The following is a 144,179-nucleotide window of genomic DNA, read 5'->3' as shown; positions in this document are numbered from 1 at the left end:
GATACCACCACCACCACTACTACTACTACTACTGTTATTACTACTGATACCACCACCACCACTACTACTACTACTACTGTTATTACTACTGATACTACTACTACTACTACTACTACTACTACTACTACTGTTATTACTACTGATACCGCCACCACCACGACTACTACTATTACTGTTATTACTACTGATACCACCACTACTACTACTACTACTACTACTGTTATTACTACTACTACCACTACTACTACTACTACTGTTATTACTACTGATACCACTACTACTACTACTACTGCTATTACTACTGATACCACTACTGCTACTACTACTACTACTACTACTGTTATTACTACTGATACCACTACTACTACTACTACTACTGCTACTGCTACTATAAAAACTGCTGCTTCAACTACTTAAACCACCACCGCTTTTTCTACTTCTACTAGAGTAATATATTATTGTACCATTACTGCTGTTACTGCAATCCTAGAACTACTACTGCTGCTGCTACTACGAATAAAACTATTTCTACTATTACAGCTGGATGGTAAACACATTTGCATCTGTATAACACTTTTAGCCTCTTGACTTTTTAAAGTGCCTTACTATCTATTCATCCATTTACACACACACACACACACAGGTTCACACACTGGTGACGGAGGCTGCCATGCAAGGCCTCAGGCTGTTCTTCCAACAAGTGAAAAGACTGGCCATCGGGATGAGATAATCCCACTTCAATCCTGTTTCAAATGCAGTTTCACTTGTTTCAGGATTTTTTTTTTTTTTTCATGTGAACAAGTATAACTATGTTGAAACCAGGCAGAATAAGGCAGCTCAGCCCACTATGAGCAAGAAAATGGCACTTGATTTAAATAAATATTTGGGAAACAAGCTGATTGGCATTGGAAACACATGGGATTATCTCATCCTACTGGCATATTTTTTCACTTGTTTTACTAAGCAGAAGATTTTAACACTAAATATGGGACTAGATGACTTGATTTTGCATGTTTAATCAAATATGTACTCTATGTTTAAAGTCCAAGTCTCTGCTAATCTTTTCCTGAAGCAAACGGTCATATTTTAGGACTGCAATATAATTTTCCGTCTCTTTTATCCAGCCGTTTGCTTCAATTCATTCCATTACGACATGAAAATGAACTTGGAGACGCTTCAAACTTTATCCTCACTAGTATCTCATCTCCTTAATAAAGTCCCCCACATTAGTTTTCCTAAAAGCGGCAGCAGTGTTATGTTGTGTGAATTGGGGCAGAGTTGAACAGTCCATCCGCCAGGGAAAATAGTCCCGGGGAAACGTTTGCTTCACACAGTAAATTCTCAGGGCGTTTTCACACCTGTCTCGTTTGGTCCGGACTTTCGGACTTTTCAGTTTGATCCGAACCTAAATTACAGGTGTGAAAGGTGCCGCGGACCACAGTCAGCACCAAAGGACCAAAATTTGGTCCGATCAAAAGAGGTGGTCTCGGTCCGGACCAAACGAACCATGGTTCGGACCTTCTGCAGTGTGAAAACAACTTTTTGTATGATTCGGACCTTCGTATCAATGACAGGATGTTTTTTTTCTTCTTCTGCTCTCGATTTAATTACGGTACAGGAAGTTACGCCAGCTAACCAGCTGGTTACCATGGTTATGCGTCTCCGACGGCATGCTAACTTTAGCTGCTAACGTTAAACGTTGCTTTGACACGCAAGGCGCAACGTTAGTCGACTCGTGCCCGTTATTATGCTGAATGAAAAGTGTCGCACGGTAAAATGTATAGCACTATAAAGACAAGTTAATACATCACTACTGACAGCTCATCTTTTTAAAAAATATTCCCACACTCACCTTCTCTCTGGAATACACATTGCCATAACTCGCAGGACTGTATGCCGTTTTCTCCTCCTCTCAATAAAGTTTTCGCATGATGAGGAGGCTCATCTTGCGAACAGCAATTACTCTGATGTATTGCTCATTAACTTGATGCTGCTGGTAGCAATATACCGACAAAAATATTAGAACGGGAAAAAGATGTCTCGCTCCAGTGCCGGCTTTACCAGTGTCGCCGACGACTCTACCTATGACGCCGATAAAATCCTGCGGGTATCCCTCCGGTAAACAACCGCTGTCGGCGCCCCTCCGGCCGCTAGCGGCGCCCCTCCAACAGATGGCACCCTAGGCAACGGCCTATACCGCCTATGCCCAAAGCCGGCTCTGGCTCGCTCGATTCATTAGGTGCGTTCCGATCGCCCTGTAGTTCCCTGCGCAGTGGACTACACAGGGTGTGCCGCCATGTTCAGTGTGATTCCAAACCACAGGGAGCAGTTCGAAGGGTCCTGTGAACTGTGCAGGGAACAAGTGAACAACGGTTCCTCACTTCGCCCAGTTCGCCAACGGATATTACCCATCAGTCATTGCGCGCCGGCGAGTCGAACCAACGGTTAACTGAACCACCTCGCTTTGAACGACATATGCTGCCTGTTGTCATGGCGACGAGGCAGCTCGAGACACGGCGGTTTTTTCTCTCACCACCGTCATTATTAAGGATTTTAAAATAATCTGTCAGTGATCAACATATAATATGACACACAATTTGTAAATTATGTGATACGAATCTCTTCAGGAATGACACCGTACATCTTGCAAATGAAATCACATTTATTTATAAGTTTTTGCTTGTTAAGCTAAGTTGATTACACTGACAACAACGGGGTGCATGAGACATGACGGTTATTTAGGAATGACAACCGTACATCTTGCAAATGACAGCGTTAATGTGAATGAATGAAATAACATTTCACAAGACATTTCACCGGGGCGTGTTTTGGAAACTCGGCCGGAAACAGCTGTGACGTTGCAGGGTGTTCCGATTGGAGTAAATTCGTGAAGTGAAGTTCCCTTCGCCGACGTTACCTGTGCAGGGAGTAGGGAGCTCTGTCGCAGTACACTGTGGATCGGAACTCAGCTATTTTGTGTAAACAGGAAGTAATACTGATGTCAGATGCCGGCTGGCCAGCCCAACAACTCAGCGGCTGTGTCCGAAATCACTCCCTCTCTCCCCGCTCCCTACTCACTATATAGGGAATTCAATGTAGTTGACTATATAGTGAACTCAATAGCGGACCGTTTCGGACACTACTTCGCTCGTTGTTCGGCGCCGTTCCGCAATGCATGATGGGATATATTGCCTGGTTAGTGACCATCGGATGTCCACTACATTTCGCGGTGGATTGTGGGATACATCTAGTGGACTATATAGTGAACATAAATAATTACTAAACATTCGGACACCCCTACAAAATGGCGTAATCACTATATAGTGCACTATATAGTGATTAGGGAGTGATTTCGGACACAGCCAGCGTAACCAAAGCAAAATGAGCCGCGGAAGTGCATTGGGAGTTGATGCGCCCTCTAATGAGAAGAATAAATTTCCCATGCATGTTTGTCTTGTAAAGTCCGTTACTCTATTTGCAGTGTGAAACCAAACCAACCGGACCAAATGTGTTACAATGTAACAGAATTACGGAGTTTGGTTCGGACCTTGGTTCGGACTTTCAGGTGTGAAAACGCCCTCAGTTGTGGTTTACGAATGGTGACGACGTTGTTAGCCGCAGAAGCAGAGCATTATAAGGTGGGGGTTTCATCTTTAAAAAATTCAGATTTGAGAATCGAGGGATTTTGATTATATATTATGAAGTCTTTAAAGCCCCTGCATGATTTGCAAAATAGTTTGTGGCCATGTAAAATGCAGGTAAATGGGCCAAACTGGGATTTTGCAGTGTTCTCACTTGTTAAGACTTTCTAGCTCTTTATCATCCTGAATGTAATCATCCTTATTCCGGACGAAGCACCCAAACCTAACACTGCAGAGGGCGAAGAGGGATTTGTTCGATGCGTAATCCCCACGGGCTCCTACACTTAACACACAGCCCCACAAGGCTAAATCTACATAAAGAGCACAAATTAGCCAGCTACCCCGTCACCATGCAGTGTTTGGAGGAGAAGAGCGGTGAGGCTCAGTGTGGAGGGAGCGTAGGAGGGAGCTCTGGTACTCACCAAAACAAATTTCTTGACTATCAACATTTCCCCAGCGCTCGATGCTGTTAGCCCCCCGCGGATCAGAGGGCTGAGCAACTCCACTCTCAGTTAACTCTCTCGCAAACACACACATTAGCCGGCTCTCTTAGCTGGCGTTCCGATTTCTCACATTATGAGAATTCCCTGCAGACACTCATGTATAAACAACCAGCGAGAGGGAATGTATGCATGGCTTGTAATTGGCGGATTATAAATTCCTACACACTGTGGCTCTGTTGACTTTGCCATCTCTGATTCCCCAGTGCATTCATATCAAAGGCCTGCATTTGTAGCCTTTTGGTGAAAAACCAGAGTTTAATGTTAGTCCTGCAGCCCCAGTCTGGTGAAATATGCACACATTATAATTGGGGCCTTTACGCAGTGATAAATTATGCATACACATAATGGTTGGGGTTTTTTGGCCCCCGCTGATATGGAAACTGCAACAAGCAAAGGTTTGTGACGCATTCAGTGGGGAATTGGGAGAAAATAATATCCTTCAAGTCTTGTGAGCACTGGTCTATGTTTGGGGAAAATGTGCTCAATAAAATTATACGAGGTTTCCTCTGACATTTTGCACCAGAGACACGTGTCCATATCCTGATGATCATTAGATGAAAAACAGAAAATGTGACAGTTTTCTCTCTTGTCATTATTTACTCAAGTCACTGGGTCGGGTATCAAAATGACAATGCACATGTGACCAGTTGAAATTTCTGTCATTTTCTTCACTTTGTTAGTAAAATAATTTGGTTTCAGATGCTAATCCTGCCTTGCAGCATTTAATTTGTATTAGTTAAGATGAGAATAAGGGTTTTAGGACGACTTAGATGTTAAAACTGTCTTGCATCCGGCCAAAAACAACAGCTATACACACAAATCACAAAGAAACACACAGCATAAGCAGAGCCACACAGTTAAAACCATGAAAGGACTTTTAATTACATTCAAGATTTGAGACCAAGCCTTATACACACAAACATGCACACAGAAACACACACACACACACACACACACACACACACACACATGCACATACGTTTCAAATATAGCTTTACTGCCACAGGCGGGGCGGGGAAAGTACCACCAGCCAAAGGCTGTTAAATATTGGCTGTGACAAGTTTTTGTACTTTACCAGCCTCACTGGCAGGGAACCAACAATCATTTGGAGGTCCTATTCAATTGTAAAAAAAAAAAAAAAAAAAAAAAAATTATATTTGGCTGGCAAAATGGTGAAAGCGAATTTTGGACTCAGTGAGTTTCTGTGGCAGATGGAATAAGAGCTTGTTTCCTGCCCCATGCAATCACAGGGCTGTGTTAACATTTTAAAGTCCAAATTCTAGCATTTCTTGGAGAAATTGCCCTATATGATGAAATGAGTGCACTTAAAAAACACTTTAAGCTGAATTATACTTGTATAACATCATTCACCACTCATTTTTAAAATGTCAGGACATGTTACATCCAAAGCAGCTTGTTTTCAGCTGCACTGAGCCTAAAAAGACATATCAGACCATAAGACAAATATTGTAAGGCTTGTTGGTAAAAATGCTTTCTGCTGCGTTCAATCTCCTGCTGTCCTTCCTATGATATGGATAGAACTGATCATAAATCATCATAACTTTTCATATTTTACTGGCATTTCCCTGTTTGAAGGTGATTGTACCTGCGTAACAATAATGTATTCACTTGCCTCACATTCCTGAATCATGCCAGAGGAAATGTGACATGACAAAAACTCAGTTCTAAAAATACTCTGCATTACAATTTTTTTTTTTTTTTTATACCTGCTGCAAATTTGATTCTGATTAGCAGAAGGATTAATTTCACAAAACCCTGTGGCTATGTGCTGTTTTAAATTAACACACCATGTGGAGATTTTTTTTTTTTTTAGGAACTGAAATATGTTTTTGTGCACAAAGGCACCAATTTGCCACCGACATCAGATTTCATGAAAACCAGCAAAATAATTACTTTAGATTTATTAACTTTCCTCTCCTCCTGCCTCTGAGTTTGCGCCTCCCGCCTCTGTTTGTCTCTGTTAGAGCAAAGACGTATGTTCAACAATTAAATAACAAAGATCTCCATCTTAACAAGTCATTTAGTCTCATATTCAGTGAGAAAATCAGCCAGTGGGATGAGATAACACCACTGGTTTCAACATAAATATACTTTTATACTGTTTTTTTCATGTTTTAAGAAAAGAAAAACACTTAATTTGTTAAGATGGAGATTTTTTTTTTTTTTTTTTTGCAGTGTGGTTTTGGCTCCTTTATACTGAGCTAACATTATAATGAAACAACAGATAGCTATGTATCCCATCAGTCTCCTCTTCAGCTACAAAGAGCGGTGCTGTGCCGGCCACAGTGTGTTACCATCCACACTCCCCCGGCTCTCTGCGTCTCTCAGTGAATGTGGAGAATGTCGTTAAAGACGAGCCGGCCGCTGATTCACTTTTACAGTCAAACCAGTTACTCATGAGGTCACGGGAAGCGCTCACGTGTGACTGGTCAGTGATAAATCCAGCTCGTTCGCAGGTCGGCCTGGTTCAAAGACTCCTCTCAGGCCAAATAATCCTCTGAGTCACAGGGAAACAACGGGAAATTTGCTTCATACAAGCCGGGGGCCTCACTGATTAAAAAAATGTGTTGATTCACCACAAAAACTCGTGTTTAGTCTAGTTCAGACTAATTGCAGGATGATAAAATACAGAAGCAAAGGGATGATGATATGAGACAATGAAACAGAGGAGGAAGAACGTGCAGGTGAAAATAAAATACAAGGAACTTATGAACACATCTTACCTGGAAACAATAAACCAAACACAAGGGGGAAGGAGGAAATCAGTGTGAATGACAAGCAAAATGCCATGTCATCACCTGCATGTATGTTTTCATTCCAAAACAAAGTCAAACACCTGCTGTTTCTCATTCAGCTCTTTCAAGTCTGCAAAGAAAGGATTTATTGCAGTAAAAAAAAGAAGAAGTTTTGTTGACTCGGAGGCCCAGTTTAGTGTGGTCATTAAAATGTAAGTTTCCATATTGCATCTAAACATTATAATAAATGCTGCATAATTAGAGTTTAAACTGGTCAGTGTGGAGTTTAAACTGGTCAGTATGGAGTTTAAACTGGTCAGTATGGAGTGCGTTAAAACATCTGAAAGGAACCAAACCTCACTATGACTGTTTTCAGTTGTAACAGATACATTTTACTGTTTTGACTCGAGTAAAAAATTGAATTCAGGACTTGTGGTGTTGCTACTTTCTGAGATCTGAGTACTTTCTCCAGCACTGGTGTAGGTTTGGATTAAGGATTTGCACTCACATCATCTGGATTGACTTTATACAGTAAATGACATTGACATTATTTTATCATACTTCAGAGGGGTCTTTGTTTGAAGGCTTGAAATGAAAAAAGAGAAAGATTAATTCTACATATGTTGCTCTTACAAAACCTGTAAGAGAGACATTTGTGTTGAGGCGCACCTTTGTATTTGTTTTTTAACCTACACCAGTGGTTCTCAACCTAGGGTCCTAGGACCTCTAGGGGTCCTTGAGGGTGTTACCCAGAAAAATGGGGAATATTTGAGTTTCACTATCATTTCATTGATGAAAGAACAATTATACAATTCATTGGTTTCACACTCTTCACTGTTAATCTGCCAATCTACAGTGCAGACAGTTGTGGAATAACTAAATCTCATCAGATGGGGATCCCTCTGATTAATCAAATATGGATCTGTGGCCTGATGTGTGTCAAATTTGGAGATCTTTCACACTACACCAACGTCATACACAAGTAATTAAATAAGGCTTTACATGATTTAGAGAGAAAGAGTACCTTCAGGTTGTGTTTTTAATTCAAATTTGTATTCATCATCCTTATTAGTGTAACTTTTATGTGCTGTTATTTTGAGGTTTTAATCCATACAGCCTCAGTGCTCTGTTTTTCTGTTGTAGTGCCTCTGTCTTACTGTCTCTTCTAGGATTTATTTGCTTCTTTTTTTATCTTTTGAATGAATCTGCAGATAAACTTGTCAGGTCAGGTCGAAAAACCCAGCTGGGTGGAGAAAGTCGCAGCGGTGCTGTTTTTCAGAGTGACCCAGCAGCCCTGCCATTTGCAGCACGACTGAAAATTGCTGTTATTATGATGCTGCACGGTCATGTGTAATGATGCACAATTACCGCTCTGGCAAGTGAGACAATAGCCGTGCTTAGCAACAGAGTATATTTAGGATATTTAGAAGTGACGCTGATTTTCTCACTGTTGATAAACTGTCTTTTTTTTTTTCACCGCTGAAGCGACATAGTACCATTTAACGAGTTTAACTTTTCCAGTAAATGCTGATCTCGTTGGAAAGTCATAGCAGAACTTCTTGCATGAACTCACTTTTCCACTTTTTTTTTTTTTAAGCAATGAGCAGGTGTGTTTTTAATAGAAAGTTAGATTAGGGTGTATTTCTTTGTTAACTTTTATTTATTCAGGGCGGGTTTGCTGAGCACGCAATGCTGTTGTTCAGCGGGGCCGCGCGCCACAAAGGCACTTACACACATGCACACCTGGGAGCAGGCCAGTGCATCCACAGCACTTTTCCTTGGTCAAAGGAAGAGTTCAGAGTCAAGTGCCTTGCTCAAAGCAGGTTTGTAGCCACACCACCTTAATTGAGCCCAAATCAAGCCAGTTGAGGTCGAGTCAAGATCAAGACCAGAGCGCAATGAGCACAAATCAAGACCACAAACAAGAAAAAAAGAGTACGTGTCTTTCCAAATGCAAATATAATCAAGCAGGAGCTCTGTAGTGTAGCCTCCTGGTTAATGCACAGGATTTTAAATCTTCAGTGCAGCTGGTTGTAGTGTTTCGAGAAGCAGGAAAAAGTCAAGTGCACATCCAGTATGGCCCGACGCCGAGACAAGTTAAACAGAAAACCAAATCCAAGAAGTCAGAAAAAAAGTTTCAAAACCAGATTCAAACACAACAAATCTGGCTCAAACGCATCATCCATCAAACAGCAGCTGCTGATGGAGAGGGAGAGGAGAGCTTAGGCTAGAAAACAATAATTGAGACCAAAAATATGCTGACATCATCATAACAACACAGCATATTTTACGGTATCATTTACTGGTATTTTTCCACATTGGCTCATGTGGACCATGCAGACTCAACTACACTGAGTCTATAGGACACCATTGTTGTTGTGGTGGCCTGGGATGCAACACAAATCGCAAAATGAGGCTTTAACTCTGATGAACTTACATAAGCAAGACAAGGCCGTTGCTTATATAAGTCATGGAGCTGATTACGCTCTAATAATCAACAATAATAATATATATACACCCATGCATCTTATTTCAACAGTGTCAAAGCTTTGTTCAGACTTTTATTTTTTTTTATTTTAAATGTTCAGTGAGTAATTTTCCTCTGAAACCGCCATTCTGACACTTCCTAAGTTTACAAAACAATCCGAAACATCATCTCAGGTGAGTTATAAAAAAGATGAATACAAGTTTTTATATATATTAATGTTATTTTTTCGGTCTTAACATTGCTGATCCTTTCACAGCATTTACAAGAGGTGAATTTGTGGACTAAGAAAAGCATTTTATGTCTGTGAGTGTGTGTGTGTGTATGTTTATACACACACACACACACACAGATTTCTCTGTCCTAAAACATCATGGCAGGTCACGAACTGCAAATTTACTCATTCGCGTGCGGAGGAGAAACTGATGTCACAAGCTGAGGATGCATAATTCATTTTTTTCCTCTTTTGACCATTAAGCCAGTGGCGTCGAGCGTGCGGCCGACCTGCGGCAGGCCGGCAGACAGACGGAGCGCTAATGCCTGTTGTTGCTCAACTGCACGGCACGTAATGTTGGGTTTTGAGTTACACTTTGTCCCTGCGGAGTGAGCTCACGGCACCTGCGAGGGGACAGCATCAACAAACCGCCGTGCAGGAAGTGCTTTATTATTAGCTTGCTGTCTTTGTTGCTGTGTTTGCTCGCTGACATCATGGCAGGTTATCGAGTGACTAATGGAGGTTTGTTTGCCATCAAGGTGTTCCAGGCAGGTTAGTAATAAAAAAAAAAAAAAAAAAAAAAAAAAAAGGGTTTGGCTCTGGGAAACTCTCAGCATTGCTCTCTCTTCACAAGTTGGATCAGGGGGAAAAAAAAATCAAATGTTAGAATAGTCGTTGAATTTAGCCCTCTGGGTGACTCTAGTCTAATTTTTAGCAGGACAGCTCCCCATTAATCTTTACATTCAGCTGCTCCCAAATACCCATCAAACTATCGGATTGAACAGGAAATGAACACACTCTGACTTTGTACGTTACGCTTGAATAATTCAAGTTTTCATTTGGGAAGACCTCTCGCAATCAATCAGTAACAAGGGGAGGGGACATTCCTGGAACCTTCAATTGATTTTACTGCTGTGTGTGCAATGAACAGGTAGTATATGTGCACTAAAAAGGAGGTTAACTGAGGGCAGAAACCCATAAAGAATGAATTGCCTTGATAAAAAAAAAAAAAAAAGTCTTCCTATTCGTATCACAAGCGAGATCACATGATATAATTGTGTAACCCATTGTGTATTCTGGTGAGCGAGCGTACAAACTAAGAGAGTGTCCGCTTCCCTCCACTCGTACCTCATTAGGATGCAAGTGGGGCTCAGGTCCCCAATGGATGAGAATGCCTTTGTTTGTGTCTGAGTTTAAGTAGGACCCATTTGTCCTGCTGTCGCAACACGGACACAGGAGTGTAATGGCTGGAGGTTGACCTACTTGCCTCGTCTCGGCCCGCTTGTCTCTGCCTGTGAGCGGCTGAGATTGAAAGAGAAAAGCAAGAAGGGGAGAGAGAAAGGGGAGGAACCGGGGGTATGCACCCCTGCTGAGTGATGGGACAGCTGAGGGCAAATGTGTAGCGGCAGAACCAGCCCACATATTCTCACCGCCGTTCTCCATCAGCGGCGGTGCAGAAATAGCACGACACCATCAAGAATGTGCAGCAAGTGAGGCTAAAAGAAGTGCTGCCGCTGCAATTCTGCTCACATGACAGGCAATGGGGAAATTTAAGGTCGTCATGCAAGAGGCCATCGAGTAAAAAATGACCTTACCATCATCTGCTCCCATGTCAAAAGTCAGTTATTTATATTTCCACTCTGAATTATTATTATTATTATTATTTTTTACGATTTACCCAGATTGAGGCTAAATGTTCGACATCATTTCCATCTCTGTGCGCCGGTGGTTTGATTTTTATGGGTAGCATTTGGTGTTAGCTTAGCATAAAAGCTTGAAGTCTATGGGAGTCATTAGCCTAGCTCTGTCAAAGTGATAAAAATAAAACTTACAGCAACTCCAAAGCTAGTGTGATGAAATAATCCCACTTGTTTACAAGCAGTTTCACATGTTCCAGGATTTTTTTTATGGGGGGGTACAAGTATAAATTTGTTGAAACACGGCAGAATCAGTCATATCAGCCCTCGATGATAAGGAAAATGACACTCGATTGAAGAAAATGCTGGATTCAGAGCACGATTGTCTCATGCAACTGGCAGATTTTTTCCTCTTGTTTCAAGAAAAAAAACAAGAATTATCAATGAAAAGGAGTGTAAAGGACCTGTTAAGATGAATAAGCTCTGCACTGTTAGCATCACTAAGAATCCTGCCTTTGATTCTGTTCGTTCGGTCTTTACTTAACAACTTTGTTCGGTTTTTATTTTTGTTTTCCACCCGATTCCTCTGTTCTGTTCTGTGCTCTTGGTAATGACCCAAGTTCCCCCCCGGGGATCCATAAAGTTCACCTTATCTTATCTGGCGTTATCATGCCAGCGCTCAGGCTGCGTTCAGGGCATTTTGGCAAAATATGTGTCATCTTACGAATGCAGATGACAGAAGGAGCTTTACTCGGAACTTAAAATAGCATTATCAGCCCCGGCAGTCGCAGAAAACGCCAACATGCTACGTGACAAAGGGAATCAAAAATGAGTAGACGTTTTGTCAGCATTCCCAGATCGGGGTTTATAGCATTGGAGCAGACTTGGAACATACAGGAAGTCCTCAAAATGTCAACTTCTGTGTCATGCCAGAACACACTGCGTGAAATTCAGCAGGCAGGATCACGGGGTTAGAGTCGAGGAGGGAAGGGGCGAGGGGGGGTACACCGAAATGCAGACGCTGACAATGGCTGATGAGGGATTGTGCGCTATTAGTTTTTCCTTCCCAGAATTCCTCCTGCCCACGTGTTTGTTGTTCAGAGAGTGTGCAGGGCCTGCAGCAGAGAGTTCCTGCAGGACGAGGATGCACCTGTTCTGGTCGAACAGGTCCTCAGCACAAATCACTGCACCAAACACGTCACGGCTTGTCCCGGCGGAGGGGCCTATTGTCCCGAAACCTGCTGAACTCAAATAACACTCCTCATCTGGCAAGAAGTCCGTTCATCAACACCTCTGTTTTGCTGTACAGCGTGGATCATTTTCACATCAATCAACCATAACCACAGTAATTCTGGCTCATTAGTATAGCTCTGTTTATCTGTACACTAACTTATGACTGCAACAAATATCTTTTTTTTGCAGTAGTATTTCCTCCTGTTCCTGGGTAATCACCATCCTGTATCTGTGTTGGACACTTTTCCTTTCATTCAAGCCTTTCCACCCACTCGCCAGGCCATTGTGCTGCCGAGAGCAGGAGGCCACGCTCAGCGCTGGGCTGTCGACAAGCATGACAGACACAGAAAACCACAGCTGGAAGAAAGCAAAACTTCCCCTGAATTCCCCCCGACCCAAGTGCCATGAGCGCGTTCGAGCACAAACAAGTTCCCGGGGATCTGGATTCAGGCCAATCTGTGCATTTCTGGTTCACGTTCAAAAATAACAACCGCGCATTCGGAAGTTCACGGTGGTCATCGGGGTAATTTTGGGGGGCCGTAGCACTGAAATGTCCCGACTGCGCCTGATGGGAAGGGGTGATGGACGAGGGCACCATCCATGTCCTCTACGGTTTCAGAGGCAGGTGAGGGTGGAGACGGGTTACTTTTGAAGTCTGTGTTTTCAGTCGGTCCTGCGTCTCTGGGCTCAGGGGCCCCGCTGCAGCATATCAAACGCTGCCCAAAGACAAAGCTACTTTGTGTTTTTCTCATGGCCACAAAGATAGATTGCTAATGAGGCTCCAGTCTCTGAGGCTCAGATCTGGCTTTGGGACTCTGGTCTAAGGTTTCAGCTAACATTGCAAAAAAAAAAAAAAAAAATCTTTATCAGTCTGCTCTCATTTCTGCCACAAAGTAGAGCTCAAAGAGATTTTTAAATCTCTTTTTGGGTGGTGTAAGGTTTCTCATGGATCATAGATAACCCTTAAAGAGATAGACTGCATCAGGGTTTGTCAAATTTGATCTTCCTGTTATTCACTTGCCGTTCTTGTGCACATTATTCCAAAAATAACTGTTTTAATCCTATGATGTCTCACACAGAGATACGTGTTATCTTTTAAGAAATGACTGAAAACCCATTTTTCCAAACTTGCATTTAACGGCTAATTAATCTCCGCAGTCATGCTGGAGCATAAATGTTAATTTTCTTTGTTGGGAGTCAAATTTGGTTTCTGAATATTGATGAGTTTGCTTTAATTAGTTATGGTGTTAGCCTTTCTTTTATATAGCTGACTGTGGATATTTGCTGCATCAATTTTATAGTGCTTGGCAACTTTTTTTCTGAAAAAATATAGGTCTTACAATGACATGAAGGTATTAAATATATTATACGGTTCATCTGAAACAAGATTAACACTTTGTAAAGATATAGGTGTGTGATGGAATTGTGTAACAGATTAAATGGGGGAACACAAAATACTACAAAACCTGCTCATCCACAAAAGGAAAATGAAATCGTGGTTCCCACAGAAGTAAAGCCGAATGATTCGATTCTAAAGGGAAATATGTCTGCAAATGTACACAAGGCCATAAAACAGGTTTGCACAGTTACATAATGTCCCTTGACTCAGGCTTTCCTGAACAAAAGACTGACTAAACAAACATTATGAACAAATCTCACTGTTGGATGGCCAAAAATAAAGATACACCCAGCACTTCACCGGGCTGCCTAAGCTGGGAACATGGCTTGTCTAAAATGTGCAGGGAGTGCAGACTAAGAATAAGTGCTTTGAAAATGTCTTAATCCATCTGAACTCCAAAAATACACAGGTTAATTTTTACTAGTCTTTAAAAAGATTACAAATGTGAACAATTTTACGCCTTTAAATTACATGCAAAAAGGAAAACCCATGTGTTTAGTAAGACCCACTGAACCCCTGCCAGCTGGCATGCTGTATCCGAACAGGTAGTCAGTCATGGAGGGCTGGCATAACATGAATTTTGCTTTATGGAGATCAATTAAGCATCACATTACAACATTATTTGACAAAGACAGTAGTAGGAATGGACATTTGTCCATTTGGACGATTTGAACAAGAACAATTTCAACAGAGGGTGCTGTGCTGTGAAAACAGATTGGGGCTTTTAAGTTTAAATCAATGGAGGTGGATTAATTAATGGATTAATAAATGGAGGTGGTGACAGATGCATGTGCGTGCAACTAATTACATGTCAATGATAGCAGATTACACTGATTTAACTTGTCCGTCAGTCTTCTCTGAGGAGGATCAGACAACTTTAAAATAAAGACCCAGACAGCTAATCCACATATTCAGTGGTCCCAGTTTCATGGAGAAGGAGTAGTTTGAAAGCACAATCTGACAACTGAAATTACTGCATTGTAGTCGAATTGTCTGGGAGAAAAAATGAAGTGATATGAAGTGGCTCAGAACGTATGCGGAGACATCCTGCTGACAAAATGCACTCTGCTTTTTGTTTCACTCCCATATGTTGATGTAACTCGGTCTTCAAGGACATCACAGGCTGAAGCTGACTTGTGTTCAGGCGAGGGAACGATTCGAGAAATCCGACGTGCGAGGGGAGAGTTGGGAGTGAGAGGAGCAGCAACAAAAGAGCACTGTGGGAGAGAAAGTGATAAGAGGCTTAACGTTGGCTCAGTGGCAGTGCACGCTATGTACAGTGAATTGCTGCCATATGAGACATGACAGAAAGGGGAGAGAGGGGAGGCGCTGGGGGGGAGTTTTTACTTTACCCTCTTTTACCCAGAAGAAAATGCCACGCAAAGATCCCAGACCAATTTCTGGCATCAAAATATTCTTCACCTTTTTCAAGGGAAGGGGTATTTTTATTGAGGAAATCAGGGAGTGGGTTTTGACTCGATTCAGAAAAGCAAACACTATATAGGAATCATAAAAATCCGACTCCGTAATGCAGTAGCATGTGGCTTTAATTGAATTTTAAAAGAAGTATTTGCGGCTTAATGCCTCTTTTTAGAGCCAGTGTTAAGCACCGTTTCAGAACTGGTGAACCAGCAGTGAAAAATGTCTGATATTACCTACAGGAGCTCTACAGAGAGCTGTGTTTTCCTGCCTGGATCCCTGCTGCGTCTCCACAGACACAAGTTTTCCAGATAGCTGCACCAGATAATTATGCACTCCAGAGAGAGGCGGCGATGAACAAGAGCACGCATTGTTTGATCATTTCAAAGAATATGATGAGAAAAAAAAATGAAAATGATTGTGTAAATACTTTTATGCGCATGTACTTATATAGGGTTTATGGAAAGATATAGTTCAGTTTTCTATTTGCTGTTTACATTCATTCATAGTCAGTGGATCCCTGTGAGATAAGATAATCCCATTTGTTTCTACTGCTATTCAATTTGTGTCTAGAGTTTTCTTGAATTCAAAACTCATTTTCTTGATGTTCATAGGCTAATCTGTCTTATTCTGCCTATTAGTTCCCAGGAAAATCCCAGACAAGTGAAACTGCATTGGAAACAAGTGGGATTACCTCATGCCACTGAGAGATTTTGTCACTTAAGACTCAACATGAGACCAGCCGACTTGTGATTTAATGCAGTGTGCACACTGATTTTTGCTAAATATCGTCTTTGGACTGGGTTTGGCACAAAATTTGTGCAGAAGAAACTTTTATAAATCAGGCCCTAGCACAGTTACTGAGGGCACCATATGGGCTGGGGGAGCCTGACTTTAATTTATTTTGATTTATGGCTCTGGGGGCCAGGGGGGACGTTGCCCAGCCCCCACCAAAGTTTCACACAGTGTAGGAGTGGGGAGTCTGCTTCTCGTAGGAAACCTGCTCTGATTGTTCCCATGCACTCCCAGACTCTGACAGAGCAGCAGGGGAGACACTTGATAAGATTTCTGACGGAGACAAATGTTGGTTTTTAGGTTGTTGTTTTTTTAAAAGATAATGGCCAAATCTAGCTCACAGGTTCTGACACCCTGCAACCAGCATGCGTGCCCCCACCTTTCAGAGATGAGCTCAGACCGAGACGGGTTTCCCCAGGCATCCCTGGCCATAAAAGAGAGAGAGAGAGAGAGAGAGACGGCGAGACAGATAAGGAGCATGCCTGCTCGCAGACAACCGTGAAACCCAGACTCCCTTAAAACCCAATCAATTCTCTCTTATCTCCACCTTCGATGTGGCTGCGGGGCGGATGGTCAGCATGCACCGCCTCTCAAAATCTCAACGATCTGTGTAGCCAGGCGGAGCGGCTGGGCCTGAACGCTACAGGCTCCTACAGGGGAAGGGCCGACTCAGATTACCATGGAAATCGGGGCAGATTGAGAACCCCTGGCTGGCGAGTTGGGAGTGTTAATCATGGAGGAACATCAATACAGCCCCTGCCTCGTCTATGCTAAAAAGGGCCGGGTTCATTATTCAGCCGCACCATTCTTTGTGCTTAATGAACTCCCAGTGCAGAGACTCCTCATGTTGTGGCTGTTTAAATACCACAGTCGGCGTTATTGCCAGCGTATTGGGGCAGTCCTGCTGTGTCCCCAAGAGGGAGGACGGCAGCGATGTGCTTCATTACAAGCAAGGAAAAAACAAAAAAAGCAAGTCAGTAGTGGAGACGTCATCGCCTTGCAGTTAGGAATGGAATGAGGCAGGCCGACCCCCGGTTGTTTTCAATTTTTACTGCACACCAGGGATAGAGATTAGATTATGCTCCAGCGTGATTCCAGTAACAACAGTTTGATTTTGATTTAGTATGAAGTGGGTCACTGAGAGCAGCTATATTTGGTGTCCCGAAAGGCGCATGAAGAGGGGACAGACAATCTTTGGTACTAATCACCTCATCGGCTGCACATGCTTATGCCCCAAAGCGACGGAGTGACTCAACAGGCTATAAGACGCTTGTAAAAATTTGTGATTTGAGCCCCCGTTATGACCTTGGCTGCATGTCATCCCTGCTCCCTCCCTCCTTTCCTGTCTCTTCCCACTGTACGCTATCTAACAGAGCAGAAGTGCAATAAATCTGTCTTTAAAAGAAGACATACTCTTGGCCTACGTGTGAACCCCCGAAAAAGGCCCGTCTCCCGGTTCGCAACTTCATTTCACGGCTGACACCGCTAACAGCCATTTCGGCGAATCAGGGAGACAGTGTCTGATTTGAATGTCGGTGTCACGCAGAGGGCAAAGCGTCTAGACAAAACAACTGTTCTGTGTCTTCAAAAAAAGGCTTCTGCCAAGTAAATAATGTCGCAGCAGATGCATCACGTAAATTATGGTGCAAAAGCATTTTTCGGCAGATTGAATAGGGACCGCCTCAATGATATATTAAAGTAAGCTTTTTTTTTTTTTTTTTTTAAATCTTGCTCTGCAGTTGATTTAAAAATGTAATTTTATCCAGGCACAACATCTCTGCTTTCAAAATATGTTTGCTGCTCCCTTTAATCATGATGCAGTTCCCATGACATGTATATCTGTGGTTGTTCCTGTACTTCACAAAAGGTTTAGGGGGGCAAAAGAAGTCTTTCCTGCACTTTGTTTTGCCTTCATTGCCGCTAATTATGTTATCATATCTTCACTGTGGTGGCTCACCAAACCACATAACACATACTGCTTGCAAAATACTGAATCTTGAAACCTTAATCTTTAATGTAATTCAGGGCCTCTGGTCTCTGTCGAATGCTGAAACTCTATCCGACTCTTTCAGCTCACTGCTCTCCATGACTTTTCCTATCAGTCAGTGGGACAACATAAAGCTTTGGGGACCACAGCCTAACCCTAGCCTAATCCCTCATGCCCAAACAAGACCAAAGACAGATTTCACAGGCTTGTGCCTCACAATACCCAGACTGCAGAGGACACGGCTCTTTGTGAACCTGATTTGTGAGAGTCTGTTTGTGTGTCTGGGCATGGGTGCACCGCGGACGCCCGTGGGTGTAGCCGCGTCGCTGCGGGGGCTCAAGGTCAAAACGGTACGGAGAATGAAAAAGTCATTTGCCCATCATTTCGCGCACGCACCCACACACCGAGATTTCCCCATTCATACCGCAGCTGCCAACATTCAGGGTCTCTCAGACAGAGGCAGAGGTGAAAGAGCAATCATCACCTCGACAATGAGGCTTTCACTCGGGCTGAGCGAAGGAACGCCATCGCATGAGCGCTGTCAGCCCTCCATGGCCAAACACACATTGTGGATAAAACCACATCATGCTGCAGATGTGTACAGTATCCAACAGCGATGTAGTTTGGTTTTGCTTCAGATGATTCATTTTATGTCATGTCCAAAGTCAACGGTTCATCAGATTTTGGGTGTAGGCTGCACTCTGACTAAAGTTCCCCCAGCTGGAAACTCTACTTTGTACATTTAGATCAGAGCTTTTAAAAGTGGGAGGTGGGCCTCTTCAGCGGGACGCCACAGTTTGAAGAGAGGCTGAGAAACTGGGGGTGAGAAAGATTTTCACAAAAAGCTTTAACATTCTGAAGTCATTTTTTAATGGGTTAAAAAGAGAGTTTAGAGAGAGTTCTGGTGAATTTTCCTACTTTCACCATTCACCCAGTGTGTTTATGTATTTGCAGGCAGTTTGAAGTTACATGGAACGGCAATATCAGGCTATCTTAGGTCAATTGTCAAAGGTCTATGGGACCGAACTGCAGCTACATGATCCCATAGATGTCTAGGGTGAGTGGGGGTGGGGTGGCGCAGTCTTCAAAACTCCTAATTTCGATCAAAACATACCCATAAATTCAAGACAAGTAGATTATGGTGTATATAATGGGAGGATGTGGTATGGTGTATGTGTAAATATGCATGGACATACAGTTTGAATTGTTCCCTCCACCCTCTCTGTCCAATTGTTTTTCATTTTCCCAGGGAGGAAAATGAAAGCAGCGACACAAATGGGGTGGGGGGGTAAAAAGCAAATGTTTGGAGTAATAAAACAACACGATAATGATTAAATCGTGTTTGACTGGGGCTCTTAACAAATGTACGAGTGTAACAAAACAGGACCTCCATCTGCTCAGCCTCTGCTCCCTTTGCCACAGCTCCCTCTCTCTCTGTGTCTCCATTGATTCCAGGGGATTAGTGGAGCCGGCTTCCCTGCACCAAGGAAAAACAGGAGTACACTTCTCCAGCTCCTCAAACAGCCCCCCTCTCCCCGTCGCCTCCCCGGCTCTCTCTCTCTCCCCTTGCAGGTGGCCTCGTTCACTACTCTGAGTGAGGCTGCAGAGCTGCGGGAGGAATTCACATGTAAATAGGCCACTTGCTCTCAATAGACCGGGGGAAGAAAAATGAATCCCGTCATGATAACCTTGCATAATAAGCAGGCTACGAGTGTGCGTATAGTGCAATGTCCCCCTTTAAACATACAGCGGGAGGAATCTCAAAACTCAGCAGAACAGGAGAAAGCTCGGGAGCCGGGGTTTATGCAAAAGTGCAACCGTGCAGTTTGACATGGCTGCACAGATATTTCAGAGCGGTCAGGAGTGGTATATATTTTTTTTTCTTCTGGCTCCTCTCTCCACCAACAGTATTGAACCATGCTAAATGTGCCTACCCTTATCTGTAGTGCCAAAACAAGACAGATTTCACGAGCTTGTGCCTCACAATACCCAGACTGGAGAGAGTAGGGGGGGCTCTTTGAGGACCTGACTTGCCATGTGTGCCTGTGTGTGTGTGTGTGTGTGTGTGTGTGAGTGTCTGGGCATGTGTGTGCTAGGGAGGCTGAGTGGGTGTGCAACTGGGGTTCAAGGTCAAAATGTTCGAGAGAATAAAAAAGTCATTTACACACAAACATCCATATGCACGCACACACAAACAATTCACAATTCACCTCACACTCATTAGCCTGTGACCCAGTTTCCCTGTGGGATCATTCCGGTTTCATCTTATCATATTTTATTACGTATACTTGAGTTGTGTACACATCTTCCCACCAAACACACACGGTAGTACATTCTGTTCAGTATTCAGCTGAACACAGCCAAACCTAGAAAATAACTGCCAAACTTAATCATGCCTGAGGCAACTTTCCAACAAGAGCAATTTCTCAGGAAAGAGTGTAAAGGCGATAATGGGTGTGCGTCCTTGTATGGATGAGCTCTCCTGAACAAGACATGCTCACGACGGCACTGTAGCACACTCTCTCCTCATGCATGTTTGTGGCAAGCACCCCAGCTAAGGTTAATAGGTTAATGGATTCCCCTGGACAAGAGATTCATTCACCCTGATCCACCTTTCTCTGAGGAGAGGACATACAAGAGCAGGCTGGGATGAGGCAGGGTCCTCTCCTCATCCAGCAAACGCACATACGAACAGAACAGGCACAGCATGTGGTCAAGGTTACCAACGTCCACAAATGTTTTTTTTTTTTTTTTTTTTTTTTTTTTACATTTTGAACAGTTGAGTCAGCAAAATAAAAGCTTGGGAAAGGAAAACAGCTCTGTGATTTGCAGAGCCGCGGACAAAGAGGGTGCATTAGCAGTTCAAAGGGAAAAGACTGAGGTACACACTACGGGAAAAACAGTACAGGTCATATGGATTGGCTTATGCACGCACACACACACACACGTGCGCATGTGCACACACACACATACACACACTCACACACCACCAAGGGTGAAATTAACTAATTACATTTACTAATGTTATTGTAACTGAGTAGGTTTTCTGAGTATTTTTAAAGTCAGTACTTTTACTTTGACTTTAGTTCGTTTATTTGCTGAATTATTACTTAACTACATTTTAAACCACACTGAATACAGATTATAAATTTCATCTGCTCTCCATAAACAGAAACTGGATCGTTATAAATCAGCAAGCTGTCAGTAAGTAAAGATGAGAAGAGAAATCTTTGTTATTGTCAGATTTCTAATACAAGAGCCTAATTTTACTCTCATCTTTTTAGAATTGTAAGTAACTCAGTAACTTTTACTAGGAGTACAAAGTAAATAAACTCAATTTTTACTTTGAATTAAGTAGATTTTTACAGTAGTACTTCTTCTACAGTACTAATATAAGCATAATAACAGTACTTCCACTTGAGTGGCAATTTCTAGTGTTGTTTTCACCACTACACACACACACACACACACACACACAGTCAATCTGACTTGCAGAGAGCAGGAAGTGGAATCAGGAAAAAGTGTGAATATGCCATTGCCCTTTGAATTTCCTTCCTTAGCAAACAAGTTGGGAAGAGGCACCTGGGCAACTCAAAATGACCCTAAACATAATTTATCAAAACTCAACAAAGATTCAAATGAATCAGCTGGTGTTCCTTTCATTTCTAACCACATTCAGCTGTGGCCTGAAGTCATACAGATGTGTGCGAGATCTGTTACACATTAAGGACAGGAGGCTTTGCAGTATCCATTAAAGGAGCATGAGATGCAGAACCAAAAAAAAAAAAAAAAAAAAGAGTTCAAGCTCATGATTATCGCCTTAAACTGGGACGAGTGATATTTTTATGACCAAAACGTCTAGCGATGCAAGGCGTGAGCCGTGCAAGCATCCAGTCAGTATCCCACAGCTATTTTAGCAAGCCAGCTGCTACCCCGGCCTGTTGGGGGTACAGTTATCAATTGTCTCAAAGGAATGGTGGAGCAAATGGCATTAATACCCTTAGTGACATATCCGCCCACCTCAGTCCTAAAATATGCCCCTGGCTCAATAATCTCCTGCCCCAGCCTGTTGTACTGGGTCTTTCCTCCAGACTGCCCTGACAACATTTCACGGCTCGGGGGAAGGCCTGCCTGCGCTGCCATGCACTACTGCCTTCCTCACTCTATGAAAGATACTAGGCAACAGGATTTTACACTTTTTTTTCCACAAGGAGTGCTTTGGATTTTCTTTTTGCCAAAGTTTCTGGGCCTCTGGGTGTCAACGGGTTTGCACTGACTCGCGGGCAAACAAGCGCTTTGATGCACTGCATGTTGCACAATGACACATGCAGCTGGTAGCGGTTTTACCGGTCCCCAATGCAGACTTTGTTCACAATGATACATGCAAATACTGGAGCATTCTCTATGTTTGGTAAAGAACATAAGCCAGCGTGGTGTCGTCATCGCATCGTGTTGGGTCATATGCACAAAAACAGCTGCCTATCTTTTCAACTGAACATCAGATGAGAGGATATTTTCCGCCCCAAAAAGTTGGCGTATTCCTCTGAGTCAACACTATCAGTTTTGTAAACACTCTAATGAAGGTCAGGAACAGGTTTTTTAAATCATTACTCAAGGAAGAATGCAAGACTGAGCATGCATGGTGTTTTCAAATCAGTTATTGGGGACAAGTGAATGTTTTATTTTGTTAATTTCCCCTAGTTTACAATCAGCCAAAAATGGGAAGGGTTACAGTGTGTTTCCCTGCCTTTTCAACTCAAGCTCTTTAAAAACACAACAGAAATAATGATATCCACCCATAATCATCATCATCATTGCGTCTAAATAGGTTTTATTTAGGAAAAGATTATGCATAATCTGTCTAATGACAGTGTGGCCCAGGCAGACCACCTACAGTAGCTTCTGATTCATTTAGCCCAAGCATTACTGTGAAGTCCGACACAATACGCTCTATTTATAAACTGTAAACTCCATAAGAAATGGTACTCTAAAGTGCTTTTGACAATTAGATACTGGAGATAGCATAAGACAGCAAGCAAGTTCATGATAATGCATGACAATACTTTTCTTTCACAAAGAAAGTACAGTGTAAAAACGAACAAGTAAACATAGTAAAACTTAATAAAAACAGAGGGGAAAAAATAAGTGTTTTGATAAAACATTTCACCAAAGTTCAAAGCTCATTTGGTGAAGGGACACCATGGCTGTTGTCGTCCTCTTACTGAAACACTTGGTCAGATACACATTTCACTGACCCTCTGGTGTAAGACTGTTCATTCATTTACCAGCTGACCCCCTTTAACTACTGACTTCGTCTTTCTCCCTCCATTATTTTTTGGTAATACATTGTGGAACAGCCACTGGCCATTCATGAAGCATAACATCATCCTTAAAAACAACTTCTAACACCCATCCAGACCCCGAACCCTCAGTATGTTTTGAACCATAAGCTCCTTATATCCAAACATTTCTGAATCTTTCTCTTCTTCATGCAATATTCCTTTATATATCACTTCCTGATGAACAGCATCAACAGAAGACCAAGACCGTGAATCCTAAAGCTCAATTTTTGGACTGATAAAACTCAGCGTGTTGAATCTGAGCCTGTGGTGGAATGTCTGTATCCACCCAGGAGAACAGCCTCCATCCTCCTCCAAGTTTCCTTCACATATATAAAAACAGGCAAGTCTGTTTCACGACTCATTTATCTCTTTTTCCTCTGCTGCCGGAGCGCCTTTCTCCTTTTCAGGATCATGTCGTGGAGTCTTTCCAGACCCTCCCTGAGTCCGTCTCCGATGATGGCGCAGGTCGGCTGCAGATGCCAGGGCGTCGCCGGGCCCAGTTCTTTCAGCGCCAGAGACTTCTCGATCTCAGCCAGTCCCAGAGAGTGCCTCAAGTCCTGCTTGTTGGCCACCACCAGCAGGGGCACACCTTGGTTCTCAGAGGTCTTGGCGATCTTGTGGAGCTCCGTCTTGGCCTCCTCCATGCGCTCGGCATCCACCGAGTCCACCACAAAGATGATACCGTCTGTGCAGCGCGTGTACGATTTCCACAGCGGGCGCAGCTTCTCTTGGCCGCCGACGTCCCAGAAGTGGAAGGTCACTGTCCTGTGGCCGCCCAGCGACACTTTAACCTTTTCCGCATTGAAGCCTTTGGTGGGCACTGTGTTGACAAACTCGTTGAATTGCAGCCTGTACAAGACGGTGGTTTTCCCCGCAGAGTCCAGGCCGAGGATGGCAATGTGAAAAGATTGGAAGAACGGGATGCTGGAGAGGAAGCTATGTTGCTCTGATAACCCATTCCCCATCTTTTCACATTGGTGATTTGAGAGATTCGATCCAATTGTCCTCACAAATAATCCTCAGATGTGCTTATATCCCAAAACGGCTGCAGCAATTACCTGAAAACATAATGCACATGTAGTTGAGGCACAGGCTTACTGTAGCAGGAGCACTCAGCTGATAATTAAAACACTAAGAGAACGATATTGGCTCAGGCGGGGCAACACGTATGGCCTAGATACATCCAAATTACAAGGTTAAGCAAACAGCAACGGTACAGTCTTGACATTACAACGATCAGAGCCAAAACATTTTTCAAAAACCTAATAAGATATAATAATTTTAATATTCATGTAGGAGTCTTAATGTGCCTATGGTGCAACACTGACTTTCTAGAAACCTTTTTGTAGCCTATTCATGCCAAACTGCATCAGTGCAAAATTCCTATGGGGATTTGTTTTTTCTTCACAGTTAAGCATCTTGATAAAATTGATTACAGGATAATTAGAGTCCAATATAAACTGGAATTTTCTCCTTTGCTTAGACTGACATTGTTCTAAATTTAGGCAGGAGCCTTAAATTAACCCAGCAGTCAGCTGACAGGTGCACAGAAATGCAGGAATCTACCAGTAATCGCCAGTTCAGTGGCTTACCTACCAGTCTGAGCCATTTGTGGAGGATTCACTGGACTCGCTCCTAATCACTGTCCTCTCCTGTGTCTACCATGTGTCAGCTCAGAACACGGTGTCTATTTCCAGCTCTTTGGTCACGACGACAGAAAACCTCCGCCCAAAACGCCCGAAACACTCCCAGGCTGCGCTCCTGCTCGCTGTCCCGGTGCGGATCTGCTCCTCTGGACCTCAGCCCACTTCTTTCCATATAGGATCCTACAGGCGCGCGCTATTGGCTCGCGTACTCCTTCGTGGCGCAGCTGATTGGCTCGCGCGGCTGTCAATCGCGCGTCTACCCGGGAACCCAGATCACCTGTTGCTCTCTGGTGTCACCATTTTAGTTTCCCATCACTGTTTCGCCGCGGCCGTGCTCTCACCAGCGACTATTCAAATCCGCATAAAAGTCCCATTTCTCTCTGTTTCTCTGCACACCTGCACATTCAACTGTTGGACGCCGCGCGCGAAAACAAAGGCACCTCTCACATCATGTTACACAGAAACAGTGAGCGTTACATAACGTTACATTTCAAAGTGGACACATTTAAACCAGCAAATACATGTAGACACGTCCAATTTGTTGGCTACGTGTTGATGAAATTCATTATAAATACGCTTAGGAAATAGCCAACTTATTTGTACGTTATCAACAGTGGAGGAAAGCGTATTTCCATAGGCTAAAATGAAATATTTCGACTCATGTTACAGTTTTAAATCACATTTTAGTCCAGCTCTGCTATCTTTTGACATATATGAATGTCCGCGGTGTATTAGTAAATGTATTAATGTGATATAAGCCGCGCAAATAAGCTACACTGAGGACAAACACGCTTTTACAGGAGAAACAGAGCAACTTCGACTTATGCAGTAATAATGGCGAGTGTGTTCATTCAAGTTAAAATGAAACTTACCGTTGATTCAACACGGCTGGTCAGCGTCCCTTCTCTCCCAGTGTGTGTGTGTGTTTGTATGAGGGAGGGAGACGCTGTGTGTGTGTTAGTTGTGTGTAAGAGTGTGTGTGTGTGTGTGTCAGCTGAAACAGCGCCGCCCCGTGCATCCGTGTGTTTGTGTTTAAATTTGAAATGATTGGTCAGAGGGAAGGAAGAGCCCACGCTTCACCCGAGCAGCAGAATAACAAACAGCCACCGGCCCCCTTCCACTTCACTGTTTATTAACGCCTTTAGGTCACTGCATTGTGGGTTAAGTCCATCATAATATCTAGGCCACATCTCTTGAAATAGTTAATATCAATTCTTCATGTGTGTATGCATTTTTTAAATTTTCGAATAATTAAAAAGATGACTTCTGTGTTGATTTTATAAGGTCATATTTGTGTGGACTACTATTTTTTTTTTTATGTATTTGTTCATTCATCTTATGTATGTAGCTGATGATAGTGGTTACATACACATATTCCTTATATTCCATTTAAAGCACAAGGAAATAGACCTACAAGGAAGTGTTTTTTTTTTTTTTTCTTCCACTACGTGACAGTCTTGGGATGGATTATGGGGCCTAGATTGAAAACCCAAACACACAATGCCCTTTGGTCGTGCTGTTTATTGCAGGATTATTGGTTTAATATTTTTTCACGTTATCTCCTTTTATATTTAGTCTGCAAGTTAGGCATAGCTGTCGCAGATGAATCATTAAGCGTGTTTGTGCAGCTATTTCAGATATGCTCGGAGCATTTGCCGGCTTCACGTGCTGGACGGTCCCGGGGCGCCAAACGAGCAGCTGTCAGCGGAGCAGCGGGGCCCGTCAGCACGCCATGACCTTCCCACTCCGTCAGAGTCACCCCACTGTTTGCCATCATGAGCCCAAAGCTGCACTCAGAAAGGTTTTTATGTGAAAATACACCCGTCTCATCAGGATAAGGTGGGCATCAGTCAGAAAATGAGCAGAAATTTCTGGCAACTTCACAAAATTCACCAATTTTGTCCATTTTTCGATGGATCAGGATCAGTCCATCATTAATGTGGTGGGCGTGGTGGATGTACAGTCTCACAGCAGTGCTACAATAGTTTGTGTAAAGAAAGAAACAGACTTTACACTGCAAATTCAATCAAAAAAGAAAGAAAGAAAGAAAAAAGATGGACCCACAAAGCCCACAGTCACTGCAACACTGCAGGCTTTCTCTGCCCCTTGTTTTTGTATCTATGATGATGATGAACACAGCCTTGTCTTGTTAATTGCCATCTTTTTATGTGTTTTTTTTTCCTGCAAAACAAACCTAGAAATGCCTCTAGTTGGCTGAAGGGAACAGTGACAAATTTGCCCGTCCAAAAAAAGCCATCAGACATGTTCCAGATAATGGACACCTCTTGTTGAAAATCAGTGAAATGAACAAACCAGACAGGCACAACCAGTCAGCGACACACACGCACGCGCACACACACACACACACACACACACACACACACACACACACACACACACACACACACACACAATGATGACTTAAAACTTAAGAGCAAAACACAAACTTGACTCCTAAACAGCAGCGAGCAGACTGCAGTCACCAGCAGCGGTTTAACCTGTTGCCATTTTTTAAACGATTCCTGGTGAATGAAGTTTGTCAGACTTTCAAACTAACGTCACTCACTCAACTCTTCCAGCGGCCACCTCCCCCTTCTCCACAGAAATTCAAGAAAAACAAAAAGCTGTCTGCATCTCTGCTTCATTCACTGTCACTTTTCTTCATGGCTCATTCTTGCATCACAAAAATAATTTGGCATACTGTTTGTTTTGTTTATATCTGTCGTCTTACTGCAAGTTGGTGTGAATTCTGGTGACATGTTATACCTACAAAACAGAAAAATGCACAAAAAATCTACACATTTATATTAAAATACTACTACTACTATTACTACTACTACTAACAATAATAATAATAATAATAATAATAATAATAATAACAATAATAATAATGATAAGTAGAAGATAGGTGTCATCTATTTTTCCAGGAGCGAGTGACCTTCTCCTCCACTCTGTCCATGAACGCACTGTACGCTCCTCTTCTTCGCCGGTGTCTCTGTGAGGAAAAACACTCAGTGTCAGCCACATGTACAAGTTGGTGAATATATGAATATCACTGCGGGACATGTTTACTGTAGGTACATTTATACAGATGTCAGTGGTTTAATTATACAACAGGTAGTTTTGATATAAATTGGACAAAGGTGTGCTCCTTGTGTGCTAATAATTCCCATCAAGCAGGTAGCAGTGTGGTTTAATGGTCATCATCATGTGCAGTCTTAAGCATTTCTGTTTCCATGCGATGTCCTCAGCAGGGGTGGGCCAAAATATCCATATATCGCGATATTTCCTCTGTATCAATAATGAGTTTTCAACTTAACTTGCACAGATGCGCATTTGCTCCCTGTCTTTGGGTATTTTAACTGGAACTGCTCAGATGTGTTCATGTTGCAGTCGCTCTGCATATTAAAACACTGAAAAACATGACTGATTCCTGCTCATATCAAATTATTTTGCCTTTTCTGGCTATTTTTTCCTCTTCAGTCCCAGATATCGAATCACTTGTTTTGTGATACCCTTGTTATCATGGGTGAAATATTGTGATAGTGTTGTATCGATAGTTACCCAGTGATTTCACATGTGCTTGTAAATCTTATAGATAATAACATCACTGAGGATATGTTATTGTTATTAAAGCTAATTTAATGCTGCCAGAGATGCTTATCGTTATCACAGTCTTTGGGTTTTACATTAGAGCCATTATAGATCTAACAGCAGGCGAGAAAGTGAGTTTCCATATGTGGTGCTGCGCGTACTGTGAGCCTGCACTCACAGTCCACTCACAGTATAGGAAGCTGATTTTGGAGGCCAGGGCAGCTGAGGGAATATGAGCCGAGCATCCCATCTTGGCTCTGGAGGTTTGTAGGTGTCCATCTTCATGGTGGTGTCCCTTGGCCTGAAGTCTAACTCGGATCTAGTGGTCCGAACTGGAATGGAAGACAGCGTTGGTAAACATACGCAAATTAAGTCAATAACCAAATATTAGACAGACATTTTGCTTATGGACCAAACAGCAGTGGCACAATTTAGAGGAGCAAATGTCTGCCTCATAATGTCAGATGTTAAAAACAACATACCATAGATTATTAAAGAAACGTACACAGTTTGTATTTAGCCTGACTCATGACCTTTATTGAAAAGTTTAAGTCGAATATGTGCACTTACTGATGTCCAGGTTCTTTAATTTCAAGCCCACGTTACCAGGATCTCTCTCAGATACAGTCACTATGTTAGGAAGGCCCTCATCCAGCTGAATTAAATGATAAACAGTCCAAGATGCATGTCAGTGTGTGACATTGGTTTCAATCATTTGTGTTTGGCGCCACCTTGTGTACAAGTCATACATTACAAAAACTCCACACAGACATGGGCAATTAATTCAACTTCAAATGAGAAAATGCTAAATCAGTTGTGTTGATTTGTAGGCAGTTTCTAATTGTCAATTTATCATTTTATATACATCATTCACATGGAAAACGTATTGAAAAAGCACAGTTTTGTGTTCCCAGTCACTCACCGGTCTGAAGTTGTGTGGTTTGGGGTTCCTGTAAGGCCCACAGTGAAACTTGCCCGTTTTAACAAACAGCAGCTGTGACTGTAGAGCGTCAGGCGGTTTGCAGGATGTGATGAACTGCGGAGGGTCTGTCTGCCTGTGAGTCTCAGGGAAAACCTTTGGGAGAGCTCTGTCTTTTTTCCTCTCTTTCTGTGGGGGTCGAGGCACAGCTACACCTGGACATGTGTTTTTGTGTTTTCTTTGAGGAACTGTGAGGGACCGGTACAGTTTAGGAGAGAAATCCGGCGGCTTGATGCTCCACACATTGACCCGCTCCTCAGACTCAGGCCTTGTAAAACATTTGCTTCTCGCAAGAGCCAGGCCCTGACTCGCAGAGAAGAGGGTTTTGCTGTGAAAGCAGACTGATGACAGCGGGCACACCTGACCGCCAGGAGTCATTTTGATCAAAACAGTCTTTGATTTTGGATGTTTGAGAGCAGAGATTAAGGCCTCAGACTCTGACGGCCAAATGAAATGTGTGCTTACCTTGAATTTCAAGGAGCTCTGTCACGGCCTGGCCTGTCACTTCCAGAGAGCCGCATGTGAAATCCTCAGCAAGCTCAGGGTTCAACCTGTGCTGTTTGATCTCCTGTCAGAGGCTCAGCGGCAGCGCGGCGAGAAAGCAGCAGCAGCACAAGAGCTCAGTACAATGAAAATCGTTGCTTGGTAACCAGCGTCTCAAGACTTTACTTAAAGAATAAGCGAGTGGGCTGAGCTCAGCAGGACACCCAACAAAAGCAGAAAACAGCAACTTAGCAACAGGCAAACAATGTGCCCTCTGGATCACATATCAGACTTTGTAAAGTGGTTCCTGTCAATCTATTTATCAATCAGTTTGATTAATCATGACAAGTAAATCCACGGTCTGACACTGCACTGTAGGTAATATTCCCATTGCCTACAGTGTAAAAATAATTTTTTTATATATATTTTTTTATTGAATAAAAAAGCAACAGAGCAATGTATGTAGGGCTACAACTAATTATTATTGTTATTGTTATTGTTAATTTGATTATTTATTTTGATTAATCACTTGATCATTTAGCCTTTAAGTTTTTTTTTTTTGTTTTTTTGTTTTTTTTAATCTAATGACAAACACTCACTGGAGCTTAGCAGAGCCCAAAGTGATGTCTTCCAATTGCTTCCTTTGTCTAACTAGCAGCCCCCCCAAAATCAAATATTAGGGATTTACAATTGGTAAATGACTAAAATGATTAATTTGAATTGCGTAATTTTATTTTAATCATTTAATTGATTCATCAAAAATTTGTTTGGAAGAGAGAGGGAGGGGGAGAGAAAGAAAGAGAGAGAGAGAGAGAGAGATGTCAGTTTATAGCCACTAGATGGCAGCACATATTGAACTCCAGCTGTTGTGGACAAGGTAGAAATTTGGGTCAGCCGTTACGCTGAGGTGGGTGAGAAACTTCAGCTTTTTAAAATGATCCTTTTTAACACAAGTCTGCAGTTCATCTTCCTGGGGAGAAGGTGCTCGCAAGATTTAAGGTCACAAAAGGGTTTGTAGGTGAGTGTGTGTGTGTGTGTGTGTGTGTGTGTGTGTGTGTGTGTGAACAGGCTGGCATGAAGACTAGGAGGAAAATGAGGGGCATGAGCAGATGAATTTGACAGTCCCAGTATAACTTTGTGTACCTCAGCGTCATGATGGCAGCTTATGGAGGGGCTGTTGCGAGGCGGGCCGGGACTTGGCATGCAGAGATGATGCCTCTTCCAGATTCACCGCTGCAGCCTCTCCAGATCAGACAGCTGTTTAATGTCTCCTCGCAACATAAGACACTTTTACAGACTAAACCTCCCAGGCCACTCAGACAAACGGTCTGGAAAGCAGATACAGGAGATTTTCTAGAATGGAAGAGGGCCTCAGTGTTTCCATCATGCCGCACGCTCTCTTGATTAGCAACATCATATAATGGGTAAAAATTGACACAGCGTGCAGTTGGAGTGGATGATTTTTCTGACTCCATGCTAAGCGTCTGATTTATTCCACCACTGTTAAACAACGGTAATGACCTAAATGATTGTTTCATAATCATTATTTGTTGCAGTTAAAGAGAAAAAAAAAAATCCTTTTGAATCTGCTTTTCGTATAGGTTACCCAGCCAACGGTGAAGTCAGAGGTTGAAGGTGTGATTTAAAAGGGTCAGACGCTAGGTGGAGGGGATCCCCTTATAAAAACACTCATCTGCATGTGGGAGAGTTTATCCAGACAGTTGTCGTTGCAGCCATTTTGTTTGTACCCACCAGGACAGCTGACACAGGGGGGGCGATGGCAGCAGGAAACCTGAGCCGAGGCCAAGCGGCTCCTGTGAAGCCGCTGACCTCTCAGCCCCTGTAAAGCCAGGAGCCTCCGCCGGGGTCGACCCTTGGCCTCAGCTGCGTGTTTGAAAGCGACTCACCATTGTATCCAGTGACATTTACAGCTACCGTGCAATCAGTACTTTGGCTGAACAAATTATGGGCGCCTTTTGTCGAACTTCGCAACCTGAGATGCTACTGTTGACCCTGCCTTTCAGTGTCCTCAAAGACGTCTCCGTGTCAGTCCATGACTCCATGCAGACTGACGACAGGATGGAGCCTAATTGTGCTATTGTTTGAGCACAAAGAGATAAATTATGTCAGGTGGCTGAAGGAAGTACAAACAAGCAGGAAGCTGCTGATGTTTACGGTGACCAAACATCCCAATTTGTACAGGACAGTCCTGCATTTAACCCTCTTTGCACTGTCTTGTTGCACCTAAGTCCTTTGGACCAGAACTGGAGCTTTGTGGCACTTGACTGCATTGTTCTCTCCTGAATTATCTTTGCTTATTGGTGTATAAAAATATCCTATGTTGGTCTTTTTGAGAAAAAAAGCCAACTGTGAAATGTAATTGTAATTCTAATTGTAATTGTAATCCTTTGTCCATCATCCTGCAGCTGTAAAGAATGTTACTGTAATGCTCTCACAACATTGTTGGAACAAACAAAATGTGAGTAGATTAGTTTATATTTTGCTTAAATATACCATTTGTCAGAATGTCAGGGAATAAAAAAATGATCCTTGTAGTATTCTGGTGGATGGGCGTCCACTGGATAAATCAAGCCAGTATAGACAATGTAGGCCTATGCAATCCAGCAGTCACTCTGTATGAGCTTTATAGGGTACATGTTACGAGTCAAGAGCCTCTAGTGATCTGGAGTAATACAGTAGCATGGCATAATCAGCAATTAGGACACAACAAACTTGTGCTTTTAATGAATTAGCCTGTCTCGGCCTAAATGCACATATTTAGATGCATGTAAATATATGAGTATTATTTATTTTTTTATGTTTTGCATATGTCCCACAAAATCAGCTGTCTTGTATTTAGATCATACTGATAAGCGCTGGTCTCATTGGTTGGATCTCTTTCTTGTTCTCCCTCAAAGTTTCATTCCTCTGCCCTCTCTCTCTCTCTGTCTGAGGGGCCACAGGCCATATCTGACTGTGGGTCATTTACATGCCATCTGTTTTTACCATTGTTTGAGCTTCACGATGGAGGAAAGAGAGGGTTTTTGGTTTCTGCCATCACTGCCCGTCCCATCAAACCAAAACGCTCCTCTTCTCCTTCTGTATTTACTTTCATCTTGGCCCAGATGGAGAATGCTCTCTGCAGTAAATCAGGGCAAACAGATGTAAAAAAGTAGTTAAAGGGAATGATTACTAAACAGAAAGGAAGTTATGTTAAAGGAAAAATCCACCCCTGAATACTTAAATATCAATTTGCTCAGTGCCTTTTTTCAAGTTTCCCCTCAACTTTCCTTGTCTATTATCTATTCAAGTCATGAAAAAGTGATGGGAGAGAGATCAGTGCTGCAGCGGGTTGTTCACATTTTAAAAGAGCCATCAAAGACGTTTTCACATGCTACTGATGACAGATCGGAAAAGATGGAAATGGAGGGGTTAATGCTGGTGCGGCTGGCGGCAGGAATAGCTTGTGTCATGACCCGGCTGCTCTGAGGTCGCATCGACCCTGTAGCCTAACCAAACACAGGCCATTTATGTGTTTATCCATTTGTTACTGGGGTTATTTTCTATTATAGCGTCCTGTAATTCAGTGTGGGTCAAACTGAGTTGTCAGCAAGGACGGTCTCATCTTCAGTCACATTCAGCAGCAGTCCCGGTCTCTGATGTGTCGTCAAATGAGACATCATGACCTCATTAGACAGGGCCTGAACTGAGGAATCGTTACATGGCTGTTGTCCATATATAGCTCCCTGCAGGGGCCAAAGAAAGTATTAGGCGTGTCCGTCATCCCAGTGTGTTTGTGCATTACCTAAATAAGCACTTTCACCCTTTGTTGAGTGAGCAGCCGCAGGTGGGTTGTAAATCAGGGTGCCGAATATGGCAGGAGAGGGCAGAATGCACACTTGGAAAGTCCTGCGTTGGGTCTGAATAGTGATGATTTGCAAAAAGAGAGAATAACTGGTAAGGTGTGCTCATGTCTTGGCCTGTATATCGCTTTACACCATAATTTCCCTTTGATCACAATGATAATGATGTATATGTTGTGTGTATTCATATCAATACCTTCATAGTAGCAAATAAAAAGGGCAAAATGAATCGGTGTATCATGTGTGACTGACTTTTTTTTTGATGTAACCCATTTATTTTTCCGTGTTTCCACCAGTCATCTGCGTTCTCTCTATGCAATTCTGAAGACTTTAAGTTGTGCAATCAGTTGTCCTGTCGGCAGTGGAGAGCCAGGTAATTACATACAGTTTGCATTCCCTGCTTCATTTAGCTGATATCACATTTCCCAGGGGAGGAATAGGAAGTGCTGTCATTTTCTCCTCGTTCCATGCGTGCACAACTGAGAGAAATAATGAGGGAAAATTGCACAAAATCAGGTTGTGTATGGAGATTAAACTATTAAACAACGCAATTATCTCCATTTGTTTACCACTTTTGTGCTCCCTTTATTTAACTTGAAAGGTTCTTAAATTAATGTATGAACTATATGTATTCACTTGACATATTAGGGATGCATGTTTTCGGTCCAGGAGGCCAATTGTGTTTTAATTGCTGGTTGTGTAAGAGAGCGCACGGGGGAACGGCAGAGAAAGTGGGTTAGGGTTTTTTACCTGATGGCTATTCCAGGCCCTCACCAGGCTTATAGTCCAGGAGATTTATGATGGAGGGGTTACTCCTTTCTCCGTCTGCGAGTCAAACACACCAGAGTCTGAACAAGACAGTCAGGCACCTTCATGTTGTACTGGGATAAGACCAGGCGCTCCGGTCCAAAAGGAGCAGGTCATGACCTGCAAAGCTCTCAGCTTTTCACAGATTCATCTTAGATATTAGATCTATTCAAGCTTACAAATCAACACAATGCCTGAAAGATCTGCAAACACTTGTGAACTGGAAATTTTGCTGTTATACGGTGCCAAAAGTGTGGTAAAATCATCCTTCTTGTTGCTTAAATCAACCACCGGTACCTAAAATCAGTTTAAAATCAATCACTGTTTCATAATAATGCAGCTCAAGTTATATTTTCTGATGCCTGAATGGGAGAAGAGCAGCGCCTGATCTTTGACTGCTTCGTTTTTTATCAAAATTGCTTTGTAGCCTTGCTTTCCACATCCCCTGAATGAATTCCACTAAGTATTGTCTACGTTAATGCAAAAGCAATCAGTGTTAAGCCATCATTTTTGTCAATTTCATTCCCAGCCACGAGGAGATCACTTTCAGCTCCTCAGAACAATCAGCTGTGGATATTGAAGCGAAAGTCTCCAGCTCTCCTGCCAGTGAAACTCTATCTCGGTGGCACGGCTGCTCGGTGCAGTTAAAGCGTGAGAATGGAAAGGAAAAGTTTGGAGAGGGACGTGAATGTGATATCTGGCTTATCCAAAAATCCCACTCTTTGGCTGAGGCCATTTCCCTGAAAAATGCAGCGCGTGGGCCATCTGTTTTAGTGGTTTGGACTGGTGACTAATGAAATATAACATGATTGGCCAGTCATGGACCTGCATCATGATTACGCTCACTCATGTTATTTTCACTATAGAAACAGAGAAAAACAAATTTTGGAGGGTGTTGACAGTGTTACGGGTTTCAGCTGATTCACTTTATTGCTTTTCATTGCCTTTTGATTACCTAATTTAATTATAAAGCTAATGAACTGAATAATCTATGGATGAATACACTTTTTAATATGCTTGAGTATACAAAGCTATACAGGCAGCACAAGCCTATAGAGTGACATGATGACACAGTTAGAGGCTTTAACCTGATTAGAGGTTATTTTATATTAATGACTGCATAATAATGATTTATTAATGCACCATCATTTCCAGGTATGGATAGAAAGCCTACTGGGTGTTAATCTGTTTTAACATTTAATTACTCATTCACACAAGGCAACTCATAATTACATTTTTGACTAACAAAAAGTTTATTTTCATGAGTCCACATGTAATCATAACTGGCCAAAATGAGAAATCAAGATATCTACAGAATATTTTTAATGAAAAAAGAGGCAGTGTTGAAGTTTCCCTAGCGGTGATAACTGGTTTAGAGGTAAAACCTGATAAATATATGATATGCTATGCGGTTTAAACATTATGTCACAAGTTGACTTAGTTGTATTGATTTAAAGAAAAAAAAAAAAAAAAAAAAAAAAAAAAATCGCTCAAGCAAACCAGTCATAATCATAATTGCATGTCTGGTGAGAATGATTAATTAGGACACCCCCAGATTTTTTTTTTCTTCTTACTAATCAGAGCTGGATTTGGACTCTGCCTGGTGTCTGGTTCACAGTGAGCCGCAGAGGAGTGCAGCTGCTGGGTGGACCGGGTCATGATAAGGTGTACCGCTGGATGCCCCTCCTAACGCTCCTAACGCAGTGAGATGCTGCAGCCTGCAGGACTGGGAGCTCAGCCGCTGCGCTCCGGCGTCTCGGATTAGCCGACAACTTCACCAAACTCCTCCGACAAAGAAAAAAAAAAAAAACTCACTCTGACAAGCCTGCGTTTCCCTCGGATTTTCATAGACTTGGCTTCGTTTGGAAAACGTAAAAAAACAAATAAACGGCTGCGCTGCTTACCTCCAGGACGGGAAGGAGAGTTTGGTAAAAGTGTGTCGTGTTTGATGGCAGAGTTGCGCACTGGCTCCTGCAGGACGATGAGACTTGTACTTGTTTGGAAACTTCTTCCGTGCATTGTGTTCTTCTTACTTCCTAATCCAGCTAATCCACAAACAGGTAAGATCATCATTATGTAAAAAAATAACACACTGTAAGGCTCTTGATCCATAAACCACAGGATTTGTTTCCTCTCTGTTTTGATAAGTTTACTGGAAAAGATCTTAACATGTTAGACTTCTCTGATATGATCACGATCACCTTGGTTTTCCTCAGTGAGATGAAATGCAGTCACCTGAGAAAATATGGATAAAAATACAATTATTTAGTGTTTGAAACAGCTCAAAAATTAAGTATATTTAGTGTGTGAAGCAGGTCCTTGCCTGCAGATTCCTCAGGTTATTTTTTGTCCGTCTGTCCATCTGCTTCATAGAAGTTGACACCTTCCCATCCATCATGCCGCTGTCATCCAAGGGCACATGCCACCGTGTCTCATGCTACAATCTATTGTGCTGTCAGGGGAGGCAGAGGCAAAATATGTCTGCCTTTTCAACCACACAGGCCTTTGACTCTTGGGGCCAAGGTGGGAAAAGAAAGACGTCGGTCGGTGAGGGCCGCCCACTCTGACAGGCAGACGGGGCGAGGAGTGTGACGGCTCCTGTCCAGGCCGGTCAGGAGGAGTGAAGTGACCAGGTGCTGCTGCTGCCGGGGAGCTGGGAGTGAAGGCGCTCTGGGCGGCTCTGAAAGCTCCTGTCGTCTCCTGCCGTGGATCGTCTGCCTGTCACCACTGTGTCATACTTAGTCAGGCTATCACCTTTCACTTGGCCTCTCAGGTCTGGGCCAAAGCTCATTCTGTGCCCCGAAACACAGCGGCTCAGGCTGGTGCTGCTCCGTCGCTGACATTTTCTTTCGTCTCTGAGCGGCTGCTTTTCTGATTTTGCTCATGTTTCTGACGTCTGTTACCACACACCACAAACTCCAAGCCTTTCTTCTTCATTTTCTCCGACTAGTCTAGTCAGAGTGGCCCAGGTTTACTTCTCGATCTTGAATGTGACATTTGTGCCGCTCCATCATGTCCCATCCACACTGGCCATGAGGTTTGCCACCTTTTTGGAGAGTGCAAGTGTCATCGTTGTCATCTCCATCGCTGCTGCCATCTGCCATGTACTTCTTCTTTTTTCGCCTGCTGGCTTCAATGGCCATATTTATCCCCTACAACCACAGACACGACTTGCAGTAACATGTGGACATGATTTCTTTGGTAGGCAAAACTTTGGGAGATATGTTTATCTCCTGATTCAGTACTATACTACATGATGCTTGGCTGCGGATTCGATATGTATTCCAATTCTTGAGTACTGCGATTCTCCTGTAGTTTGTGGATGTAAAGTTTCATGAGGGTCTTACTGTAGTGAAATGGCTGCTATGGGGTCAAACATCATCACACATGAATCAAATGTGGTTCATTGAATCCACAAGAGTCTCAGCTTTCCAGTCAAAGCCAATTTTAGGCAACTCCAAGACTGTTTAGGCCTCAGTCTGCACAAATACACCATTTCACACCAACAGGCCTAAAGAACACATTTGGACTGCAGGGTTTGTGGCCCAAACTGCATGGGATTAGCAGAAGGTGGGCATGTCTGCAAAGGGGAGACCCATCGGTAGCCATACAACCCATTTTCATTCAGATATCTGGAGGTCAGAGGTCGAGGGACTCCACTGAAAATGCCAGCTTTCCCTCACCAAAATGTAGCCAAACTTTGGAGCGATATTTAGCCGCCTTGCCAACAACCAGGCATGACGTACTTGGCACCAACGTACTCTTTAGGTCGTCTAGTTTCATACGATACCAGCATCTTTACAATATCTTCATCTTCACATTGCAATACTAATATGAACTGATTTTTTCCCCAAACACTATTAGATGTGCCTTATTACTGTTGGTTGATTCTGTGGTTTATGTTTTCAAAGCGGCATCATCCTGGGCAAATGTCACAGCCTCTGAGATTGTGACATTTTGGTGCTATTTGCAAAAAAAAGGTCATTTTGTGTGTTAGATTATACTCAGCTTTCCTCTTGATTTAAAGATGTTAGCCATGAAATTCTTATTTTTCTGATTCTGGCAGCATTTTTGGTGCAAAGCGTTCATTGCTGTGGTGTTTCTGTGCAGCTCTTCCTCGAGATTATCTGTCAATCAAACAGTGTGTGGGCGGGGCCACACGTTTGTCCTTTGATTGTCTGTTGATGGTGTTTGTGTTTCTGTAGGTGGCGCTGTTTTCTTTGTCCGTCCAGCCATGTTTGCCCTTATGCAAATCTGATATATAGCCATATATGAACATATATTTTAAATAATGGGACATATAAGGTAACATATTTGGATATATATTTCAGGATATGTGTGCAAATATGTAGTGTGAATATTTGGTCTATGACATAAGGTAACATATATGTGCATATACTGGATTGCATTATATATTTACCACATATATTAAGAAATTTAAGTGTGAATATGTGGCAGATGTATTTGTTTTGCACATATATAATGCAATTATGTATACATACATGCATTGTATATTTGGATCCTTAATATGATTAACAGTATATGACAATCATATATTAACAGTTATGCAATAGAAAAATATTTGCCATATATGTGTATATATGGAAAAAATATATGGAACATATTTGAAAGTGGCCATTTTTGCTATATTTTAAAATATATTTGTCATATATGCCTATATACTTATCATATATGTATGAGACATACATGGGCATATATATTTAATATGTAGTTTACATATATGGCCGTATATCAGATTTGCATAGGGGTGGCTATCGCTGCTCACGTTCACTACCCAGTTCTTCTTCTTCTGTATATTCCAAACCAGCTGCTCCTGGTTCCTCCTGGTGATATAAAATGCATCACTTCCTGTGCAGCAGAGGATTTTTCCACAGAAAGAGCTCCCTGACACCGGACGTTCAGCACAGCACACGTAAAAGCTCTCCTGACCTGCTTACAGGTTGAATCTCTGCTGTGAAGGCAGCAGAGGAGCTAATCAGACGTATGTTTGATTGAAAATGTGGAAGAATAGCTTAAAATGACAGTTCATATCTGACCGCTGATCCTCCCAGAGACATTTTTATTGCTCAAATGATCTAAATACCACAAAGTTTCATCTGAAAATCTTGATGCTGTCTTACTGTTTCCTGTGGCCATAACTAAACACTGTTGCCCCTAAGTTTGATTTTTCATCTTCATGTGATCCTCTCAGCATCTTTGGTAAATATTTTACTCACAAATACATGATGGCCTTGTTTCTAAATGTGTTCATCTCCAAAATATCAACTCTCTTATGCCTCTAATAGTTTCAGATTGCTCAAAAGAGGTAATCCACCTGTCCACCTGTAGGCCTTTCCGTTGTGTTCATCATTTTATTTGTAGCAAAACTGTACAACATGCTGGTTATTCACTGTAAACCGCACTTATCCAGGATAATAAAAAATCATATTATCCTTAGAAAGGTGCAAAATTTTCCACAGCAGAGTTTTCCTTCACTCAGAGGTTTAAAGAGGATGTCTTTGATTGAGATTTTTTTTTTAATTACCCCCAGGACTTACTTGCTTTGGCATGCTCCAAATAAATAGTTGCCCCCCCTGTTTCAAATTCACTTTCGACGTGAAACCGGCGAGTCAGTGTGTCTTTGAAGTCGCTCAAACTTGCTTATCGTAAGCAAAAAAAAAAAGCTTGATGTCTCCAACAGCGCTTTTCCACAAGCCGCTGAATAACAAGCACTTTGCATCAGCTTCCTCTTTTACGATACCTCTCATGTGAGACCATAATCTGAAAACGGACCATATGGACATGAGCAGTCACGTCCTGCCAGGAACAGCGTCATTAATAGTAACAATAATAATAATAATAATAATGCTGTTAGGTTTGGCTGCGGCTCAGTTTGTGATCATGATCAGAGAGCTTGTATTCTGACACAGGTCCCCTCTCACCGCCATGTGAAGTGCTGACGTGCTGACAATTTATTTATCAGCAGAAAAGGAGGTTTTTTCTGCAAACTGGGAAAAATGTTGACAGCCTACATCAAGGCCTCATGGTGAAAACTGTAAGAATGGGTGCACCATAATACTGTATGTGTAAGGTTGTTTTTGAACACTGTGTCAACGGCTGGGATTAAAAATTTCCACCTACGATACAGATTTGCTGAGGGTCAATTGAAGTGACGGCTTTTTAGATTCCCCCGACTGAGATGTGGAATAAGCACATTGGGTCTACATGGCTCTCATCGTCAAACCCTGGATAATGATGAGAAAACGAATAAAGTGTCTTTTGTAGTTGTCATCCTCCCGTCCAGCGCCTTAAAATGAAGTGTGGTTGGGCACGTTGTTGGTGCACTCCTGTCTTGAGAGTGTTTGTGCGTGGTATGTCACAGTATCAAGATCTTAATGTGTGCTTACATAGGGGGCGCCAATGTGCATCCACTCTGCTGGTTCCACACACAGGAACGCCCGCTTCACCTCAGGGAGAGTCGATGGAGTCCTGCTGTTGGCAGAGATGATCTGCTTGTGCTATAGTGGCTCAAAAAAAAAAAAAAAAAAAAACAGATAATAAGACACTGTTTGAGTGGGGTTGACGACATGCAACATAAACTTTAAGAGGCCGCAGATCTGAAGGCAGCAAAAGTCACTTATTAACAAAAAAACAAACAGCTCTGAGCTCATTAAAGAACTGAATCTGATAAGAGGCCAAAATAAGATAAGAAATCCTTAGTGTTTGCGTTAACCTATTTTTAAAATGCGGCTGGGGGTCTTAAGCACAAATAGGTAAAAGATGATTTCAGCTAAGATGTTAAGCATAAAAAAAGTATATTCTGTTGACTATGAAGTACTTTCCTTTGAATGCATGAACTTTCTGGAACTTCAGCGGTGTAAAAGCGTTTGCAAATGTAATTGTATCCATTTCTGAGGGAAATAGCTGCACCACATTCAGATGCAGGCATGTTTGCTATTGCACAGGTTTCCCCTTATACATGCCAGTGGAAAGCACTCCATATATTGATGATTGTTACTGACAGTCTCGGTGTAGATCCAGAGCTCACGCTGTGTTTCTGGCTGTTGTTTTTGCAGCGCTCCCTCCAGAGTGTGCACCGGGGGGCCACTCTCTCCTGCAGAACCCCTACCGCAGCACCGCCTTCAGCTCCAGCTGGCTGCAGCAGTCGGCCCTGCAGGACTTCATCTGCGACCACTCCCTCACGCCGGGCTGGTACCAGTTTCAGATCTTCGACAAGCCGGCCAGCATGCCCACCCAGTGCGTGGAGGTAAACGACTTTTTGTGAACAGACAAGAGAAGTGTGTGAATACAGCTGAGAATTTACCGGTCTTGATGTGCTGTGTTTACATGTGTCTTAAATGAACGCTTGGGAATATTTTGTGGCAGCTAAACTGTGCTGGTGTTGTCTGTGATGCAGGAAGTGACGCTTATTCCTCCACTGTTGTTTATGTCATGATATAAACTTCTTGCTGTTCAATTTAGAGTTCATCTCTCCAACTTTCTCCCTGCTTCAAACTCCCCAGTAGCTGTATTATGAATAGATGATTGTCCTTAGATAATTAAGGTGCTATCACACTCATCTTATGCAGGGTGAGTCGCCCTGGGGTGACACATTCATTCATTCATTCATTCATTCATTTTCCAAACGAGCCATTAATGCTTCTCCTCACATTTGTTTTAATTGCTCACCTGCAGGTTTGCACTCAGAGGGTGATTTCACACTTATGTGATCGAGGAGACATGCATTTTTGAATAATTTCCCAAATATGGTTTCTATATTACTGAGAACAGTGTAATAACAGTAGCCACACCTTGGATATCATAGCGGTAAAATGCGTGTCTTTCAATGTCTTTGAATATGTTTTTGCGTTTATTTATAAGTTTCACCGTCAGACCAAATTACTCTTCATTTTTTAGCTGTTTAATGTAGCGAGCTAATGGCATTATGCAGATTAATGCCAGTTTATTTGTTGTCATGTTAATGTCAGATGGGAGCTGATGTGTTGGGGACTAAAACATCAGTTTTAGTCTTGGAAAAACCCAAGTCAAACCCTATATCAGGTAGCCTCACCTGTGTGTGTCTGTGTGTATGTGTTTTGTCTCAGCAAAGCATAAGCTGCTGTGCATATGTGTGTGTATGTGTGTGCTCGAGTGTGAGTGCAGTGTGTGAGTGCATTTATGAAGGAGAGTGCAAGGAGAGCTGGAATGTGTCTCATTTCCTCCGGGTGGCCCGCTGTGTCGGGCCCGCAGGATCCATCTGAAGTGTCGGCCTCCCTCTGCCTTCCCAGGGCATCGCCGCTCTCCCCGGGTGATGAGTGTCCACAGGAGTGGCTGGAGGAAGGAGGAAAGCATCGCTGTGAACATGTGTTACATAATAAGACACTGTCTCTGTGATGATGGCAAATAAATGGCTTGATTTGTCAGGCCAATTTTTTTTCCCTCTCAGGAATATCAAGTGCAATATGCCATTAGAAAAGTATCACCCTGAGTTGGAGGACCTTCCTGATACCAGTGTCTAGACAAAGCAAATTTATCAGCTTTATAAATAGGTCATTTGGTAGCAAAATGGATATTTACTTGTAGGGTTGGACGGTATATATGTGATATGAATAGAACAGAATAGAATGCCTTTATTGTAACTGTACAAGCAGTACAATGAAATTTAAAAGTGCTCCTTCGACAAATCAGACACAATATATCATAAAAAATAAAACCAGTAAATATTAGTAGAATAATGGATAATGATCAAGTTATTGCATGTAATTTCATTATGTATTTATGCAAGTTCTGGTGGCTCAGGGGAAGAAACTGTTTTTAAGTCTATTAGTTCTGCTTCTCAAGCTAGGAGAGCAAACAGTTCATGACCTGGGTGTGTGCGGTTCTTAGTGATGCTTCTTGGCCTTGTTGAGACACCGTGAGCTGGCGATGTCCTCCACAGAAGGCAGGGGGGCAGCCGATCATTTTCTCTGCCGTCTTCATGACCCTCTGGAGGGCCTTCCGGTCTGCAGCCGAGCAGCCGGCAAACCAAACTGTGATGCAGTATGTTGCACACTCTCCATGGTGGATCGGTAGAAGGTCACCAGCAGAGTCCCCTTTAGCTTGTTTTTATAGAGCAGTCTCACAAAGTGCCGTCTCTGCCAGGACTTTTGAACCTCCGCTGTGGTGTTGGCAGACCAGGAGGAGTCCTGAGACATGCTGGTCCCCAAGAACTTAAATGTAGAGACCCTCTCCTCTTGTTCCCTTTCTATAAAAAGTGGGGCAGGATCTGTTCTGTCTCTCCTGAAGTCCAATAACATCTCTTTTGTTTTACTGGTGTCCAGTGCTAGGTGATGGATCTCATACTGTGGTGAAATAGCAAAGGTGCTGTCTTCTCCCTGTTTTAAAGGCTGTGTTAAAGTAAAGGGATGCTGTTTTCTTAACTTATTTGTTTGGTTTGGTCTCATATTCACATCACTAATGATCATTAGTCTAATGATCATCATGGAGCTGTGAGTGCTTTTGAAGACATGTCGTCATGATCTTATAGTCCCCGACACCTGCGCTTTCTCTTTCTGACCATCCAGGTGAACCACTGTGGCACCCAGGCCCCGGTGTGGCTGTCCCTGGGCGAGGGCGAGTCCCTGCCGGGGCCGCTGGAGCTCAGGCAGCTGACGGCCTGCGCCGCCTGGCAGTTCTTCTCGAGCGCCAGCAGGGACTGCTGCCTGTTTCGCATCCCCGTCAGCGTTCGCAACTGTGGAGACTTCTACGTCTACCTGCTGCAGCCCACTCAGGGGTGCATGGGCTACTGCGCACAGGGTAGGGCAGCACAACAAAAACAAACAAAGAACAAAAAAATTTAAGATTAGAAATGATCTCTTACTGTGTGCCTGAATGATTTAAACAAATGCAGCTCAACTTTGACCTAATTTTGCCATGACCAACGAATTTCCAGCATCATCCCTGAATATGAAGTTGATGGTTGACAGTTTTTTGTGGTTTTTTTGTGTTTTTGTTTTTTTTGTTTTGTTTTTTGGTCTTTTATCAGTGTGTTTCTGACTGTGATAGCGTTCCCTTCTTCACCTGTCCTCATGTCCCATTATCTGTAGGTGCAGTGCTACATTGTGAATGATGGTTATGTTATGTTATGTGTATAAGAGGGTGTTTACACAAAATCTCATGTGCATCAGTTTAAACTGTGACCTACAGTCTGTGGCCCAAGCCATTTTTGTCATAACTGTTGATGCAGTTACATAATTTTCCAGGTGGAATCGTGATCATGCCTAATCTTTGGATCCTGGTTCTGTTAATGACTTAATCTTTGATCCAGCTAAAGCACTTTGCACGACACCACCTGTTGAATCCATGTAGGAATCGCTCCTGTTAGGACTAAATACCACCGGCTCTCCTCTCCTCTGTGTCATGTATAATCTATGAAGTTCATTAAACGTTTCCATGTATAATTGACTGCTGTTGCTTATTGCTGTCCCGTCCTGTCTGTCTAACAGAGATGTCGGACTCTTTGCCCACGGCGTCGCTGGCCTGCGGTCCTGATGAGGTGAACGTCGATGGAACGTGTAAAAGTGAGGATGCCGCCGGCGTGTTTATGGCCTCCCCGCTGTCTCCTCGTGTTAGGGCACACACCAAAACAATCGGGGGGTCAGGGAGTTGCCATGCGGTGAGGAATGCACCGCCGGCCCCCTCACCGCTCCTCTTAATGAGCTGAGCATGTGTCCCGGTGTCCGCTGAGCCCCGTCTCCATGGCGACGGCCCTCGGCCGGATCGTGAATTATCCCACGGCAGGTTTAAGGAGGCTGGCAGAGGTGGAGGGAGGGAGGGCAGTTTAATTAGGGATAGATGAAAGATCACTGAATGTATTCATTAACTTGTTTTAAATAATGGAAACCGGGCAGCTGTGGTCCGAGAGCTTTACTTTTCTATTTTTGCTTTTCATTTACACGGAGGACTTTGCCGAGTGTTTTCTTGCTGGATGCTTTCATATAAGGGAATTCAAGTTTTCACGCTCAAGCAGCGTTTCCCAAGTTTGAATCATTTACTGCATTTGTCGGATGCAGCTGTGTTTAAACAGTAGCAGCAGAAGCACTTTTGATCATACAGCGAGAAACTCATCCCCCATTAAAATCATCATTAAAAAAAGGATGGAAATTAACACTCACCACCAACCAATGGTAAATTATGAGATTACTATGGCACTTTTAGTCATAGTAAAAACCAGCTGATTTTAAGGTTTTATTTATTCTGAATGTCTAGCTGTTCGTTAAAATAGCTCAAGTGGCAGGTGAACTTTGTGCAGTGAACCTTTCACTGTGGTTGGTGGACAAAAAAAAAGTCAGTGGTCTGCTCTGAACACTACATGTGACACAAAACATACATGCTGCCTGGGTCAGGGGTTCAATTCTGACTGATACCACACAGACTAGATATGTATGTAAAATCATAGAAGAGGTGGAAAAGGAAGCCAGCTTTTCCAGAAATGAGGATGAAAAAAGTCTGACATGTCACTTTGGAAAGTGAAATTAAGTATAGAGCATGTCGCACATTGTGAGGAAGATTAAGTTTGTTGAAATGTATCGGCGGCTAATTTGATGTCCAGATGACTTAATTTCTTTGAACTTTGACATAAGATTAAAATTGATCTTTTTTTTTTAAATGTAAGAATATGAAATTAACCCATTTCTGGAGAAGCCCATCTTCTCTGCCCTCGTTGTTTAGGTACAACAGCCTCCTTTTCCATCTCTTTCCATCTCAAGGATGTTAAAAGTCGAGCTCTGTGTTTTTCAAATTGCAGTCCAGAGACCCTCAGGGGTGTTTGAGAGGCTTCCAGTGGGGCGTCATTTCTCAATAATTTCATTCACATTGTTTTAGCATTATTTCAAACTCACCACTTTCCCTCACCTAGAGCAAAATCCCTTTAAATGGGAGTTTGTGGGGGGTCAAACTGGGGGTCTGAATAATGAAAAAATTGCACCCATCCACTACACACAAACACACAGCAACACACCAGCTCATCTAAATGATCTGACACCTCATGTTTGACCCCACCCTTTCTCTCCTCCGCCCCCCTCCAGCCAAGAAGCCTCCCCCGCCGCCCGTCCCGGTGATCGTCCCGGAGCTGTCGGGCAGCACCGTCTACCTGAGGTGCAGCTTCGAGGGCCACAGCTCCAACAGCTCGCTGGGCTTCGTGGTGGCCTGGTCCCGCCTGTCCCCCCAGGGCAGGAGGGAGGAGCTCAAACAGGAGACCACCATCCAGACCTCCGCCCTCATCGAGCTGGACGGCTTCAACCTCCGGCTTGGAGACACGGTCTGTAGGGATAGGGTAGATTAACACCGCAGTCCAAATTACATAACCAATTTAATTCCAGGTCAAGGTCCAGCTGCTAAAATAAAATAAAATTAAATTAAATTACTGGTAAATGAAGGCCCAGCTGATTAAATCTACTTTATCAGACCATTCGACTTCACTGTTAACATTACTGCACTGACCCACACCCACACTGCAACAGGTTTTTCAAGGATCTCTATTTTATTGATTAAGAGTCATCCAGGTCAAAAAAAAAAAAAAAAGAAAAAAGAAAAAATCCATATTTACAAGTCATATTGTGTGAGATAATCCCACTTTTTTCCAAAGATACACAGCTAGTTTCCAGAATTGTCATGAATCAAGTGTCATTTTCAAGAGTTCAAGAGTTCAAAATTTTTATTCGTCACATGCATGAATGTACGGGTACAGCAGCAGTGAAATGCGATTGCAACAACTCCAGCACTGTGCAAGTAAAAAAAAATAGATCGAATAAAATGCATAAAAAATAAAATGAAAAATAAAATAGAAAGTATATTTAACACTCCTATATACAATATACAACCCATGTACAATATACAACAATATTTTCTGTCTTATTTTGCTTTGTTTTAACATATTTATACTTGTTTTCAAAAAAAAAAAAAAAAATCTTGAAACAAGTGAAACTACATTGGAAGCAGGTGGGATTATCTCATCCCACAGATTTTGGTCACTTGTTTTGAGGAAAAGAGGATTTTTAAGACTGATTGTGAGACTAAATGACGTGTTAAGATAGATGTTTTTGCAGTCTAGTAGTAAGTCAGAGTTAAGAAGCTTTTTGGATGAGCAGAGATAGAAAAATATCTTCAAGATCACACAGAAAATCCAGTTGCCATTGAATTCCATATAAGATATTTCTATTTATGGTGTATATTTTGTTATTATTTCACCAGTGGACCTCCATGATGCTGCCGGCTGTGGTTGCCAGGAGATTTGTGACCTGACTGCAAAGCCTTTATTGTATAAAATGGAAAGCATCAGGGTGTTAAAAGAAGCCCACAGCCTTTGACTGTAGTCCCTCTATTAAAAATGACCAAAACACGGCACGTAACCACAACTGAAGCGATTCAGCCCCCAAAAGACTCGATCGAGCTTCTATAAAAACAGCGAAACGAATGGAGCGGGAGTTGAAACTGAAGTCCGCTCGCTCTTTAACGAGTGTTTTGCTGCCCGCTGTCGGTCGAGCATACTTAACGAGAATCGACTTCCCATTCTTCAGGAAATAAGAGCCGTAAATCAAAGATATTGCTCCTGGGCGCTCACTGAGCCGGCAGCCGCTAAAGCATGTAATCATGGCTCGCTGTTATTAAAACCTGTCAACATGCCGCTTTGCTTTACCGTGGGCCGTAGTGTGTGTGTGTGTGTGTGTGTGTGTGTGTGTGTGTGTGTGTGTCTGTGAGTGTGTGTGTGACCTGGCTCGACTATAAAGCCTTTCATACATCCTGTTTTTCCGCCTTTAAAATGCTGCGCTCTTCCCTCTGCTGTCTGTCTCTCACTCGTTCTCTTTGTCTCTTTATCTCTCTACCTCTCTCACCCTCTCTCTCACTCTCACTTTCACGCTCACTCTTTTTTCCATCATTCCTCTCTTGCTCTTTCACGGTCTTGCACTCCCTCTCTCTTTTTGTTGTGCAATTCATTCATTCATTCATTCATTTATTCATTTCATTCATATTCAGGATTGGCATTGATGATGAAATGATTATTCCAGAAAACAGGATATGCTAATTCCAGCTCTCTCTCTCTCTCTCTCAGATATTCTGCTCCAGCTCCAGTTTCTTCTTGGACTCGCCGGACATTCAGGGACCCGCAGTGGAAAGTCAGGAGTTCTTTGCCGGGATCAGGGTATCTCACACTGATCTGAGCTATTACAGCTGTGTGTGTGTGTGTGTGTGTGTGTGTGTGTGTGTGTGTGTGTGTGTGGACAGTTTCCTGTGTCCTGTCTCCTTGTGTTTCCTGTCTCTGTACAGGAGTGCATGTGAGTGACTGGTGATGTTGTGTGATGTTACGTTTGCAGACAATCTGATGATTTTGAACGGCTCCTCAGTATAAACGATGTTAACTGAGTAGAAAGTTGCAGCCGTTATCTTTTTTTTTTTTTTTTTTTTTTTTTTTTTTAATCACTGTGCCCAAACTTCATTTCCTGCCCTAATCCACTCCCTTTTACGTGAAGTGACTGAGAACAGTGACACGGCCACCCTGGATAATGGGAAAACCAACTCTGCCTCTGATTTGCTAGTACTTGTTGTCACTCGTTGCCTCTGTTGGTTTAGGTTGGTTAAAGTCTCCATGGAGTGACCTTACATGACTTCTTCTTCCTGTGAAACAGAGTTAAATAGAGTCATCCTGCACTAGTGGGTGCAAATTAAAATTTCAATCAATAAAACTTTTCCAAACCTTTAAACGTACTCTTTCATCCACCAGTCCCTTCAAATAAAATTATGTTTCTCTCCCAAACTGAGAGCCTATTAGTTTGCACTTCTGAATGATGGTGGGTGTTTAAGGTTATGGTAAGAGAGGGGTTAGGGTTAGCCAATCAGAGGCAGAGTAAGGGCGGGTGTCGCTGGAATCCAAGTGGGATGGCGCAGTCAGACTCAGAGGTGGACGACATGTTTGGAGAAAAAAAAAGAAAGCGCAAAAAAACGCAGCAGATCAAGTAGAGTGCAATATTGCAAATCAAAAATATAATTGAAAGCCCTTTTCGTTCAAGAGAGCCCGTCTTTTAAATGGCTCCAAGGGAATGGAGCCATATAGAGACCTGTAACTCCCATCACTATGAGTGACTATGAATGTGAAAGAAAGAAAGAAAAAGAAAAAAAGAAAGAAAAAGAAAAGTTTGAGCTATTTAAACCTGGTTAGACAATGATTGTCGCGCTGATGACTGAATGAAAAAAGTTCATTAAATTATTGCAGTTTATATTTCCAGCGTATATTTTGAGTCGGCCATTTAACCAACATGCACTTTGAAACACTGCGGGTCTGTAGCATCACACACTGAAATTTACACTCCAGGCTTCAAATGTCATGAGTCAGTACTAAACCGTCCACGTCCAGCAAGGCATACTGATATCTATTTGATTTAAAATGTGTTTTCTGCAGCTCAGACCGGAGGTGAGCAGCATATCTGAAGATGGGACGGGGCACAAGCTGGTGGTGGAGAGCACAGTCCCTGTCCCGTGTTTGGAGGACTCCCCTTCCTCTACACAGCCGTGCACTCTGTCGCTGCAGCTGAGCACCAGCAACCAAGGTAAAGTTACAGCACCTGATAATGAGCCTGTTTAATAGTGTAATCATTTGTCAAATTCTCATAACAAATTAGTAAAAAAAAAAATGTAATAAATGGTGATATTATATTTACTTTTCTTGATAATTTGGAGAATTTTTACATCTACCTGCTTGGAATCTTGTTGGTCTTTCCATGGTAGAAACTACTAATTTTCTTTTTTTTTTTTTTCAAGGTTTTCTATCATTGTTTTTGTGTTGCATCCCTGTGCACTGAACTAAAGCAAAGCCAAACCCTCCTCGCTGTTGCAGGCGGCGGTGTGTCGGGCGCTGATGTGTCTCTGTCGTCCTGCGTGGTCGACCTGCCCCGCGGCCCCTGTCGGGACGGAGTCTGCAGCCGCGCTGTGATCAGCTTCGTCGCTGTCACTGACTTTGTCAAAGACGGCAACAGGACGACCCAGATCGCTGTGAAACCCACCGCCACAAACAACTTTCTCTGGAACGGATATTCACCAGAGCCGGTTCAGGTAAAAAACAGACCAAACCTTTTTGCCTTTGGAGGCGTTTTTGTGGAAGACTGCATGGAGGGGGGGCTGATCTCAGATGGTGCTCGATGTATTTACCAATTCATCTGTTTAATCCTCTGTTTAGCTATTATTTCTAACATTTCAATTGTTTCAATCCACTCCCTCATGAAGGTGTGAGCTCAATCTGACCGGGTTTTTCTTTGTTTACAGATAATGGTGAAGGATGTTCCCTCTGCCTACTGCTACGCCTTCACTGATCCCCACGTCATCACATTTGATGGCAGGTACCTCAGTCTCCTGTTCATCCTTCACAATATAGTACACCAGAAAAGTTCTGTGTTTTATTGCAGTTTGACAGAATTCCTAAAAAAATATATTTAAGGAGCTGGTGGATGCTCAGAGCCTCCAGGCATGGGCTCGTGAAATGTGAAATGCCTCTTTGGTTACCAGACCAGCTTGGACATTTGGACTGAGGAAAGTGAATGAAAAAGACTTACCGCTGCTGGTGTGCCCTTCAGCAAGGCAGCCAACCTTGTTTAATGGGTTAAGTGCCATGTGCTGATAACTTTCCAGCAATACGAGCATCTCCAAAGAGGGAAGATCCATAATTGTGTAGAAGAGATTGCATGCTTTCAACTTTGTCTAAATAGGTTGAAAAATAAATAGATGCAAATAATAATAATAGACAGACAGTACTGGCAGTGCAAATGTACGCAGATGTATGCAAGCTTAGTCAAAGATTACTTGCTGTAAGTAAAGGTTAACACAGACTGATGAATAAAAAAATCTTAACCCTATAAAGCCATTTGTATCATATATGATACACATTTTCAATTCCGTTTTTCATTTTCAGTTTAATCAATACTTGACCAAAATACTGTTGTATACCTTTGAACACGTCCCCTGTTCACCCTGGACCATACTATTGGCACTTCAAGTACATATCATATATTATACAACAGAAAGGTCATGTAATAACATATTTTTTGAATTTTTTTGTTTTTTTATATATTTTGTTATAGGACTAAATAAAGGGTTCATTTTCAGAAAATTGGAATTTTCTGCCAATTCTTTCATAGTTCAGGCTTTATAGGGTTAAGTAAAATAATAGATGAATGTTTGTGTGTGTTTCCCTGCAGGCGCTATGAAAACTACCAAATAGGCACTTTTGTTCTTTATAAGAGCAACCGCCGGCCGTTTGAGGTCCACGTCCGTCAGTGGGAGTGCGGCAGCGTGGTGCACGCCGCCTCGTGCGTGTGCGGCTTCGTGGCGAGGGACGGCGGCGACGTCATCGCCTTCGACATGTGCAACGGGGAAATGGGCGACACCAAGCCTCACCTGTCCGTCAAGAACAGAGACCTGAGCAAGAGCGCCATTCGCATCACCGAGTCCTACCAGGGCCGCAAAGTCACGGTGAGCGGGGAGGAGTCGCCGCCGGACCAAAAAATACTTAGAATTTTCTGTAAAAAAAACTGTGATGGTGTAGAAGTGAGTTAGCACATCCTTCATACGGGTTTCCCTTGATTCCTACATTTCCAGCAAGAGTCTGAAAACTATTTTGGAAACTAACCAACAGACATGTCAGAGGCATAGAGCAGCAGTGCACATATCACTAATATGATAAGAGAAAAAAACTTATTGACACATTTCATAGACCAAAAAAAAGAATATATCACTAAGAGGAGGACACCGGAGAGCATCCTTGATTTAAGCTTCTCCAAACCTTTAGTCTTTGTGCCAGTGAAGGAAAGGAAACCAAAACTGTCTTGTGTGCCAAAGTTAAAAAAAAAAAAGCGTTTATCATGTTGTGGCTACTCTGCAAAAAATACAGATTTTAACTTCTATGCACAAAAAGTAGCGTGTCCCTTGACTTAAGTGTGACAAACTAATTAACAGACCAAAGAGGATCTGAAACCATGAGTCTGCTCGCCAAGAAGGTGCTCATTGGAGCCACGGCTGAAAGAGTATTTGATTAAAAGGAAGCCAAGTCAGTAATGTATGCCAGAAAAAAAAAGTTTATCTTAAAGAAAATACAGCCTTTACACGCCCAAATCTAAAATCAAAACTGAGCATCACAGCTTTCTGCTTGTCTGTGTATTTTCTGCAGATGACCTTTTCGTCGGGAGCGTTTGTTCGTGCCGACGTGTCAGACTGGGGGATGAGTCTGACCCTGAGAGCCCCCGGTTCGGACCGGAGCCACACCGAAGGCTTGTGTGGGACGTACGACGGGCAGCCAGACAACGACTTCCACTCAGCAGGGGGCGCCGTGTTGGACGATCTGCATGCTTTCATCTCTGAATGGAGGTAAGTGCAGCTAAAAGTGCCCAAGTATGAAAAGTGTCCGATATATGGGATTATTGTAGACCAGTGGTGGACAGTAACAGAGTAAATTTACTTGAGTACTGTACTTTCAGTAGAGACTCTGAGGATTATTTACTTAACTTGAGTATTAGATTTCTTTGCTACTTATCACTCGTACTTGAATACATTTCCAAGACAAATATTTTTACTCTTACTGGAGTAAATTTCTAGGAAGGCTGAAAAGTACTCGTTACTTTAAGGTCGGCTGTGCCTTGCCTGATGTGTGTGTGGGGGTGTTTAAAAAAAAAACGTGAAAATGACAATTACTGTCCTCTTATGATCTCATTCATTTTATTTGTTTTTATAGGTGTTTCTGCAGGCTTTGTAGAACATTGTGGTTCTACACGCAAGAACACAGAGCATAGTTTTAGTCTTTCGAAATCTGTGCTTTTTAAAACTCTATCCTCCAAAGCTTCCCCGATCTCCACAGAGAAGCTCTGTTCACAATATGAACTAAAGCAGTTCCTGTCTAAGTGTTTTTCCTCTGTCAGGCTCCCTCCAGGTTCCAGCCTATTTGACACAGTCCCGTCCTATCAGAGCACACCGAGCCCCCGGAGGTACTGCAACTGTCAGGCAGAGCCCCTCCTCTCGTCTCCCAGAGCTCGATCTCAACCAGTCGCCTCCTCCGACTCCACCTGCTCCCCCCACGGCAACGTGAAACTCCACAGTGTCATCCCCACTCTGGACGTCACGGCCGAGTACATCAGCTCGGTGGAACTGCTCAGAAGTGAAGAGAACCACAGACACCCGCCGGGACGCTTTAGCCAGCGCACCCGGGAGCATCAAGGAGGTTCGGTGTCAGCATCCGCCCGGAGGAGCAGAGGCAGGCGGCAGTCCTACCAGTACGTCTCCAACCCCCCGTACCAAAGCCTCAGTCAGTCCGACCTCGAAGGCTTCACCTATTTCTTTCCAGAGGACCATGAACCGGCACCACATCCGGACGCCTCCTCTCCCCCGGCCTGGCCCACTCCCTCCGGACTGACCGAGCAGCAGGCCAGGGTCCGGTGTCTGAGCACCGTGGCTAACTCCAGCATAGCCCTTGGCTGTGGGCACCTGCTGGGACAGAGTGTTGTTAGCCACGCAGTGACCATGTGCGTTACTGACATGCAGCTGAAGGATGAGCAGTCATGGTTAAATGCCACCTTACCCCTGCTGGAGAATGAGTGTGAGCGGAGGCTGCTGGAGGAGAGGCTGCGAGAAGGAGTGTACCAGGACGTGCAGGCCATCCTCAAATGTCCCAGTCTGTGCAGCGGGAACGGCCAGTGCTCTGAGTGGGGCTGCGTCTGCTTCCCAGGGTTCGGGTCCTACGATTGCAGCGTGTTGTCTGGTAAGATACCAAACTGAAGAGCAAAGAGGAGGAAAAATATGCTGGTGGCACTCAAATGATAATTGTGCACACTGCAACATAAAAGGCTTGGAGAAATGATTCTTCTTCAAAACGATTCATTGAAGATGTTCAACCAAATAGGTGAAAGAGAAAAAATAATAAATGCAAAAAAGAGTCATCTGTCCAAGCCTTTTAAGTTGCATAGTGAAGAATTACTCTTTCTCCTATCAGTATAAAAACACAGATATGGGCAGATCAGTAAGCAGCCTTACAGGCACACCCTCTGCTCGTTATATTGAAAGTCCTCTTATAATAGTGACTGTGTTTCTAAATGTATTTAACTGTTTCAAAAGAATTTAATAGGCATGGTTCATCTCTATGCTTTTTTGTACTGGGAGCTGATCATTTCACCACTGATCTGATCAGTTTTTTGCTTCGAGTTTGCCAGCCAGCTAAACTGATTTGCACACCAGCTAATGCGTCTGGTAGATGCCATGTAGAAGAAGCTTGTTTTCATTATTTGAGGCGAGCAGTTGCATGTTACCGTTAACTCTGACTGCTCTGTGAGAGACTCGGGCTATAGACAAGTCACAATGTCATGAGGTTCAGTTTTAGTTTACTGAATTGGCGTTCACCACACCTGGGGGTACTGAACGACTTTTCTGGCACCAGCCAAATTGCTTCTATACTATCGAGTATCAAAAGATGCCATGGTATTGAAATGTGGTACCTCAGCAGTAAATCCCATCACTGTCATTAAATCGGTAAGCATGCAGCATGCTTGCAACAAGATATAATGATGTTGATGATTGGCTGTCTGACATTACATGCAGATTTTTTTTTTTTTTTTTTTTGAAAACTAGTGTCAAAAAAATGTCGATCAGGACCCGATATTGATCTCCAGGTGCTGGTACTGGCACTAGTATCGAAAATTTCCTTACCTCTTCCTTAGCTCTTTTTCTAGCCTGGGTGTTGCAATGTTGCCATTATTTGCACAGGGTTGTTTGGAGATTTGTGACCCGACAGTCAAAGTTTGTCCCTGCTTTTATCGTTGATCTTGTGAAGACCAGATCCCGGAGATCACGGAGCTGGAGAAGGAGGGTCTGTGTGACGTGCGACAGGGAGACTGCTCCACCGTCCAGGTCTACGGCCAAGGCTTCAAGGACTCCTACGAGCTCAAGTGTGAGTTTGTTAAAGAAAAGGTACTTTCTTGTTCTCCTTTGTACTGAACTTGTGTCATGTTTTATTTCAGTGTCTAACAGCGAACAGTATATATTTTTGAATACATAACTGTCAGATGAATTTTGATAAATTCCATCACTGTGTGCTATTATCATTATAAGCTGCTTTTGATGGCATATGCAAATCTTTCCCTGAGATCCTGGTTGCATAATTAACAAGTCTGCAGTCCACCAGTTCACAAATCTGACTCAGAATTATTTAATATGTCTGATATAATAAATGACTATGGTGTGGTGACCCAGATGCAGAGACATGCATTGACAGGTCATGAAGTACACTTACAGCATCATTATTTCAGTTAAAGTGCGATGAAAGCATTAAGCTCAGGATTCAGTGGAAAAAAAAATTATGTATTTTGACACATCTTTATTTTCATCTTCTTTCCTCTCTCAACCCGCTCTCCCTTTGCTTTGTTCCCTTTCTTTCTTTTTCACTCTTCTCTTGCTCTTTCTTCCCTGTGCTTGTCTGTAATGTCTCTCTCATCACCACACCTCCTTCTAATCACGTCATCCTGCCTCTCTCCCTCTCTCTGTCTTGTCCAGTTTGTGGATGGGGAGTGGGTCCTGGACGAGCCCCAGTTTGCCCTGGCCACCTTCCTGGATGTGACGGCTCTGGAGTGTCAGCTCCCCCTGGAGGACAGCCAGGCCCAAGCAGGCCCGGACCTGGAAACATCCGCTGACAGGCCGCTGGCCCGCTGGCAGATCAAAGTTAGTCGGCTCTGTGGCGGAACTGCAGTGAAATAATTTTACTCCTCATCTCGTTCTCAAAATCAGCGGACACTTTCGCCTTCCTCATTCAAAAAGTTTGTTTTCTCTGTTTTCTCTGTCCTTCCTCCCGTCTTTCCCCATCCTTGACTCTATCTCAAAACTGAGGATTACTGTTATGCAAAAGCTCAAGTTCAAGTTTATTTAAAGCCCAGTATCACTGTTTACAGTCTCAAGGGGCTTTACAGTTTACAACAAACAGGACAGCACCCCCTGAATTAATCCTCATAGCGGGCAGGAAAAAACTCCCATCTGTCTCTAGTCTACATCCAAGCCTCTGTCTCTGTTTTGCAAAGTGCAGAGAAATGTGAGAATGCAAAAAAAAATACCAGCGCAGGCAGCAGATCTTTGCTAAAACGGTGCAAAGCAGACACGTATCAAGATTTACCAGTTTTAATTTGCTGGCTGCAGTGGAGGAACGGGTCCTCTGAGTGCAGCTGGACAGCACAAGTGCTCTCCAGTGTCGACTTGGCCGAGGCGGTGGATGCACTCGGCAAGTATGAAACAGTGGAAATTGGTCGGTTTGCCCAGGTGCCAAGTGGCTGAAACAAAGTGAAGTCTGCGGCTGCTTTCTCACAGGAGTCAGATTTTGTAAGCATGGGAACATTTATTTAGCCGGGGAAGACGTTCCAGCACCAACAAGCCGCATCGGTCCATTTTCTCAATGCAAGACAATACAAGATAGATAGATAGATAGATAGATACTTTATTCATCCCGAAGGAAATTCACAGTTTTCAGCAGTATCCACAGAGTACAAGATTAAGTAAATCAAAAATAAAGAATAATAAAAAAAAAATAAAGAATATAAAAAATAAAGAATAAAAGATGACACTCGAGATCTAAAGATCTAAGTACCCAATGTGCAAAAAACAATGTGCAAAAAAACCAAAAAAAACAGCGTGCATCCACTGCAACGTGTGAAAGATACAACAGATAGTTTCACCGTAGACCAGCCGTGATTTATAGGTTGCCATGCCAACTCTTGTGGTAACCAGACACTTTCTTCTCTCATTTTCTCCTGTTTTCTTTACTTTTTCTTTTACTTTTTCCACTAGAAAACTATTTAGACAGGACACAATATCTCACAATTCATAACAGCATAAAGTCATGTTATTTTGAAGACATTTTTTGCTATAATTATTGGTGTGACAGTGATACAGGTGCAAGGCCAACGCAGGCTCCATAGTAGAGTCACCCTATTCAAGCTTTTGAGTCATCAATAATAACCCCGTTTGAGCTGCTGAAGTTTATTTTGTTTGATATATTAATGAGTATTGCTTCTGCCTGGTAACGGCCCCTCTGCTGTTGGCAGGTGTCCAACGACGGCTACAGCTACAGCAACGCCAAGATACTGACCCTGTATGACGGAGCCTGCCAGATCTGCAGCCTCAACTCCGAGGTTCTTTGCACGCTGAGAGTAAGTATGCCTCGGTCTGGAAAACTGACTTTAATATTGCAATGTGAATGGTTCAGTGATTAGTGGGCAATAAGACATGGTAGGAGGACTTCAGTTCTGAAGAGTTAGTGCTGGATTAATAAACGGTGCACCAGTTGAAAGGTGAATTTCCTCTCTGCCTCCTCCTTTTGTCTCGTAACACTTTCATGTTTTCATCCTCACTCCCTAAACTTCTGCATGTTTTTACAGCACGATTTATTATTAGCCTTTTACTTTCGATTTTACCAAGATAATCTATTTTTTTAAAGGGAATCCAAGCCAAGCCAGCATGCAGCAGCGGCACGTGTCGACAAAAACAACACGAGTCATACAGTCACACACAAAAACCAACATGCAAATGACAGTTTTCTAACAATACAACATGCACCAGTAAAATGCATCCAGCTGAAGCATCACAGTCCTGCAGCAGTGACTAAAAAACTCAAAGGGGAAGTTTGTCAAGCTTGAAATTTTGTTCCAAGCCGGACCGAAGACAAAAATAGCTCTTGCGAGTGTAGACTGTGTCATTACCATCTGTGCTGTGCAAAGTCAGCGTAAGACTGGCTGGAACACACACACACACACACACACACACACACAAACCAACTTCCTGTCTCAGATGATGACAAATTGTGACTTGCTATGAGCTTCCATGTGGACCTGCAGTGTCTGACTTTGATTTACTGCGTCCTGGGTGTGTGGTCATTTCATTTTTAATAGAAATGACAATAAAGTTGAACTTGAGCAAGGAGATGGACTCCCCACTGGCATTCCTCAATAGTAACAGTAAAAAGTACTGAAAGTAAATTATAGTGGGCAGAGTGTAGATTACGAGTATTTAAGAGTACAAAGTAGGTTTATTTAAAGTGCATAGGTACTTTATAACGATATGTATGACTAAATATACCTACATACATGTGGCTGCAGCTAAACACACACACAATTACACACATATGTGATAAATACCCAACACGTGCAACTAGGCATGGGATGATGCAAAATTTTCATGTCATGATTACTCTGGACAAAATAATTGCGATTCACAATATTATCCCCATAATCACAAAATATGCTTAAAACTGTTAAAGTGGCACTAAACATGGAATTTTGTATTTTTGTAATTTTGAGAAACATTTTTTTTTCTTTTTGCATATACAGATTGTGAGGATATTTTGGATCCTTTTTTATGAATATCCTGATAATCACCTTGATGAATTTTTTGTGTTTTTCTTTGATAAAATCCTATATAGTCCCCTTGCTACATGCAGCGCATATTAAAGCAGTGTGTTACAGAAAAAAGAGACAAAACTGTGTTCAACCAGAGTTTGACTGCATTTCATCTTTGATTTTTCTCAAAACCTTTTTTTGACATACAGCAGAAACAGGGAGTTATGCAGCAGGACATTTAGCAGAGATGCAGGCTGGCTGTGAATCAATGTGTGTGAAAACAGGCCCTTTCACCAGCACATCAACAGACCACAATGTGCGGTCCATTTCAGAGTTTCTTTCCAAAATGCTCGATATCATGTTTGGAAAGAGGTGAAAGTTAACTGATTTAAGTGTTGAGTGGTTAAATTTTTCAGAGATTCAACTGATTGTATTATGTAGACTTTAATTCCGACTGTCATTTTGAAGGAGAAAATGTTGAATTGGTGGATATCTAATTTTCTGCTTAAGCTCCTTTTTTGTGCCGGCGCTGCAGGGAAACAACGTTTATCATGCTATTGAAATGGAGCAACTATTGATCTGTTAGTAATTTCACACAGGTAGGAGGTAGACAGCACATTTCCTTCAGCCTGGCAGGGCCACCTCTCTCTGTTCTCTTTAAACACAGGGAAAAAAAAAATCCAACCAAATGCACGGGTTGATTTTGTTGGGGTGTTTGAATTTTCAGACAAAACCAGCTTTGTTCTGCTGGTGCCGTGTTCTTTGTCAATGGTTTGTGCACGTTGAAAAAAAAAAAAAAAAAGTCCATCTCCTTAGCAAGTCAGTAAGTCTCATATTCAATCTTAAAATAAAAAAAAAAAAAAAAAAAAAAAAAAGATCTGTTAGTAAAATGAGAAAATCCGGCTTATTTCCAATGCAATTTCATTTGTTCAGGGAATTTTTTTGGAAGTGTGAATACATTGAAACAGGGCAGAATGAGGCAGATCAGTGTACTAGTATCAAGAAAATGATTTTTTATTCAAGAAAACTAATTAAACAAGTTGATCAGTGTTTGAAACAACTGGGATTATCTACTGTTTCTTTGGCAGATAGTTTTTAATACTGAATATGAGTGCAAATGACTTGTTAAGATGAATGTGGTTTGGCGCTGTGTCAGCTTGTGCAGTTCAGTGGGTGAGGGTTTCATTCCCACTGCGGCCGGCTGTGCTAAAAATATAAACGCTCGCGGTACTGAAAGATCATTTGGAGCCTGTGTTCTGCCAAATTGGGCATTTTGTTGCAAGGGAACATAAACACTGAATTTTTCATTTTGTGTTGTTTGTTGCCTTTGCCTCCCAGGAGAAAACGTGCAACATTGACAGTCTGTGTTACAGCGAGGGCGACCGCAATCCCAGCAGCCCTTGCCTGACATGCCGCCCGGACTCCTCCAAACACACATGGTCCATAGCAGAGAGTATGTACACCGGCATGTCTGCTCCGTTTTCTCCAAAAATACATACAGGAGGACCTGCAGTTTCTGTGCTAAGCTACATGTGTTATTTATAGAGCTTCTATATTGTGTGAGGCTGAAAAATCTCAGTCGGTGGACTTTGAGTGAGCGCAGCCTTCATTGAGTTTTATGGCTGGTAGTTGCTCAGGGATGTTTTGATCATATGTCAGCAGCTCGGTGCAGATTGGAGTCATTGTAGTTCCCTCAGTCCCCTGGCGCTGACATGAGGACAGCTTACCTCAGTGTTATAGTTTCTGACCAACTTCACTTCTGCAACTTAAAGTAGGTCAGGCGCTGCACTGCCCGGCGCGGCGAGTGTGCCGAATAAATGCCAGCCTATCTAGCATCAGCTTGGAATGAAACAGGGGGTCCTGCACCTTCTCTTAAATCAAATTCAAGCAGTTTTCAAGCATTTTGAAGGATTTCCAGCCCGAGCAAGAATCCTGATTACAGCAGAGCTCCAGAGGATGATGATTTTTGATGAGGCTTATTAAAGTTTGTCTTATATAGCGTGATAAAAAAAACAATAATCTATTCATAAATGATGCAAACATTAATACTTTAATTTGTTCACTCACTGTGACATTTCTTCATTCATTTAAATCTGCACTATGCAAGGTGTGTATGTTAAAATAAACTGTAGATTCACCCTTTTTGCCCAAATGGGAATATGTTGGTTATGGTAGGAAGTCTTATTGATGCGCATAAAGAGAGACAAAATATAAAACATTTCTTCATTCATTTAAATCTGCACTATGCAAGGTGTGTATGTTAAAATAAACTGTAGATTCACCCTTTTTGCCCAAATGGGAATATGTTGGTTATGGTAGGAAGTCTAATTGATGCGCATAAAGAGAGACAAAATATAAAACTTCGTCTTCAATAACAGTAAGTGACCACTCTGTCCAGAGAAAGTTGGATTTAATGACACAATCTGCTGTGCAAAGATATTTTTTTTCGATATCTGCCGTTATTGTGCTGTTTACTGAGGCACATTATGATGATTTCTGGGTAATGAAGTCCTTCAAACTTAGAAAAAAACTGGAAGTGTTTTCATATGTTGCCCTCTTGGGATCACCAAAGTATGAAACTGCCCTTTGCAGGTTTCATCAATCACCTTTTCACCCATCAATCACTCTCCATTCCTTTCATTCTCCTTCATTCTCTCCCGTCAGACAACCAGCCTCCGGTGCTGCAGTCGCTGCCGTCTCGTCTTCAGTCGTTCCAGGGGGAGAATTTCGTCTACCAGCTGCAGGCTCAGGACCCCGAGGGCTCGCCGGTGCTCTTCACCCTGCAGTCGGGTCCCGCGGATGCCTCTCTGTCTCCGGCCGGCCTGCTGATCTGGAAAGCCGCTGCGGACTCCACCGACACACACACCTTCCACTTTACAGTGACAGACGACTGCAACGCTGAGACCAGAGCCTCTGTACAGGTAAGAGGGGGTTCGTTGGGGTTAGTCACAATTTTTTAATACTTTTTTTTTTTTTTTACTTCCTAACACTTTAAGAAAAAAAAGAGAGTGTTAGAGGCTCAGAATTTGACTGCTTTGAATTTGAGGAAAATATTTTTACATTTTTATCAACTTGCAAACCAAAGATTTTGCAGAAACACCAGCAAAATCAGCAGTTTAGGAGACTGAAACAACCTTCTTTTGATGAAAAAAAAAAAAAAAAAACATGCAACCTTGAGTTAGTTGGGTCAGTATGACTTTTCATTATCGTTAATCATACAATCATTGTGGGCAACCATTTAGTTTGATACACTTATAATCTTACTGTGCCTCAATAGAAATGGACCATGTGAGACTGATTGTCTTTGCTTCTAGCTCCCACAAGAGGGAGCTCATGATGTGCAGTCTGGAGGTAAACCCACAAACCTCAAATAGTGGCTTCATAAATACATTTGTAGTCCTGTAGCTGAGCGAATTACCATAAGTGTGGAAGTATGCAAACAAACAGCAAACAGTACCAATTCCCTAAGGTGAATATGAAAAAAAAAATCTGCTCTTCAGATCCAAGAAAACAGAATATAATTGGCTGGTTGGTGATGCCCTAATGAAGCCTTGTGTCTCTGTATATGAAACTTTTTTTTTTTAACTCTCAAAAGAAGAATGCCTTGGAATTTGTTCACTGGACTGGCCTGACTGGGTGACCACATGCAAAACAAGCCTAATGGCCATTTGGTCTTTATGGATAGAAATGTTTTTGAGAAGTTTGACCCCAGAACAAAATACCAAGCAACTTTACACAGTGACACATGCCTCTACAAAAGGATTGATAGCAAAAACAGTAATATATTTTTAATAAAGACAGCAGGTAGCCTATGCCCTTACTTGACAAAATCATTCATTCCTTCACTCTCTGTATTCACTCAGTTATTCCTACTATGGAAAGGAGTTGAGGAAATAATAACTCTTTCACGGATTTGATTCTAGTAAATGATGAATCTCCAGTAATTTTTTTCCCAGTTTGACTCTTCGTTTCCCGTCTTGCCACGGCATGAACCTCGCCGGAGGTCACAAATCAAATACACCCCGTCTGCCAAAACATTGTTTTTGTGTTATGAGCCGTGGCGACTGCAGTCCAAATGATGAACGAGGCTGAAGCTGCACAAACAGGTCGGCCTCCTCGTGTCGTTCCCAGGTGTCCGTGCGCTCCTGTGAGTGTCTGAACGGCGCCTCCTGCGTGACCGACGTCAACCTCCCGGCCGGCAGCGGGGCGTACCTGTGTGCGTGTCCCGGCGGATTCAGGGGGGAGAGGTGTGAGGTGGACATCGATGACTGCAAACCCAACCCCTGCAGACTGGGCCGCTGCATCGACGGGCCCAACTCCTTCTTCTGCATCTGCCCTCCAGGAATGACAGGTGGGCACAGGGGACAGTTTCTCTTTTTCTTTGAACATTTAACACCAATCAGCAATGTTTAGACTAAAAATATCAGTAATAAATATAAAAATGAGTATTACACTCCATGTCCGCCCCAAGTCCCCATAACTTAACACAAAATTATGGGAAATATAGAGGCTCCTCTACATTAAGCCACTTGGTGTCAGAACACACAGTCAGTTAAAATGACTGGATGATGCAAGTGCATACAGTTCAAAAACATTTTGTGCAAAGAAAAGAATTGGAAAGTAATTTTTGAGAGCCGACTACCTGGAAAACTGACTGTTGAATCATTGGTATTGATCAATAACCTGACAAATATGCTTATTTTGTGCACTAAAAATCAGATTTATTGCCTCTTTGATTTGCAGCACACAGGGTTCCCGTGGGTCATGAAATTTCTGGAAAGTCACGGAAGTTGAAAAGTCTATTGCAGACACGGAAAAGTCAGGAAATTTTGTTAATTTTTGTTTTGTTTTGTTTTGTTTTTGTTAATTATTTAGTATCAGTAAAACATTTTTAATAAGACCTCTAGATGTGGAGCAGGCTCTACATTTCAGTCAAGTAAAAAAAGTACTACATTGATATACAGTACAGGCCAAAAGTTTGGACACACCTTCTCATTCAATGCGTTTTCTTTATTTTCATGACTATTTACATTGTAGATTCTCACTGAAGGAATCAAAACTATGAATGAACACATGTGGAGTTATGTACTTAACAAAAAAAGGTGAAATAACTGAAAACATGTTTTATATTCTAGTTTCTTCAAAATAGCCACCCTTTGCTCTGATTACTGCTTTGCACACTCTTGGCATTCTCTCCATGAGCTTCAATTCATAGTTCATTCATAGTTTTGATTCCTTCAGTGATAATCTACAATGTAAATAGTCATGAAAATAAAGAAAACGCATTGAATGAGAAGGTGTGTCCAAACTTTTGGCCTGTACTGTAGATAATTAAAAAAAATCAATATTTTAGTCACGGAAAGCCATAAGCTCACATTTGACATAAAGTGGGAGTCCTGATTAAATGTACAAGTTTCTTGCATCTTTTCGTCCCTCTAATAAATGTGTAAATTCAAACTTAGCTTTGATTTACCAAGTTTCTTTTCACACGTAATGCCGTGTGCTGTTTTATGCATCACCAGGCCACACGTGCAGAGAGGATCTCGACGAGTGTGCGTCGCAGCCTTGCTTCCCCGGGGTCGGCTGTAACAACACGCTGGGCTCCTTCCTCTGCGGCTCCTGCCCACAAGGCTACAGCGGCGACGGGCAGAGCTGCACCCGTAAGTCGGCGCTCTCCCCCTTCACCTCATTTCATTTTCTAGATGAAGAGTTTCATTTGTTTAATCCTCTCAGTTCGGAGGAATTACGGCTTATCTCATGCTAATTCAGCTCAGGCGGCGGGGAGTGCATTTCAAGGCCGTGTCCGTGTCCGTCTTCAAGGCAAATCCTGTAACTTCCAGTGTTAAACGTTGCAGAGGCCAAGTCGGTTAAGCCGGCGTCTTGTTTTCTCTCGCGCTCTCTCACATTCTCATACATCAAAGTTAATATCCAAATTGTCCAGCTGCCTCGAGGTCATTCTCTCCACATCATCCTGTTGACAGCAGTCGTCGTCATCGTCTCTTTGTTCCAAGGTAACGCTGAGCCTGCCGGCACACCGGTCACCACACCAGCGAGAGTGCCGCAGGTTTCCGGCAGAACCAAGCCCTCCGGCCTGTCGCCTTGCGGTAGAAGGCCGTGTCACCCGGGGGTGCAGTGCTTTGAGAGCGCCCACGTGTCCGCCGGCTTCATCTGTGGACCCTGCCCTCCTGGGCTGCACGGAAATGGACAAACCTGCGGCAGAAGCTCCACTGCAGGTGAGTGTGACACCATTATAAAGGCCGGCAGAAACCACATGGTGCTGTGTGTGATTGTATCTGCACATTCAAAAAGTATGCAATGTATGCCTCTCTATTGCATAAGAAATCATTACAATTTTCATCTTGTTGATTATTCCATTTGTTGTAGGTGTTTCAATGCATGCTTACAGCAAATATTAGCAATACCTTTAAGTTGTAAGCACTTAAAATGAGGCTTAATGCTTTAATGTTCACACCTCAAGTCTGTATTCATGTTCATTTTCAAGCCATATCCTCTAACTCCCAGTGTTTTACAGGGCAGGGAGCAGCCACCAGCCGAGCAGATGGGCGAACTCAGATCACCGAAATTCCCACCACCTCCTCCTCTTCCTCGTCTTCGTCCTTACCCAGAAGGCACCCTGATGTGAGGACTAAAACAGTGGCAACCAGGAGAGGGCCTTCCAACGACAGGAGGACCACAGCGAGCCCCCAGAACCAAACCGTCACCGTCCACAGAGCCCAGCCCCGCGGGGAGGAGGTGACTCATGACCTCACCATCGGGGTCAAATGGGGGTCACCGCCTCATGTCGTGACCTGCGCCGACTCGCCCTGCTTCTCCGGCGTGCCCTGTGAGCCCACCGACACCGGGGCGTTCAAGTGTGGCCGCTGCCCTTACGGATACACCGGGGATGGAATCACATGCAGAGGTAGCTGTCCTGTAAGAGCTGGCACAGCACAATTGATGGGCCAAATTATATAGGAATATATTTATGATTATTATTATTATTTATAATTATATTTATGATTAAAGAACTTACAACATTGATATAGGGCTCTTTTTGGGAAGTAAAAACGCATTTGTAGCACATTTGTAGTAATCACAGTTGTAATAAATATATATACAGGTGGCTTTTTATTGGTTTACACTGCAAAAACTCAAAATCTTACCAAGATTATTTGTCTTATTTCAAGTCAAAAATGTCTTATTCCTAGTCAAAATATCTCATTACACTTAAAATAAGATATGATCACCTCACAAGTAACTTGTTTTTAGACAATTGTCTCTTGTTTCAAGTGAAAATTTGCTTGAAACAAGTGAAAGTTTGCTTGTTTCATTGGCAAAATTTGTTTCTTGTTTCTAGCTAATTTTCATTTATTTCAAGTGAATTTTCACTTTTTCCACTGGCAAATTTTGCCAATGAAACAAGCAAATTTTCACTTGAAACAAGAGACAATTGTCTAAAAACAAGTTACTTCTGAGGTGATCATGTCTTATTTTAAGTGTAATGAGATATTTTGACTAGTAGTTAGACATTTTTGACTTGAAATAAGACAGATAATCTTGGTAAGATTTTTCGTTTTTGCAGTGTACAATACCACTGAGCTAATATTGACTGATTATGTCGAACAATAATTAGACATGATGACATGCAGGTCTTACAGTGCATAGACTGGGATTGCTTTTTGCATCTGCATTCGTTTCCAGTTTTAATAAAAAAGGGTTATGCAAAGAAGAATGCACACAATCAGAGTGCCGTGCTATTCACGAATGATGCACAAGGCGAAAGCTGCCAAATAGCGCCGCACAAAACCTTTTTGCCTGTCACCTTTTTGCAAATCTCATGACTTTGTCTGTTTGTCTGTGTAATATTTATCTGTGCAGATTGAGTGAACTGAAGTGCATGCTTAATTCAGACACATTTCACAACAGGAGCACATGTAAGTTCCTTTGCAAAGTGACATAAAGACCGAGAGCACGGCTGCTGTCGTCGCTGCAGGACGCAGGCAGGGAGTTTTCTGTGCTGGAATCTCAGGTCCGGTCAGAAAAAAAACGGCACCTCAGGGTTCAAGGAGGGTGTTTGCTTGTTCCATGCTCTAGTTTAGGGCTTGTTTGCTTATATACTTTGTAGATAATAGCACACACAATCTGCACTCTCAAGCAACATGAAGGGCAAAACAATTTCAAACTGTCCTTGAAACACTGAACTTCAATGTTATACAGTGGCCCCTCGTTAATCGCGGGAGTTACATTCTAAAAATAACCCGCAATAGGCGAAATCCGCAAAGTAGTCAGCTTTATTTTTTACAATTATTATAGATGTTTTAAGGCTGTAAAACCCCTCACTACACACTTTATACACTTTTCTCAGACAGGCATTAACATTTTCTCACTTTTCTCTCTTGTTTAAACAAGAGAAAAATAAGTCCAGTAAAAAAAAAAAGCATGCAAAATTGCACAAAAAAAAAAATCCGCGAAACTGCGAGGCCGCGAAAGGTGAACCGCGTTATAGCGAGGGACACCTATATACTGTAGCTGTGTGTATTAGACCTGCATAATGTATGGACGGCATCCAAAAAGCTGCTTTTGGTTTGTTTCAGCTGTGTGCAGGTATCCGTGTGGGAAGAACATGGAGTGCACTCTACCAAACACATGCACCTGCAAGGAGGGCTATACGGGATACAGCTGCCATATAGGTGAGATGCAGGGAGAGATCTGATAGAGAGCTGGTTTGTAATATTTTTAGACAAACTGAGTACTTTCATTTTTGGGCCAGGACCCAGGTTCATGAGCTCATATTACTCAGACAGAAACCCTGATGCTCAATTTACGCCCAGACTCACAGTTTCAAGAAATTAAACCTTGCAACACTGTGATTAATTTCTGTCATGACTCATCGCTATTAAACCTCCGCAGCAGATTTGGCCGCTCTGCATCTGTGGCCGATTTTGTTAACGTTTTTTTTTTTTTTTTTTTTTCCCCTTCTCAGCGGTGTGTCGACCTGACTGCAAGAACCAGGGCAAGTGTGTGAAGCCGAATGTGTGTGAATGTCCTGTGGGCTACAGCGGGCCCACCTGTGAGGAAGGTAACCCGAGCTCACATACTCACACTAATCTGACACGCGGACACGCCGGCACGCCTCGCCCCGTGGAATACTGATGAGGATGCATGACGCTGTTTGTCACTGTGATGTTTTGTTCCTGCAGCGAGCTGTGAGCCGCCCTGCCAGCACGGAGGAACCTGCCTGGCCAGAAACCTCTGCACCTGCCCGTACGGATATGTGGGACCGCGGTGTGAAATTAGTGAGAGATTATTCAGCTCCTTTGATCTACCGAAACATTTCGGAGTGTGTTTGGAATTCATATCAAAGTGGGAATCTGTGAAAAGGACATTTTTTATATAAATATATTTTGATGATGTCTTTGGTGTTGAGGCGTCATTGGTGCTGTGGTGCTTTTGCATTGCAGTTTCTGTAGGTGGCGCTGTTCTCTTTGTCTGTCCAGCCATTGTGGATGCTTTTAAGGAACAGTTCACACAAATACACACTTACCACGAGTGCCATCTATCCATCCACACAGTGTCAGCCCAGTTCAATGAGAATGGATGGTTATTCTTTTATGGAGCTCAAACCGTCAAAATATTACATGTGAATAACAGAACAGCAGCAGCTCTTTCCAAAAACAATGACACGGGTAACTGCCATAACTCAAAGCCCGTGGGGACAAAGAGTTTCTTCGGGAGATATTTCCTGCCAGAAAACACCATCAAACTGTGTTTATCCACCCCGGAGTGCAAACTTTTTCAGATAGATACAGTTTGTCAGCGTTCTTTGGCAGGAAATTGTTCCCCACAAAATTGGGAAACTCACTGAATCACACAGGAACTATCTGGATGGAGAGATTGTACAAGGGTTGAGTGGGGAAATACGGTTTGTTTTGGGCGAACTGTTTATTTAAATGCATCACTTCTTGTGTAACAGAGGATTTTTCGAGGGAGACAGCTATCTGACAGCCAACGTTGAGAACAGAAAATGTCAAAGCTTTCGTGAAACGGCAGAATGAATCACTTTTGTGTTAGTCGGCAACAGTAAAAAGGGATATTGGTTTTATGAAAATGTTGCAGATTATTACTTAATCACATCAGACCACGCAGTTTCTCAGTCATAGAAAGGTTTATTATTTTCGAATACTTTACTGTTATTGTTTTTTCTTACTGGTTCCATTCACTCTTGTGGCAAAGTCCACTCATCTAACACTTCAGTAAAATTACAAATATTCAGAGTGTGTTTCAGTTGTGTGTCTCCCCATGCAGTGGTGTGTAACAGGCACTGTGAAAATGGAGGCGAGTGCATTTCTCCCGATGTCTGCAAGTGCAAACCTGGCTGGTACGGACCCACATGTAACTCAGGTGACTCACATCTCAACTCTGATTTTTTTTTTTTTTTCCCCCATCACATATGACACAGAACTGATGTTTTCTAACATGTATGAACAGCAGAAAGTGTTTCTAATCAGAGTTTGTGGTGCAAAAGTGGCATAATCAGACACATGAAACTTCCGGGGCTTGTAATTGAACACCTGAATCAAAAGTTGTAAGTCATTAAAAAAAACATTTGAGACAGCTTTCATAATTTTGGGATGATGATAGCTTGGCTAAGTGGTGTTAGACTGATGTTTGAGGAGACATTAGTTTAGTCAAAACTCAAACGCACATACAGTCACTGAAATATGTTCAAAACAGAAGCAATGTCTTTTTAATCTGATGGTAATCTGCACACACATCTTTTTGACTTTGCACTCAGTTCGTACTGGTATCAGATATGAATTATATTCTATAATAAATTCAATAAAGTCATATATGTGCAGCAGTTCAGAACTGAGCACCAAGGCCTGCAGTGTGTTATAGTGAGGGTGAAACAAGGACTTGGTGTTGCTTTCGATAAGTTCAAAAGAAAACACTCGTCAATAAATTATTAATACTCCGCAGCTGTCTGCACCCCTTTCTGTGTGAACGGAGGAACCTGCATCAAGCCAAACATCTGCGCCTGCCCCAGCGGCTTCTACGGCTCCCAGTGTCAGATTGGTAAGTGCAGGGTGCCAAGCTGCTCATCAGGAGCGGTTAGGGGGTTCAGTGCCTTGCTCAAGGACACCGCGACACTCTCTGGAGGAGCCGGGGATCAAACCAGGAACCCTCTGGTCTACCTCCTGAGCCACGCCGTGACAAATTGTGTTCTCATTTCAGCCACCAGAAGGTGCAAAGAATTCTGCAAGTTAAAGGCTCATATCTCATCTGCATATTTCAGTCATGTGTTTAATTATTCAATGATGGTTTTATGTGAATTATTGTTATTTATTTTTTTATTTAAAGGCTTGATGTGTTTCACTTTGCCGTACATATGATCAGGCCACGCTTCTTTTTAACGAGCTGCCAGTCCAGTTGAAAACAGCTGCATTTACTGGCTTCAGCGGAGACTTTAAGAGTCCCAGTGATCTAAATGGTGTTTCGAACAAAATGTGACACGAACACAAGTTTGAGGAAGACACTGAGAACTTATTTAATTATTAATTGGCATAAGAACTGGCTAAGTTAAGGAATGAGTCTTGGCACAAAATGCATGTAGTATTGGCCTTTGGTAACCGTAGACAAGCAACTGTAGATCAATCAGTGTTGCAGTGGCTGACTTAATTAAAAGATAAAAGGTTAAGGTTAGCACTATCAATTCAATTTGTCTCACTGATAGTTATTTATAATTATAGATTATAATTAACGTTAGATGTTATCTGTGTGTGCAATGCCTCCTGATATCTTTACAGTTGGATATTAGTGTATAATCACTTGAATATTAGCGTTATTCCGGTGCACTTGCAGCTGATCCAGCCGTGCCGTTGTGTGTGTTGCAGCTGTGTGCAGCCCACCTTGTAAGAACGGAGGTCAGTGCATGAGAAACAACGTGTGCTCCTGCCCTGAAGGCTACACGGGAAAAAGGTGTCAAAAGAGTAAGAAACACAGTCGCCCGCACAGTTGAAATAATTTGAATTCAGTTGTCGCCAGCAGTTCACAGCGCAAAATAAGTTAATATGTAATATATATATGTGTGTGTGTGTGTGTGTGTTCCAGGCGTTTGTGAGCCGATGTGCATGAACAAAGGCAAGTGTGTGGGCCCCAACATGTGCTCCTGTGCCTCGGGGTGGAGGGGGAAGAGGTGTAACATACGTGAGTGGCTTCATGCTTTCTCTATGTAGGCCAAATAATATGAAAGCCCCAGATCATGGAATGGTGTCTGTGCTCCAAAAAACGACTATCGGGTAGTATTAGTTTGCTGCCACTGTCTATATTTATATGGAATCCTGTGGGATGGGGCTATTTAAAGCTGAGAAAATGTCCACCCTAAAAAAGCACACCTAAAAACTGCTGCCACCAGCCTTTTATTCAGTATTTTTTTTTTTCCCATGGGTTGAAAGAAGTTCAGCTTTTCTGAAAAATGGCATCACTACCCTTTTTTTTTTATAATAGCCAAGAAATGCTTATGGCAGCGCTGCTTTCACTTGGAAAAAAAAAAAACGCAATGTGAAAACAGCCTTAAGCTACACTAGGCAAGATTTTTATGTATTGTATTGCTGTGAATCTCAGTTTGGTCAATCAAAGCTTTTGAGCAAAATGCAACATTTTCTGCACCGAGTGAGCGCTCTGTCAGCAGAACGCTAGGCCCACAGAAGATAGCTGGAACTTCAAACTTTTAAAAATTAAATTGGCCTCGGGAGCATCAAAGGAGAAACGTTTTTTTAGACTTTTGAATTTCCAATAACTGGACTTTCGATGAGCTTTTTTTTTTTTGTTGTTATTTCTAAAATGTATAACAAACATAAAACATCTTTGTCCCGCATAGCTGCCATGTGTACTCATAAAGTCAGTGTGAAGTTGTTGATCTGTTTCATGCTTGCATAATTCCATTTATGAAGAGTTTTGTTTTTATATATCCATATTAGTGGCATATTATTTTAGGTTAGCCTCCCTGCTCTGAGCTGTTTTCATGCACACATCTCTGATCTGTGTGCAGCGGTGTGTCTGCAGAAGTGCAAGAACGGCGGCGAGTGTGTGGGACCCAACACCTGCCACTGTCCCGCCGGCTGGGAGGGCCTTCAGTGTCAAACACGTGAGTCTATCGATCGCACGATGACACGGTCGCACTGCGGTAATAAATCACGCTCAGTTTTGACAGTAGATAGGTCACATATACCATCACACACGTACAGTGCAGTGAAACGCCTGCCGGGGTGGGGCATGGGGGGGGGTACCACAGCAAAGACAAGTGTGTTTTTGATGGGAAAACATGCGCCCATTTTTTAAATTTTGCTTTGATGCTTTGCTGCTTTTATTTTTTGGGAATATCAGGCTTCTAATGCTTTCATTTCTTAATTTTCTTACAATTTCCTCACCAGCCATCTGTAAGCAGCGGTGCTTGAATGGAGGGAGGTGTGTCCTACCTGACTACTGCTACTGTCGCAAAGGCTACAAGGGCCTCACCTGCCAAATAAAGGTGAGCTGTGGGGTTTGATTTCTGTCACTGATTGTGTATAACAGGAGCGAAACAATAGCAACAGTAAAACAATGGCTAGTTTTTCCCTGGCCCATGAGCAAACATCACACCAAATTCAGCAGAAATCCAAGCACCGATTTGTGTAAGGTGCTTCAGACAAAATCATACATTAGATGGCATGTGTGCACGTATTGAAAAATGTAGGTTTTTTTTTTAATGTAACATGAAAAGTTCACCTTATTTTATTGTCTTTTACATCAATACAGGCTCCACATGCATGATGAAGGCTGAAAAAGCAATGAAGTGAAAGAGGCTACAAGCTGCACAAAGCAAGAAGAGCACCACAAGGTGTTGTCTGTCTGTGTGTGTGTGTGTAAGTGTGCGTGGGTGCTGTTGTGTGTGTGTGTGGGTGTGTATGGGTGCGTGCTCGTGTGTTTTTGTGTGTTTCCGTGCGTGCCTCTGTGCACATTTGAACACTAACAGAGGGATCTGATGTATTGCACTTGTCTGTTTGTTTCTCACTACCTCATGGCTCAAGGTAACACACACCTGTTCGACGCATAAAACCACACAGCTGTGCTTATGCAGAGATTTGATACAGTATATGAGCGTGACTGCACAGCGACATGCAAACGACACATGAATCAGATAGAGTTATGATTCATTAATAAATAGAAGATTGCTTCTGCACCAAGAAAGCCTGTAATTCCCACATTTTGTATCGAGTACCATGTTACAGATTCAGTTCAAGTGTAGCTTGATCTAACCTTTACCGAAGCCGATGTGCACTGGTTGTTCTTTACGTATAAAGAGAAATATATTTTATTCTTCCTCACTACATCATACACAGTAAGTTGTTATAGACTGAATATGTTTGAAGTTTTTCCTTTCCATTTTTTTTCTTTTTACTAACGTATTAATTGAGAAGCCCTGCTCATTTTCCACTCTTAACACCATTTCCAACCACATATAGATTCAAGTTGTGGTCACATGTCGGAGTTTAATGTAGGTTTTTGTTATGTGGTTAATATCAAGACGAGATGACATTGTATTGTTATAAATTACATGTGACAAAATAAGTAATAAACTATTCCTGTCTTTCTTTTTGTTCTATGTGTTTTGACTGGATATTCATGATCAAACAGATGCATAAAATTCACAAACCTTTATTCATTTAATGAAACAAAACACAGTTTAGCACTTGGCAAATGATAATGTTACAAAAAAGTTCAATGGCTTAAAAAGACATTACGTGTGGTAAAAAGGTAAAAACCACCAAAGCACCGGCTACAGATTGTAGTAACAGTCCAAATGAACAAGGTCACTGATTTGGCCTCAGTGACCTTTGACCCCGCCAAGGTCACACTAGTGGGACTTCCTCCTCTCTTCACAGCGGGGGCCGAAGTAAGGAGGGCGACAGCGGCATTTCTGCGGAGAAATACACTTTCCTCCGTTCAGGCAGGGGTGACTGCAAACAGCTACAGCAGAGACAGAAAAGAAAAGAGTTCACAATTTGTCGAATTTAAGTGAAAAACAAAATTGTTGAGAGCTTGCAAGGAGTAACGCCGGAAATCCTGGGACTGGCCGAGGAGATGAGAAGAGCTCGGAAACTTGTCTGGGTTTCACCCCATCTGGAAAAACACTGAGGAGGAAACTTTCCAAGGGACAAGTTTACTACATTGCCAGGTGGCACATTTATCCCTCAGAGCGTGATTTACACCGTCTTAATCTGCGGACAGACTCATATCTGTAAAGCTATTCTTCTAGGTAAAATGTATTTTTTATTTATTTGGATCCAGGAACCACTGGGCTGAAACTGAACAGGAGGAGGAGGAGAGAGGGAAATGTGTGTGTGAGAGAGATATGAGAGCGATAAAGTGTGTCAAGTGTGTGTACTAGGGATGCACTGATACTCAAAGAATGAAACTCTCAAGTATCGGCTGATATCGACGACCAATCCAATCCATTAGTTTCATTCAGCAGTGCAAGCTTGGACCATTAGTTTGAGGTTCTTGGACAAAATAAGTGATTTAAAATAATTTTTCCCTCCACTTGAGAAAAAACAAACGTCCGTGTAGCAAAAAAAGGAGAAATGCAAGACAGTTTGCTTTTATTTCTGACATGTTGCTCAGGGCTTTTGTATCAGATAATTAGTCATATCAATCGTATCAGTACATCCAAGCTAGGGGTGTGTGTCTGTGGCTTAGCAGTCATTCAGTTGAATGTATATCATCCATTAATAAACATGCAACCATGTATGACTATCTTTATTATTCTAAAGTATAAAAATTACTTATTACTGAAACATTATTGAATTTAAAAAATGCAAAGTTGCAATTCATAGTATTATTTCAGCACAACACTTTGGGTCTTTTATTTTTTTAAGAATTGTGAGCAAATCAATCCAAAGTATTTTACATCAATTCAGGCAAAAGTCTGTATGATTTATTCTGTTCATTTGTTTTAGCAGATCAGTGTAGCTGGGTTAGGATTTATGAATAATGTATAGATGCAAAGAATGAATCACGACACCCTTCATCACTCAGGGGGGTACAGTGTGTTCATTTCTTTGTCGTGTGAATGGGACTGTGTGTGTGAGGGAGGTTTAACAAGACAAGAAATAAACTGCAGAGGCTCAACATTTAATCTATAGCATGCATATTAGGAATGAGCCTGCGCAGAGAGGCGGGGCGGGACAGCCTGGACTCACCGGTGTGGCAGGCGCCCCCCAGCCATCCCTCCGGACAGCTGCAGATTCCTGGAGCCACACAGCTTCCCCCGTTCCTGCAGCCTTGGGGACAGATCGCTGCGAACAAACCACAGCCACACATTCTCAACATGCCGGGAGGCAGACTGCAACTTAAATTACAGCTTACACACGTTTCTCTGTGACAAAGCTCCTTCAAAACATTAGCTAACTCCTCCCTTTTAGTTGTTTCACTACACTTCAGTCTAATTACTAGTCAAGTTACTTCACCAGAAAACCTGTTTCTATGGTTTAAACTCAACCAATGAGATTTTTCCTGCTTTTCCTGATTTTTCTGATAAATTTTTGTAGAAAAAAACCCTAAAACTTCAATCTGTTGCCAGGAACTCGTAAATCATCATTCACAAGACATACAATGTAAGTGTACTGTACGACATACTGTGCAAGTTGCCTGTGGAGCTGGAAAAGGCATTAGCTTTAAGCTCCATACATCTCAAATGTCTCGGTGGGCTACTGCTGACGAATAACTCCAGCTGAGAGACCCGTCCCATTTGGTGACTTTGACCCTTGGTGCTAATGCGTAATCAGATAGGGCTATAAACAGACCCTCTTGGCATTTGGAGCCACTCCAGCTCGAGGGGCAGATGCACTTGGCCACTCCGTTGACGGCGATGCATTCCCCTCCGTTCCAGCATCCACCATCACAGGTCACTGCCAAAGACAGATACTGTATGTCAGCAGCCATCTATGAATTTGGCTTTGACAGAAATATGGATTGACTGACAACTTGTGCCTTGTGGCTAAATTTTTTTACCACCTCTACAGCATGTCCATTATTTAAAAAAATCACTTTAACTGCAAGTTTGTTGAGCTGCAGCTGCACTTTTGCACCCTAAGAGGAATTCTGATGTATCATAAACTAAAGTTGTGTGTTCTGATGAATTGATATGGTTCTGCTGTATGACATTCATGAAACGGGGAGATGCAAGATAAATCCATTAAAACAGACTCCCACACTGGCTATACAGCATACATACAAAATGATAAAACATAAAATAAAGTGTCTTGCAGATTAAATTCTCTGTGAGTATCCAGCCCCACCGTCGTTGGACTCTGTCAACAAATTGAACAAATTCACAACTGCTCCTGCTCCTAAGTTATTTTATTTCTGAGCTTTTCCAAACAACATGTGACAAACCTTTGTGACAGTATCTTCCTCCAAATCCAGGCGGACATCTGCACTTCCCTGGGCGAAGACACTCTCCTCCGTTCTTACATTTGGGGTAACAGTTGGCTGCATTTGACACAGGGACACACGGGGCTGTGACAACTCTGACAACCACACTCTGAGGAGTTTTATTCCACAATTAGAGATCTCCCAATGGGACAAAATGACTCGAGCACAAAATTATGACATAAAATGACAAATTCAAAACAGATTCTTTGGCTGACAATGGACAGGGCTTTTACAGACTCAGACAGCACTGGAATAAAACCAAACTGAAAAGTAAATCTCACATTTCCCTCTCCGTATTATGCAGTGGTTTGACATGAGGAGTTTACGAATTAACTTTAATGCTGTATTACAGACATCAAGGCAAAGCTAAATAGCACTGTAAGGTAAACCTCCCCAAAATAAGATTATCACAGATATAAACTTGCATAAATTCAGCATCAAGGTGATGTAAGTTCTTGAATGGGCGTTTATGAATCATAAAGTAATGATTATCTTATATTCAATTAATTACCTCGACATCGCTGCTTACAGTATGTTAGTGTAGGCCTAAAATAACAATTATTCATTTGTCCATTAGTGTTGGGTCTTGTCAAAACAACACATGGAAATTAACGGGCTGAGTTTTAAGGAGGAACATAAAGTAATGTTGTTGTTTTTGTTTGTTTGTTTGTTTGTTTGTTTGTTTGTTTTTAATACTATATTGAGGGTTGTTCACTTTATTCCGACTAGAGACCTCAGTTTACCCACTTTATGATTTACCGCTGCATACCTGCCCACAGAATATTGCCCTAAATAAAGTTTATTCTGTCTAAAGTGAAACGGAGACAAAAGGTTGTAACATCACCATACTGGCAGGTCTCTCCCTCGTAGCCCCGGGCGCAGAAGCATGTGTTGTTTCGGATGCAGATCCCTGCGTGTTTGCACGGCGGGTCGCACTTCGCGTTGGGGTCGAAAACGAACGGAACCGCGACGCCCCGGGGCGCGTCCGAGCGGGCGGTGCAAAGGCCGAAGAGGGCGATGAGACAGGCCAGGAGAGCCGCTGAACCGAGGCCCTGGAAACCCATGACGGTCGGTCTGCGTTCAGCGGGAGAGCAGAGGAAAGCCGGGCGGTGGACGCGGAGACGGAGGAGAAAACCCCCTTCAGAGTCCCAGCGTCTCCCCCACGCCGCCCCCAGCTGATGGACAGAAAAACTACAGACAGGTCAGCGGCAGCGGCTCTGGGAGGAGCGGACGGGCTGGGGAGGGGCGGGGTGGTCGTGGGGCTGGTCTGGAGAGGGGGGTAAGCAGGGACTTGTGCACATTATTGTGGGTAAGGCGTTTTGTCAACTAACTATAATTAAAGTCCCACAATCACAATGTTTTCAGAAGCACCAAAACAATTTTTACGTTTAACTTTGATAAAGCGCTAATAATGGTTCACTTATTGTTTGTTTTCACAGGATTTGCGTGGCTACTACAGCTGCCACTCATAAGCCTTTTACCTTTGCTCCGCCCTCAACAAGCGGCAAGCCATCATGTCCAAATGGAGCGCACCTGTAGCTGACCGTTGATCCTGAGGGAGTTTCACCTGCAGCCATAAAGAGGTGCTTCACATCTAAAAAAAAAAAAAAAGTGCAGAAATCCAAGTTAGGGAATACATGGCACAATAGTTGGGTTTCTACAGAAGAAATCTAAGTGCCAAAACCAAATTAGTCCCACTTTACAGTAAGGCTAACCCTATAAATGATTTATGAATGATTTATAATTAGGTTATTAATTAGGTCGTAAGCACAAAACAATCACAACACCTTATAACACAATAAAAATACATTGGGATGGTTAATTGTGACAGAATTTTAAGAACACAGGCTTACATATTGCACAGGTCATTAATGAGGATGTAAACACTTTATTAATATGCAATTATAAATAAATGATACTGCAGTTATCATACATTGATGCAGGATCACTATTTGGCAAGATCAAGTTATTGCTGCACTGCATCAATTCTGTTAAGTCTCAGATCTTGCTAGTTGCTTAGCTTACTTTATCCATCCTTGGTGCCAAATAGTGACACCACAATATGAAGAGGCAAGGGCTCTTAGCGCTGTCGCTGAAAAGGCTTGTCACACTTTGCCTCCATCAAAGATAATGGTGTCCACTATATTACCCAGGACTGAGTGGGACCCACAGACCACTGAGAAAGTCAGTCTGAGCATCTTCACAGGGTGTCAACAATGGCCAAATGTGGATGTGGTCTATAAGCCCTCTCTGATGTCACTTGCCCTCTATGATAGTGTGCATCTTCATAAGAAAGTTGTACCTGTTTTCACGAAGGCATTGAGAGAAATCACACTGAACTGAAGTGGAACAGCTGTGAAGGTGAACAGCATTTTGGAGGGTAAGGACAGACTCTGCCGGAGGAAACAGGCTTCAGAGAAAAGCATTGAAGAGCTCCAGCGTGAGAAGCAGAGACCAGCAGGCCGTTAAGATGAAGGCATGTGAGGAAAAGACGGAAACACTTCATTAACAAATGAAGGAGCTTAAAGAAGCAGTCCTCGAGGCGATGGCCATGAACACCACAGATGCAGTCAGTTCTGATGCAACGATCCTCAGCCTTCAGCTTGGACTCATGGAGAAAGACCTCAACAAGAGCAACATGATCCTCAAAATGAAGCAGCAGGAGGATGCCCTCCTAAAGGAGAGGAACAAGGTCCAGGAGGTGCAGGACAAGTTCCTGGCCAACCAGCAGGTTCAGCTGGAGAACGCTGATGCTGACAACAAGATGATGGCCGCCCTCAACAAGGAAAAGAAACAGCTGGAGAGCAAACCTGTCCAGCTCCAGGAGGAGAGGACGTCCCTCCTCCGGGCCAGAGAAGAGACTGAGCAGGCCCTGGAGGAGAAGGAACACGAGTGGGCCAAGACAGAGGCCAGCGAGTTGGACAAGAACGCTGACCTGAAGAGAGAAAAGTCCAAGTGTGGTCACAAAAGTCCAAGATGTCAAGGGTAAGGAAACAACTTTTTGGAGCTCCGTCTACGACACAGAAAGAGGAGGAGGCAAAGAGAAAAAACACAAGAAGTGTCCCCTACTTCATGTGTCCAACATGAGTGAGGATCTTAATTGACTTTGTATTGGCATTGTTTGGCATCAGGCAGTCAAGCTGCACTTTACCACATTTAACATCCAACATTTACCACCATGCAACATTCACCATTTAATTAGGCTAGACAACTGAATTTAGGGACTGACAATAGTTTTTTTTGTTTTGTTTTTTTAAGGTCAGCTAGGTGGTGACTGTGACAAGCAGACAAAATGGCCAATGTCAAAACATCTAGCCTATATTTTCAACATGCAAGAGCTGCTTTAATGGAAGTTCATGTGGAGCACATATGGAAAAGCCATTTCCTCACAACTTGGAGAGAGGGAATTCTATGAGATCTATGGGGCTGGGGGAAGGTCTGCTGTAATGGTATTAACACAAGCAGACCAGCGGTGGATGTGGTCGTCGTTTCTGCCTCTTGAGCCTCTCTGCACCGAGGAATCGATTGACTGCACAACTCTCCGTACAGTAGTCAAATTACTTTTCATGTCCGTGCGACAAGCCTGTGACGAGGCAGACATTGCAGTGATGGTTCATGCCAAGTTCAGGATGTAGACCATCAGTTAGCAAAGTGGTCAGCATGACTATCCTGCAGCTGAAAGGTCACAGATTCAATTCCCACAGCAGCCACGAGGCCTGTCGAATTGCCATGAAGCACGGCATGGAGTCACTGCCTGCTCTTTCACTGCAGGTCGCTCTGGAGAAGTAGCTCCAGTAAAAGCTGCAGTGAAATGAAAAAAAAAAAAATCGAATTTGTCGTTTCAAAATGAACCTATCTAATGCCTGGGAGGGTTCAAGCAAACAATCCAGTCCTTGAATTGACCTCAGCAGCAGAGACTGTCTCGAGAACTCTGGTTCGTTGCCAGCCTTGGCCGACAGACTGCTCTGAAATCACTTTCTCGCTCAGCGATTCTCACTTTTCAGACAGTTTGGACTGATCCTGGGAGGCACAGGAACCTGGATGCACTGAAATCATTCAGTCCCACGTTCTGCTGTGAAAACTGAACATTGCAATTTGATCCACTTCAGAATGGGTGGTTAAGCTGAATTATTACAGCATGTGGCTACACACTGTACTGTACTCAACTGTATAAACATATTTGGTGTATTTGCACAACAATAAAACATAGTGATAAACTCATTCATTCATTCATTTGGTTATTTCAAACCTTGTTCATAGTGGTGAGCTCTGGGTTTTGCAGTAAAACACAATGATCACAGGTTCATAATTATAAGACTTTGTGCTAATCTATTATAATAACAATTAGGAGAAAATGGTGCACCTAGAGGGCATACTAAGCTGCAGCGGCCTACGTTAGAATGCAGAAATCTCACCTCAAAACTCAAAAAAAGAGCAGAAGACAGCAGTGCCAGATAAGAGAATTTAAATGGCAACAAAACAAAAGTTGAAAGTGGCAAATGAAAATATGAAAATAACCCAAATTAAATAAAATAACATCATAGAGGAAGTGGGAATGCGTTAGAAATCTGCTTGAACTGCTGTGATTTCCACCTGGATTGCTTGTTGCACGAAAGGAACCATGTTAAAAGTGAATTCCTACACAAAGACAAAAAAGAAGTGGTGTGTTTTTATTTGGTCACATGTATTTGAAGGTATTCTACCTCCAAACCACTGACCTGGATCGCAGAGAGGAAGTGAACTGGAGCTTTAATGAGCGCAACAGATGTGAGCATGCCGTGGTACACAGGAGACGCCGTGTGCTTTTAGCTGCTGCCGCGAGTTTCAGGCAGCCAACTCACTAACACACTGACATACATCCACAACTGCTGTCTGGCACGGAAGTCCGAATGGAGGTCACATATGGCAAATGAATGGTGATATGGAAAAAATAATAATAATTCTAAATAACTCGATATAATCATTCACATCATTTTCACGTATATAAATCTGTTTTTCTTCTCTCCTGGTTCATGGAAGCGGTGTCTTTGTTGGAAACACTTTTCTGTTTTTTCCAGGCTGAAATCCCACAGGAAGTAATGCGCTTTCTCCAGCCACCATAACTGCACAGAGAAAGAAAACAGCGCCACCTACAGAAGCATACACACTGCCCCGCCTCAGCAGTTATGTTTACTCTGAGCAAAGCCCATCTCCATCAGCTGGATCAGTGAAGCTGCTTGGAGGGCGGCAGGTGGCTGTTTGTGCTGGGACGTCCCAACTACGACTGTGTGTAACTAGAAGTGTTCCTACATAAAATGAGCTTGGTTATTAAAACTTCCCTAAATAAATAAATAAAGACCAAAAAGCCACATTGAAGAAGCACTTCTTTAGATTAATCGCACCGCTTTCAACTCAAGGTAGCACATGCTCTGTAAACTTATATTTTAATGTCAAATACTTACTTTGTCAGGTAAAATGATTACTTATGTTTTAAAAAATGCACTTTAAGGTTGTGTAAATATATGAAAATAGTCACCACTATATGTGCAAAAAAAAAAAAAAAAAAAAAAAGTATATATTGTGCTTTAAGTATTTTTGCCATGTCACTTGGACAAGCAAATGAACTTTCTTGTAAGACAACAAACATTCCCTTTAATTTATGGATCAGCTGCATAAACTTAGTATTACATCAACCTAAATCAAAAGATTGGACCATAATTCTCTACTTGTTGCATTTTGGCATAAAATTGTTTCAAAACACTGGACTTCCTAACCAGAATTATGCCAGCACAATTCAGTAGCCATAATTATATATTGGTGCATGTATCATTTCAATTTAGCAAGAGACAATAATGATGCAAACTTGCACTACTACCATTTACAATAATAATAATCATAATAACAATAATCATACCAGTATCCAAGTCTGAGGATCCTGTAGATTTTTTTGACTACTCAGCACCACCCAGTGTTTGCAAACGGTATTACAAATTTATAAAAGTGGACCCAGGCAAGTTGTGCACCAAGAAATTCCCAAAAACTTCAAAACCAATCAGGATTTTATTTTCCAATTCCATGCATGAAAAACAGATGCTTGGCAGTGAAGGATAAAGTCTCCACATCTACACTTTCTGTGAACAAGCGTGGAGGTGAGGGGTGGGAGGCGCCTTGAATGTCGGCTTAAAAAACTGACAGAGGGGCACTTTGGAGTCTCCAGCGTCTCTCATGTCTGCGATTACAGAAAAACATTAGTTCATCAGTTTTACTCTAATGTGTGAGGATTCAAATGTCGGGCATTAATGGGCGTCTGTTTTCACAAATCTGCTGTTCGGCAGCACTGTGCATGTTCAGTGCTTATCAGCAAAATGTAAATTAATATTAAAACTTGGAGATACACAATGAATTTTTCTGCTGTAAATCACCAAACACTCCAAAACAATAGCATGTGATAATCAAGAGTGACAAAAGGAAAAAAAAACATCATATTTTCCAAGACTCAAGGATAGCAATTAATTGATGACACAAGTCAAAGATGCCGAGAGGATTAAAAATAGCATAAACATTATTGCAAATGACACCACAGCCCACAAAAATAGGACAACCTTATTAAAGGGGGGAAAAGGAGACAGTTCAACACCAGATCTTAGTTTTTTTAGCATTATGTTTTGAAGCAAGTCTGAAGGAAAAGTGCAAGAAACATCACCGGCTATACAACTCCGAAACACTCCATAGTTTTTCCATTAAAAATCCAAAAATATTCCCTTTAACAAAGTTTTGTTTTCCTCTAGGTGACGAAACACCTTCGGTTCTTCATCAGGAAGATGCCACGAACTTGTAGTCACATTTGCTTTGACATCACCCGGGCAGGCAAAACTAAGACTTCAATACTACCTTCACGCAGATGTAGAGAGCAGCGTACAGAACTCTGAGCAAAAAAACAAACAAAAAAACAAAATACTAACAAAATACTAACAAAATGACAAAGGATTATCTGTACTTCACTACACAATATCAAGAAATATCTTTCCATGGAACAAAACAACAAATAGAAAGGCTTTTGTACGAAGGAATGAAAAGAGGCCAGAAAGAAGTGGTTAGGAAGTGGTGAGTGGTTTTCATAACCGGATCAAGAAATGTGCTTTCTAACATCTCACATATCGGATTTCTAATTAAAAGTCTTTAAAAGTGGTCGAGCGTCGTCGGGGGTAGCAGCAGTTGCCACAGAGCTGATACACTGCACTCTGAACTACATTCAAATTCATTTGCCGATGATCAGCTTTCACCAGCCAAACTACAGGGGCATCACATCTGGAACGACTGCTGACAATCATTTTAGGAGCATCAGTGTAAATGTCTAAACGCCTACCAGTAAAATAAATCGAAATTATATTTATCTACTGTATGTTGGCACCAGGGTTGGAAGTGGCCACAAGCCTCCAGGCAAAATGCTGTGGCATGTATGTTTAGCTCTGCCAGCCACCTGGACAGGTAACAAACCGTCGTTTTTTTGAAATCTGATTCCACAACTTCTACTCTGAACTTCATATTTGACTCGTAAAAATGGTGGAAGTAGTTGGGGAATTCTGCAATCCGTCAGCCGCTGCGGCCGACGGGAGAAGTTAATTTCCTGCACCAGCTGACACTTGAGATCGTCGTCACTGAGTGAAGATTTCCTGCGTTTTCCAGTGGAGTTTCCAGAGTTCGGCGGACCTCGGTTTGGGCGCAGCCGGTCTTACTGGTAGACCCGAACGTGTCCATGCAGTGAGGTGGTGTTCCCGCCACAGTCCACATACTGGTACATCTCCTGGGAGACCTGCTCCGCGTGGCCAAAGTATGACGTGGTCACCGTCACCCTGCAGGGCAACCAACAAGTCAGCTACACCGGACAAGGCAGAGCAGCATTCGACTGGCAAGCAAGGATCAAAAATTAAAATTAAAATTAAAAAAATCGGGATTTGCAAAAGCTGCTGAGAAAGTCTCCTCTACAGGAACAGGAGCAGACTGGAGTTTGATTATACAAACATCAATCAGAGGTAGAAATATTCTTTTTATCAGCGTTAAAAACACTTTTTTGTCACAAATTAACTAAATGGCAAACTTGAAATAAAGTAAAAATGGCAATTATTTATTTTTTTTATACATTCATGACTATGGAAGCCATATTCTTGCAAGCTAACCAGTTTACCTATGGAACTTAGTGTGACTAAATTGCATTTTTACGGTATCTACCAAGAGCGCCATGCTTCATTATAAAATCTACCATCTCTCTTACTCCTTGCCCTTTTTGCTGGGTTTCAGTGAAAAAATGCCCAGGAAAGGAAAAAAAAAAAAAAAAAACAACATTCTTTGGCATGTGAGCCTGGACATAACAAATGAGATCATTTCTGCCCGTGAGAAGTGTTTGTGTAACTAAATTTACAATTTCAATCTCAACAGCTTCTGCTGATGTGCCAATTAGCAATGCAGCTGCTCGGCGCTCCACAGAAAGCTGCGTTTGTTCTGAGCGGCTCTCTGCTGTGAGTGGGCGAAACTATGTCAGAGCAAAGCGCATAATCGCTGAATAACAGCATTCACACTGAGTGAAGTTTCCCAGGATTAATACAAAGTAAAAAATCACAATAAAATCCAATAATGATGGTATTAATTGCACTTTGCGACAGACAAAAAGTCGAAAGGAGAATTGCAAAAGATGAACTCCTTCATGAGGCCGTACTTACTGCATCATGACCACGATGTTGTGCACTTTAATGGATGGCAGGGTGCAGTAGTCACTGTAACACAAGAGGGGAGTTATGATTTAAGATATTTTTTTTATGATAATTTAGGTTTTCACGACGTCAAGTGAGATACTTACAACATATAACTCATCTCATCCGCAATGGTGGTGGGAACCATGTAGTCAATCTGGAAAAAGAAAAACACAGAAACAAGGGAAATATTAGACATATACACTTTTATACAGATTACAATAAAGACAAATGTTTCATTTTGGTGTGGTGATTGCTACGGTGATATCTTAAATTATGCTGACTGAGCTCTGATTCTGCTTAACTTAACTGAGTGCTTAACAGTCCAAGAATAGTAACATCACAAGACTTAAATAAAGTGGGGCTTGCTTGCTTTTTCACTTGAGGTCTAATTCCAGATTTTATATAAAAATTAAGCAATTCCTTTTTTTTTTTTTTTCAGCTGTCACATGGGAATGCTTTGACGTGGCTGGGTGAAGGTGCTTGGTGGTGTGACCGTGGGTGTTACAAAGAGCTCTTGTCCCGGCTGTGGGAGATTCGGCTATGACTGTACAGTTCAGTGCATTTTTACACCCTGTGTTCTCTGTAAATTGTCTATTTTGAGTTACAATGATAATTTTACCTACAACAAGACACTCGAACTAAAACTATTTTGAGAGCTTTGAGCGAAGCCTCTCTGCAGTGTGTGTGTGTGTGTGTGTGTGTGTGCAGTGGAGAGTGTTAGGACTCACCTGCTGTTTATCCAGCGGGATGATCACGGTCACGTTGTTGTTCTTGGCCTTTCCGATCACCGTCTTGGAGAACTGCACTTGGGCTGTGATGTTGGTCACCGATATGGCGTAGTAGTTGTTGTTGGTGATGTTCAGTGTGTTCTGGAGGGAGGAAGAGAAAGGCGGTACGGTTCTGGCACTTGATAGAAAAATCAGTATCAGAATCAGAATCAGAAATACTTTATTGATCCCCGAGGAGAAACTGGGTCAGTTGTAGTTGCTCAAAATCTCAAGAGAAAAACATATATAAGCATAAGTGATGTTATAAGACATAGAAAAGGATTAGAAATGCATTAGAAATGTGTAAAAAAAAAATCCCATACAAGTATTACAAAAATATTCCCAAATATTAAAACAAACTTTTGCTCAGCCCAAATTTCTGAGGAAAAAACAAAACTGCCTTTAAAATGATCAGTTTCCAAGCATATGGCTTGTTTTTAATGTCATGTCATGGTGATGCAACTACAACTACAGAGGAGCCAATCTACCCACAGGGGTCTTTCCAGGCTTTTCTGAAGTGTGTGTGTGTGTGTGTGTGTGTGAGGGGGAGGATGGCTAGAAAGTCTTACTGTAATGTTGAGATACACGATCCGTCTGTCGTGGTCGTAGGAGACGAAGGCAGACTTCACCCCCACATACGAGACATCAATAGAGCGAGGGAATAGGAAGAAAACTGCCAGGCCAGACAGCAGCAGGCAGAGGGCCACTGATATCGTGACATACAGCTTTCTGTCAGGAAGAGGAAAAGAGAAGTGACTCGGCGAAAACGTCCTGCGCAACAGAGGTAAAAAAAAAACGGAGGAGATGAGACTCACGTCCTGCTCGGCCTGAGCCTCTGGTCGCTGTAAGGAATCAGAGCCACGAGCTGGTTCTCCTGACCTGTCGACGGCAAAAACACAACTCAAAATCATGGAGGGTCGTGATTTTAAGGCACTGAGAAGAAAAGAGGTAGCTTTGTAACAAGAGCTTCGGTCATGGGGACAGTCTCCGTCATCAGTCTGAGCACAAGAGCGTTTTTTTTGACAGCTTGGACGTGTCTCAGTCACACGCCTGTTTTAGTTTGGACTTTTCTCAGCCACTGTTGGAGGCTGACTCACTCTTTCCTGCCAACATAAAACTCTCAAGACACACACACACACACACACAATAAGAAAACTATATCTAAATATATACATACTGATTCTCACGTGCCTATGCATCAACTGGTAAATTACTGTGCATTGATTAGTATCAGTCGAGTAATACTAATAAAAACACTGGTAATTACAAACAGGTTACATCTGGATATATTATTTTTGGTAAAAAGCTGATATTTAGAATATGACATTCATTCTGTTGCTTTGAGTTTTTCCATCGTGCATGGACGTCGTCTTTTGGCAGGTTTCCAGACAACGCCAGTCGTCACGGGACACGTTTAAGCGCAGCACCATCCAGAGTAGGAGCGTCTCTACGACAAGACAGCCTCCAGTCATTTTGCAGCATGCGCTCATTTCGAGCGTCGGTTTTGATTGGTTCTTTGAATTTGCACCACTTGTGAGATCATGAAAGTACTGTAGAGTGTAAAGCTTGATCACTTTACTTTGATGAGATCATTAAAATAGTTATGTTATTTACTACATTTTGAACAGGATAACTAGTAATCTGTAACTTATTCAAAAGTAACCATCCCAGTACTTGTAGTAAGAATATTAGTACCAGGTTCCAGCAGATAGATCAACAAATCTCTTCATTTTAAAACAGCTTGTGCATTATTTTTGGATTTATAAAGACATGCACACTGTTTATTGTGAATTTAAGTCTTGGTCTTGTGTAGGACTTGATTTTCTCTGGTTTTGGCCGTTTGTAAACCTTGCCTTGACTTGCATTCAAGTGAACCTCTTGGAATTCACTCCCAACCTGTTTTGTTACTTTGTTAAATTAAATCTGCACTGCAGGCACAACTTTTGTGCAAAACTACACCCATCTTACCAGCTTAAATCCCAAAGTGAGGCAGCAGCAGAGAAGAGGCCTCATTCCTGCCACTGACACCTCATAGGTCTGCCATGTTCCCTCAAAATGTCAAATCAAAGCTTAAGAGACGGAAATACAAACTGTTTCCCACCTGACAGTGAGTGATCGCTCTTGTCAAGAGAAAATACTGACTGACTAACATGAGATTTTCTTTTCTCGAGAGGAAATGCCCACGAGTGTGTTTTGTGCTGATGTTTTTAAAGCTGGGAAACCTCTTGCTGGTTTTTGGAGGTTGCCAATATCCAACATTGCAGAGCGCACTCAACACCATCACCATCATCATCATCATTATTGGCATTAGTAGTGGTAGTCACTAGTATTATCGTTCAATTTTTACCCCGTGGGATTCTGCCAGTGCCCTGACATGTGGGGCAGGTGACGCTGTCCCGGCCGGTGAACTCCACGTAGGGGAACTGGGACACGTCCCCGTTCTTCCCGTCCTCCTCGCTCTGGGTGTCTCTGTACTCGTCGGCCGTCGTCAGGGCGTCATGGCTCTCGTCCTTCTGCTTGGCCAAATGCGAGTGGGACTTGCCCATATCTGCTTCTGTCTGCGCACAAAACAGAGACGACAGCGTGGAGAGGAGCTGCCAAATAGCTGCAGCCGGACGTGCTGACTACCCACATGCCACACATTCATTTAATTGTGAAATTGGGCTTGGGCGGAATCCAGGAAACTTCTCCCAGGAGGACAAGCTTCATTTTATGCACCAACCCCATAGAAAAAAATCACTAGAGCATGCCTGTAAAACTCATATAGGAATTTATTGCAAGTCTGTGGTACTCGATGAAGTTTATAGTGACCTTTTCATAGTTCAATGTATTTTTCACACCATACAGTATCATTAACATCTCTATAACAGCCCTCTTTATTATTATGTTCAGTTATTTAGACCTGAAATATGTATAGTGTGCTTTTTCAAATATCTTAGATTACAATTATGACATTATAGTGGCTTTTTATGGTTTTATTATCAACTGGGTTGTGCTTTCACTGAAGGATTTTCTAAAGTACTCGAGTTTTGCTATTTTTATATAATACCCTCCTAAAGTCTAGGATTATAGCAGTTCTCTGTAAATGAGTGCTGTTGTTACAAGTGGAAAAAAAGACTATGCCTCTCTAAATTAAATAAATAAACAAGTAAACAACCACAATAAATAAGCAAGCAGAAATTTTAGCATGTGTGTAACATATTCAACATCTTGTCTAGTGATCACCGGCAAGGATCTTGTCTAGTTTATACTTTTATCGTGGTATTTGTAAATTATCGTGCTACAATGTGGCACTCGAGTTATTTTTCGGGAGCGGATAACAAGGGGTGGCAGCCTGCATCGTCGGTTTGCATGGTTTCTGCGTTTTGTAACTCATGATCTCCATGTTGCTTAGGCCGAAACAAAGAAAGGAGGACGCTGAACGATTTGGTTAAAGATTGAGCTGCACATGGGAAAAAAAAAAACATGAGATGCCACCGACCGCAGGCTGCAGTTTAGACACCGAGCCGCGGAGCCCCAACCACCACTGAGCACATTATGTCACTTATCGGGCCGCCATACTGCTGAGCCGCTGGGGCTCCGGGAGGAACACCGTGTACCAACCGGAGGCAAAGCGCTCACAAGCCTGCCGTTCCCCCCGCAAACCCAACACCAGTCATCCTGCTGTTGTGCCACCAGCGGTAAAGCAGGCCGGTTCGTGTTTTCTTGTTGTTGACGCTGAATCGTGCGCACGGAGGATGACACGGAGACGGCGCAGCTCGGCGTTTCGCAGCGCGCACACAACAGCCGCACATTATCACCAAATTCTCATGTTCGCACTAAGAGCCGTGTTTTGACAATAGCGCCGTTTTGATATTTGAATGAAATCTCTTACCTTGCTGTGTTTTTTTTATTATTATTATAGAGATTTGCGTGCCATTCGCTGGTAGCGCTGCTGTTTGTTGTGGTTCTCAGCAGCTGAAGGCAGCGGAACGCCCCCTCCCCTGCTCATTGGACAGACTCGCAGGGCCGGCGCTCTCCGCTCACACAGACGCACTGAGCGCGGAGCTGCACTGAGCCACACACACACACGCACACACACACACACACACACACTGCACCATCACAGCAGCCAGGTCTGTGTTACAGCATCAGCAATGACATACAACTTCAATTTGTATGGACGCAAACCTCTATAAAGTACACCAAGTACCACAGATGATGGAAGTATCTAATTACACTTACTCACGTTACTAAGTAGTGTACTATTACTCTTTACTGAAGTACATTTATACCTCACCACACTTTAAATCACATGCATTACAGAGAACAAATCATCGGTGTCAGATTGTAGGTTTATAACTATAGGCCTAATACCTAAGGTTACTTAACTAAAACTAAACTAAAAACTAAAACTAGGAGTGGAAAAAAAAAACTTTTTGGTTAACTGAAATCAAATAAAAACTGGAGTTTAGAAAAAAAAACAAACTTAAAACTACCTGATAATGATACTGTGTCCCTAAAAAAGTAAGTACAATAAAATAATCGAAATGTAGCCTACAGAAAATGTCTTTGGTTTTAGTCTTTGTCAGTTTTGTACAACCAGCATGAGGAGGCGTTGGTGAGGATTTTTATTGTGAATATCTTAAATCCAGACCCTGACAAATACCCACCATGTTATCATAAAAAAACAAACTAAAACTAATATTGAAACTAATAAAAAACTTAACTAAAACTAAACACTGAAAAAAGTCTGAAACGTGCAAACCCACTCTGGAAACTAAATGAAAATCAACTGCATTGAAAACAGAAAATTAAAAACTAATGAAAAATACAAAACTAGAATAACTCTGTGTGGAAACTTTCACAATAAAAGCTCAGTCAACAGAGATGAAAAGAGGAACCTGCTTCTACTTTGTTGCTTCCACTTTGTCATTTCCAAATTTCACAACAAAAGCTGCACGATGGAAACTGAAGATGGTCGATGGAAGGGATGGGAATTTAGCCTCAACTGGCGGAAAATGTGGAATAAGTGTGGGGAAAAAAAGGGGGAAACAATGACCTGACCTGACCATAACAACCATGCAGATTCAGCCATCATAACATGCATTTTCCACATTTATCAGTCTACATGGTCCTCACATCAGTTTAGCGTAATGCCCCTTTAAAAGAATGTAGTTTGCAGCGTGTCCTTTTCTAACTGCATGGAAAAGATCACAGCGAACACAGTTACTGTTTGGTAAAAGGAGCACAGTCACTTTTACTGCCAGGACATTTTAAATGAGACACTCTTTACTTTTACTGCAGTAGATTTTTACTGCAGTGCTTCTTCTTAAGTAGCAGTTTGTAGTACTCTTTCAAATACCTAAGGCCACTGTACACCTTTGAATGCCACCATTTACACACTGTTAGCCACGCTGTGCGGTATTATTTGCAGTGGTGCTTCTATGGCTTGAAAAGATCTGGGGCTTTTTTTTCCACCCAAGTGCCACTTTGAAAAAATGAAAGTTGCCAAGAGCTACTCACATCTTACATTACTTACTAAATGCAGCATTTTTTTTTTTTTTTTTTTTTTTGTGCATGCATCAGATGTTATCTAAAGCCCACATTTTGCATTACTTGGCATGACACATCAAAACACTTTGAATTCACAAGACAGTCATAGAAGATTTTTAAGTGCTTTCTCTCTTTCTCCCAGTCAGATGACTGTCACTGCATGAAGTCCATGAGAGGGATGTACGCTGCCGCAGCTTTCTCCACTGATGTTCACTTTTCTGCAGTCATTTAAATGTTCATCTACCAGCCTTGCTCTGAGTTTAGATTGTATGAAATTCATATCAGGAAAAGCTGCTTCACAAAGCCATGCAGAGCCAAACAAGGCACATACTTTCTGCGCTGCTTGGTGGATGTGCTTTAGTTTAGCAGTTGGGGGGGACATCTTGTATATTAGATTGGATTGAAATAGAAAGGGGGTTTCAAAGTGTATTCATGACTGTTTTTCGCCCCTTCTTCTACATCTTTTTCTTCAATTTACAAGATTTTTGAGTGTGTCTGTGGGAATTTTTGCCCGTTCATCCAGAAGAGCATTTGTAAGGTCAGACACTGATGTTGGACCAGAGGGCCCGGCTTGCAATCTCTGTTCGAGTTGATCCCAAAGGTGTTGGATGGGGTTGAGGTCGGGGCTCTGTCAAGTTCTTCCACACCAAACTCAGCCAGCCACGCCTTTATGGAGCTGCTTTGTGCACTGGGGCTCAGTCATGCTGGGGCAGAAAAGGGCCTTCCCCAAACTGGTCCAACAAAGCAGAGAATTGTCTAAAATGTCTCGGTGAGCTGAAGCGTTAAGATTTCCCTTCACTGGAACTAAGAAAAAACAGCCCATAGTGTTGATGCCAGAGGAGGCTTGAAACTCTGCAGTTACTGAGTCAGCAGATCGTCGGCCACTTTTACGCACTACACACTAAAAACTGCTGGGTTAAAAAAATAACCCAACTTTATCCCATCCCCCGGGTCAAAAAGGGTCCAACTACTTGCTGTGTTATTTTGACTCAAGAAATTGGGTTATGCATTTTGACCCATAATCAGGGTTAAATAAATAACCCAATTTTTCATTTAACATGACCCAGGATTGTAGTCAATATAACCCAATTTATAGGTCATATTCATTTAGTCCACTCAACCCAAAAGTTGGGTTATATTGACTCAGGATTGTAGTCAATATAACCAAAGTTGGTTATTTATTATTATTTTTTTAATCCCCTTCCAGGTGCCTCGCGCAAGGGCACCTCATTGGCGGGAACTGATCCTGCGTCATCTTGGGTGCAGCGTCTCAGAGGTCTTGGGTGGGACTTGATATTGTCTCTGGTTGTTGGTCCAGCCACATCTTGGGTGGGGTGGGAATTGATCCTGCAACCCTCTGGGTGAGGGTCCTGCCACATAACCGCTACGCCACCGATGTTATTGTAGTGTACACATTGGATAGTGTGTGATATTAGCTCATATTATAAAATATATTTCTATGACTCAATAAAATACTCCCCTACAAAAAAACATGAATATGACAAGAAAAAATATATATAAATTAAGTTTCGGTCAATTTAAAGATTTTTTTTTTGGCATTTCTGCTTTATTTGACAGTCACAGTAGAGATAGACAGGAAAGAGAGAGAGGGGATGACATGCAGCAAAGGACCAGAAGTCGGATTTGAACCCTGTTTGCTGCGATTGGGACTGAGCCCTGATACATGGTGCGCACGCTTTACCGGTGACCCACCGGGGCACCCCAAAGTTTGGTCAATTTAATACACAGGACCCCAATGGAAACAAGCCATAGTGCTTAGGTTTATCATTTTAGCATCCTTTTGTATGAAACTGTACCTCTCTGTTGTTGTTGTTGTTTTTGCAAACCGTTTGTAAAGTATTCAGTCAATCAATCAATAAGCAATCAATCAGTCAAACCCAAGTCTCTGACCCAACAATGGGTTACTCTAAGAAAAAATAACCAAGAAATATCACCCAACTCGAAAAACCCACAAATTGGGTCAAAATAAAATCCTTATAACCCAAGAAATGGTTATGGCTCTGGAAAAATAACCCAGAAATGTAACCCAACACAAGTAACGCAGGAATTGGGTTAAAGAAATAACCCAAGTGTTTTTAGAGTGTATGCACCTCAGCGGTGGCATCCTATTACATTACTATTACAGCGGCATGCTGGAGTTCAGTGAGCTCTTTAGAACGAGCCGTTCTTTCACTAATGTTTGTAAAGGCAGACTGCATGGCTAGCTGCTGGATTTTATACACCTGTGGCAACGGGACTGAATGAAACACCTGAATTCACTGATTAACAGGTATGTCTCAATACTTTGGTCTGTATAGTGTACATGCTCTCCCAGGGTCATGTTAGGGTTTTGTCAAGGTTAAGGTTAGGGATAGAATTAATTAAAGGGTTAGTGTTCATTTGTGTTAACAGAATATTGAACTGGGGAACACAGGACTCTGGGAACATAAATACGTTCCCCAGTGTGAAGTGCGTCACTGTAACAGAAATTATATATACACTATATTGCCAAAAGTATTCGCTCATCTATCCAAATCATTGAATTCAGGTGTTCCAATCACTTCCATGACCACAGGTGTATAAAATCAAGCACCTAGGCATGCAGACTACTTCTACAAACATTTGTGAAAGAATGGGTCGCTCTCAGGAGCTCAGTGAATTCCAGCATGGTGCTGTAATAGTAATGTAATAGGATGCCACCTGTGCAGTAAGTCCAGTTGTGAAACTTCCTCGCAACTAAATATTCCACAATCAACTGTTAGTGGTACTATAACAAAGTAGAAGCGATTGGGAACGACAGTAACTCAGCCACGGAGTGGTAGGCCACATAAAATCACAGAGCGGGGTCAGCGGATGCTGAGACGCATAGTGCGCAGAGGACGCCAACTTTCTGCAGAGTCAATAGCTTGAGACCTTTAAACTTCATGTGATCTTCAGATTAGCTCAAGAGCAGTGCGTAGAGAGCTTCATGGAATGGGTTTCCATGGCCGAGCAGCTGCATCCAAGCCTTACATCACCAAGCACAATGCAAAGCATCGGATGCAGCGGTGTAAAGCACGCCACCACTGGACTCTAGAGCAGTGGAGACGCGTTCTCTGCAGTGACGAGTCACGCTTCTCCGTCTGGCAATCTGATGGACGAGTCTGGGTTTGGTGGTTGCCAAGAGAACGGTACTTGTCTGACTGCATTGTGCCAAGTGTAAAGTTTGGTGGAGGGGGGATTATGGTGTGGGGTTGTTTTTCGGACGTTGGGCTCGGCCCCTTAGTTCCAGTGAAAGGAACTCTTAATGCTTCAGCATACAAAGACATTTTGGACAATTTCATGCTCCCAACTTTGTGGGAACAGTTTGGAGATGGCCCTTCCTGTTCCAACACGACTGCGCACCAGTGCACAAAGCAAGGTCCATAAAGACATGGATAAGCGAGTTTGGTGTGGAAGAACTTGACTGGCCTGCACAGAGTCCTGACCTCAACCCGAGAGAACACCTTTGGGATGAATTAGAGCGGAGACTGCGAGCCAGGCCTTCTTGTCCAACATCAGTGTTTGACCTCACAAATGCACTTCTGGAAGAATGGTCAAAAATTCCCATAAACACACTCCTAAACCTTGTGGAAAGCCTTCCTAGAAGAGTTGAAGCTGTTCTAGCTGCAAAGGATGGGCCCACATCATATTAAATCCTATGGTTTAAGAATGGGATGTCACTCATGTTCATATGTGTGTGAAGGCAGCCGAGCGAATACTTTTGGCAATATAGTGTATCTGACCTTCCATTGTATTGTGGTTTCCTCTGATGCATGATTGCCCTCCATCAGAAGAGTACCAGTGACTTTTATGTTGGAAGGACACATTTATTTTTCATGCTTTTTCGGCAGACAAGACCCTGATACAAGCTTATTTTGGGGTTGGACGTCTGAGCCCACCTTCAATCCACTGACGTCCATTTCCACCTCCTGCACCCCCAACTTGAGGGTATGGGGGCATCTCTGCAAATTTACATATTCACAGATTCTGGTATACTGAACAAGGATCAGGAAGTAGATTAGAAGTAGACTACTAAGCCATTTTCAGTAGTTTATTAAACTTTATCTGCAGAACAAACATAATTATTAATTATTGTGAGAAACAAAAGCAACCCTGGCTGTCAAAAGAAGCTCAAAACAGACAATCACTTTTTTTTTTATCTCCTTGAAAACAATTAAAATGTGATTATAAGATAAACCACAAATACATTAATCAAGTGTTGTTTTGCAGTGCAAGCAATTTGTTAAATGTGCCAGGATGAACATGATTCGTCTGAATGTATAACAACAAGATCAAAAACATATAAAAATCCTTAGATAATTGCTAATACCATAAATTGTAATATGGTCACTAAACAGCTGTAATGATCCATGATTTATTTTACTCAGACACCTTCCAATTACCAAAGCAAAACTTTAAATAACATATGATATTCAGTAGGAATATTATAGGAATATTAGTGACACCAGAGGAGATGAACACCATAAAAGTTATGCAGATGGTCTATTGAAAACCACAGGCATGCTGTTACAAATACTGTAGCAATATTATAAGAGCCAAGGGCAAGATATAGCGTTATGATACAAAATGAGAGAAAAAAATACAACTGTGCAGCTAAGATAGACATTTACATGAAAGTTAAATTTGCACTGTGATATTATGAATGATAAATATTTAATTTAGGAGAACATTACAAGCCAGATAAAATGAACTGGACAACAAAACGAGATGTTATGGGCTGTGGGTGTGTGAACCTCATCTTGATTTGTTTGTTTGTTTGTTTGTTTGTTTGTTTCCGCAAAGCAAAACTGATCCTTACCCTCACGACACGTCAGGGTCACAGCTTGGCCTGTCGGGGCAGACCACGCTCTGGTTTCAGGTTCCTGGAAAATCTTGTCAGCTGACAGGAGAGTTTCCAGTTAGGGCAGATTTTGTCAACAAGTGCCACCTTTTCAGCCTGGAATTCACCGCATTATTCCATTAGGCTGTAAATAAAACACATGCCTTTTTTTAGATATGCATCTAGTATTCACAAACAGATGACACGATGCTGGATACAAAAAAAAAAAAAATGTTGTTTTTCTGTAAACATCAGTGGAAAATGAGTAATGTCTCTGTAAATGATGTAATTGTAGTTTGTTTATAGTAACAAAAGAGTTTAGCCCTCAGGAACTGAAGCAGAACAAAATCCTACTGCATCCCAGACGAGGAGCAGTGTATTTTAACCACGTGAACTGTTCATTTAGCCCATCTGAAATATTCACCACATTCAAAAGTGTTTTACTTGAGAAAAATTGCATTGTGCTCTAGTAGAACTGCTTGGTGATTTAGATTTTACTCAAAGTAGAATCCAACAAGTTGCACTTTTATTAAATTATAAGGGTAGCACAATAATAAGAGTAGTTCTCTTAAATTTGTTACTAATAAAATAAAAAAAGAGATTGTGTGCATGTTCCTAAATTGCAGCTTTACCTGAATTAGCCGACACTTTGATGGGTCATTTTTAGGTTTTCTGGTTGCCTCTTTTTTATTATTATTTATTTATTTATCATGAAATCTAATACTGTGACATTATGGGAGATTAATGCTAGAATAACCACAACTTCTGCTCCACAAAATGAAATACTAAGAACGAAAGGACTTCATTTTATTTTCAGCTTGGTCATCTGGTAGTAGTTCCTGTCAGCACTCAGTATCTATTTCTTCATCAGCCAGATGATGGCAGTGTGCTGCCATGTGTGAATATGTGGCTCCGCAGTACACAAGGTGGTGATTTTTTTTTTTTTTTTGTCAACAACAGCACAATCATTAGAGCCAGGGAACAAACATCAAATTACGGTGATAATACATTTATATTAATGCCTTTAATCTCTAAGAATTTACAGGAACCACTCTGAATAATGCATAACTTGGCAAACCACGGGAGAAGCACACTTGGAAAATGGCTAATAAATAATAATCTCTGATGCTTCTGTACCAAATGTGCTGAAAGCCCACTTTGGTCAAGTAATAGTTGCAGACATGCCCAAGCATAGTTTGCTGAATAAGCCCAATTCAGGTGATGTGAAGTCAGCTGTCAATAGCACAGTAAAACATCTGTCGGATACTTTTTCTGGGATTGTGCGACTCGGTGGCACTCGTGTCATTGTGAAGTGTTTTGTGGGAGCCTCCATCCACCTGGAAGACCAAGAAGGTTCAAACAAAATGCTAAAAATGGCCGGTGACCTACTTGACTCAATGCTGAGATGAATGACGGAGTGATCATCAGCTGTGGCCTTGAATATATATATATATTTTTTAATATGCAACGAAAGCACAGCGTCTTCATGATGTGCATCCACAGCATTTTTCCTTAATGTTTTATGAATCGCCGAGGCTGTGAATTCCCCCGGCTGGCACAACAATTACACAGTGAATCTACAGCAGTAAACTAAATTAACTCAGCGTCGAGCTTCGGGGACCAGAAACTTTATCCATTAACAGATTCAGAGGTCAGATGTGCCGCGTGGAGAGCTGGTGGAGGCAGCTCGAGCGCCGGAGTGAGAATACTCCGCCTTTCTCTGTTAACTGTTATTAACTGGGTGTGAAATTACCACCAGCCAGATGCCGGTAGGCGGTGGTGGGCTTGTCAACTCTTCCAGCCCCTTTGGCAGGAAACAAGCCATCGTTTAGAGGCCTAGCGGAGAGGGTGGGGGGGGGGGGCGGGGTGGTCTCTGTGTGTTTGTTTCCACGGTTCGAACCACGGTGCAAAAGTTTGCTTTGTTGCAGTCGTGTATTATATTTGTTCATGTTCACTCTGTTCAAACACAAGTTAACCACGGCTCGTAAACATCACCCAAAATTTATGTTAATTGGACAGAGATTTTGTAACCTGTCATCCTGCCATGAGGTTATTTTTATTTATTTATTATTTTGTTTATTCCAGTCCAGTAACTTCAGCTAAACATCATGGCCCTGCCTGTGCTCTTTATCATAATTAACCTTCTCTGATGTTCCTGTCAGGTAAGAACACACGAGAAAAATGAGGATCAGTGTCGACTGGAGTCGGGCCTCAGTTGGTTTGAGTCTCTGCCTGCTGTAAGATGTCGACGTCTGTCTCCTTACACTCGTAAACCGTGAATTATGGGATTGTTGCATTCTCAGAGCCAACAAACAGCGCCGCACTTCAACGTGGAAGAGGGCAGAGGCTCGTATTTATCGGGTGTCAGGCGGGTATTTGCCGCCCCGACCTGCCCAAACAAACTAAATGAAGGAAGGGAACACTTCACACAGTTTCTTCAAACATCCTCAGTGTGAATGTGCCCTAGAACTCATACTGCTGTTTCAGTTCTTTGTGACAGAAAATGAGCGGCTTTCAAATCACTCAGATTACATGGAGTGGAGCAAAACATTTTTTTTTTTTAATCTCTGGGGAAAAAATAAACAAAAAGACATCAGCGGCACAACATCTGCACTGATATGTGGAGATAATTATCTGTATTATTCTATATTCTACAGCCACGATATTCAAAGTCAGCAAAGGATGATTTAGATGAAACTGACAAAAAACAGAGAATAAGAATGTCCTTAAGTGACTTTTAGATGGACTTGAGGATCCTGGTTATGATCAGGTGTTTTGAAGGATCCCGTTTTTGTGTTTGAGTGTGTCAAAGTGGCGGGGAACGCTCCCAAAGCAGAGGCGACTGCAGTGTGCAGTGTTGGTGAACGCAGCCCCAGGCCTGAATCCTCCCCCATCGCCAATCTCCTCATCAGAGCCACGGTAATGAAAGCACCTGGTGGCTCCTGGCTGAAGTTCCTGTTGTCGCTCAGGTGTGTTGGGCTGCAGAGCTGCTTGTATCTGAGCCGTCTCCAAGGCATGTTGCCCAGATCTGATGGCAAATTATAAGACTAAGTGGCATTTTAACTAACCAGTGACCCCGGTGTTAGCGCCCCGGAGGACTTGAGTAGGTCGTCATATTTTAAGTGTCTTTTTAGAGAGATTCATGGTGAGCCCCACTAACTTCACTTTCTCTCATAACTTCATCTGCTTTTCATCTGCTATTGTTTCACTTTGCCTTTATTTAGTCATTCATGTTACCATCATTTTATTTAACCAGTTTGGTATATTCAAAGGTTTATGTCTTTGCTTTATTTTTGTATTGGTCCCTTTTTCATTTCAGTGAGCAGGCACTCGTCCGCGTAGTCGTCCTCTCCTCTTGTGGCCTCGGCTCTAGCTTCAATTTGTTTGTGTTGGACTCAAGTATCTTGGACTAAGAGTTTGCAGTGGGTGGCGTCGTCCCGTCCCTTACTCCCCAAATTCTCCCCTTATTGCCCTCACCACAAACATCATATGATGATTTCAGAAACCTGGATAAGCCCTGATTTTTGAAACCCGATTATGTAATGTAATGTATTATGTACTCTGAGAGAAATCAGGATACTGTTGGATGTATAAATCTTATCCCGCTTTCTGAGCACAGCTGACTACCTGCACAGGTGTAGCTTCAGCCAAGTGACGTAACAGAAACACAAACGATGGTGGCGATGAAAACGTCTCTCTTCTGGAGCGACGAAAAAACTGAAGTTTGTCTTTTGGTGAAAAGTGAAAGAAATTTACTTGGCAGTTCAGACAGAGGAGATCATCAAAGTGTTGCCCTGTTCATGTCTGTAGTATCAAGGCTGCAGGACAATGGTTTCCCAAAAGTAGAAAAAAGGCAGATCATGGGGGAAAATGCTAGAGAAACCTTACCTGGCCAAACATTGGAACAATTGGAGGTATGCATATCTTCATCCTCTGCGGCCTCGGACATGTTGGATATTTCCTGTCGCTCTCTTCTCCTGTTGCCGGCGATAAGGTGGAGAGGCCAAATCTGCAGCGCAACGTTGGCATGTAACCTGCTACCTAAGCCTGCTACAAGCCAAAAGTGGCCTCATTTTCAAGAGCCACAGTCAAATCAATTTAACGTCGCAGGCACCTGTGCAAATAGCATGCAGTAATCAGTAGCTAGGATACTTGTATTTACAATGTACACAGGGATGCAAAGAAGCAGATTTCTCTATGCAAAAGCAATATCCTGAATCTAATCTGAGCTGGGATAAGCCTCGTAACCGGGATACTAAAGTCCATGTAAATGCAGTCAATGGCTGACTTAGTGGCTGGGCTGATTTTCTACTGAAAGATTCACACATGATTGGGACTAAAGTGTTGTTTTTCCCCCAGTTTTGATCGTTGCTTTTACATCTCAAACATGTTTGCGTGTTTCCAGTCTCTATAAACACTTAAAATGGCTCGTTAGTCTCCGGGTATTCTTGCCAAAGTGGCCACCGGGCACAGAGTGTTCGCTTCCCGCCCGGCTTATTAATGAGGCCTGTCTTCCCTAATCGCAGAGTTCCCTCCCCGTCACTCCGGCTCACAGTGCACAGGCACAATCGTGTAGTGCACCGGGAGGACTAATTCAATTTGAATCACCGCAACGCATATGAAAACGCCTCAGCACCCAGTCTGAGGAGGCAGGTTAAAAAGTGGCAGCGCTGGTCCGGTCCGCGGGATGAGGAAACCGCCTGTGTGTCCCCGATAAGAGGGAGAGCGCGGTGAGGACACATCAGCCCACTTCAGGTGTCAGCACTTCAAACTCGCCGCACGGCTTCACAGGGAATGTGTAAAACTCCATATTGCACAGGTGAAGTGGAGGATATTCCGAGTTCATAGCGTATGATGTCTAGTGTCAATTTGCTCTTAACCTTAAAAAAAAAGAAAAAAAAGAAAAAGAAACACACTAAGAAGCCTTTGGATGGTAAGTCAATGGATTTCTGTTCTCGATGTCTTTCTGCCTCTGCCTTCCTTGCACAGAGTGGCAAAGCTAAAGGATAAGCCTCATATTCTGTTGATGCGTCTCCCCTGGCGTATTACAACAGTCGGCGGCAGTACAATATTGGGCCACCAGGGTTATTAGACATGATCAAACATATTATGGTGCTGTACAATTAAAGTATGTAAATATTAAGCCCGGATTTTCTCTATTTGAATCAGCAGGAAATTACCGAGTGTTACTTTGAGGTATGCACCGTATCGCTCCCTGTCATAAGCTGTTTGAAGGCCTGTACACTGTGCACTGAAGTTGAAAGTAAATAGCAATTATCGAGCTCCTCAAAACAGTATTAACAACCCTTAAAGTGAATTGCCGTGCACTTGCTCTTAATTGCTAAGTTGCAACTTAATGCGGAGTGATACTGGAGTGCAGTTGGAGGTTAACAGCCGTCTCTGCACAAGGGTAAAAAAAAAAACACACAGAAGGGTAGTTAAGATGAATTTGTGATGGCATAAAAATAGTCATAGGCTTCTGATTCAGTGTGCCCTCTGAGATAGTGAATATCATTCATCTTGGGTATTTGTCTGGCTCGGTGTACAATCATCCTAATAGTTGTGATAAACAGGGATTACTCGACAGGAAATCTTCCCGATTTGAAATGGATTCTCAGTAGGAATGTTTACGCACCCAAAACACAGGGCACCAAAAAAAAAAACAATAAAAAAACAACAACTGTGTAGCTACTGCACAAAAATTTAACAGGGATTCACCGTGATCTGACCCAGCAGTGTGAGGATTTATTTTGCACAGGCCCGACCAAACATTTCATGCAGCAGAGAGCGAGCAGGCGTCGAGAAAAGGATCAACAAATTGGCCATGCGACTGTACATAATGTGTGATCCTGCTAAAGATGCAGAACAAATTGAATCCCCAAATTGCAAATGAGTGATTTCTGCTCTTAAATGAATGCAGTTGGGAGAAATCTTGGATAGAGCACTCCCATGAAAAAGATTTTGTTTTCGTTTTTGACTTTTGAGAAATTTCTTACGATTCGAAAATCCCTGTTTCTGTGGTATCGAACACAGGCACGTGGGACGTTCACACGGGTCCGGAAATAGTTAAAAGTGCAGATTTTAAGACTTGAAAGTTAATTTTATGTGAGGCTGCAGTTATGAAACAATCGTGTGGGCAAGACACCGCCGATGCTTTGGCTGCTGCTGTAGATACCCACATTCAGTCATTCATTGCAGCTCAAATAACATCATATATATACACTACTCACAAAAAGTTAGGGATATTTGGCTTTCGGGTGAAATTTCAGGATGAACCTAAAATGCATTCTAACCTTTACAGGTGAACTTAATGTGACCTTCTGTAAACTTTTGAATGCACATGTCCAACTGTTCAGTGTTTCAGTACTTTTTGCACAAGTTGCTGTTCTCTAACAAGGAGTTTAACGGCAAAATTCACATCAGGTGTTTGATGCTCCAGCTCATCGAGGTCGTATCATTAGGGAACGGCTGCTGGAGACTGGGGTACCTCAGATGGAGTGGCCTGCACTTTCTCCAGACCTGAATCCCATAGAAAACCTATGGGATCAGCTGAGTCGCCGTGTAGAGGCTCGGAGCTCTGTACCCCAGAACCTCAATGTCCTGAGGGCCGCCCTTCAAGAAGAGTGGGATGCCATGCCTCAGCAGACAATAAGTCGACTTGTGAACAGCATGAGACGTCGTTGTCAAGCTGTAATTGATGCTCAAGGGCACATGACAAGTTATTGACACTGACATTTTTTGTTGTCTGTTGTTGGCTTTTGTTTCAAGAAATTGTTTGAGATGAGGAAATCACCAGTGCATGCTTCTACTTAAATGCCCTACTTTCATGATATAATATCACTGTAGTGTGAACTTTTTACATTTTCCATAAATTTCACCCAAAAGCCAAATATCCCTAACTTTTTGTGAGTAGTGTATATACATCATAAAATCATCATATCATTGACGTCCATCACCTGTGCTTTTGTTGCTGTGGCAATTTGTTTTTTCAAAGTGAGTGCACTTAGTCAACTTGTGGTATTTTTCTTCTGTTAAGTGGCAGAAGGCACAAAGAGAAGGACATGGGGATGGAGGAAGACTGGGCTGGGGTCCAGCAGGGGTATGGATGCTTCCAGAGAGGACTTAACCAGTTCTCATCACTGGCAGCGCCGGGACGTTTTAAAGACCAGATAGACCACAGCAGGAGGTCGGTAAGATGATTCCAAGCGGATCGACTCTGCTCAGGCAATTAAAAAGGATCCTTTTGTTGTTGTTGTCATGTTGTCGCTGACCTCTGATTCAACTGTGGCCAGCCGAGCCAGCCGTGTTCACATCTGTCTCCATCTGGCAAAGATCGAGATCAAACGTATAGATCCTCCTAAGTCTGTAAGGCCACGGTTGGGATTAGCCCACTGGTTTGTAAATAGCATCTCAGGACCCAGATGGTGGCTAATGGGTTATTCTCATAAACAAACAAGGCAGGAAACATTTCCATCAACCACACACACAGCACCTCGTGTATTGACATGACGGTCCACAGTCACCTTTTTTTTTGAAAGATTGTGTCAAATGCTGGTTGGTTACCTGCCAAGGGGCCTGCAAGAGTAGACGCACTTACCAGGTTCTGTCACAATTTGCCAGTATTTGGCTGCAGGCTGGTGATTATTTCCCACCCTGCTCATAAAGTATGTCAGCTACGAGCGCCATGCAGCATTTCTGATTAACTCCTGTTGGATCCAATCTGAGGCTCTATTTAAAAAAGAGAACACTCTGTTTGGAACAGAGCAAAAAATATCAGGGATTTACCAAACGGGTTTAGATAACAGATACGGGGAGGGGAGATAAAATTAATTGAAATCATGTGTTTTCAGGTCTCCTACATAACCCTGCAGTATGCATGAGAGGTTAAAATGTTATGCACGCTTATGGCATAAAGAATTATTTCATATATAGAAAAAACTCCTTATTAATTAACTATGTTAAAGCAAGTATGGTTCGCTCTATCACTTCACAGGGAGATAATCACTTTCCTGCAGAGACTGTATTTTACAGACGACACTCACACTCATGATGCCAGCACTGACATGAGAGATTTTGTTGTGTTCAGCGCATAAACAAGGCAGCTCAGTTCGGTATTGTGCGGTTTGGAGGTTGTCATTACTATAGATCAGCTCCTCGGCGTCTTCAACTCAATTTAGCTCCATCACAGGTCCAAGGTCAATTACTTAGCCAATCAGCTGGAGTAAATTGATTTTAAGCTCGCTGTGGAGCATCAGAAGCAGCGGTTAAGAAGGGGAGGAACTGTAGTCGAAAAACAGGAACTTTAGTTGCACTCCACACTTAAACTACTCTCCAAGTTTTTGCTCATGTCGAAAAATCCTAATGAGCTCCTGGAGTCTGAACAGTCCACAAAACTTCGTCCTGAATGTATAGTTTATGAAATAGTTAAGTACCAGGAGTCGAACTCTGAGCCCTGTATTCAGGAAAATCAGATTTCTCAACGCTTCTCAATTTATTTAGTAGCAGTGTGGTCTGCTTTAGTCACTGCTGGCATGCAGCGGAATAATGGCCGGGATAACCGCTTAATTAAAGTAATAATGAGCGACAGTGTCACCTGAATAAATATCTGTTTTACTTTACTTCATGAAAGCTTTTACATTTGCTGTTGTAAGATCCTCCGGCTCTCCGGAGGTGATGGCAGGAGCAGCAGCTTTATTTTATTAATTTTAATTTTGTATTCATTTATATACAGATTAAGAAATAAAGAACATCATAGCGTGAACAGAAGTAGCCACGGCCACCTGTAGAAATTCATTCAAGAGAAAACCCAGGAAAAACACATAAGACTGAGCACCAAAGATGTTGCAAAAATGAAAAAAAAAAGACCTTGATAAATAACCTCATGTATCTCCTTTAATCCTCCCACTGATGAATGTACCAGTAACACTTCTGCAGATGGTTTTGTGAAAGAAATCAGCAGTTAGACATAAATCTGACTTTCTGTGCAGTAGTGAAATGTGCAAATTATACTATAAATTGTGTCTAACAGATCAGAGGAACTGGTGATAGTAGTAAAATTGTCTTTTTGCTGACGGACCCCGGATGTGCTGATTTGCTCTCGTCTCTGTCTGAGGCTATTATGCTGCTGCGTGGGAAAGGGGATGCGACGGTCTGCGCTCGCTCTAATCTCCTTGATCACCTTTTAATTTAACAAATTGCGGCTTGATCAGGGGACAAAGGAGGGCAGGGCCGGCGCAGAGCAGGGCCGGCGAGCGACGCAGAGCGGCCCGGGTAACTGTCGGTCATGTTTTGAAAACCTTGACCTGCGGCGGCCTCCTCTGTTTGGGCAATAGAGGCTCTGTGTGCAACGGGAAGTTCACACCGCCTCGGCCTTTGACCTGTCTCTTTCTCTCAAGTCGCACAGACGCAACATTCAACCGAAGCCGCAGCCGTCGGCTTCAATAGGATGAAAAACAGCCCATTGAGCGTCAGTGGGCGACGCTGAACCTTTGCCAAACAGCAGAAGACATGGCTAAATGATCTTCAGTTATTCAAATATTCCCAAGTAAGCTGACTAGTACTGCCACGGCTCCACCGCCCAGTGTTTTATAATGACGGCGTAATTATAAACCGACTTGCAATCAATGTAATGATTTCCACTTGTGTTGAAGCTATGTGATGTTGATTGGATGCATAACCAGAAGAATCAAAAGCATTCATCTGAGCCCATTTACAAACAAAAAAACCCCCCAGCAAACTCAGTTTTACAGAGTTAATATTCTAAAAACGCTCTTCACAATATTATTAACCCTATAAAGCCATTTGTATCATAGATGATACACATTTTCAATTCCGTTTTTCGTTTTCAGTTTAATCAATACTTGACCAAAATACTGTTGTATACCTTTGAACACTTCCCCTGTTCACCCTGGACCATACCATTGGCACTTCAAATACATATCATATATCACACACCAGAAAGGTTGTGTAATAACATTTTTTTTTTTTTTTTTAAATATATTTTGTTATAGGACTAAATAAAGGGTTCAATTTCAAAAAAAAAAATTGGAATTTTCTGCCAATTCTTCCATAGTTCAGGCTTTATAGGGTTAAAGGTAGAATATCTCTCCTTTGAGATTATCTCCCAGAGAAACAAGCAAACAGATTACCATGTGTTTTTGGGAAAATTGGGCCTGGTGGGTCACGGCACTTGAAGGACAAAACCCTCCGTTTGATGAGACATGGAGTAATCTAGGAACTTCATCAACCTGAATTGCAACAACACTAATAAAAGTTATCTCCTTCTACACATCTTGGGCACAGCGCCAAAATTTTCGCAATATAGAGGAATGAGCCAGGTAATGAGAGAATAGATCCAGCAGGAATCTCTAAATGAAGAGGTAATATATCACCATGCGAACCGCCGGAATAATAATCAGGCTGCTTTATTGCTTGCTTTTTTTGGCTTGAGAATGAAATGTCACTCACTCGCAGCAGAGCGTTTTTTTCCTCCGTCACCGAGCACGAGTTGGGGCGAGTGTTGATCAGAAAGCCTCCACAGGTGTATGATGGTCACTTTTGTGTGACACGGGTCAGGAAAAAGCCCAGAAACTGTATCGCTTCTTTTGAATGACAACATGAAATGATGAGGTTTTTCCCGTGAAAGCAGCGATCGTGTCGTTGAAGGAGCACACGCCCCCCGAAAACATGTGAACCTGCGGGTGAGCTTAAGGACTATGTGCTGTCTGTCACCACTCCCGTTTTTGTTTAAGTCTCCGCTAAGAGGCATAGCAGCGCTGCATTGAGGAGTTAATGAGCTTTACACATGAACACAGACATGCATGCACCATCACACTGCAGACGAGAGCATGCATGCACTTGACGAGTAAACACACCCACACACACACACACACACACACACACACAAAAGAAACACCCACATGCGCGCACACACATGCACGCACACCTTCTTGCCTGCCAGATCATATTAACATCAGGTCAGGGTGCTTTTTTGAACTGGTTGCTATGGCAGCGACAAGTGAAAAATGGCCGACAATGGGCTGTTCCTGCAGGCTTTTCCATCAACGGAGAGCTGCAGCAGTGAGATTGTTGTAACGTGCAACTCCTGGAGAGCGCTCGCCGCCGCCGCCGAGCTCGCTGTGTTAGGCAGGGTGTGACTCTGAAATGCATGAGTAACCCAAGCGCCGCTGATGCGCTTGAAATGACCACAATTTTTCATCGTAAGAGGGTTCAACACCTCGAGGCCTCCACATCGTCTGCTCATTAACAGAGGTGGAAAAGCGCAGGAATAAAGTTTATTCTATTCATACTCGCGTTATCTGTCCATGCGAAGAACTGGATTTGATGTAAAATTGTCTGGAGCTTTTATTATGGCTTATGCTGCTGTCGCTTTGAGTGTTTTCTTCCCAAAAGAGATCTAGAAACAGAAATGAAACCATCAATAGTATTACTACAGGCTTATTACTACTAATTTTAATTAAAGCAATAATAATATACATTTAATAGTGTCTCTCCTTTGAATTAATGACCTAATTTGAACCCTGATCGGATTTTGTGTGCTGACAGTTCAGAGTCACACATTCTGTAAGTGAAATATCCCCTCAAGTGTCTTGCAGTCTAATTACTTTCGCTTAATTTGACAGATGTCAAAATTCTGACAGTGTCAAAAAAAACAACTAGGTCAAAGTGATAACTTCCTCTGAAGCCATGTTGCTCGACATCACGACGCCGAGTCTTTTTATGAATACATTTGTTATCGTTGTTGTTATTATTTCTGCTGATCTGAAGTGAATTCCAGCACGCCAAGATTTTTTTTTTTTTTTTTTTGTGCCCCGGGAGGACAGGTTGTTTACAACAAGCCGAGCAACTTGCAGAGTCAGAAATGAAAATCCCCCCTTTTAATCAAGCACAATAAACGCACAGGAAGTTGTGCCGTTGTGACACCGGTGCACAGACATGATACCAATTTACAGATTTACCGCGGCACATCCTGCAAACAGATGGTGCCTCGCAAATCCTGGGTAGATGCAAGGTTGTATTTCCGACCACCGGCACGTACTTTTCATATAACCCCTCTTTTCCACGGTTGTCACTGGGTTTTGTCTGTAATCCACAATGGGTGTGATCCTCGGTTTGCTGTAGCAGCGCTCCTCTCAACAGCCAGGAAGGTGCTGCACACGCTGGCATAACGTGGAGGCAGAGATTTGGCATGTGGGCCGTGATTTTATTTATTTATTTTTTATTATTTTTTTTCCCTCTATTTCCAGTGGCTTGGCAGAGAGGCCACTAAAAAAGCAGCCCCGTCTGACCTCGTTCCGCCGCAGCCCCCTTTTGGCTGCGTTTGATAATGATACCGACCCATATTTGCTGTGACTGTTTGAGGACCGCTTCGCTTTAGCCGACAAACAAGTTGGGGTGTTTTCGAAATGAAAAATTTCAGTGCAATTTATCTAAATATGAGTACAAGGGAAGCCCCTCCGCTGAAGCGAAATGAGATCAGAGACTGGCAACCTCCGTGCACCCACCCACGCATGTGAGCACACACACACACAAACATGCACTCACGCATCTGTGTTTTAAGTTGCAGTAGGATAATATGGTATAAGGGAGTTTGTATTATTATTGCTCCATAGGCGTTTTCATTGCATATTTCTAATTATACATGACATAAGCACCTTTTCCACAGCACTACAGGTGGGAACATCTTGTCATCGTGATAGGTTAGCTCGGTGTGCTAAAACATGTTTTCATAGCTGTATGCCGGCTAATGGAGTTGAAAACAAGGAAATTAATGTCAAGCCTCTGCAAATGAACTGAACGAGTGAGGAGGGAGAGACGCAGCGCCGGAGCCGGCTGTTGTCATTTTTGACGGCAGGTAACTGTTGAGATTGATTAGATGTGCCTTGTGATTGTCGGCGACGGCGCTGTGTGCTTGATGCGGATTTGTGTACACTCACATGAAGCACTTTGAGAGGGAGTGAAAATCTTATTATGGTTTGCACATCACAATGCGCTGTGTTGACTCACTGGAATATGCATCTTTTATTTCTGTTTAATCAAATTTATTGTGGGATTTTGTTCACATTCACAGACGTTTAATCCATTTACCGTTTTGGTTAGGCCTGCGTGTTCTATACCGGGGGTTTTGTTTGAAGTGATAATCCACGAAATTCTTGTTTTTCTTGATTTTTTTTTTTTGGCGACACTTTTGGTGATAACTTTGCCGTTTTGCACAGTCACTCAGTGTAAATCCCCATTTTTTTCAAGGGGGGGTTTCCAAGGAAAGAGATTCCTCATATGGGATCCTATGAGGGGTCACTATGTTTAGAATAGCAAATGTAAAAAACGTTCATGGATTGGCCATTGGTTGAATCGCAGTGCAACAGTGATAGAGGCTAGCACAACATTTATGGGATTTCTTAATATAAAAAAAAGTTAATGTCACAGGTTTTTGGCTCAGCCATCCAAAGGTTGTACGAGGCAGCTTTTCATATTTGCAGCCCTGATATTTAACTGCAAAATTTCAGCTTGAATATCCAGGAATCATGTGGCCTGACGTCAGTAAACATACAGTCAACTCATTTTTGGAGATTGGATTTTATAGATTTCCTGCCATTGACTTTACACAACAGTCCAGTTTCATGTGGGAGAATCTTCAGGGCCGTACCTACCCGGGACGAGACTCCCCTCTCTGACGCAGACCCACTTTGCGATTTAGGCTGATGAGATGGGTGTATTTTTACATGAATAATATACATAATGTAGTGCAGCTTTAATGCCGATTTCAACCTCGTAATGAAGGTGCACATCAATCGACTGGATGGCTTTAGCCCGTGGTGGAGGGTGGAAGTCAGGAGTACATTAATCAGAAGCTATATAAAGTAACAGCCTTTTTCTCAGAGGAAACCGTGTAATGCATATGGGTGGCGTCTCTGTGGCTCATCACTTTAATTGGTTTTGGCTTGATGAGGACTGCTGAAAGTGGTCACTTAGATGAGGTAAGCTCTTAATCTTGGGATTCCTTGCCTCTGCATGGGTCTGGGTCTCCCATGTGTGCATGCATGAAACAGTTTCAGTTTCAGTTTCTTTATTTACCTCGATGCCGCAAAAAAAAAAAAAAAAAAAAAAAAAACAATCACATGACACAGGGTCTATACACAGCAAAAAAAAGAGATTAAAAGAAAAAAAGATACAAAAAGAAAGACAACAAAAAAGGCTTGAGGATAGATAGATAGATAGATAGATACTTTATTCATCCCAAAGGAAATTCGCAATTTTTCAGCAGTATCCACAGATTACAAGATTAAATAAATAAAAAATAAAGAATAAGATCTAAGTACAACACACTAGAGATCTAGGTACAACAGTGTGCAAAAAACAATGTGCAAAAAACCGTGTGCATAGGTGTATAAAATGTGCATAGATTTAGAAGAAATTTAGAAGAAATATACAGTATACACAGATGATAAATAGCAGTAAGCAATATAAACACTATAAACAAGGAATATAAAAAAAATAGAAATATGAACAATTTAAACAGCAGAGGGAAAAGGGACAGGAGGAAGCATAGCTTATTTGTATCCTGCCCCCCTTTTCCGAATACAAGAGTACCTTCTTCAATGTCGTGTTTCCCCCAAAAGTGGGAATTCAAAGGTACAGTATATAAAAAAAAAATTCAAATATGTGTCACAAACAGTGAGTAGGCCTATGTAAGTTACCAAAAAGCGCTATACAAATAAAGCCGCTTTGACTTTACTGTATATCAGTGTAAATAAAAGAATCGTTATCGTATCACACATCAATATGACAAGCAAGTCAACTAGTGCTTAACCAGCTCCATATACTTGTAGTATTCCATAAAGAATTGTTTAATTACATTTAAAAATCATCATGTTACCACTCAGTTTTATCAGTAACTGAGCTTGTCTTAACAAATATGCTGATGTTGATGTTGATCAGATGTGAATACAAAGTCGTGCAAAGAGTTTCTGTATGAGCCATGAGAAAAGCTTCAGCTTCTCCAAATCTCTGAAACTCCACTGGAGGGATGGAGCTTCACTCTTCCAGGAGATATTTCCTCATTTTGGTGTTTTGATGATGGTGGGGAGATGACGGGAGCGCTGTGTGACACGCCGCTCCAAAATCTCCCGAAGGCGTTGATTTACATCATTTTCACCCTCATCAAACCGTTCAGTGAGCCCTCGTTATCCCATAAGGGTGGAAATGTCCCATCATACAATAAAGGTGACCGCTCGTAATAATTATTTTATTGATTTCCAGCGACCCTTCCCTTTAAGGGCACACGTTGAAAGTGACCCCACGGCATCACGGCACCCGCGGAGCCCCTCACTGCACGGGTCCAGCATTGAGGCCTGGAGTGCTCTCCTCCAGATGCACATGCACTCACACACACACAATATGGTGAGGGATGACTCATCTGACCACGTCACTTTTTTTTTTTTTTTTTTTCTCCTCCACATCTCTGTAGACCAGTGCCTCTCAACTCTCATCGGTGCATTTGTCTTTGTAATGAGAGCTTTATGCATTCAAGTCCTGCTGTAATATCCTGCTCTCTCTCTCTCTCTATATATATATATATATACAGCAGAGCTATTCCATCACAAATTCAATTGTACAAGATATTAAACCCAGGAAATGATGGGCCAGACAGTTTCAGCAGCCCTCTTTTTTAGCTGTTGGTAATGACAAATTTTAAAGGGACGCAAATGAATGTAGCAAAAAATAGCTTGTCTGTCTTGCTAGTTAAGTATTTGTCAGTCCAGGCCGGGTTTTCACTGTCGATTACACATTTCAGGGTTGACAGAGACATATTTCGAGCTGAGCGCTTGCCTACTTGTGGCAGATGTTGGAAAAAGGTCAGAAAGACGTCCCGTGAGGAAACGTTGGTTTGTGAAAGGTGCCCTGCTGGTTTTCACACGGATTTTTCCTTCCTGACTGTAATAACTTCCTGACTGACAATAACCTCGGCACTGACAAATCATTATTATGAAATATCATTACAGTTCAAATATTTAAATTGCCTATTGAATCCAACCTCACCGGGCCACTCGTGGTTGTTTTCTGGGCCGAATGTACGATATCCTGTGGAAGAATGGAGCTCCATCCCTCCAGAGACTTGGAGAATCTCTTCCCAGGAGCCTTTCAGCTGTTCTGCCGGCTCATGTTGGCCCAACACCGGACCAAGACACTTCATGTTGATTTTTTCTTTTATTTTATCACCCGTCTGTGGCACCGAAACAGAAACTGAGATGGTGTCCGGAGTCGCCCGTAGCTGTTAACCTGGTCGTTTTGCGAAACCGGGGCCTGAATGTCCTGCTGATAGGAGTTCAAAACAGTTTCCGGAGCCACTACCGTATGTCACGGTGCTGCAGTATGTTATGAAAATATTGCATTTGTTTGGGTTGATTTTGAACCAGGCCACCTCCTGTCGCTTGCGGAGTACAACACACACTGATATGAAACCCTGAATCCCACCCAGACTACAAGAAGAATGTAATGTGTGTGTGTGTGTGTGCGGTCTGTGTGTGTCATTGTGGATGTGTGTGTTTTACTGAACTCGGCTTGAGATAATACGTCCCACACACACTGGTCTGGTTCCTCTTAGACTCTAAAGTAAGATGAGGATGCAGCTCTGTAGTAAGATGAGAAAGTGTGCGTCGGTGTGTCGGTGTGTGTGTGTGTGTGTGTGTGTGTGTGTGTGTGAGATCCAACAACACTTGAGGCACTGGGTCCCACACAAGCTAGCGTGAGCTCCTCCCTGAGTAGGATGTTTGTATTACAGCTGATGGAGAAAGCAAGAGTGGGGGTCAAGAGAGAGAAAGAAAGAGAGAGAGAATTACTGTGCACATTAGCTAGTTTTCTTTCCATGTATATTACAGCAGACGCCAGTGGTTTCTGTGTGTTCCTTTGAACACAGAGTAAATATGTATCCGGCCATATGGCGTTTGAACAAATGTTTACACATGTCTGCATGTTCTTCTTCCCCGTTGGCATGGCGGCCTCTCTGGGCAGGGTTGCTTCAGGCTCTTGTAAAGACCAAGCGCTCCTCTGACCTCGACGTTGATCTCATTAAGCCATTACCCGGCCTGCGCGTCCCTAAAGATTCTTTAGGGTGGATTACAGGACACACACTCAGAAATGGGATTACTTTGAGGAGGCTCAGGGTGAGAGTTCCACATCCAGATGATAATCAGATCTCAGATTAAGTGAACCAAATATGGATAAAGTTGATAAGCGGGGACAGAGTGTGTTTCAGGTTCGCTGTGTCCCGGCGCCGCAGGTTTGAGCTGGGCGGAGCCGGCTTTGCAAAATTTTGAATGACATTCGTATGTTTGCTTTGTGATTTGCTGAACTTTCTTCCACTGGCTGTATTGTACCCATCTGGTCTTTTAAGCAGATTAAACTGATTTATTTGCAAAAAAAAAACTATTTCAAGCAGGTCTGCTGAATAATCTGGGGGGCCCGCTGGATGAACCTGCAGTTTCTGCTAACCTTGATGTGTGATACCTCCATTATGAAACGGCCCGTGGTGACTTTGGTGGTTACGTCCAGCCTGTGGGCAATCACTGCAACAGCTTCGTCCAGGAGACTAGTATGGGGACTATTTCACAGAATACATCATTTAATCAATCCCATAACATTGCAGTTAAAGGATCAAATGTACCTCAGCTCCCTCTCCCAGCTGCAGGAGGGAGCATTCCAGTATTACATCCATTTGATGGGCCATTGGTGTGTGTAACTTGAATCTGTTTGGCTCAAAATATCTTTTCTCCCTGATATTGGATGGGGCCTATAGCAGGTACACTATAGCTGTAAATGTCACATAGCACATTTCGCCTCTTATTAAAGTGTGGGATGGTGTATCGCGGTGTGCTGTGCTGCATGTGTGAGAGATGTGGAGCCTCCTGGCCTGTAAAAGATGCATGTTTGTTAGTGTATGTTTACAGTTTCACTCTGCTGTATGCCCTATCCTTTTGATTTTTATGCCCCTCTGGTTTTGATTTTATGCCTTGTGGACTTATGTAAATCTTGTAAAAGTAATATATAAGAAAATGCACTTCTTCTTCTTCTTCTTCTTCTTCTTCTTCTTCTTCTTCTTCTTAGCAAGAAGAAGAGCCCAGGCACCATTTTTCTCAGGTCCTCACCCTCATACAGTGAACCAAAAATGAGTGTCAATCTCTAATTTACAATGATTGACTTGTAAATTAGAGGTGCATTGAAATTGGATATCTGCCAATAGCAACACAGGTAATAGAGCTCTCTTTTCTTGAATATTTGTATTATTATCAATATCAATATATAACAATATATATCTTTATTTGTCCCCAATGGGGCAATTAGTTCCGCAACAAAGGGAGCACACACAACAACAAAAAAAATACAAACACGCATGACATAGGGGAAAAAAAAAAAAAAAAAAAAAAGAATAAATAAATGGTCACTTGAATTTGAGAGATCATCATTACAAATTTGGGAGACTATTCCACCCATCTACCTTTTCCTCCTGGCATTTAAAAGAGAAACCGCGGAGGGTACAAAGGAGTGCTTATATCTGTTCGTTTTTGCAAGAGGGAGTCTGAGTCGTGAACCTGATGGTAAAAACTGAAACTGTTGGTGTAAAGGATGAGAGCAGTCAGACAGGATGGAGGTTGCTTTCTTAATAAGTTGTTTGTTATAGAGCTCTTGTAGAGTTCGTTGTGCAGATCCAATGATTTTGCTGCTCACACTGACAACCCTGTTAAGTATGTTTGTCTCTTTAACCTTCAATGATTGGAACCAACAAATAAAGGAAAATGTAATAACGGACTCAATAAAAGAACGATAAAACGTAGTCATCAGGGACTATGTTTTATCGTTCTTTTATTATTTATTTTCATCATTATCATGATCACACAGCACTTCTGTATGTAGCTAAATCAGTTGCAGGCTAAAGGGGTTTTTGACATGGGCGACAAAAATCGCCTGGCCTTAACATTTTCAATGAGAGGAGATTTTTTGAGCAATGTGCGGCGAGCGAGGGATCTTCATCAAAAACATGCCCATTCGCCCGCCTCCTTGAACAAAGTCGACTCATCCTGAACTTTCGAGAGCGTGACGCAGAAATCGCTCACCCAGTCGACCATTCAGCGGACACGGGTGTGTTGTGTTACGTCCAGGTCTTCCATTAAACGATGAAATTCCCCAAACTCAGATCTGGAAGCCAACACAGGATGCACCCCTGCCCTCCTGCTGCTCCTCCTGCTGCTCCTCCTGCTCCCATAACAAAACTGAACTGATGATGTCCCACTCCTGTTTGGCGGGGCTCCTGTCCACAACCCACAACCCGCTCCAATGTTAGCTTTTCTAGGAGGTAAATTTAGACATTTAATACAGAGACATTTTTAGACATTTTTTCTTTTATGCTGAAGTGCTACGGTTGTTATGGTTACAACATGCAGACCCCCAGATCATCGAAAAAGCCTTTTAATGGTTCAACACAAACTCCATCTGTGCATCTAACTCATACAATTCTAAGAGGCAAAAAATACCGTGATGACTGGATTCCATTATTGCATATTTATCATTCAGATACCGATAGAGGATCGGCCCCGACTTTACCGTAAATCAAGACTTTGTGTTTTGCGGCTCAGCTCACTTTTCACCACTGCAATCAGCGCAGAGCCTTTAATGCGATACCTGAACTCCTCACAAGAAGTTCATTCACAGGTGAGGGATCAAGTCATTCCCTAAAGGTTATTCCCAGCAGATTTCAGACGATCCTAGCACACCTATACATCGTGTTCGAGTTTGCCAGCTCTTTCTGGCAGCCTCACCTGTCATCTGATCCAAATCACCTCCAGATGTTGGACGAGGTAAGCCTCTCGCCCATTGCAACACGCGTGCAACATCAGCCGGGTTTCATAAGTTTCTCCACTCCCGCCTCCTTTTTGCACGCGCTCCCCAGGAGATGACGGACCACCAGCTCGCAATCACTCTGCGTGTGAACATGATGCTAATTAAATCTGTAGGGAGTTTTTCCACCATTTTCAGTAGCAATGGCTGCTTTCCAACCAGCCGATCCATGTTCCCAAACCATTTCCCGCTGACGAGGTCCACTGCGGCTAAAGTCACTTCACCAAGAAGACAAACAGACAAGCTGCAGACCGACAGCATGCAGCAACAAAGTTCAAATAGATTCGATATGACATTAAAGAAAGAGCAAAGTAAAACAATGTGTAAAATCAAACCACAACCAAAATCACATATCAGAGGGAACAAAGTAAAGTCTTCTGTAGGAGAGCTTAAAAAACCACGCTAGTGCAGTATCAATCCAGCAGGTTTACGAGACAAACCTGTTTAAGTCTTAACCACACAAAGCAAAGACAGTTCTTCAGCCACGGGCTCCTCCATGATCAGTTTAAACTCACCAGGAGGGACCGGCTCTCGCAGCTTTAAATCCTTTTGCAGTGAATTTCACGAGGAGGGAGCGGAATACATAACAGCGACGGCGAGCGACGCTATACCAGAGATGATATATGATGCAAACTCTGATTGAAATTTCCTTTTATTATTGTATTTCATTCCATTTATTGTTTTGCCTCACCCCGGCGTCGCATCGCTGTGAAAAGTAAATCAAATAAACCAAACTAAATTTAGACTGCTTGTGGGGATTCTGCATCGCGCTGATCCCTCAGCTTTATTTTCTGTGTTGTTTTTTTGTGTGTGTGTGTGTGTGTGTGTGTCACCAGAGGTTCAAACGTGTCCTGTATCCCAGCACATGTGTCCCATAATGCAGTGGCGTGAGGATATGTTTTGAGTCGAGCGCTCATCGCCCTGTTGTTGCACCGCTGCCACTCAGCTCAATGTGAGTCATCCTCCTGAGACCCAGTTTCAAGGGAGTCTTGGGCTGGCAGCTCTGTTTGACTCGAGCACTGATGTCACCGCCACTGTCCTTTGCCTTATGAGTCACATTGTCACGCACAGCAAATCAGCCCTGACTCGGAGACTCGGTCACTAAAACGGACTCCAAACTAGATTATGTTACATCCAGTATAGCAGGATGATTGATTACTTATTCTTGTGGGCGTTTGTCATTGATGTTCCTATTGCAAAGATGTTTTTTTTTTCTAATATGTAAGACGGCAGCAAATAATTATTTCAGGAACATTCAGTTGACTTTTCAATTAACCTTTTCAAAATTGACCCCATTCAATCTTTAACATCTCTAAATAAATGATTAACATCATTTTTTTTTTTTTTTTTTTGCTTCATATTTAATGACTTTTCCTAATTTAATGGCTACCACCGGGTAAACATGAAATTCACATGATGATATGTTTTCAATGTCCTGCACACACTTTGTAACGCATCTGTTATAAATAACAGAAATCTGTGCTTAGAAGTAATATAAAGCCATTAAAACACCAAAAATTAATATCTCTTTCCAATTTTAGGTCAATCAGTGAGATTTTATGGTGATTTGCATATTTTTCCATAGTTGCGTAATAGGAATACTGGATGTATAAGTGGGGATGGAGGGGGGTTATGTTTTATTTAAAGGGCTATTTAGGTCGTCAACAAAGAAACATAAAGTACCTGACACATAAACTTTGGTAACAATTATAATTATAATAATTTTTTGTAGGTTTAAACTGCTGGTGTCAAATTGACCCCAAACATAAATGATGCTAGTAAATTTGAACATAACAGGAGGGTTAATCGGTTAATCTCGTTAATTACTGTACTTCCTTAGTGTGGCTCAGAGGGTTCGATCCCCGCCTCCTCCAAAGTGTGTCGGAGTGTCCTTGAGCAAGACACTGAGTTCCCAACTTACTCAGTAGCCTCTGCCATCAGTGTGTTGAATGTGTGTGTGAATGGGTGAGTGTGAGTGGTCAGTGGACTAGAAAAGCGCTATAGAAATGCAGTCCATTTACCGTTTTTCCTTAGTTCAAGGCATCACTGACCTCTCCTGGCGTTGAGGAGGAGGCGGGGGGTGTTTTCTGGAAAGACTTGCACCAACAGGACAATGTGGGGGCTGCTTGAGGGCCTCGACTATGAATGTGTGACTGTATGTGCTTGAATTTGTGCTTAGTATCTCATTTTGACCCATTTAAAATGTGCTTTCCCTTTGTATTTAAATGGAGCTGCAGGAACACAAGACAAATCGGAGAAATCTGACCGTAAAGATTTATTGTGTCATATCATGTCATATCGTAACTGTGAAGTCACCCATGCATCTTTGTTGCTATTAATTAGGGGAAAAAGTCATGTCATAAGTTGTTAAGTGTCATAATTGTTAGAGTAGAAAACTATTATGCTGGAAAAGGACGTTACGCCTCAAAAATAGGAGTCTCAGTGGTGTGCTGAACCCAAAGTCCAATGAGCATATTAAAAAAAATTATGGTAACGCATCCCAAATTTTCAAGTCAAGAGAAAAAAATAGTCACATTTCACTTGTTTATTTGGCTCACATTACAACAGAAAAGCACTTACACGTATCGGCACAAGAGCCTTCATCAGAGCGTTTTAAGAGAGTACCAAGGGAAGAAAAAAAGAGTCACTTCATTAAAAGTTGTCAAGTATCATAACTGTCAGGGTGGAAAAACACTGTCATACACACTGATCATGCAGAAATGTGTGAGAACAAATGACGTTACACACGGGTCTTATTCCTCAACACTAAGTAAATATGATTTGGGGGATTTCTTTTCCTTAATTCAGAATTCAATTTCAGGAAAAAAAAAAAATGACCATCAACTTCAGTACCTAATTAAAATTCAGGTGCAGTTTAGCGTTATTAGTTTACCTGGTGGATAAGATGGTTATATTTTCAGCCGTCTAAGGTACAGATGATCTTTAAGGAAAGGTCATTTTTACCTCTCTGCTGCTTGTTAATGAGACATTTTGCGCTGGATCATTCAACATTAATTTGACATGCACTTTCTGTAACACACAAATCTGAAGTAATGCAACATGTCAATAATGAAATGAATCATATTGGCACATTTGCATGAGAGATTTTGTTAATTGTATTGACAAATCATCGCTAATCAAGCTCTAAAATACAGTGTTTGCTCAGAGATCGGCTGTTTGGTGCCATCTTGCCATAGTCGGCACAGTAATTGTATTTGTTGTGCGGAAAAACAAGATCTGTCGCACCCCTCCAACAAAGTGATTATGGTCACTTTACCTTGAAATGGTGTTTCAGCTTGTGTGAGATTACGCCGACGACTTTGCCCTTCAATCCCCCCTCTATGGCTCTAATCAATGGAGCAGAATACAGTAGGAGCTGCTGAAGAGAGCTTAGGGCTGGCGGGCGGCTTCCAGGGCACGTAGCGTGAGCAGGTACTCTCCTGTTGCCTTGATAACAACCTCCAGCTCAAACACATCGAAAACTCAAGAACTCATTACAGATTTCAGGCACAGCGCCCTCCAAAAAAAAAAAAAAAAAAAAAAAAAAAAACATATATGCTGCAGGAGAACCCATAGCCATCACTGGTGCATTAAAATTTATTGGCACACACATCAGCAACACACTCAAATGGGACATCAATACAGACCATCACCACCGAAAAAGCCCAGCAAACGCCGTTTTTTTTTTCCTTACACAGCTCAAAAAAAAAAAAAAAAAATCAAAGCGAAACAAAGCCTCCCTCTTCGGTTTTACGCCCAGCCATCACTGGGAGCATATTCACCTCATCCATAACGGTTTGGCACAGCAGCACGGACAGTTACACACACACACACACATACACACACACACACACACACAAAAATGCAGTGCATACTCAATAAATCATCCAAGATTATCACACCCCCTCCTCCCTCCCATCGGCTGAATCACTGTATCACAAAAGCTCAATCAAAGGAGCTCACAGCCTCTTCCAGCCGGCGCTCTAGGGGGCGCTACAGGTCCACGCCCACACAGTATTCCCATTTTAAAAGCAGCGTTTTCCAGTAAGGACTCTGAACACTTCTGACAGTTCAAAATGAAAACGTTGTGAATTTTGTCTTATGGCAGTCTGTGAAAATTGGAAGATGTGATGCTGACCGATCACACCGTGCCGAAAGCAAATTCCACCGAACGCAATCATGTGGTCATTAATAAATGATTGATTGATTTGATTTTTCTATGTGAGCGCTGCAAGATGTTTGCCATTGATTGAGAGATTCAGTTAAACGCAAAGCTTTAACAGTTAGGTCGGATCTGGTCGTCCAATTGAGAATTCCCGGTGCACACCTGCACACGTGAGGAGGAGATGTAGATCCATGATATCGCAACTGCAAAACATCAAAGTGTGGTACAGATCTTTCTTTTTTTTTCTTTTTTTTTTTTGACTAAAGGAGCATTTTGGCTCATGTTTGGAGATTCACTCTCCTCATCATCATAATTCAACCTTGTTAACTGTAATCATTGGGTGTATATGAAAAATAATAACATTCTAGTTTACCAATCTGATCATCACTTGTAATGTCATGAAGACTTTGTCATTTTAGAGAGAATCCGCACTTTAATTACTAATATCTAAGACATTAAGAGTTCAATCTGTTAAAATCTTGCAGTTTTCATCTGACATAATCCAACCATAATCTAATCTAATCTAACTATCAAACTAAATGGATGAATCTCCGTCTGTATGTGTGTCTGTGGTTCGATTATCTCTGCATCTCTGAAGACGATCAGGTGTCCAGAAATAACACACACACACACACACACACACACTTTTTCTGTGTGGTGTTGGTCCATAGCCTGGGGCTTCCTCTAGCCCCACTCACTATGTGGCCCTTCAGACACACACACACACACACACACACACACACACACACATACACACACAGGTTGACTTCACAGTTCACCGTTCATCTACTGTAACTAAAATGGAAGAAACCTGTCTGTCTGTCTGTCTGTCTGTCTGTCTGCCTGTCCTTCGATTATATCAACAACCGCTCATCAGATCGACTTCACACTTGCCGGGTGTGTTGCTGACGACCCGAGGAAGAGCAGTTTCAAATGTACATGCAGGCACACACACACACACACACACACTCTTTATCTATCAGCCCTTGGATTTTCTCGACAGCTGCTAATCAGACTTGGCAGGTGTGTTGCTGAGTGTGAAGTTGTCTGCAGGAGTTTTTTTTTTTTTTTTTTTTTTTTTTTTTTCCAGAAAGCCGCAAGCAGAAATCGCCGAGGCCAAGCGTTTGGCCCGTTCCAAACGCGCCTGTTTGGAACCACACTGGCGTTTTCGATTCATGTTCATCATTTTGCAGATAAAGCCGCAGAGGGAGGTTTTAGTTCATCGCGAATAAGAGCTTTGATTTGCTGCCCTGCGTAGAAATTCATTCTCTCATGGCGACACGTTTGAATCGATTTGTCTGAATGACGACCGTCTTGGATCCCCGCAAGTGAAACAGCACTTACAGAGCGACGCGCGAGCGAGCGAGATTTGAAGATGGCGAGCGCCGTCAAGCTGTCATCAGAAACCAAAGCTCGCTGTTGTTTTGCTTTGATTTGCAAATAAGACGTCGCAGCGAGTCCTTACATCAAAATTTATTACGCGTTCCAAGGCGTGCGCTTAATGGTTTCTCTGATTTCTGGTGCTCGTAACTGCGCGATTAATCCACATTAATGGTCTTAATGAATCTCCACTGGTGTCTCATAGAGTTGATTTTACAAGACAAATCTGTCGTTATGTTTTGGGGTTTATTTTATTTATTTATTTTGCTCATCTTGATCATCTTCTCCCAACCCAGCCTGTTGTTCGTCAAGCTGCTGCTTATGAGAGATATGATGATAATAAACATATGGAGATTGTTAGAAATTCACTAGATACAGTATTTGATGATAGTTGTCCCATAAAGGATTTTGTATTTTTCATGCCTGTATTTTATTTTTTTTTTCGTGTTCTCGTGCCTTTTCCCACAACACCCGCCGGGAAATGTGATTCACATCCTCTTCAAAATATAGATTAAATTGGATTTAAACATCATTAATTTGTTCATAAAAGAGATCCTCTACCCTGTTACACATGACTTGTATTTGATGTTATTAAAATGATTTAAAATATATACATTGCTCTACACACACACACACACACACACACACACAGGGGCAGAGACAAAATGAGGCTTACGGGTAGATTTTCCTGCTTTTTCATTAATCACTCGTCTAGAAGCCATGAATACTAAATAAAGCAACCACTGAAAGGAAGACTGCAACAAACCAAACATGATAATTAAAATTAAGCCTTAGCAAGTATGAGTTAATGATTTAAATAAAATAATGCTAAATAACAATAACATATAAGGGGATTTGAAAGCATAATGACGACTATGGGTGAACTCAGGAGGGAAAAAACAACAACTTAAAAATAGAATGTAAACAGTCGGTGCCACATAAACAAATGCTGTCAGCAATTTCAACACATGTTTGAGTTTGACTGTTTGAGTTGGATGCATAGGAAAGAGTCTGGATTATTGCAACCAGGTTGGTGCTTTCAGACATACACACACACTCTCACACACACACACAAAGAGAAAATGCAGCATGTTCATTCTGTTCTGACAGGTATTCATTTTCATGATGATCAATGCCGAGCCATGGGTGGTCATTTTATAAGCTGGCATGCTCTTCATTGTGCAGCGCCACCACCGGCATGCACGTTGGAGAATGAGGCTGCAGCTGTTTAAAGGAGCGCAGACCTACATGTTTTCTGGGGGAAGCGGGCATGCATGGCAAAACTGCAGTGCTAAAATTACACACACGGGATTAGAACCTGCTATCGCTGTCATGAAAAACCTACGCTTTACCGACCGCACTGAAATAGAATCGAAGAAGAACGACGCAACGGCGAGGCTCATGGAGTCTTAATCGCTGTATTGCACACAGCTGCATGTGTTCAGTAAAATGATTTGTAAATTTTCAGGATGACCAACGGACTGATTTACACCAGCTGCTGGTCATCTGAGGAATGTCTATCCAGCGTTTGATAGTGGAACCAATATAAAAATAGATCCACTTAGTGTCCACTTCATCAGCTCCACCTGCACAGTCAAATGCAGCTCAGGTCAACAGCTCTGCCATAAATTCTACCTTTTAACAAAGTTTATAATCTTCAGTTTGTATTATTGAGGCTGTAGTTTGCAGAGGCCTTGCACTGGACTACTTTATATTTAGGTGTTTCTAATTTTTTGTCCTCCCAATTTATATACAATGAGTGGGGACAGAATAGTGGAAACACCTATCAGTAAAATGTAGTCCAATCCAACAGCAGCACTAACTATGAGCTCAATGCCAAACATAGAAGTGAATGAACACCTCTATTACTGTGACAACAAGAGAAGCTGAGCATTACAGGCAGCAGGAAAGGAAATTTTATGGCAGAACAGTTGGATTGGATTGGATTAGATTATGCAGGTGGAACTAATAAAGTGTGTATCAGTATACCGGTATATGCTGTATGCAGCGTGTATCAATGAAGACAGCAGCTTTGTAAATTTACCAGGGAGGAGTACATACGATGAGCTGACATGCACATATTAAGTCTGCAGATGGCCATGCATATGCATAGAAAGCATTGCGGTGCATAGGCGTGCAGTGAAATGTACACAAAAATAATAATAACAGTAACAAATATACGCCTTCTGAACGTATTCCCTCACAGATGCAGACGGCGTCGGTAAACACTGAGCCGCTTTTTGCCAGGTAAATTACGCAACTCGAGCACAGCGGGAGCCTTTGAACAGAAAAAAATGATAATTTGCACAACACTTGGATATTACTGTTGTTTACTTTTGCTCGCTGTCCCTGCCATATGGGAGGAGGTAGCGCTGATACAGAGAAAAAAGCCACATGTCTGGACTCATGTGACCAGATTGGAAAAGCGGCGCAGCTGATAAACTCCAATCAAACCAACGTTCATAAAAAGACAATAGCAGGTAACATCACATGAAACAGACAGTGATACACATTAACACCGTACAGATTAAAGAAACAAACAAAACAAAACAACGCAACATGGCAATGACAGCTATAAATAACACAAAGACTAACCGAGCAGATAAATATGTAAACATGCAACCGTGCCCACAGATACTGACTTGCACATACAGACATGAAAGCATTTGTACAGATAAAATAGGAAAAATAATAATCAACAAGAGAAAGAAGAAAGAAAAGTCACATAGCAAACCGAGCTATGATAGTTCCAACACACTGCTGAGACCGTAAACCATTTCATCTCGCATTCACGGTCAGATCAAAACCACTCAGTCTCTCGAGTCCGAGGCGGCGCGAAAAATACCTCACATCTCCTCACGATTCTTCAACTTCTCGTCTTCCGTGGCCGTCAGCTTCTTAAACAGGCGCTGGTGCTTCTGAGTTGCTTTGAAATGGTCCAAGGTTAGCATTGATTGTCTTTGCTCGGTAAAATTTCATTATAAATAATATCACGCACATTCCCCAGATCCCTTAGCGTAACACTTTATTTATTTATTTATTTATTTATTTAAATGAACAAATGATGTCAAGCTGCTTCTAAACATATTTGAACCGCTACACAAAGTTTTGCAACTATTGGTGAAAATCACAATAAATGAAATGAATCTTTTACTTCATCTGCACAAAACTAACAGCAACACTGATATTGTTTGATACCACATACATGTAACCTTTCCTAGTAAATAGTAGAAAGATAGTATATCATGAAGCATATTAACCCTGTAAAGCCTGAACCATCAAATATTTGACAGAAAATTCCAATTTTTTGAAACTGGAGCCATTATTGGTCAAACTAAACAGCCAAAAAAAAAATAAATGAATGAATTAAAAAAATAAATAAATAAATAAAAATTCAAATATCAATTCCCAACTATGAGTTTCAATTTGTGTCGTATTTGGCACATCAGGCAATTGTGCTTGTTTTTTTTTTTTTTTTTTTTTTTTAAACAAACAAAAACATCATAAAACACAAAAATTCTTTAACACATTGGTAATTCCAAACATATAAAAGAACACTTTACATTCCAAACACAGAAAATAACACTTTTTCCATTATTTAGTATTATCTTTTTATTATTTTGACCAATCTGGTGAAAATGACCTCAATACACCTGCTGTCTTAAATTTAAGACAGCCATTTTCAACACAGTTTTACAAACAAAAATGTTATGAAATGTTCAGTAATTTCACATTGCATCAACTCAGTAACTGTTCCTATCGATGTTTCAGTAAAAAAAAATTGCTGTACAAATGCTGTACAGTTGATGTACAAGGCTGAAAAAAATCATGTCTTAAATATGACATGTGCGACTTTATAAATAAGCATATTTTCAAGTTGGACTCATACACAAATTTCCAAGACATGACCTCACCTAGTGAACATGCCTGACAACTTTCCTTATTGAAGGAGTAAAGGGCTGTCTGCATCTCATCGTTTGTGATTAAACAGCCACAGACACATTTTAGCATGGGGACTGCAATAATGAAAGGGGTTTCTATATTTTGGCCTGAGGCTGGTGCTAAAGTTAAGGTCCTGAGGTCACCAAAGTTGAGAGGGTTCATCTTCTGGGTAGCATGAATGTGCGTTTCAAATTTCATGACACTATGCCCATAAAAGTTTGAGATATCCAATTTGACATTTTGACCCAAGGATGGTGCTACAGGAAAAGCAACAAGTTTATCAAAATCCAAGGAACGCTTAAAGGCGGAAGGGACAGCGTGTCATGAATTCAGCTACACAACAAAACACACTTTACATAATGCAAGTGGTGTTTTTTTTTTGTCCAGTGTGTGCATGAGTCGTCTGTAATCAGTCTCAAAACATCAGGAGTCTGTCCAGCAGTTCCATAAAGCCTAGGGTCAGTCAAACAATGCTAATGTTAGCCATGTGCAGGTTTAAAATACATAATGTCACATATCAAATATGAGCTGGAGAGCGACAGGCAAGTTATTCATAATTCAAACACCTGGCTGGGGCACTAACCTGTTAAATAAGGCATAAATGGAGGGGTGGCAAACCCACTCACAGCCTAAATTTGTAGTAATTATACCATTTACTTTCTCAGGATAAGGCATTTATTTAAGTAAAAGTAGCATCTCCATACAGCAGAGCTCTCAGCCTCATTTATTCATCTTGTCAGTCTTTTCACTCCACTGTTTTCTAATGAAATGTGATGTTTCTTCGGCTTTGTTTCCCTTTAAATCACACACAGCCTCTAAAAGAGCATGTAAATGCATCCAAAACCACACGGGGGTTGGCACAGTTTACATCAGTCTATGATGAAAGAAATCCTTGATACATTTTTTATCTTCTTCTGTGCTCTCTATAATTACCTAATGTTAACTGTATTTAGACCTACATACCTTTTTAGGCGCCCTTTTAAGTTTTCACTGTATTTACAGTATAATGATGTATAAAATATTCATCGATCATTAATGAATAATGGGTCGGTTAAATGCTTCATAACTGATTAACGAATGTAACATTTTGGCATTGACCTGTTATGTCGTCTTCCTCATGTTTTACCCATCAAGGAGATGCTTTTCAATCCAGCTGCTGTAGCCTTTGATTTGGACCTTCCTCTGCAAATTTCCCTCTAATTCTGCTTCTTTCTTAATGGTGCTAAAGGGTAGTTTTGTACTTTTTTCCTTTATTCCACACCAAGTCGAACCGCGCCGTGTTGATTTGCATTTCCTCTACCAGTTGTGCTGAGCTGTGCCCATGATGGACCGTCTCCAGAGGAGGGCCAAAGGGCGCCGGACTGGCCCTCGAACCGTCTGCAGCGACGCAGAAGGGCTTCATCATCGTTCACTGGTCAGAGAAATTCAGACCAATGACCTCTGAGACGGTTTCTCTGAACAGAAACTCTGAAATACCAAAGCGAGACCTGTGCAACTTGTATCATATTTTGTAATCTATCCATTTAAAAGACAAATTCTCTTAGTTACAGTGTTATTGGCCATGTGAAGCAGTCATTTCAAGTGGGTTCATTTTTTGAGAGCACTCCTGTGAGGCACTGGTAAGGGAGGAAAAACCAGTTAATACGGCCACAGGCGACCAGCGGGGCTTTGCTGTTTGTTGAAGACACACCTTCGAGCGGACGGCCCTGTTGTAAAAGAAACACCGGCCCGTAAATGTGTGTCGGTGTTGATCTTTTCTTACGTCCCTTAAGACCAAACAAGGCATAAATTAAATCTGTAACCACTATGTGAATAAACCTAATTTACCCTCAGGGATCAATAATGTATTTCTGATTCTGATATGCTGTCACTACGTTATTTTTGTCTTTAATCTTTACAGCAGCCAATGGCTCATTAATCCTCATGGTTTGCTGTGTTGCTACTGAATCTCTCGTGTCTTGTCCAATCCTGTGCATTAATTAAATCACTCAGCCACCTCAGCCAATCAGAGTGACTGTACAGCAGGAAGCACCTGTGGTCAGTGAGAGAGAGAGAGAGAGAGAGAGAGAGATGCAAAATAATCACTTTGTACATGTTGAACCATTTTAACTTTGGAAATGTTAAATTACTATAATAATAATAATAAAAAAATCTAATTTGCATGAGTAATGTGTTGAGTAAAGCATGATTACAGTTCAGTGCAAAGATTTAACACTCCAACATAATTCATGAGGCATTTTACCATTATTTGTTAACAGATCAACAAATAATTTATACATAATTTGTTAAAGAAAAAAAAAATTAATGCTGGCACACTCAGCATTGGGCAGTAATGTACAAAAGCTGTGCTGTCTATGGGTTTCTTCAGTCATAAACCTGATATATAATTTTAATTAAAGTAATTGCCGATACTACTCGGTTGCAAATGCTTGATAAATGAAATAATAAAAAACATGCTATTTTTCCTGGTCTGAACCCATTTATTTATTTTATGTATTAAGTTTATTAAGACCTATAAGTTTATTAAAAAGACTTCTGTTCTATGTGCAAACAAATAACAAAATAAATTACCACCTTAATGTAAAGTCAAAGAGTGGAGAAGAAATGTGCTCAGAGGGGAAAAAATAACACTGCTGTGAAACTCCTTGACATTTTTTTTTTTTTTTTTTTTTTTTAATGAAACCTTCTTCACCGTCTGCATGTCGCACCACACCTGGTCTAAAACCTGTTTTTGGTTTGTGCTCACCTGTCTAAGTTTGAATTCGGTCAGCTGTAAAGACGCCGTCCCCCTCAGGACACAACCAAACACTTGGCGCTCTGAAAAACACTTAAAAAACTACTAAAATAACACAACCAAAAAAAAGAAGAAAAAAAAAAAAAGAAAAGACTTGGCACCGTGGTTTTGGGCAATTTACCGAGTGAAGACGAGTCTGTGTCTGACCTAGATATCGTTTTTGACATTGCCAGGATTTTGACATCCGTCAAATGAGGCTAAAGTAATGAGACTGCCGGATCCTGGAGGTTATATCACTTTTTTCAGCTCTGGAAAGTGTGACTCAGGCCCTACAGACATGGTGTTTGTGTCAGCGCACAACAGCCGTTTCCAAAGCAGAATACGAGGCTGAAAAAGGAATTTCCATGTATGAAATTCTTCACCGTGGTAGGAGAGGTTGTAGTGCTGCTGGTGTCACTGATGTTAGTCGTCGTCTGAATTCTCAAAGTAGCTGTCTTAGCCAAATTTTGCCACCCCATGTCTCTCGAGGCTGTCAGTTTAATCAAAAAAATTAGAAAATTAAATCAGAATACACACATATATGCACCATGAATGGACAAATGTGTCATAAACAGGATTTTTGGGTTGTTTTTTTTTGCATTATTCAGTTTCTTTAAGGAGTTGAGCTGGTGTTCTCCTGAATCTCACCTTGTGCCGAGGGGAATCCAAATATATTCCAAACATTGCTTGGAGGAGGGGGAATTTCCTTGTCAGGCGGGGTGTTGGGTTCCATGATGCTACTGGCAAGTGTGTGTGTGTGTGTGTGTGTGTGTGTGTGTGTGTGTGTGTGTGCTTTAAAAAAAAAAAAAAAAAAAAAAAAAAAAAACACCAGGCTGCAGAAGAGATTGCTACAGGGTACGGGGAGCCAGTAATGCATTCAGTTCAATCAGCTGTGAAAATAATAATAATAATGATAAAAAAAAAACACTATAAATAAAAGTGGATGCATTTAACGAGCAGGTAAGGATTTGAATTTGTCATCATTTGACTGAACTTTGAATATTGAAATTTGTTTTGACACCTTTTAAAAGTGTCACTGGTGGGACCTTCTGGCACGGCTCGGGCCTAACTTGCCAGGAACGATGCCAGAAAGTGGAAATAGAAGTTTACTCATGCTTGTAAAGCCGAGCATAACAAAATGAAGTGAAGGTAAACCACAGTCTGGACAGGTGCTCGCGCTCTTCTGATTTTTTTTTTTTTTTTTTAAAGTGTCATTAACTGGTATGAGCGGAAGGAGAAGGAAAGCGACGGCACTGGAATTGGGTTTCTTCATTAAGTCAAGTCACTTTTGTTCATGTAGCGCATTGAAAAACAACAGGGGTGCTTTACTGTTGTGGAAGAAGGATTTACAGTTCAAATACACATTATCAAGCATAATAAATGAAAGCCAAGACTAAAATGGAAAAACATCAAGGAGGAAAACATGGTCAATGTTGAGGTTTTACAAAACCACAAATTCAGAAATCAACAACATCAAAAGGACAAACATTTTTACGATGTAATTACAGTGATCCCAGTTATCACTTGTCGTTTTTGTACATTGAAACGTATGGAAGTGACTAAGTGAGGAAATTATGAGAACCACGCAGTAGAAATCGGACTCGTTTGGAAAACATCCACGAATGGTTTCATTTCTTTGTGAGGGAGAGACACCGCGTTGGTGAACGGAGTGATTCGACAGCCCAGCCTCGCTTGAAGGCGGCGCCCAGACGGCGGCCCAACATCTGCTCCACAGAGTGAGACAAATTTCAATCAGCATCCCTTGTTGCCACTCGGGCGACGCCAGGTGTGGAGTGTGCACATCAGGAGCGCGAGGTGTCGACGGCCTCATTACGGCTGATGGAGTCTCAAATTTGCTGGCCTCTTTTCGAAATTTTCCACGACAATTTCGATCTCGGTGAAAAGGAAAAGTGCCTCCAGACGACGGTTAGTTACCTGGGGAGAAGACTAACCCGCCATCCACGCTGAAAAGATCACCAGGATGGCGGCAGGTGTTGATTCCCATCCTCTCATTCCGCCCACGTCCGTCCCGTCTTTTCTGTTTGTCTCTGTCTGACTGTCTGACTGACTGACTGAGTCCTGTGTGCCGCTCGCGGTTGACATTTAATGGCAAAGACAGTGACATCCAGACACTGTGTCATTAGCTGAAGGCTACTTGAAGGCTATTGTTAACACTGTCAAATCATATGGACCAGCGGAAAGATGAAGGCCCCTTTCAGGTTTTCAGGCAAAACACAGACTAGGATGAAACTCTGTGCACCTTCGGCACGTCGGCTGCAGGAACCGGGTTCAGGTTCCTTAAAGCCGCGAGGACACGTTCCACTTTCTGATATCATGATAATAATACACATATGATAATATCGTGTAAATAATTCAGCACCTGTTAAATAATTTCCATTTCTCTCTGTTCTCGCTTTGTCTCCCTCCCCCAATGACACACACACACACATACACACACACAAAGTGCACACACCTGACATGGACTCTCCACTGCCCTACACTTATGAGTGTAATTCATTTGCCAAAAAAGAGACAGAATAAACAGTTAATGCTGAATTTCACTGATAACATTATTCAATCAGTATTATTATTATTTCTGTATATATTGTATAATATCGTTATTGTGAATTCACTTGGCCATGAAACTCGAAAAGTGAAAATCTGATATCGTGTCAGCCCTACTGCAGTCAAACCCAGAAGAGAAACAAAAGGTTTCCTCTGCAGGACTGTAGTTGTCATGTCTGTTGTTTCCATACATTAAAGCTACACTTGTCAGGATTTTGATGTGTAAAATACACCAGTCTTAGTTTCAGTTTCAGTCTAAATTACAAAGTAGGGCTGCAGTGCAGCAGAGCTCCCCGTTGCCATACGTGAAGTCCCACTGGATCAAATTAAATTCTTGCAGAAGGTATGGACACTAAAAAAAAAAAAAAAATCTACATGGCTGATGTCCTCTAATTCACCTTATTTAAAGGTATGAAAGGGTAGTTTAGGTTTTCATTGGCACTTCTGGCTGCACACTCGCACTCCCATGACCAGTTTAAACCCGTAACGCCAAGTGAATCATATTTGATATAGGAGTTTTTGAGACATCAGTGTGATCATTTTTTTCCTCCTAAAAAACCCCGACGTACATAAAGTGATACATGTCTTCTGTCCCCTGGTGGATTATCTGTGCACTGCAGCAGCAGGGGCCTTTCCACTGCGACATCTGGAGTGAACGCTGTCGATCAGTGATCCACTTGTGGTTTTGCTTGGATATTTTTGCCAAATTTGAAAAAGTTACGGTGATGTGATGCAGGGCTGATGTAGCTTCAGTGTAGCAGATACAGAATATGTGTTGTACAATATGAAAAAAATCTTATATTTGAAATTAATTGAAGAAAAAATTAGAGGAAACTCAGTGTTTAAGGGGTTAAAAATATTGTATTCAGTATATTTTTGTTTTCTTAAAAAAATGCTGTGCACGATAAATTGGAACAAATTCCGGACACATCAAATACAATATGAAACAAAAGCCATATATGATGTGTGTTATTTCATTTCTTTTTTTTTTTTAAATAAATTTGTTAGGAGGTTCAAGAAACACTCTACTTTCAAAGAATTAGAATTATCTGGTGATTATTCGACAGTTCAGGCTTTGCAGAGTTAACTGTGCCGAGTTGTGCTGATGGACCTTCTCCATAGTCCTTCCTAAAAATGACTAATAATTACAATGCACACAGGTGTGAGTCACTTTTCCGCCTTTGAAATAAGACAAATATTGGTATGCACTGACACTGAGTATACATTTGTACTGAAATTGTTTTTTTCATGTACTGATAATACATGAAAAGATACATTTTTGTAGATGTATTCTCCTTATGTTTCCTTGGTGATTATTAATATATGTGATGTGCTATTTTATGACTATTAATGTAACGTTTGGCTGCTTTGACACCATGTTGCTTAAAGAGGACACCCTCTTAATTGTCTTCTGCATAACACCTGTGTGTATTAGTTTAATTTTAGACCTGGTAAAGGCCTGAGCGACCCAAAACGTTATCATCTGATAAAAAATAGTCGACCATCTTTGGACTTTTCCACCCACAGGAATGGATCTGTTGAAACTTCAGAGAAAAAGACAAAGTGCAGTATGTCCTGAGCCCGTCCTCCGTCCAAAGAAACCTGGACTCCCCGGTGTGTTTTTATTTCTTCACTGGCCCCTCTGTGTGAACAATCACAAACGTGCCGGGCTGGTTAACGCGAGTGTGCTGCGTGCAGATGATTTCTTGGTATTGATGTTCAAATTTTACACTTATCTCCCGGTTCCATTTTTAACCACCAAAATGCAAAGTTGCCCTTAAACGTGCCGCTTCTTTGAAATGTCACTTTTGAGAAATGTCATCCTCCGCAGCCGAAGTGTTTGCTCGTCTGCGCCGTGACCACTCTTCCTGTGGCAGAACAACAGAACGGGCGAATCAGAACGCTGCAGCAGGAAAGTCATTTCAAATCTCTGCGGATTTGAGTCGGGGAACACGCCATGCTTTCGCGGGCTCCTCGTCCTGGCCAAGTGAAGCCAAGCCAAGAGTAGGTATGACGAGCTGACTCAGCCAACCAGAGACAGCCGCCAGTCAGATCCTGATGGCGCCTTGGCCTGGACACACTTTCAGGAGCTCTGGCAGAACAGCAGAGGAACATTAAGCTGAGGCAAATTAACAATGCCACCTCTAATCTGGCTGTCTGACTGCACCCAAACTTCCTGTTGACATGTTGAGCTTTCAGCGTCACTCACTGTGCAAAAACTGAGGTGAAAGCAATGTGCCACATGCTGTAATCTGCATTCTGGCTTGATGCATTATACGACACTGCCATTACTGTAAATCAGCAATCCACTATGTAAAATCCTAATCTGGATCCTCTTTTTTTTTTTTTTTTGGTTTCGTTTTTGCAGCATGTGTTGCTATAACCGCTCGCTGCCGTGGTGTTTCTGCACTGCCCTTCCCTGATATCACCTGTCAATCAAACCCCGTTTGTCCGTGCTGTGACGTTTTGTTTTTTCCTTTGGGTTTGGCTTTCTGTAGGTGGTGCTCTTTTCTTTCTCTGTCTCCCGTCGCCGCTCATGCTATCTACCCAGTTCTTTTTCTGCTCGTTGCAAACAAACCCTCATTGCATTGCGACGGCCGGAAACTTACAATGCATCGCCCCCCCCTGTGCACGGGTGGATTTTTTTTTTTTCTTTTTCTTTTTCTGGTCGTTAAGGAACAACAATTATAAAGCTTTCAGTAACTGCGTAGGCCTTTTCGGTTGAATAACAATCGTGTTATATCAGCTGGAAATGGAGAGCAGCAAAACAGACAGTTATTAATATAAAAAATGTTATTGGATTATTACTTCAGCTGGTATGTATGACTTCTGCTCCTCCTCCGTCTCCCTTTCTGTTTTGCATCCTTTGCTCACAAGTAAAAACACCCCCCTCTCCTATCCCCTCTCTCTCTCTCTCTCTTTCTCTCCCTCTCTCTCTCTCTCTCTCTCTCTCCCTCAGCTTTTGCCCCTCCTTGTTTCCTCCATCCGCCCCCCTCCAGTTTCCCTCGCTCTGCGTTAAGCTGTGCTTGTCTCTGGCTCTCTGATCCCGGGAGCAGTGCTTATGGGAGCTCCTCAGCCCTGTGTGAGCACTGCTGGTCTCAAGTCGTCTGCCCAGCTCTGCAAGTGGAGGACGAGTGGAGGAGGAGGAGGAGGTGGAGGAGGTGGAGAAGGAGGAGGAGGAGGAGGAGGAGACGTGTGCGTCCACATGCCCCAGGCAGGAGAAAGAGGGAAAAAAAAGATAGATATAGAGAGAGAGAGGGGGAAATTGAGGGAAAGTGAGAAGTGAGCATGTGAGAGATGGAGAGTGTGTAATAATAATAAAGGGCACATGAGAGGCAGGAGGAGATAAGGGAAGGAGAGAAAAAATAGAAGAAAGCCAAGAGAAAAGAGAGAGAGAGGAGAGAGAGAGCAGCACAGGGAGAGGAGCAAATGAGTGAGCGAATGAGAGACCGAGAGAGGGAGTGAGCGAGAGAGAGAGAGAGAGGGAGGGAGGCGAACAACACTGCAGACGCTCACCCACTGTCACTGCTCCACAGCCAGAGGACAGAGGCAGCAACGGCAGCGGCAACGGTGCCACCGGATACCATGGAGGAGGGAGACTGTACCATCCATCTGCAGCTCAGCCCCTCGCACTGACATCCTCCCTCTGGGACCATCCTGCCAAGTTGGGAGGAAAAACAAAGAGGAGAAATCACTCTCTCTGTCCTTCAGGAGAGCAAGCACTGGACCTGAACTCCAGCAGGACTGATACCACACACACACACTCACTCTCTATCTTTCTCTCTCTCTCTTTCTCTCTCTCACACACACAAACACACACATGTACAAACACTCGCACACAAACTGAAGCACGCTTCTCGTTGCCTTTTGGACCGGCGGTGGTTTTCCCCCCCTTCTGCCTTCGCTGACCTTCTGAACTGAGTGGATTTTACTTTTATCCTGTGGTGGACCATGGGGCCGGGGTGGAGGGGTGCAGGGACCCTCCGAAAAAGGACAGAGGCAAGCTGGTACCTTTTGGTGACATTGCTGCTGTTCTGTGGTTTCTGGAGGGCTTGCACACAGACAGATGACTGGAAGTCGTACTACTTCTGGGAAACAGGTACTGCTCCACAATCGAATAGAAATGAAATGTGATCTGCTGCTTTTGGTGTGCAGAGCCGTGGGGGCTGGCTCATGATGAATGTGTGTGTGCTGTTCATACTGTTTGACCTCTTACACTCAGAAGCAACAATCATCAGTCAAAATTTAGAATATTGTGTGTGTGTGCATGTGTGTGTGTGTGTGTGTGCTTTTGTCATTGATTCCTGAAAATGTTAATTGTGGTACAGCTTGTCCAAGGTGTGATGCCTTGTTTCCCTGCAGCTTCTCTGAAATCGCATGGAACAGTATCCCCCCCCCCGTCTTTCCTCATGAAAATAAGAACAGTTTGTTGCGATTTAATTCAAAAATGGGTCCAAAATACCTGCAGATGACACACTTCTCTTGTCTCAGAGATCCGTTGTTGTAGGTGTGCGACTCAACGCCGGTGAACTTCAAAGATGCATGCACTTGAAAGATGACCCAGAAATCTACAGTAGAGCTGTCTCCTCACACCCATTGCATGTGACACGTCGCGATTGCATAGTGATCCAGTTATGAATGGATTACTTTCATCTCCCCGGCTCTCAGGTGATGCACCATAATTGAAATTTGCTGCTGTATGATACAGCATTCAGATGATTGATAGGCACCGCCGCACAGTAGCGCCAGGTGAAGGAAATGGGGTGGAATCGCTCCGACAATATTGATGTGTTTATAACGTCAGCGCTGAGCAAGTGAGGACTGTGGTGGTTAAACGGCGTACATGCGGCGAACCGGATTGATGGGCGGTGACGGCGTTTCGCACGTCTCGCGCCGCCGGTGAGACGTGTCTGAATCCAAAGTAAACTGCTGATCAGAGAGGGGACCATATTGAGGCAATTCAGTGTCATCCTGATTCATTGAGTCACATTACCACTGTTGTCGTACCGGGAGCCAGCAGCAATAAGCTTACAACCAATCATGGATCACGAGGAGCACTTTAAGCATCTCGCAATCAGAAGATTGCTGTTGGGAGAAATTAACCTCTGCAGTCCTTCAAAAAAATGCTTGTGAAGTCCTCGCTCAAGAAGTATTAATTAACTCTGACCATCACTCTCTCCACCTGCTGCAATCCTCTTAGAGACAGGGAAGGTCAGAAGGTTAACGGTGTCCTCTTGCACACACAAACACACACACACACACACATAACAGCATATCTATGCCGGTAATGTGGTGTCAATATGTCTGTAAAACCACTCCTCCTCACTAACCCTAACTCTCTTGCCCCCACCCTGCTCGTCCTGCCCCGCCTCGCCCAGCGCCAGTCCCCGGTCGACGTAACCGCGTCTCTCCTGTGGCTCTGCATCTTTAAAGAGGATGTAGCTGAGTAAGGAGATTAAAGGAGCAGGGATTTAACAACCCAGGAAAGACAGCCTAGGGAACAGACTTGAGAAAGAGAAAGGCAGAGTGAGCATTGCAGGCAGAGAGGGGGGGACTAACGTAACCTACATCCACCCTACTGTAGGTCATAGTGATTATGCCTCTCTCCCACACTACAGCACCTTTCTCCCACGCTATACACGCTATCTCCCCAACTGGAAAGCTCTAGGCTCTGTGCTTTGAAATGTAATCCAGTGTTGGGAGTTTGTTTGCTTCATTCCAAATAAAAGGTAGCGCATTGATTCCAGCCCCGGAGTCGTCTTTTTTTTTTTTTTCCCTCTGCCTCTTTGGTTTGACAATTGCCTGCAGAGTATTAAAATCACATAGGGCAATTTAGCGCTTTGAATCCCAGTGCTTTTCATCAAAATGTGATTATGTTTGCACAAGATTTGCATACTTTTTATTGCCAATCGAAGCTTGTTTAAAAAAAAAAAAAAAAAAAATGTGATGTTTGTGCACATTTGCGGAGTGTGCAGTGGAGGGAATATTCTTGTGGCAAGCAATGCTCTGATGTTTTGCATATTGATGAGTCTAGCTGAAATACAGCCCCTGTCTTCAAAACTGTGGGGAATTGGGCCTGCATTGCTTTTTATTGGCTTTTGTGAAAATATGATCTATATGTTTTGGAAGGTGAGCCGTTTCTGCGATGTTTTGTGCTTGGAGAGTTCTATTCAAATGAGGCAGATAGAGACAACAGGCTCTGCCGTACGCCGGGTAGTGATGTTTCTGAAGGTGGCGGTGAGGATAACCAGAGAAAAAAGGAAAATGATTACAGCCACCATGAGGACGGGGGCTGATGATGATGATGGTGATAATGGCGTGCCACAGTTTTCTGGGGCCTTTGAAAGATTGCAGGGAGTTTGTCTCCATCTTAGACGCTATTTTCACACCATTTTTCCTCTTGTCGCTGCCTCTCAACTGTGCACTCCCGATTCATGTTTTTTTTTTTTTTTTTTTTCCCCTACATCTCTTTCTTTTACTCTCTTTCTCTGTCTGGCACTTGCATATTTTGAATTCTGAATTGCATTGCTCCCAGTTTTTGCAGCAGTGAAATGTTCTTAAACTGGCAACACTATGGTTTATTAATGATAACGAAAAATAAGGGTCAAGGCCACAGTGCCCTGAACAACAAATACCCCGGTTTCATGTCAGTATTCATGTATAATAGACATGTGCTAGGTGCAAGCCTCAGTATGCTACACACACACACACACACACACACACACACACACACACACACACAAACAGAGACACATGCACACAGCAGGTGCAGTCTCTTCCATTCTGGTGCTGTGTGTGTGCTTCATTAGACTCTGTCGGTGGAGCGACAGGGTTGCCAGGTCTGAGCTGTCAAGATCTCACATGCCTGCCCGAGGACAAAGCAATTACAAGCAGTGGTGTGGATGAGGGTATTTGCAAGTGTGTATGTACACCTCCGTTTACTGGCATTTACACTGTACTCAACTATCAGTGTAAGTGTTACTTAAACGTAAAGGTTGCTGGGGTCGTGCTTGTGTACAGTAGAACTGCCTTTGCGGCTATTGCAGAGAATTGCAGTTAAAGTCTGTTTTCCCTTGATGTCAAGACGTATAAAACAGTGGAAAAGGTAATAAATAAGCGTGTTCTGGAGGAAAATGCGCCTTGTCAGAAAAAAAAATAAGCTAAAAGTCGATTTTTTTGTGGATTTTTTTTCCCCCCATCTTGAGTCACGCATCAACAGGTGCCCAGGCATTTATCTGTCTGATTTGATATCCTGCTGTGATCACCGCGTCTCCACCCCCACACCCTCCGCTGTCACCTAATCTGCCATCGGGATCCAGATTATCCATCATTCAGATTACGCAGACGTCCTCCCTGGCCTCTGATCCGGCCAATCCCATTTTGCCGATCGACTCGCTTCATCAGGTCTGTTCACACCGCTCAGCACGTGGTGTTCAGCCTTATAGGCCTATTAGTCACCTGAGTCATGCACGGGCTATTCAGCTAATCACTCTAAATAACTTTCCCAGGCATCACTTATTCCGTCACCGTGTTGGCAGTTAAATAAACACAGCCATATGCTCAGGCATTTACAGTTAGTGTGTGTGTGTGCGTGTGTGTGTGTGTGTCGGTTACTGTAATGTATATATGCAGCATCTGAAATAAACACCAGCTGCTTGATGGGATAAATCAATGTGTCAAACCATCACACTGGCTGGTAGCTGTGTGAGGCAACATTTGAACGCCTCTGTTACGCATGTTACAGTGGTGGAAAAAGGTTTTCGGACACCCCGTGCATTTGTGAAATATTGCATTAACAAATCACTCTTAGGTCTTCAAGTGCAATTTCTTTTAGTACAGTCACAGCCAAAATACTAAACAAATCCTAAAAAAGCCATTAAAAACTTAAAAATGATTGGTTCCATAAAAATACATACGAAATTTTGAGTATTGGGTCATTTTGGTACCAGTGATGAAGGTCGTTCTTTTTATTAAAAGACACAATTTTTGTTGCCAAGCTTGGTGTCTTTATAAAACCAGCACATTTGAAAGTTCTTCAGACACAAAAATGACTAAAACAAGGAACCTGACGCAGGAAACACGCCTGAAGATAAAGATTCAACTGTCAAGAATTTAGTTTTGTTAATTTTTCTTGTAAACAATAAACAAAAAAACTATAATTTGTATTTGTTTGTATCTGTCTAATGCAGCCACACCTTTTGAAACACAAAAAAGATTTTTCCACAAATATTTCATGATAATATCTGAGATTGTGAGATTGTGTAAAATTTTAAGGGTGTCCGAAAACTTTTTTCCACCACTGTATGTCTGTTCCCAACTTTGTCCCTGCTGGCCACCGTACACTCTTTCCAGCCCATGAACCCAATCAAATCACAGCACAACACAAAGGCTCTGCATCAAACAGGCCTCTGATTGGCTGCCTTTTATACTGACTCTACACAAAGCCGTGTAGATGGGTGAATAGCCAGATGTTAACTAAGACTTACTGTTATTTTATTGCAGTGAGTTGCTTCATCATGACTTACAAACTTAGCCTCGTTTCAGACCCGTGGATTGCACGTTAAGTTTTAGCCGATTCATACACGGCTCGCTGCAAATTTGTGAGTTTATAAAAAAAAAAAAAAAACTGATCAAGCCAGTCACTTGTGGGAAAAAGCCAAAGAGATCATAGATATTACGTTGCAATCCATCACATGTCAGAAGTCGATAGCTCCGAGTTTGTATTTCCGACTTCCGATCTAAATGTGTCCTTGCAGTTCTTTTATTAATGCTGTTATCTTGAGATGACAAGGAAGCTCATTTTCTCGCGATAACGGGTTAAGTTGCATCTGTTGGCAGCTCTCAATGGAGGGGAGTCGCATCTGTCTGCAGCGTGACACACATTGCCTTATGGGACATCACTCCTGGAGTCGGAGGTGTTCCCCAGTTATAAAGCCGGGCTACTGACACATGCAAAGCTCTTAAGGGACTCCATCCTCATAGACCCCCCTCCCTTTTCCTAAAAAATTAGGCAATAAATGATAAATGCAAATGAATAATTGCCTTCGAAGTTCCTCATGGCACCTCACACCATAAACTCCACTGCAGCCACGAGTGGGTTTGTCATTTCTCCGCAGGTCAGGTTTTTTGTTCAAACCCACATGAAATTCTAATGCCAAGGTTGCCAAAGATACCAAATATGTGCTGTTGAATTACAAGGAAAACTGTATAAAAAAAATTTTTTTAAAAAAGATGCACAAAACATCTAGATATTCTTTTCAAAGTGATGCTGCAGCCGCACAACAACAGCATCTTGGCTTTAAATATTTCACTCAATTGAAGTAAGGATCGAAGTAGAATAGAAGCAGAATGTGATGCAGCTTCAGTGGAGCTGCAACCAGCAGGATAAGCCCGACTTCACTGAACTGTTCATCCAAATGTTTTTTTTTTCATTGGCTCTCGCGTTTGTTGTGACTCCTTTCAGCACCAAATTGACCCGGCATGAATGCACCAAGTGTCAACACTGACTGGCATTTTTATAGGCGGCTAAAGTGGCTAACTGATTTGCCAGAGCAGCAGTCGGTCTCTAAACCGACTGAACAGTGGGGGGTGGTGTCCGTCAGTAGCCTTCTGAGACCCAGCACTGCAAAAACTCAAAATCTTACCAAGATTATTTGTCTCATTTCAAGTCAAAAATGTCTTATTACTAGTCAAAATATCTCATTACACTTAAAATAAGACATGATCACCACAGAAGTAACTTGTTTTTAGACAATTGTCTCTTGTTTCAAGTGAAAATTTGCTTGAAACAAGTGAAAATTTACTTGTTTCATTGGCAAAATTTGTTTCTTGTTTCTAGCTAATTTTCACTTATTTCAAGTGAATTTTCACTTTTTCCACTGGCAAATTTTGCCAATGAAACAAGTGAATTTTCACTTGAAATATGTGAAAATTAGCTAGAAACAATTTACTTCTGAGGTGATCATGTCTTATTTTAAGTGTAATGAGATATTTTGACTAGAAATAAGACATTTTTGACTTGAAATAAGACAAATAATCTTGGTAAGATTTTGCGTTTTTGCAGTGAGCCTATTCAATTATGTCCTCTGTAGTGGACATCAATTGATCGTCTATATCCTTTTACTCATTTGAGCTACCCTATCAAGTCCTGGTGTACTGTACAGAGGACATCCAGGCCTTTCCAATGATATCTCATGTGATAAGGTGGGATGAGGGGAACACCCACTTTCTATTGAGCCAAAATGGCAGCTGCAGAAAAACGCACACGTCGTGAAAAAAGAAACAGGAAGTCAAATATTGTTTAGCTATTGGTTTTTACTCATGAAAATTATATATTTTCTTGTTAATGGCATTGATTGTCTGTAATTGATTATCTGTGGTTATTTGATGGGTTTTTTATTTAAATTTAAAATTATCTGTTTTTTTTTTTTCGTAAAATCCACTACAGTGGACGTACAGTAAAATCTAAAATAAAAATATTTTTGTGAAATTCTAAATTGTGAGTTGTTGTTTTAACTCTAAATAGACAAGAAATCACAAAAAAAAAAGTTAAATTGGAAGACACTTTTTTTCCTCGGGGTCTCAGGAGGGTAGTGATCAGCTGATTCAAATCCTCCCACCTACAGAAACTGGCCCTAAGGGGGTAATTTCATACAAGAAAAAAAAAAAAAAAAAAAAAAAAAAAAATGGAGTTGAAACGTTTTTTCAATCTGAATATCAAACTTCCATTGCTAGCGCTGAAAATGGTAGATTTACATTTCTATGAAAATTGTATGCTAATTATTTTGGCTGGCATGATTATCCTTACTTTTTTTTATGAGCCAAAAAAAAAAATCTATTTTTAGATTTGGCTTGCATATGTGTATTTGTGTGTGGATGCCTTCATGCATGTGTGTGGAAGTGTGTGTGTGTGTATTGTGTGTGTGTCTTTGCGTATGTCTAATGATCCGTCACGTCTCAGAAACAATGGAATCCCTATGGACTAATAGTCCTTTGCACTCTCATACAATGCGTACCACTGCAGCCTTCAGCTCTCTGTGCACGCTGCTGTGTGTCACCATGTCCCGCTGATGTCACCTTTCAATGCGAGGGCACAGTACGACCAGCACTGACAGGCCATTGTTAGCCGAATACATTCCTGCCTTCACAGTGGCGCCAGCAGTGAAGGATGTCACCCTTGCCGAGGGTTGTTAGTGGCTCTCCCGCAATCACCTGCTATTACAGGCACACTGAACAGGCCGTCCAGGAAATTGAGGGAGAGCAGGTGTGACAGGTTCACAAGTTCAGTCCGGGAAGCCAAGGTCATTACCGTGGCAAAACACCCGCAGCCGAAGCGATTGTTGTACACTCGCGCGAGACAAGCTGAGTTCAAAAGCAGAGCCTTCAGGTGGACAAACACTGCAGCGCGGGTCCCTCGCACTAATTAAGGACAACGCCGCTGCCTTCGCCTCATTTTCTCGCAAAGAATCAACCTCTGAGGAAACGAAGATGGGATAGTTTTTCCCCGATCGTCCAAATTTATGTGGAATGATTGAGGCTAAATGTTTCCAATTACATATTATAGCTGGATTTCTTCATCTTCACGCTCGGTGGATTCATGTCCTCAACTAGTCCCAGCCTTGACCTCCCTCGGCGCCCTGGGTTTAAATTAGTTCCTAATTTCTCTGTGGGCCCTGGAAAACCTTGACTTTAAATAGCTCTGCGCTAATACCTGTACTGTAGGAGACGGCGTCTCGCACCGGAGCCAGAAACAAACACACATCCTCCGACTGAATTAGCAAAGCTGTCTTGTGCCGTGGCAGCGCGAATGTGACTGGCATCGTCTCGATTCAGAACATCCCTTGGAGATTCCTCGCTCATTTCATCGAGTGTATTTGAATGTGACCCTCGGTGACCCTCATTAGCATAGCACCTAAGGGCAAACAAGACCCGGGAAAGTAATTGGCCAGCCACTCTTTAAATTCCTTAGCAACAGGCAACAAATTTAGGCCATGCATATAAATGAAGGCAATTTCCATGGGAGTTTCATTTTTCATTAAGCACTACGCCAATGGCTGTTTCTTTTAAATCATTGTGCCGGTGTTTTTGTTTTCATTTTTGGTCGACTTGGAGCAAAGATGGGGGGCGAATCGTATCTGTTGTGTGTGTGTGTGACCGGCCCTGTAACTATCGGAAACTGAGCACTCAGCAGCCTGTGGAGTCTTGCCTGGGAACGGCAGCAGCAGCAAAAGGCGTACGGCCTCAGCATCTTTCTCGCTGGTAGAGGAAGGAATACATTTTTTTCAAAGTTGTGTGAAAAAAAAAAAAAAAAAAAAGTCTGGCTGAAGCTCGAGCGGTTTGCGGGTTGTGAGTCTCACCCCGGCAGACACGACGCAGAGCTCGCGAGCCGCCGCGCCGTGATATTGCACTCGATTTTTAAATGCTTTTGCAGCGCCGCACGTCACATTTGACCCAGATTGATCTGCGCTGTGGCTTTGCAGTTGCTGCCCCACCACTTTCCATTCCACTCCAGACTGCAGTGTTTTGAAATAGCCAATCCATCCAGCAGAGAGAGATGCCAGCGAGATGCCAGAGTTTGTTTAGTCTAAATGGCAGAGCTTACGCTAAGACCTGGCTATTACTGATATAGGAGGGATGGCGGGATTAGAGATTACACTTCATCCAAAAACTTTATTTAGAGTGACATAAGAGGATTCCCGCTCTCTTATTCTACCATATTCAAATGGCTCATAACATATTTAGATGGGGCACTATGTCACTGAGCTACGCCACCGACATACTTTGTGGCCGGCCGCACCGTGAGTAAGCAGATCAGTGATGGATGGATTTATGCCGTGTGGGGATGATTTGTTTTCTGATCGTCAGCCACGACTTGATATCAAAGAGCCGAGCCGCTGTAGAGGGATGGGTTTAT

At 42.3% G+C, this 144,179-nt stretch overlaps 4 protein-coding genes across 6 annotated transcripts; 1 reads left to right on the top strand and 3 right to left on the bottom strand.

Annotated features, from left to right (window-relative positions):
* Positions 1-22,729: 22,729 nt before the first annotated feature.
* arl4aa (ADP-ribosylation factor-like 4aa) lies at positions 22,730-26,018 on the bottom strand. Of its 3 annotated transcripts, none has more exons than XM_030072896.1 (2): positions 25,930-26,018; positions 22,730-24,469 (listed from the first exon to the last, which is right to left on the bottom strand). In XM_030072896.1, the coding sequence occupies exon 2, from the start codon at positions 24,374-24,376 to the stop codon at positions 23,774-23,776; it is 603 nt and encodes a 200-aa protein (XP_029928756.1). In that variant the 5' UTR covers positions 24,377-24,469; positions 25,930-26,018; the 3' UTR covers positions 22,730-23,773. The 3 variants fall into 3 exon arrangements, with proteins under 3 accessions (XP_029928756.1, XP_029928758.1, XP_029928757.1); XM_030072898.1 differs by lacking the exon at positions 25,930-26,018 and adding an exon at positions 25,004-25,364; XM_030072897.1 differs by lacking the exon at positions 25,930-26,018 and adding an exon at positions 25,008-25,364.
* Positions 26,019-36,764: 10,746 nt separating this feature from the next.
* On the top strand, positions 36,765-73,059 carry vwde (von Willebrand factor D and EGF domains). Its single transcript, XM_030072527.1, has 31 exons — positions 36,765-36,843; positions 41,860-42,050; positions 44,347-44,578; positions 45,268-45,342; positions 46,849-47,081; positions 48,873-48,962; positions 50,217-50,364; positions 50,652-50,866; positions 51,077-51,150; positions 52,006-52,279; positions 52,974-53,170; positions 53,719-54,554; positions 55,620-55,756; positions 56,339-56,503; positions 57,874-57,978; positions 60,502-60,616; positions 61,828-62,084; positions 63,295-63,514; positions 64,686-64,823; positions 65,145-65,396; positions 65,696-66,085; positions 67,758-67,853; positions 68,147-68,242; positions 68,364-68,459; positions 69,469-69,564; positions 70,144-70,239; positions 71,058-71,153; positions 71,275-71,370; positions 72,215-72,310; positions 72,597-72,694; positions 72,961-73,059. The coding sequence occupies exons 1-31, from the start codon at positions 36,765-36,767 to the stop codon at positions 72,973-72,975; spliced, it is 5,304 nt and encodes a 1,767-aa protein (XP_029928387.1). The 3' UTR covers positions 72,976-73,059.
* A 925-nt stretch (positions 73,060-73,984) lies between these two features.
* seraf (Schwann cell-specific EGF-like repeat autocrine factor) lies at positions 73,985-77,828 on the bottom strand. Its single transcript, XM_030072682.1, has 5 exons — positions 77,483-77,828; positions 76,600-76,695; positions 76,008-76,112; positions 75,405-75,500; positions 73,985-74,172 (listed from the first exon to the last, which is right to left on the bottom strand). Exons 1-5 carry the CDS (start codon positions 77,700-77,702, stop codon positions 74,060-74,062), a joined length of 630 nt encoding a protein of 209 aa, XP_029928542.1. The 5' UTR covers positions 77,703-77,828; the 3' UTR covers positions 73,985-74,059.
* A 4,826-nt stretch (positions 77,829-82,654) lies between these two features.
* On the bottom strand, positions 82,655-90,129 carry tmem106ba (transmembrane protein 106Ba). The gene is made up of 8 exons (XM_030072937.1): positions 90,009-90,129; positions 88,482-88,692; positions 86,950-87,013; positions 86,704-86,863; positions 86,096-86,236; positions 85,472-85,521; positions 85,335-85,388; positions 82,655-84,470 (listed from the first exon to the last, which is right to left on the bottom strand). Exons 2-8 carry the CDS (start codon positions 88,678-88,680, stop codon positions 84,350-84,352), a joined length of 789 nt encoding a protein of 262 aa, XP_029928797.1. The 5' UTR covers positions 88,681-88,692; positions 90,009-90,129; the 3' UTR covers positions 82,655-84,349.
* Between the last annotated feature and the right edge of the window lie 54,050 nt (positions 90,130-144,179).

This window comes from Myripristis murdjan, chromosome 16 (assembly GCF_902150065.1).
Source record: "Myripristis murdjan chromosome 16, fMyrMur1.1, whole genome shotgun sequence".
NCBI lineage: Eukaryota > Metazoa > Chordata > Actinopteri > Holocentriformes > Holocentridae > Myripristis > Myripristis murdjan.
This window is presented reverse-complemented; position numbering and strand designations above follow the sequence as displayed.

What these genes read in the sequence shown, in the direction of transcription:
- arl4aa (XM_030072896.1), bottom strand. Translation starts at nt 24,376, where the DNA reads ATGGGGAATGGGTTATCAGAGCAACATAGCTTCCTCTCCAGCATCCCG.
- vwde (XM_030072527.1), top strand. Translation starts at nt 36,765, where the DNA reads ATGAGACTTGTACTTGTTTGGAAACTTCTTCCGTGCATTGTGTTCTTC. An exon ending in AGGTTCTTTGCACGCTGAGA is followed by an intron (nt 57,979 to 60,501) that starts GTAAGTATGCCT and finishes TTTGCCTCCCAG; the next exon opens with GAGAAAACGTGCAACATTGA. An exon ending in CGGGCCCACCTGTGAGGAAG is followed by an intron (nt 68,243 to 68,363) that starts GTAACCCGAGCT and finishes TTGTTCCTGCAG; the next exon opens with CGAGCTGTGAGCCGCCCTGC.
- seraf (XM_030072682.1), bottom strand. Translation starts at nt 77,702, where the DNA reads ATGGGTTTCCAGGGCCTCGGTTCAGCGGCTCTCCTGGCCTGTCTCATC. An exon ending in AGGAAGATACTGTCACAAAG is followed by an intron (nt 76,113 to 76,599) that starts GTTTGTCACATG and finishes TGTCTTTGGCAG; the next exon opens with TGACCTGTGATGGTGGATGC. An exon ending in TGGCTCCAAATGCCAAGAGG is followed by an intron (nt 75,501 to 76,007) that starts GTCTGTTTATAG and finishes GTTTGTTCGCAG; the next exon opens with CGATCTGTCCCCAAGGCTGC.
- tmem106ba (XM_030072937.1), bottom strand. Translation starts at nt 88,680, where the DNA reads ATGGGCAAGTCCCACTCGCATTTGGCCAAGCAGAAGGACGAGAGCCAT. An exon ending in TCGTGTATCTCAACATTACA is followed by an intron (nt 86,237 to 86,703) that starts GTAAGACTTTCT and finishes TCCTCCCTCCAG; the next exon opens with AACACACTGAACATCACCAA. An exon ending in TCCCGCTGGATAAACAGCAG is followed by an intron (nt 85,522 to 86,095) that starts GTGAGTCCTAAC and finishes TTCTTTTTCCAG; the next exon opens with ATTGACTACATGGTTCCCAC.